This window comes from Lemur catta, chromosome 10 (assembly GCF_020740605.2).
Source record: "Lemur catta isolate mLemCat1 chromosome 10, mLemCat1.pri, whole genome shotgun sequence".
Lineage (NCBI taxonomy): Eukaryota > Metazoa > Chordata > Mammalia > Primates > Lemuridae > Lemur > Lemur catta.
Genome location: NC_059137.1, coordinates 22,324,842 through 22,466,179, shown reverse-complemented (window position 1 = coordinate 22,466,179; position 141,338 = coordinate 22,324,842). Strand labels below are relative to the sequence as shown.

Sequence of the window (141,338 nt, the reverse complement as noted above, 5' to 3'; positions counted from 1 at the left end):
CAGCTTTGCAGTAAAGGTTGTTTGTTTTTTGATTTCAAAAGATCTTCAATAAAAGAGTCAAAAGAAATCTGGCTATCTCTAAGAGTGTATATTAGTTTGCTAGGGCTGCCATAACAAAATACTGCAGACTAGGTGGCTTAAACAACAGAAATTTATTTTTTCATCATTTTGGAGGCTGGAAGTCCAAGATCAAGGTGTCAGCAGATTTCGTTTCTCCTGAGGCCTCTCTCTTTGGTTTGATGGTGACTGCTTTCTCACTGTGTCCCCATATGGCCCTTTCTCTGTGTGTGCACATTCCTGGTGTCTCTCTATTCTTATAAGGATACCAGTTATATTGGATCAGAGCTCCACTCAGCAGCCTCAGTTTAACTTAAAGCACTTCTTCGAAAGTTCTGCCTTCAAACACTGTCACTAATATGACCTCATTTAGCCTTAATTACCTTTTTAAAGGCCCTATCTCCAAATATGATTACATTAGGAGGTAATGGAATTGAGACTTTAACACATGAATTTTGGAAAGACACAATTCAGCCCACAGCAGAGTGTATGGGTAACATGCGGTGGATGCCCACTGCAGGGAACTGCACGGCAATCAGAAGCCCTGTGTTTCAGGTACATAAAGCAACTTGGATGGATTCTAAAACCACAGTGCTGCATAAAAATACTTTTCTTCACTGTTAATATTTGATTTTGGATCTCAAGAGCAGAGAGTTGAGTTCTTCATACTCATCAGAGTTTATGGCACATTATCCCCACTAGTCTGCCAAATTCTCTTTCTCTCTCTCATTAATTTATTTGTCTTTTAAAAAATCCCATTGTCTACTTTTCTCCTCCTACTACTATAGGCAGCTATTGTGGTGTGTTCAATGTGTGTGTAGTTTCTTTTCTTTTTTTTAACATGTTCCTACATAATGTGCACTGTGGGCATATGCTTTTGATTTATAGAAATGGTATTGAATTACATGCCTATTCTGTTTCTTTCAGATAGTGAAAGAGCTAATAAGATTGCAGGTTTAATAAAAAATCTTCACGAAGTAAGGATTATAGAAATAAAGTGCCAGGAATACGGAATGCCTCAAATGCTTACTCATTTGACATTAAATTAAAGGTATGGATAATATTTGGCCACACCAGGACAAACAAGATCTCTTTCCCAATCATTGTTACTCATTAAGTCTTAGTGACTGCCGTCAGCCAAGTCATGATGATTTGCTAAATCATAGCTGTTACATAATCACATGCAGAGAGATAGAACATGGAATAAAAGATCAAGGAAAAAGATTTTTCTTTACTCTGTTCCAAGACAAAACCTCATTAAATTCAGTCCTCTAATCTTAGGTTTCAATGAGCTCTGATCTAGCTATATGATAGAACAATTCACTAAAGCAATAAAATCACACAAGTAATAAAATAATGCTTCTTGTCAAATAATTCAGAAAATACAAATGCTACAATGTAAAAAGCGAAAGTCATTGTTATATGTTTCGTGGGAATTCCTTCTGGATGTTTTCCTGTGGCGATGGACTCAACAGATAGATATACTTGTTTCCACCTTTTTCCTCTACACCTTCCATTTTGCTGGTCTGGTGAGATAGTGCTTACAAAATAATTATAAAACTGAACATTAATGTTATCTCATAATGGCAAGAAACCCTTAATACATGTGGGACACTACATTTGGAGAGAGATTGACTATGCCTCTTCCCATATGATACGGCTGGTACTGCACCAGTTGAGTGCCCTGCACTGGAGTAGCCTTTGGCATCTAGTATTTCTAGCCTTTATGATGATTCAAGTAAGTGCACAGTGTTATTATCTTCCTCAGAGCCTCAGGAAACTGAACCTCTGATAAGTAAAATGACTTAGACAAGGTCACAGAGCTAGTCAGTAGCAGGGTAGAGATCTAAATCAGAGCTAGTCCACTTCAAAGCACTGTGCTTTTCCTGTTCCGTTTTACCTGCCAATACAGGTGAGTGGATTCCTCTTGTAAGTAAGAACAAACTCAGGGAAGGTCATACTTATGGGATTTCTATAAAATACTATTTGTGTCATTACTTTTGACATGCAAATATGCTGCATGTCTTGGAATGTCACTCTGTCATCCTGGCTTCCCTTTTGGTCTCTTTTCCTACCCTCCTGCATCCCCCCACTTGGCTGGTGTCTGAGGTGACTGTGTGGCAGGCTTTCCTTCTGCCTCTTGGTGGCTGGGACTGGAACTGAGCAGGCAAAGTACAAGAAGAACCTGAAACATCTTTTTGTACCAGTAAGAAAGAAAGTGCACAGAATATGATGGGGACAGATAAGGGTGGCGGGCAATGTCTAAAGGATCTTAAAGGAGCTTCCATTTGGCCAAATCTAAGGCAATTTGAACTTCAAAACAAATAATAAAATTAACATATTAGCACCTATATAATTAACAATAATAATTAATATGTTAATGATTAGCATGTTTTACTACCCATAAAATAACTTACTATGAGTTCATAAATGCAGAGATAAGAAAAAGATCTTTACAGTAGAATGCCAACTAGTAAATGTAGATAGAATCAGAATGTCATCATTTTGAAACTATTTAATAATAATTGATTCAGTCAAGAATCATGGAAGCTAAAATAAGTAAGTGAAAGTTTAATGAGGAAAAGGGTATTTATATAGTCTTGAAGTATCTCTTTGCAAAGTATTTACTAAGCAAATGTCATTTTAAGTAGGAAAACCTGGCAGACAAATGGTGAAAGTCAACATCACCAATAAAGAGGCAGATGTTATTTTGTGCCCTCTGATATACTTTGAGAAGGATCCAACATCAATTTTGTAGTCTCCTGCCAAAAATGTATAACCTGGATTTAATCATGAGGAAACAGCAGACTATTCAAATTGAGGGACCTTCTACAAAATAACTAGTTAATAATCTCCGAAAGTGTCAGGGTCATCGAGGTCAAAGAAAGATTGAGAAACTGTTAAAGAGACATGACAACTAGAGGCACTTGAATTAGATTGGGGTGGAGGAGGACAACTACAAAGGACATGACATTTGAAAATGGACTGTAGATTAGATCAGGAGTTGGCCAACTGGCCGAATCCAGCCTACTGCCTGTTTTTGTACAGCCTGCAAAATAAAAATGGGTTTTTGTTTGTTTGTTTGTTTGTTTTTTTGAGACAGAGTGTCACTTTGTTGCCCTGGCTAGAGTGAGTGCCGAGGCGTCAGCCTAGCTCACAGGCTGGTCTCGAACTCCTGGCCTCAAGCAATCCTCCCATCTCGGCCTCCCAAAGTGCTGGGATTACAGGTGTGAGCCACTGTACTCCACCTAGAACTGTTCTTAACACGGAGTAAGCAGTATGAGAGTATAGCTAATGTTATTGTTGGGAGACAACTCTCCAGGTTTCTGCCCATCTATTGAGCAGGAGCACTGCCCGTCTTTGCTATGGATTATCATTTCCAGGATGTTTGTAAAGCAAATAGCCTTAGAAGATATACAGTTTCTCTCCAGAGCAGGTTTGTTTACTACCTAGTGTGGCAATGTGTGCCATTGCGGCAAAGGTCAGGCAGGTTTGCTTGTAGGCAGGTTGCTTGTTTGACTGCCCTAATGACATTTTGGTATATATGAGAGACCATAATGAAAAAGATTCAGGTTCACTAAGCTCAGGGTTCCTCAGCTGTGAGGCAAATCCACTGCATGCACAGTATTCACCTAGGCCCCTCTGTGTTGCCTCTGTGGGCTTGGGGACACAAGGGGAAACCAACATGAACATGCATACCGTGCTGTTTCCTGTGCCATAAATAATAAAGTCCTTTGTCTCTGACTCAGGAGTCTCACTCTGCCAGCATCCATGAAACTGTCGCAGGCTAACTTCTTAGCTTGCAAGGGAAGGTAAAAATCTCAATCCCTTCATAGTTTTTGACAATTACAAAGTACAAAAGCATGCAGTCAAATTTTAAAAAGCACAATTTGGCAGTCAAAAGTAGTTTAAAAGTAGCTTCATTTTTACTCCCACTTCTAAATGAATATTTAAAAGGATTCAATTCAAAATTACCTTCTTGTACAATCATGCACCATGCAGCCTTTCCTCAGTGCAACCGTGGTCCCAGCTCATCTCTTGGTTGGAGGATACTCTTGGAATCTAAATCTACCCAATCATCACCTAAAACTACCAGTCAATGGCCAAGTGATAGAGCCATAGAGGGTTTGAAGAGACTTTGGATTTTTATACCTCCTCCAACATCTCAGTTGAGCCCGCTCCTCACCATCCCAGCATGCTGTGTACAATTCCCAGCATCTTCTTCCAGAATGCTCCATTTCATAGCAACTATAGTTTCATCCCTATGACTTCCTCAGTCCACTCAGTACCACCAAAAACACTATTATAAGAACTATGCTGGGCCTGGCGTGGTGGCTCGCGCCCGTAATCCCAGCACTTTGAGAGGCTGTGGCTGGAGGTGAAGTGCAATGCTGGTGTTTGCTAATTCTTTCACTGCACCTGCCAGGCTTTGTGAAAATCTTCCGGCCAGGAAAGGAACCAGGAATGAGGAGTTGGCTGAGTTGGCAGACCGTGAGGCTCAATTTAAACAATTTTGGGGTCTTTTATTTCTGTGCTCTTTTTTCCTTGGTTCTGATTCTCTGGCTTTTTATTACCATTATCAGAGTGGGTATGGATTTCAGTCCAATTTAGTCAGATAAGATTCCAAGGTGCTTCATTATAATTACTCCCCGGAAAATGCCTGGGGCTTCCTTGCTCTTCTCTTCCTCCATCAGTCACCCCTTGGCATAACCCTAACCCTGAATAAAACCAACTGCTTCCTTTCCCACACCTTCCCATGAGCAGCTGAACATTGTTGGAGAAAATCACTTAACTAGACTGACTGGTTTTGATCGCAAGCAAACCACCCATAGGCACGCAAACTCAATGCTGCCCAACAACCCCAGAAATTCTCCAGTAAATTTGCCTTCTAACACAAATTGATAACAATTTTATACTTTGTTTCTCAAACCACACCCCCAAACAAATAATCTTATCTTATGCTTTATTGAGAGAATAGAAGCCGTTGGACCAGAGGCTCTGTCTTCTCATGGTCAAAACTACAAACTTCTCTGGGTCTATACCCATCTTCTCTTGTCTTCCTGAGATAATGAAGGAAGTATCTCTCTTCCTGCCAAAGGTTAACGTGCTTGGGTTGCGTTTCTCTTAACCTTCTTAGGCTACTTGAGCTATTTTTCTCTCCTACAAAATCAACCTGTATCAATTAGAAAGCTTTCCACTGCAAGTAAAAAGACAAAAACCATCAGTAGACTGAACACTCTCAAATTTATATCTCCTTCCCAGGCTGTCTTCCAAGCTCCATATATTCATGTGGTCAAGAGTCTTGTGGACATTTTCCCTTGGCATCTCAAACTTAACACGTTCTTTTCTTTTCTTTTAGAGATAGGGTCTTGGTCTGTTGTCCAGGCTGGAGTGCCCTTCCTCTCCCAGCCCCTCCCTTACCTAGCATTTAGATTATATTCCAAAGTGTTTCTCATGGCCCCCAGCTGACTCCAAATCTTTTTGCCCCTCCTCCCCGCTCCACTCAACCACTACACTCATGCTGTGATGGCTTTTGTTCATGTCTGCAAACAAACAAGCTCTTTCTAACCTCAGTGCCTTTGAACATACTGTTTGCCCTGCCTAGAATATTCTTTCTCTTTCTCTTTGCCTGGCTGGCTCATTCTCATCTCCTGGTTTTAGACTAAATGTCAATCCTCAGAGTCCTTTCCAGACTTCCCTGGTTTTTCTTTATACTCTTTTCATAGTTTGTGATTATGTGATTATTTGCTTACTGTATATGTCCCCATAATCTATGAGAGTAGCAGCAGCGTTGGTCTTGTTCACCACTATACAGCCGGTGCCCAGCCCAGGGCCCGACACACAGAAAGCCCCTAATTCAAATTCACCGAGTGCATGAATCTGTCAGTATTACACGGGCTCTCCCAGTTCATGAGTAGATGTGCTAAAGTTTCATGGAATCATGGTTTTTCTTGACAAGGACTTAAGAGGAATTGGTTTTGATTATGCACGTAGCCAAGGGGTCGTACACAAGAATCTCTATTACTTACATAATAAGATGGAATATTTTTTTTTTTGCTATAAAAGGCTGGAACCGTAATTCCTCTAAGAGTCGTCTTTGTCAATAAAAAGCTTGCAAAGGCCTATTTACGAAGCCCCTTCAGGAAATAAGTATCAGCAGATACTAAAACTTCATAGAAGGAAATGAACTGCCCTGCCTAAGAGAAGAAAAAGAATTTGAAACTCCCCATTTCAGAAAGAAAAGTAAGAAAAGAGCGTAGAGAATAGCTTTGTGTTACATAATGGAATTCCTTCCTGGGATTCCTTAATCATTGGCAAACAAATAAAAAAATGTATGAATGTTGGATTGAATCAACTTTTTATGGAAATTGGTGAAGGGGCTAAATATCCTCTCATAGTTATCTTGGGACAAAATAGAACCCACATATAAAAATAGCCAGCAAGACCCAGGAGGAGGCAAGTCCATGCAGCTCATAGACAGTGTGGGAGGACTTTGGACTATTAGGGAACATGGAACTGGGATTGATTCAGGTTTAATCAGATCTCTGAAGGGCGGAAGAGCCACCCACAGCTGGCTTTGGATTATATTTGCCTGGTTGCGGGCATTGATTAGATACCAGCTACCACACAAGCTGAATTGTGAAACAGGAGCGATTCCTTAATTGGGGTCTCATCCCCTTTGTTTGTAAGTTATGTGGGAGGAGCAAGGATGAGCAGGACTTGCTGGTATGAATTACTTCCTTGGATTTCTTGGATTTCTATCTAGAAGGTTGAAGGGAGCTTAGGAGGAACTTTTTAGTAACTCTCAGTGGTGTCCTAATTATTTCATTCAAAATAATTTAAAATTATCTATATGAGAGGCAGAGAAATTTGCAGGAAAATAATGCTTTGTATGGAAGAGACTCAAGGCTCACAAAGAACAGTGAGTAGTTCACGGTCAAAGGGAAGACACAAGCACACAGTGTTGTTTACTTGTATTTGACCTCAGCCCAGACTCTCGGGCTCGTGCCCAGGTTCCAGCACAGTAAGCCACTAAAAAAGAAAAAATAAAAATATGAAAACTTGAACAAGTGGTTTCATTAAACTCCCTGTGACATACTTGCTGCTCAGCAGCTTTGACAGGGATGGGAGATGGCACCAGTGACTGTGACCATGTTGGAGACATTGGAATGAATCAGTCTAATTACTTGCTGTGCAGAGGGTGCGCAGGATTACCCCCCTGTTGGGAGAGTCACTGGAAGGACTCACAGTGTATAGTTGTATTCATGGCTAAGATTTATTACAGCAATGTAGTAAGGAGGGAAAAAGACTCAGGCAGAGTCCGGAGAAATCCCTGGGCAGACATCCTCATGCTCTCTCCCTCCCATGAGGGATCACACAGCACACTCTTCCTTTAGCAGTAGAAATGTGTCTCCCGGCAATGAGCATCCGATGTTTCTGCTCAGGGAAGCCCTTTAAAGTCTTGACACCCAACGTTCTTACTGGGGGCTAGTCACATAGGCACCCTCTACCTAGCACGTACCAAAATCTAGACCCCCAGAAGGAAAAAGCAGGTGTTCAGCATAAACCACACTGTTTGTATAAACAGTCCAGGTGTAATGACCCACCCTTATCAGTTGGTGAGAGGTGACGACACACTCCAAGTCCAAGCTCCCAGGCACCAGCCAAAGGCCAACCTTGCAGTCAGGCCTGTCTAAGGACAGCGGTCTCAGACCTGCAATGTAAACTCTTTTCTGTACACCAATAAAACCCACAGCAATAGTGAAGTCCTTAAGAGAAATTTCATACTGGAAATTTTCCAATAGAATTGCTAATGTTGTATGACGTACATGCAGAAGTTAGGATTGGATATGTTACAGTTTGGCAGCTCTTCTAATTATTCAAGAAATATATTCAAGGCAGGGCACCGGAAAAAGAATATAGCCAATTGCAAATGAGAAGGTAATTGGATCTGTGGCCATTTGTCTCTGCCAGCACAGCTGCAGATGAACCCTTCCCACTGTGTGGCTCATCTCAGAGGAACAGCTGAGACCCAGGCAGGCTACATGCTGGGTGGCTTTGATGCAGATAGACAGGGAGGTGGGCACTGAGGGTGGGCCATCAATCTGGCACAACATATCCAGGAATGTCCACTATGACATCTAAACTGCCAGCAGACTGGTGCTTGGGAATGGAATTTTCTGAGAAGAAAGAGGTTTGGGACTAGGAATTCCTTCTCGCAGTAGAGGGATGTGGTAGACTGTCATGGTCACAGAACTAGACCTGTGGGTCAACAGAAGGGTTGAGGATGGATATTCCAGGCAGAAAGCTAATAGTAACTATTTTGAATTTACCAAGGGAAATTGCTTGAAGAGAACATTACAACAAGAGAACACATGGAAGATAGTTCATACCCCTGCATTCTCCCACCCAGAATTTTAAAAGAAAAAAAGAGTTCCTAGAAAAAGAAAGAAGCTGAGGACCTACGACAAGTTGGAAAAACCAATATAGCCTGGGCTACAAATAACCAGGTACTAAAACCGGGCCTTTTGCAGAGCCATCTGCAAGGGGAGGAAGAACCTTAACCACAGGTGATGATTAGCTCAAAAATCCCCTTCACCCCCATCCTGATAGGAAGCCTGGCAGGGAAACGGGCATTAGAGCAGTTTTTAGCTTTCCCCTTATGTCTCCAGAACCAATCATATAGGTTTATTTTTTCTTTTTAGGTGCTTGGTTTTAAAAAGTGCTTTATTCATGGATTCTGGGAAAAGCTAGAGAAAACTGAAAGCGCTGTAAATTGTTATTTAGCCGTCAGACATCTGCAATATACGGTGCAGGAGTGGGTAGCACCCTCTGGTGGACAATTTTGAAACCGACACGGTCTCCGATGGGTGCGTTGGAACCAGTCAGGAGATACAGAGCCAGAAAAAGTCCTCTCCAAAATATTTGCTCGACGATATTTTTCTGTGGCTCTCTGGTGTCAACAAGTAAGCAGTGGCTTCTGTGTCCCTGATGACCCGGGGGATCCAGGGTATAAACCCATTATGAGTGGGTTGCGTGAGCTGTGTGATTTTTCTGCATGTCCCAAATTAAAATGCCAGAGGAGTTGGGAGGATTGTAAAATGAGTTTCTTCACAGACGTGACTGCGTGGGCTGAACAATGAAGGGCAGTGGATGTGAAAAAACTGGAGCTAATACGGGTAGAATCTGCCCCTCCACCCGTCTCTCTGCCATTCTTCAAGTGGATGGATTTCAGGAGAGATAAGGAAGAAACACAATGAGATATCACTGAACTCCAGTGAGAATGGCCTTTATCAAAAAGTCCCCCAAAAATACATGTTGGTGTGGATGCGGAGAGACAGGAACACTCATACACTGCTGGTGGGACTGCAAAGTAGTGCAACCCCTGTAGAAAGCAATATGGAGATACCTTAAACAGATACAAGTAGACCTACCATTTGATCCAGCAATCCCATTATTGGACACCTACCCAAAAGAACAAAAGACATTCTATAAAAAAGACATCTGCACTCGAATGTTTATGGCAGCACAATTCACAATCGCAAAGATGTGGAAACAACCCAAATGCCCATCAATACCTGAGTGGATTAGTAAAATGTGGTATGTATACCATGGAGTATTACTCAGCTATAAGAAATAACGGTGATATAGAATCTCTTATGTTCTTCTGGATAGAGCTGGAACCCATTCTACGAAGTGAAGTATCCCAAGAATGGAAAAATAAGCACCGCATGTACTCACCAGCAAATTGGTTTCCCTGATCATCACCTAAGTGCACATTTGGGAATAACAACAATGGGGTGTTGGGCAGATGTGGGGGGGAGGAGATGGGTTTATACCTACATAATGAGTGCGATGTGCACCATCTGGGGAATGGACACGCTTGAAGCTCTGACTCGGGGGTGGGGGGTAGGGGGACATGAGCAATATACATAACCTAAACTTTTGTACCCCCACAATATGCTGAAATTTAAAAAAAAAAGGAAGAAACAGATATTAACTCTCAAAAAAAGAAAAAAACAGTAGGCATATACTGAGAAGGCAGAAGAGAGATTATAATCCTACAAGCCTGACAAAATTAAAGATGAGATTGGCAATGAAATTGGTGGTGCTCCATTGCCATAAACTGCCTGACTCACACTGCAGACCATTGAACTAACAGTGAGATAGATTTGTAAATATGATCAAAAGGAAGTTCAAGTGCAGTGCTGGCTTTGAGTTAGCTTTTTGAACTGTAATGTTATTTTAAAAATATATGTGTATTGAAGCATTTCTCTCTCCACTTTGAAGGGAAGGATTTTATTAATAATTTTGAGACTTTCCTGCAATTTGAAAATGTGGTTATTAATAGAGACTTCTATTTTGGAGTAAGTATGTGTGTTTGGTCTGAGACAAGTTAACATCAAATGAAATAATGAATGTTAAGTTTATGGAGGTTTGAAGTCTATATTGATTCTAGAGAATGTTAACTGTATTCCATATGCATTTCTGACACTGTTTATCAAAACTTAGAAAGGCTGTACAGACCAAATCCCAATTACAGGGATCCTAAATAGAGTTGTAATCAAGTTGCTAATCACAAGCTGTTGTTAGCCTACAAGTTTACTGATTCATTGAAGTCGTTTGGCTAAAAATTATCTGTGAAGAAATTATTGTTTGCTTATTTATTCTCCTTTTGTATACCTTATGAAAAAATTCAAGGTGCAGATAGATAAGATACGGAATGTTGAGTTTACATCTCAAAATCCATCTGTGGTCATTTAATCTTGAACTTTGGACTAAGAAAAATACAGTCAAAGGCCAGAGTTCAGGTAATAAGGATGTTTTGGCTTAAGATGTTATTACTCTAATAATTTATATTGGTCAAAACAACCTACCCAGAGGATTGTTCTGATTTATTGAACACATCTACCTAAGCAGTTGGGCCAAAGGTAGTAAAGAACCCTCAAACCCCAGCCCTTGCCTGGATTCTAGTAGGAAATAAACCACTGAATGATAAGTCCCCTGTTTCCTCTATTACAGTGTTGGAAAAGAAAGCCAGAAAGAAGGTAGTTTTGTTTTGCGGGCAGGACATTATAAATGGTACGGCCCTGCAGCTGTAGTTAGTAGTATATCCAGACTGCACTCTAACACCTCAGGTTTTTCTTAGCACTGGAAAGATGGAGATTCATGGAGTAGCTAGTCCAGGAAAACCATAAACATCAAGTCTGTCATAAGCCACATTTGCTCAGACATTCAATAAATATTTATTAAGCACCTACTATATGCTGGACACTGTATGTACGGTAGTGGACAAAATAGATTGCATTTTATAGTTGGTTATTGCCACTAGAGATAAATGGTATTAATTTTTCTGCATTGAATTGTTAATCTTGCTAAACTCTAATTCTAATAGCTTGATTGTTGATTCTGTTAGTTTTTCTAGATGCTCATATCATTCATAAATATTAGCAGTTTTATCTCTTCTTTGACAATGCTTATACTTTTTGTTCTTCTCCTTATGATGCAGACAATAACCTCCAGTATCATATTAAGCAATAGCAAGGACATTACAGTGACTCTTTTGTCTTTTTCCTGATCTTGAAAGAAGTTTCTCTATTAAGTCTAACTTTGCTATAGATTTTTTATATAAAAACTTTACCAAGGTAAGAATGTATTCTAGTATTCCTATTTTGTAATTTTAAAAATCATAAGTAGGTGTTAAATTTTACATAATTTTTTTCTGTATCACTTGTGAGAATCATGTGATTTTTAAAAATCTATTAATTATTAATATATTGCTAAATTTTCTGATGGTAAACTACCTTTACATTCCTGTAAAGATTCTTACTGGGCTAGGTGTAGTGGCTCACACCTGTAATCCCAACACTCTGGGAGGCTGAATCAGGAAGATCGCATGAGGCCAGGAGTTCAAGACCAGCCTGAGCAACACAGTAAGACCCTCCCATCTCTAAAAATAATTCAAAAATTAGCTGGGTATGGTAGTGTGTGCCTGTAGTTTCAGCTACCCAGGAGGCTGAGGCAGGAGGATCGCTTGAACCTAGAAGTTTGAGGTTTCAGTGAGTTATGATCCTGCCACTGCACTCTAGCCAGGGCAACAGAGTGAGACCCTGTCTTAAAAAAAAAAAAAGATTCTTACTGGATTAAGATATAAGATTTTTTAAAAATACTGTTGGATTCAATTAGCTGTTATTATTTTTTTATATTCTCCTTATCTGGTTTTGGAATCAATATGATACTAACCTCATTAAAACTGATGGGTAGATTTTGAAAGTCTTCTGTTTTTTGTAGGAACTTGGTTTTTTCAGGAGAAACAATTCTGGATGACTTTTAAGTTTCCTTAATATTAATACAAGCACCAATTTTGATATTTTATATTTTTCTAGGAACTTTTGCATTTCATCCAAGTTTTCCAATTTCCTGTTCATATGATGATTTACCTAAGATTTTATTCCAGATTCTGGTTCATAGGATCTCCTATAGTGAGAGAAATAAAGTGAAACCTAGTGCAGGCAGCACTTTTCAAACACATTGTCCACCTTTCTGAGTAGGGTAACTCTGTCCAGGATGTGTTCTCCCGTGATTAGTCTTAACATTTGACCTTGGCCTGGACTGGACCTTTTGGGATCCTTCCTGGCTCCCCTGTAGTTTGCTTTATCTTTCTTCAGGTGAGGATTGCTCCTTTATGCTGTTGGCCATGGTGAGCTACTAAGAGGGGTAAAAGAGAACTTTAATGAGAATTAGGGCAAAAGAAGTAGTAAGTGCAGACTTAATACAGGATGTCCCAAAAGTCTCCATACAAAGGAAAAGTTTTGTAAAATTTTTTAATGACTATTTTGTAAATAAAGGTACATTTAGCTACAATTTCCCATTTGCCCTATGTATGGTGACTTTTGGGACACCCTGTAGATATAGGATGTCCTTTTGTGGTGAGGAAAAGTTCTGGAACCCGGTAGAGGTGATGGTTGCACAGCATCATGAATGTATGTAATGCTACGGAATTGTACACTTTAAAATGGTTAAAACAGTAAATTTTATGTTATGTTCATACACAATAAAAAAATTTACAAAAAGAAATAATGTGGAGAGCAGCTGCTACTCCTAGAACTGCAGGAAAAATAAGGAACTTAGAAACTCAGAGGAGGCTTTTGTCCCATCTGAAATTAATTTTTTTAATTGTGCTAAAATACGCATAACATAAAACTTACTATGTTAACTATTTAAAAATGTACAACTTAGTGGCATTCGGTACATGTGCAGTGTTGTGCAACCATCACCACTGTCTAGTTCCAGAAATTTCCTCACCCGGAAAGGAAATCCTGTAGCCATTAAGCCTGCATGTACTACATCTTTTGCTCTGTGGTCGCTCCAGGAGCTTGCTGCCTGCTTCTCTGGGGAAGAGACCGGCCTCTCTCTGCTAAGAGGTAACAGCTGCTGCCAATCTGGTTACAAAGACACCTACTCCAGCTGTGTTAGTGTCCTAGTGTCGTAATTACCACATACTGGGCGGCTTAAAACAGCAGAAATTTATTCTCTCACAATCTGGATGCTGGAAGTCTGAAATCAGGGTGTCAGTAGGGTGGGTTCCTTCTGGGGCCTCTGAGGGAGAATCTGTCCCATGCCTATCTCCTAGCTACTGGGGATTGCCAGCAATCCTTGGCATTTCCTGGTTTGTAACCAGGTAACATAACTCCAGTCTCTGCCTTTGTCTTAGATGGTTGCCTTCCCTGTATGTCTGTGCCTTTGTTTTCTTTTCTTATAAGGACACCAGTCATTGGGTCAGGATCCACCCTAATCCAGAAGAACCTAATTTTAACTAGTAATTACATCTGAAAAGACTCTGTTTCCAAATAAGGTCACATTCACAGGTACCAGGGTGAGGACTTGAACATGTTTTTTGGGGGGAACATAATTCAACCTGCAGCAGGAGCCATCACCAACCAATGTGGCAGCAAAGAACCTGGTGCTGAATTGGGAACCCTGTTTGCTTTGAGAAAAAAATGTCTCCTTTTCCTTTTCCAGCCTTGTGTACCCCTCAAGCACCCTCTACTGGCAGAGTTTAACACCCAGCCAGACAGCAATGGGAAAATGTCTGCAGAGGATATAATCCGCACTCCCCTCACCCCTTGTAAACAATGGTGGGTTGGTGGCAGCTTAGAGGACAACTGGCACAGCTGGGGAGCAGAGTCCTGTCTGCTTTGAAGTGAGCCTTCCCTAGCCTCATTTGATCTTTTTATTGTGGTAAGAACGTTTAACACAGGCTCTACCCTCTTAACAGATTTTTTTGAGACAGGGTCTCACTCTGTTGCCAAGCTAGACTGCTGTGGCGTCATCATAGCTCACTGCAACCTCAAACTCCTGGGCTCAAGTGATCCTCCTGCCTCAGCCTCCAGAGTAGCTGGGACTAAAGGTGTGCACCACCACACCTGGCCAATTAAAAAAAAATTTTTTTTTTTTTTTTTGGTAGAGACATAGTCTCACTCTGTTGTGCAGACTGGTCTTGAACACCTGGCCTCAAGTGGTCCTCCTGCCTTGGCCTCCCAATGTGCAACAATTACAGGTGTGAGCCACCATGCCAAGCTTCTTAACAGGTTATCTATAGGTTTGTATAAGAGAAGCTTGCATGGAGGAAGTGAACGGGGTAACCTGTATTGAGGCAAGGGTCAATGAAAATTATCAAATATTTCAAACAGGGAAACGACATGATCCAATGTGGGGTCAGTTGACGTCTAAACACAACGTTTCAAAGAATGCACCATCCTACACCGTAAGTCTACCGTGGGTGTAGTGGTACTAGAAGCATCTAGTGTGAAGAGGCCAGGGATGCTGCTAAACATCTTATAATGCACAGGACAGCCCCTCCAAGGCAACAAATTATCTGATCCAAGTGTCAGTCAATAGTCTGGAGGCTGAGAAACCCTGAACCAGATGGCCATGAGTTTTCAGGGTCCCTAGTAGCCAGCGCCTAGAATTTCTAAGTTCATCTTCCGTTTGGAAGGCAGCATGGGTAAGGCGTCAGGGACTGGACCCTTGGCTTTAAAACCCTAAGCATGTATCTTCTTGTTTTTTTTTTTTTTTGAGACAGAGTCTCGCTCTGTTACCCGGGCTAGAGTGAGTGCCGTGGCATCAGCCTAGCTCACAGCAACCTCAAACTCCTGGGCTCAAGTAATCCTTCTGCCTCAGCCTCCGGAGTAGCTGGGACTACAGGCATGTGCCACCATGCCCAGCTAATTTTTTTTTCTATATATATTTTCAGTTGTCCAGATAATTTCTATTTTTAGTAGAGACGGGGTCTCGCTCTTGCTCGGGCTGGTCTCGAACTCCTGACCCCTAGCGATCCTCCCCCGCCTCGGCCTCCCAGAGGGCTAGGATTACAGGCCTGAGCCACCGCGCCCGGCCTCTTCTTTTCTTTTTCTTTTTTTTTTTTTTTTGTTGTTGTTTTATCTGAAATTAAAATTTAACTGAGCATCCGTGTTTTTTGCAATGATGTCGAAAAGGTTGCGTGTGACGGCCACCGTGGACGCTAAAACGCTCGGAACACACTGGCTAAGTGAGCCCGGGACGCACGGACATCCTCCAGGACGGTCCGACGGAGAACAAATCTCCCGGCTGCTGGGCCTAGGGAGGCCTTTCCTGGCAGACCGGAAGCGGCCCGGGGCTGCGGCGTCCTTCTCCCCTGGCAACGCGTTGGAAAGGAAGCGGTTGCCGCGGCCGCCCCTGTGCGCGTGCGCGGAGGCGCCCGTTGCTGAGGTGGAGCGGGGTCTGGCGGCCGAGCCCGGCGCCCGGCGGAGCGCTGGAGAGCCGCTGGGGTGGCCGAGCCGCCTGCGACGCCGGGATGGCGGCGCCGCTTGTTCCACGCCGGGGAGCCGAGGCTGCCGGCCGGCGCTGGTCGGTGCTGCTGTCGCCCCTGCTGCTGCTGGTGCTGCTGCGGGCGCGGCCGGCGGGGGCCCTGGTGGAGGGGCTGTACTGCGGCACGCGGGACTGCTACGAGGTGCTGGGCGTGAGCCGCTCGGCCGGCAAGGCGGAGATCGCGCGGGCCTACCGCCAGCTGGCCCGGCGCTACCACCCCGACCGCTATCGGCCCGAGCCCGGCGACGAGGGCTCGGGGCGGACGCCGCAGAGCGCCGAGGAGGCTTTTCTGCTGGTGGCGACCGCCTACGAGACTCTCAAGGTGAGGCCTGTGGGCGCAGATAGTCTTCGAGGACCGGCCGCGGGAAATGCGCGGCGCCGCGCCCTCGGCCCCCGGAACGCGCAGCGAGTGGCCTCCGCGACCTTTAGGGTGCTCACGTTTGCCACGTGGCCCTGGGAAAGAGCCGAGTCAGCCCACAGACCGGCATGGGAACAGCCCTGGGCCCTGGAGGGTCAGCCAGCCCCTTCCTCGTTTTTGAGACAGTGTTATGCAAAGCTTTGGGCATCTTAAACTTGTGTGAAAATATTTTAATAACGTGCAGTTCGTACTTGCAAAGCAGGGTGGTTATTATTACTAGAATCTGGCATAGGACACGGGAAAGGTCTTCAGTATTGAGTGACACTGTGATCATGTCAATTTGACAGGAACTTGGTTTCTAGGGATAGTATTAATGATGACATTTATAATAGCTTGGGTTTAAGGAACTTGGAAAACACTAAGAACAATGAAAAACCAGTGAGAAGACTGGATGTTTGATTCTTGGCTCTGACACGTCTATATGACCATAGTAGGGACTTAATATGCCAGAATAGCTGTTTCTTCATATGCAAAATTAAGACCATGATACCCTCACAGGGTTATTATGGGGATTAAGTAATAAGTGTGCGAACCCCCCTATGTAGCACTCATAAATAGGTGATTAATGGCTTGAGGTGCAAGACTTTGAGAATTTCTAGTAGGAAATATTTTGTGACTATGTGTTCACATCTCATTTGACAGAGGTTTTATTGCATCCTGTGGGTATGAGGATGGGGAAATATAGCTGATGCTTTTTTATTCTACTACTGCAAAGATTAAACCATATGAGAAATAACAAACTATAAATAATAGTTGATGGCCTCAAGGCCCCTTCATACTATTGCATCAGCAATTGTAGTTGTAAAGTCTTTCTTTCTAGTCTTTTGATTTTGAGGCAAAGTTTTCCACGTTGCTGTATCGTCTGCTTTTAATGACTGTACTTGGAGTGGTTATACTATAATTTAACCATGGACTGTTTCTCCACATTAGCTTTCCAGAGCTGAAAATACTGAGTCAAGGAGTTAATGACTTCATTCATACTTTCCAGAGCAGTTTGGACAGTTTGGAATCACGAAATGAGTGTCTCTAGTTCATTAAATTCTCACTAGCATTAGTGAGATCGTAATTCTTATTGACAGTTAACTGATGTATGGGTGGGGAACTGGGAAAGTGTGTGCTGAGGCCAGAGGGCTTTGTTGCCCATTACTTAGGGTAAAGAATGAGGACAGACTTCAGAAAAATGGGAAATAACTGTCTCCATCCAGGGCACCCCAGCATATGAAGAAGCCCCAACCTGTGTTTTTTGCAGTCAGCCAGAAGCCCTGCTGGTGGTGCTTCAAACCCTGCTGGTGCATAAGGGGCCCAAGATAGAGAACTTCCAGAAGAGAAGGCAGCAGAGACACTGCCGGTTGTTGCTTTGTGGGGTTAGGGATGAGTAGGTTTGCCATGAGAATGGCGATCATGTTGGTAAGAACTTTGAAAACAAGTGCTAAGGTTAGAGGGTAGGAGTAGTACCGTAGAGAAATTCTTGCTGAGAGGGATCCCGGGTCACTAAACATTGTTGCTATTTTTTTTTTGAAGAGACAAATTTGGTGGACCTGTATGGTTGTCTCTAAAAGTTTCTACCCCTAAAGTTTAGCCCTGATTTGTCAGCTAATAAAAAACTAGATGAAATAATTTGTCCACTCAAGAACAAGGAACTTTTAGGCAATCAAAGACTACTATGTCTGGAGAAAGTGACACTTGTACCCTTGAGTCTGACAGGTTTGTGATAGTGCAAATACCTTGGAATAGGGAACTAGAAATGGGGTTGTACTGACGGAGGAGGGAGTGAGGGGAGTGTTCTGTAGCACCCCCAGACTCCCTCCCCCACACTGTATTACTATGGAAATTATCCGAGAGAGAAAAGGAATGTGTGGGGACAGTTTGGGCCCTTGAAAATCAGACCTAGCAGAACTCTATGAAAACTCCCATTTTAAATTTATAGAGATGGACCGGGATTCACCTTCCAAGTGGAGCACCTCCAGGAACTGTTTACTTCATTGCAGATGCCCTCTCCTGGGATAAGGAAAAGGATTTTGACTTGCTGTGTGTGGGAGAAGTTATTGAAAACCAACAGGGTGGTCTGATTTTATTTCTGTCATAATGGAGAATTGTGAGGAAGTTTATCATTTCTGTGTGAAGCAAAGATACAGTGAACTGGGGTCATCCAATTTGGAGGGCCTCAGCCTTCCAAATTATCCCATTGAGGCAGTGGGGATGTAACCAGTGTTTTGCTTGGATTGTATCTTTAGGCTGTAGAGAGGGCTTGTGAAGGGTAAGAGGTCCAGGTGGCTTTTGCTAAGAACAGGTCAGATGAAAGAGTGGAAGAAGTTGAGTTCCAGTGGCTCTGGGATAAGAAGGGGATGCAGAAACCTGTCTCTGAATGTTGATAATTAATGTATCACCAAAATGGAAACTGTATTTGTGTAAAACATTAGTGGATTTATGACTCTGAGGTTACTTTGGTTAAAGAAATGCCCTTTTGAGAGGTTTTTTAGATGGTTGTTAAAAAATAAGCACACTAACATGATTTAGATACAGTTGCTAAGACAGGAAGGTGTGACACTTGGGCATTACTATTTTAGCAACAGAAGAGTCTACTTGTGCATGGAGAGGTTGAGGAAAACCAGAAAAAGAAGGATGGGTGAAAATGGAAGGAAAAGGGCACTGGTCAGATGCTTAGTTCACATTCCCAAAGAACTTATGATTTCAGATCTCAGCGGGACTGCAGATTTCACACACTGTTTTATAAATTAAGACAATGCAGTAGTATTTAGTGTATTTGACTATTGGGGATTCAGGGAATTCATGGACTTTGGAAGTTAAGTAAGTGGACTTTCACTCTCTGTGTCAACATTGGATCTCATGAGGTAGAACAATCTAGTCCTGTTTATGTGTTTTTAATGTGGCTATAGCACTTATCACACTGCACTGTAAAGCCTGAGTAGCTCTGCCCCTCTCTACTAAACCAGGCGCCTTATTTTTTGTGTGTATATCTGTAGCACCTAGCACAGTGTCTGGCACATCAGATAACTAATGTTAACAAAAAACTCCTATCTGCAGACAGATTCAGATAGAATGGAAATTGAAAGTGGATCTTGCCATTTTGACATTGTTATGTGCAGCCTACTTTGCTATTTAACCCAAATTAATTGTAATTTTAGAGTGGTATAGATAAGTAAATTGGATGGTTATAAATGAAAAATTCCTTGATGAGAGAAAAATTGCACTTTTACTTTTAATGTTCTGAGGGCTTTTAAGTGAGAACAATAATTGTTTTTGAATGTAGATAAAAATTGGATGAAGTCGATGAAATGTGAGAAATGGCATAGAAATAAGCAGATGAGGGAACAACTGGAAAGGATGCACTTAGAAACACTATGATTGGTAGAAAATGAGAAAGTGTAGAATTTGACAGAATTTTGCAAGATCATAAGATAAGAACATAGAAAAGGTCTTAGGAATGTTGCTGGCATAAAGTTCATCTGATAAATGAAAGGAACCTGTAGAAAGCCTTTTACTCCAGACTTCTCTTGGAAGGGAGGCATTACAAGGAACACTTTAGTTTCTTTTTATCAGTCTGATTGATGTGGCAGGGCTTTAGCACTTAGGAAGATTTTGGCAAAAACGTGGGATGGTTTCAATTCTGAACCACCTGTCCTGTTATGTTACTGTTTAGTGTTCATTCTTTAGTATATTCTCTTATTCAGTCCTTCCTTTAACTGATACTGACATAGGTGCTGGAAGGAGACCATAACAGTGGAAAAGGAACAGTTCCTGACTTTAATATAACAAGGGAGACAGATACTTATTGTTTGGTTATTATTTATTTAAGTTATATAATAAAAGTATGTGCAGATTATATTGCAGCACTGAGAGGAAGCAATTATGTCTTCTTGGATTGGAGAAGAATGTACTCTTTGAGCTGATCTAGAGCAAAGTCACCAAGGTTGACAGTGAAGGGACATTTCTGGTAGAAGGAAAACTTGATCAGCAGAAACACGGAGTCATGAGTGTGCAAGGCTTGTCCCAGGAATGAGATGTAGTTTGATGTGGTATTATAGTACTGAAAATTTTCTCCACCATTGATCACACTTTTATCATATTTCTCCCAGGGACTCTTGTTTTGGGGGAAAAAATTAACTGCACTTATTAATATTACTATTCTTTTTCAGCATCATCCAGATTTCAATTAGTAATTCATAATAATTGAGTATTCATAAAACTATTGTAAAATTATATACATTTCTATTACAGTTGTGATGCTGATAAACAACCAAATTAAGTGAATTTATATACCGTGGATGACAGATAGCTTCTATTTCATATGCCAGCTCTGATTGGTCATGACTACCTAGAACCCTTGTAAGTGTTTTGAGACCTTTTCTGAATTTAGTAGGAAAGAGTGACATGTTTGATAGTGATTTCTCCTGTGGGCCCAGAAGAAGGGTATGGTAGCATATGTGTCACACTTCCTATTTCTGCCGTGAACCCATTAGTGTTTATTTTTTACTGATTCCTTAATTTCAGCTGTTATTCCCTACTTTAGGGCCGAGGTTGATTACATCCCAGATGTATTTGATTCTGGTGCTATGACTACCTGACAAATGTCATCAACAACAAATCAGAGCTCTTGATCAACCCCAAAACCACTAAGTTGATATAATTCCAGTCAGAGACTGAACAATTGACATTTTAATGTAGCTTGTGCAGATTTATTATGGGTAAATGGAACATTTTAAGACATTCAGAAGAGCACAAAGACTCTTACTGCATTTTTTATAGACTTTAGGGTATTTTCTTCTAGGTTGGAAGCCTGTGAGGTACATGGGAGCGAGACCAAGGAGATTGGAACATAATTTGGAATCAGATGATGAACAAGCCTTTAAGCTGTGTTCAGGAATTTGAATAGTTACCAGAAGTATAAAGTGGAAAAATGACACAATCTTGTGTTTGTTTCAGAAAGAAAATTCTGGGGGAAGCAATATTGAGATAGGGTTGGGGAGGGCAAGTAGATATTCTTGACTGAACTCATTTTATTTCCACTGTCATTTTCTGGAATCTCATCATTCCTCTTTTGTAACCTGAGAATCTGTTTGTTCATTTCCCATTCTTTTCACTTGATTTTGCTTCTTTAAAAGCTACACTCACATTTTTCTTCTTTCTTCACTGTTCACTGTCTTTACTTTCTCATCTCCCTTTCATTCAAGCTGTTTATAGACTGACATGTGTACCAGCACATGTATTGCAACTGTTTTTTTTTTCTTTTTTTGAGATAGAGTCTCACTCTATTGCCCGGGCTAGAGTACAGTGGCAGCATCATAGCTCACTGTAACCTCAAACTCCTGGGCTTAAGCAATCCTCCTGCCTCGCCCTCCCAAGTAGCTGAGACTACAGGTGTGCATCACCATGCCCAGCTAATTTTTCAATTTTTGTAGAGACAGGGTCTTGCTATGTTGCACAGGCTGGTCTTGAACTCCTGGTCTCAAGTGATCCTCCTGCCTCTGCCTCCCGAAGTGCTAGGATTCCAGGCATGAGCCACTGCGACCAGCCTGGAACTGTTTCTTTAAGGTGAGCAATGACACTCTAATCACCAGATCTGATAGCTGCTCTTCATTTCTCCTTTCTATGGGAACTCTTGTGGCATGTGATATTGTCGACCATTTAGTTCTTTAAGGCTGCAGACCCCAACACCTGGGCCGTGGACCATACTGGTCTGTGGCCTGTTAGGAATGGGGCCCACAGCAGGAGATGAGCAGCAGGCAAGGAACAAAGTTTCATCTGTATTTACAGCTGCTCCCCATCACATGCCATGCCCGCCCGCTCCCCCCACCCCCGCTCTCAGGCCCATGGAAAAATTGTCTTCCATGATTCCATGAAACCGGTCCCTGGTGCCGAAAAGGTTGGGGACCGTTGCTAAGGTGTTCCTCCCAGACTTCGCTGATGGCAGTCCTCTCCTGTTTCTCTTATCCTTTTCAGTCTTTATAGTCTCCATTTCCTCTGCCAACACCTTAAACATTGCTTTTCCAGGGAGTTCTGTCCTTTGTGTACTCTTCTTTTTTATTTTCTAAGTTCTTCCTGACAAACCTCAACTATTAATATATCCTTGACTTCAGCCACTGCTTTTAAGCTGACAACTCGAAAACCTGCATGTTCTCCAGGCTCATATTTTCAACTGCCTCCTGTCTGTAGCACAGGTACCCACAATTAGACATGTCTGAAATCAATCTTGTTATCTTTGTTAAAATGTAAACTCTAAAGGAGGATATAATCATGATTCTCATGCAAATACAAAATGAACATGTGTCAGAGATTTTATTTAACTCATTCATTAATGAGGGAACTTATTAAAACTAGTTCAAAAGAGAAAAAATGCCACACATTTGTAGTCAGATAGGGAATACTGAAATGCTTGTAAAACTGGCCAGTATCTGCAAGGCAATAATCAGTTGCATTCCACCAAACACAATTTGTCTTTCTGTGAGCAGGAATTATTTGCACTATTTCTAATTTTCTACATGTTACTTCTGTCTCTACAGAGTTAAAAAGCAGGTTAGTGAAAGACAAACAAACATGGTCTCCTATAGGAATAGATGATCCTTAGAGGCTCCAGGAATTGAAAGGATATTTTTTTCCTTTCCTTTTTCAAAGTCTTCCACAATTTTTTTATTGCATCTTCTCTAAACTTGCTATCCTCTTCCTGTATTCTTTATCGTGGTGAGTAACATGGTCCACACAGTAACTCTAATTAGAAACTTTGGTATCATGCCCAGTATCTCCTTTGATTAAGTTCAATTTATTTGATTTCTTAGCTGCTAAAATCTATTTCTCCCTCATCCCATTTTTTACAATACTACTAGAGCTGTCTTTCAAAAATACACACTTCTACACAATGCTGTTGTTCTCATACTTGAAAACATTTTGTTTTTGAATAGCACAGATGATAACATCCTAACTTTGGTGTAGCATCCAGGATCCTCTACAGTTCTTATCCAGATTTACCTTCCTAGCTACATTTACTACCCCTTTCTTCTAAATCTCCCCAGTGCTTAAACTTCACCTTATCCATCATATTCTTTGCTGCTTCTGTACCTTAACACCTGCTGTTTTCTTTGCCTGCAACAAGTCTCACCATACCTTACTTGCCTTTTAAGATCCAGCTCTCATTTCATCTCTTCTGTGAATCCCATTGCCAGGTCCCAGGCAGTGTTAGTTCCCTGTTCCTCAGCACATTTAATTGTGCTTTTCTTGCTTCTCTTCTTCTAGATGGGAGGGTTCTTGAGGCCAAGACCTTGTCTTATATGTCCTTTTATCCTCCTTTGTGTTCAACACAAGGCTTAATGCTCTATATCATTATTTGCTGGACTGAAAATGACTAAGGTTTTTAAAAGCTCAGGTGATGAAGTAGATGATTATAGTACTAACTGAAACACAGAAGAGCAGGTTTGGTTTTTGAACGTGTTGAATTTGAAATACTTATGTTAACATTTAGAAAATGTTGAGGACATAGTTGAAAATAGCAGGAACCAGGGAAAACAGAGGTAATATACCAAATCAAGGAAATTGTTGAGACTACATGCAGAATGAGAAGAGAAGACATATGACAAGATAGTTGCACTAGTGACTGGTGGGCAGGGAACGAGAAAAGAAATGAAACTGATAGCAGTTAATTTTCTTCCTCTTTAGTAGGATATAATGGCCCAGAAAAAAATTTAGGGAAGCAGGGGTTATTTTTTTTGAAGGATCATTTGTGTATGCGTGTGTGTGTGTGTGTGTGTGTTTCTTTTAAACATAGGATTAATATATGTTTTTAAGAATAAATACAACATTATTACATTTTCATATATTCTTGATTCCTGGCCTTTACCATTTGAAAATGGTTTCTATACTCGGTATAATAGAAAATTTTTAATGTAAAGCTGGCTGCAATATCAAATTATTGCAATTTATGATTTCCTTCAAAGGCAAGAGCATAATATATTTTGCCTCTGGGGAGGAGGGATGATCATTTTCATAAGAGAAGGAAGGATTCAGTGCTCTCTTTGCTTGTGGGTTTCCTCTTGTTCACTTTTGATCTAGATATTGGTGGCTATGTTCCAGTCCTCCTGCATAAGCCCAAGAGGATTGGGAATGGAGTGGACACCAGCAGAAGCACCATTTATTCCTGTAGAGATTAGAAACAAGGAGTTTATTGCCCTGCTTGTCAAGGCTCAGGACAGAGAGGAGGAAGAAACAAGTATAAAGGTTTTGGTTTTGGAAAGAAGTTGGAATCTCCAGACTCTGGGACCTTAAGATCCACAAAATTGCTGAAAGAAAAAGTACTACCTTATTGAAAGGTAAGATAATTAAACTGTTTTAAGGTTTAAGCTATTTTAGCCAAAGTAGCATATTTTCATAAGCTATGAGTTCAAGCAGTCATTTCTGCTAAGCTGAAGTTTTTGTGACATAATCACCCATCTAGCCTTGCTGGTGAGATGGACGCCTGTGTGGCTGGAGAGATGTATATAGTGAAGGAAAACCTTTATAAAATTCTACTCATTTTTGAAATGACAGTTACTGGATGCCAGGCACTGTGCTAGGCCTTGAATATACAGAGATTAATGAGTCACCCTACCTATCTTCTAGAAATTTTCATTCAAGGAAAAGAAAAAAACTGATGATTACAATGTGATAAGTGCTATAAAAAATAGGTACTAAGTGTAATAAGAGTGGTCTAACTCTGAGGCAGTAACATTTATGTCCTAAAGGATTAATAGAAGCTCATGAGTTTGGAAGAAAGGGATCGACTTCAAGTTAGAGAGAATTATATGTTCAAAGATGTAGGTAGGAAAAAGCATGTTGTATTGGAAGAACACACCAAATTCTAGAACTTGCTATCTGAGTGTTTGCTATGGGTAAAAGAGGGGAGCGTGCTAAGAGATGTTACTAGGTAGGTGAGTTTGGGCCTGTTGTGGAGGCCTTGCTGCATGCAAAGGAAGTTTTAACTTTGGCCGTGGGGAAGCATTCGAGATTAAAAAAACCAAAACTTGTGGGGCTACTCTAGTTCCACAATAAGTAGGAGAAAAAAATAAATATATTGTCTTAAAATAAGAATGTACCTTTGCTCTCTAATTGAGTTCCAGAAAGAAAAATGGTCCTCCTTATTCTGTCTTTTCTTTGCTAATATTTCTGGTATCCTCTTGTTACTAGGTTGATTCTAATCTTTGTAGGTTACTCAAGAGTAGGATTTTGACTTAAGCTGTTAAGAACTCCTAACTTTTACCAATTTGTGCTGACTTTGAATACTTTCTGAAGTGTATGCATGCCTCACCCTAAAGATCATTTTATTCATTCTGGAGAGAAAGCTATAAGCCCTAGAGTGAAGATTAAATAAGTTGAATAAATGCTACAAGGAAGTGGCCAACTTTCTAGTCTCTAATTGTGACCAAAACAGGGTCATAAACTTATGGTGACCTCAAGGAAAAGAAAACCATCAAAAGAGAAGTCAGACATGGCTCTGAGACCTTTCGCAGGAATTAGGTGGTATGAGGACTCACTAGGTGGCCCTGAATAGACCCCACAGGCTCTGCTTTGCGTAGAGAGACCAGACACACAGTATATATTTTGGAGTAGCTTGTGTTGGAACATGAATTGACCATACTGTTAAAAGAGTTCAGGACTTGGTGAAGTCACAAATCTAGAAACCAGTGAGAAGATACTGATCCTGGTGTAAGACCTGGGTGAAATGTTTTGAGGAGGGATGATATCTGCATTCTATGTAATGTGACCCTCACTGAGATAAGAGAACAAAAAAGAGAAGGCAGCCATTGGAAACATGATGTCCACACACAAGATTTCAGTGACACTCAGAGACCTTGCTGTGCGTGTCAATGAGAGGGAGCACAGACTGCCAGGGCATAAGGGCTCAGCATAGACAGCGATGCTGGAGGATTGCAGGAATCTGCTGTCAGTGTGGCATTTAGTTTCCAAACTATTTAATATATGTAATCTGGTTGGAGCAAGAACAATCGTATTGGAAGAAATACATTGCAAAAGGCATCTGTCGAGATGGGGGGCTGAGTTAAAACTCAGGAATTTCAGGCTCAAAACAGGACATTTCTATAAAATTAGCCCAAAGGCAAAAAGTAGAGGGAGAATGGAAAAGTTCTCGAAGGGGTATCTGGAAGCACTCAAAATGAGACACCTCGAGAGACATGGGCTGTAGTCTTCAGGACTGTGTGTATCATCTCTACAAAGTTCTATGCTTTCTAGTTTAGAAGCTCTGGAATATGATGATTGACAGTTGAGACATATGGCAGTTGCCACAAGAAAATCCTTTCTCATGGAAGAGAACATACAAGGAGTGAATTTGAGAATAATATCACCTGAGCTCACTCCTCCATATATAATTGGCACTTCTCATTTTGACGCTCCATGTAGTGCCATGAAATAATCTTTAAATATATTCATATCTAATTAAACCAGATACTATCAATAGTTTATATAGTTTCATATATCAGTAAGCAGTAAAACATATTTTGAGTGTAATGAATGCAGGAGAACTGAGAATGGTCTCACTCAGATTCAGATCCTTTTTTTTTTTTTTCTGAGATAGGGTCTTGCTTTGTTGCCCATGATGGAGTGCAGTGGCACAATCATAGCTCACTGCAACCTTAAACTCCTGGGCTCAAGTGATCCTCCTGCCTCAGTGTCCCAATTAGCTAGGACTACAGGTACATGCCACCATGCCTGGCTAATTTAAATAAAATTTTTTCGGGAGAGATGAGGTCTCACTATGTTGCCCAGGCTGGTCTTGAACTCCTGGCCTCAAGTGAGCCACCTCACTCAGCCAGATTCAAAATTCTTAATAGAAAATACATAATGATTTTATTAGATACAAGGAAGATTTTGTCATTAGCAAACAACTTGTTTTAAATCTGAGAAAGTACATATTGGGGGACTCAGAAAGATGCCCTAAACAAACCATAGAGCATCTGTCTGCAGTAGCAAGGAAGTAATTTTAGATTTGAAATGCATTTAGCTAAGAATCTGCAACTTTATCAATGTTTCATCCTAGAAAGAAACCCTCTGAGTTAAAAAAGATTTTTATTTTTGTAATGGTTTTTGTTGCACACACATATAGCAAGTAAAGAATTTTTTTGGTCTTTTTATCTTTAGCATTTTTTTTTTGAAATCGGATAAGTTGAAAAATAAGTTTTTTGTGTGTGGGATAAAGAGCAAATTGTAAGCTAGTTTAACAGCTCTCAACCTATGTAGCTCAGTAAAACATTGGCATTTATTCCTGTCAGAAATTGATTAGAATTAGAGAAGATTTTTTAAAAAAATGTTTTATGTGTGAACATTCAGAGCAGCATTTCAGAATGCGATAATTCTTTCAGTGAGTTTGTATGAGTAAAAAAGATCTATATGTTACCTCATTTATGTACTAGGCTGTGACAATGTGTTATAATAGTAAAGCACTATATATTTGTAGCATGTTTTTATATAATGTTTGCCATTTGATATTCAGAAAAAACGTGAAAACAGTGGGGCAGATATTGTTATCTCTTTTTGTAAATGAAGAAAAGTCAGACTCAGAGAGGCTAAAATTTAGCTATTAAAGTTAATTTAGCAAATTAAAATTTGCCCAATGGCACAAAGCTAGACTTTGACCATTGTACTGCATTGATGTCTCATCGTTTCTGAGGTGAGCATAGTTCGGTTTTGTAGGCACAGATTGGCTTCACCTACTTTCTGCTGTCTTAATCATTGCTTTCAGCAGAAAACTTTCTATACAAGGCTGGAGCATGATTTTGAATATATACAAGAGATAAACATTTTTTTAATCAACAGTTGAGAACAATTGTCAGCATGCTCTTAAGTTATAGGAACATGGTGACATCATTATTAGCACCACAGCATGAGCTAAAAAATGCTTAATTGTTATTAAAGTGTTTTTATTTTTCCTAGAAGACTAACAATACTCAAGAAGTTCGAGAAATACTTTTATTATGCTTTTATACCTAGTATTAAAGCTCTGGAAACATTTATATGTCTTTAAAGAATAATGGGAAATTTTTGATTTTGACAGTTTCAATTCTTTTGCTCACATTAATCTTACATAATTATAAAATTCTAGATTTGACTTAACAGAGTATAAACTAAGGCCATTTAATGAAATGTCCTATGAAATTGGGTATCTTGTCATTTTACAGGATGAAGAAACACGAAAAGATTATGACTACATGCTGGATCATCCAGAAGAGTACTACAGCCATTACTACCACTACTATAGCAGGCGCCTAGCCCCTAAAGTAGATGTTAGAGTAGTGATTTTGGTCAGCGTGTGTGCTATTTCGGTGTTTCAGGTGTGTATTGACGGATATGTGTATCTGTGTGTACATGCATGAGTGCACATTGCCTAGTGCTAGTCCTTAAAACTGAACTGCAAGTATCTTTTTGTAAAATTTTACTTCTGGTTGAGATTAATTTTTTACATTAGAAAAATATTCATTTATTCAACCAATTGGCAGTATTGGAATCTTTGTCAGTGGGAAATCTAAGAAATTGATGATGAATGTTGTTACAGAATACAAAAGAGGCTGGGCATGGTGGCTCACACCTGTAATCCCAACACTCTGGGAGGCCAAGCTGGGAGAATTGCTTGAGGTCAGGAGTTCAAGACCAGCCTGAATAAGAGCAAGACCCTGTCCCTACTAAAAATAGAAAAAATTAGCCAGGTGTGGTGGCGTAGGCCTGTAGTCCCACCTACTTGGGAGGCTGAAGTTAGGAGTATCACTTGAGCCCAGGAGTTTGAGGTTGCAGTAAGCTATGATGATGCCACTGCATTCTAGCCCCGGGGAACAGCAAGACTCTGTCTCAAAAAAAAAAAAAAGGAAAGGACTGCAAAACAACTCTTAAAAAATCCAGGTCCTTTCTCATTGCTCCCTCTAGTGTATTTTCCATGTAACAGCCAGAGTAGATCATGTCAAGTAGATCATATCATTTACCTTTGTAGAACTTTTCAATGATTTCTCATTAAACTCGGGAAAATCTGAACTCCTTAATCTGACCTAACAAGTCCTGGCTTCCATCACCATATGTCATTAGTGCTTGCCATCATAGTAACAACCAAAATGTCCCACACATTCCTATGTACCCCCAATGGCATTTTTGCTTAGGTTGAAAACCACTGAAGTAGGCTGGGCACAGTGGCTCAGCCTATAATCCCAACACTTTGGGAGGCTGAGAGGTGGAAGGATGGCCTCAGGTCAGGAGTTTGAGACCAGCCTGGGCAACATAGTGAGACCCCCATCCCTACAAAAATTGTTTTAAATTACCCAGGCGTGGTGGCGTATACTTGTAGTCCTAGCTACTTTGAAGGCAGAGACGGGAGAATCACTTGAGCCCAGGAGTTCAGGGCTGTAGTGAGCAATGATCACGCTACAGCACTTTAGCGTGGGCAACAGCGCAAGCTGCTGTCTTTAAAACAATAAAAAAAAGAAAACCTCTGAATTAGATTAAAAGAGGTGTAGTAACTTTTTATGTTGTTTTAAAATATCACAAAAATCTAACTTCAGCCTGAAATAAATTTTCCCTTTTATTAAAATAACCATGCCTAATATGTGTTCATTTAGTGGAAAAGAACAAGTCAAATGACTAGAAAGAAGCAATTTGCTAGTTTGAAAATTACTTCTTCAGTTTAATTGGTAAAAGAATTCCTATTGAAGACGGAAGTGGTATATTTTAAATGTATTAGCTTTTGTAGAATTATTAGTCTTTCAAAGGGGAGAGCAGGAATAATTTTACTTTTTTACTTTAAATAACATAATTGCTGTTATCGTATTTCAGGATGTTATTGGTATAACTGCTATATTCATTCAGTAAACAGGAACTGAAATGTATGGAGGTATTGCAATATGAGGAGCAGGTTTTTTTCTTACAAAAAAAGCTTTTGTGGTTGAATACATTTATGAAGTATGTTAACGTTTTCTTGTTCAAATAGGTAGAGTTCAAACATATTTGAATCTTTCATCAGAATAGGAGTGCTATTATGATATATGTGGATGGTTTAGGAAAATATGAATGAATATAATTGCCTGATATACCCTGTGAATTTTTTAAACGAATTCCTTACTAGCTAGTTTTTGCCATTTAATTCTTTCTCTAGTAAGTAGGTTGCAGTTTAACAACAACAACAAAAATAAACCAGAAAAAAAAAATAGGTTTCTTAACAGTGATCTATGATCTAGGGAAGAGCTAAATGGCAAAGATATGAAACTGCAGGTGTGTTGTGATCCCATCAGTCAGTCCTCTGATTTTGGTTATCTTCTGTGTGGATCAATGGTTTTTTGGCTTAGCTCAGAGCTTACCTTATTTATCCAGCCTTGAAATCCTATGTACATGTGGGCATTGTTCAATTGCATCTTTTACTTACAAAGTAGGATCTCTGAGACCCCTGTTTTTAGTCATAATGGGTTTCTTGGGTGGTAGTATTCACCAACACACTCTATCATCTATTAATTTTGGTAATAAAAATGACTCATTTTTCTTTGTCAAATATTCTAGTTTTTCAGTTGGTGGAATAGCTACAATAAGGCAATCAGCTACCTAGCCACAGTGCCCAAGTACCGGATTCAAGCTACAGAGATCGCCAGGCAGCAGGGACTGCTCAAAAAAGCCAAAGAAAAAGGCAGAAACAAAAAGTCCAAAGAGGAAATTCGTGACGAGGAGGAGAATATCATAAAGAACATTATAAAAAGTAAAATAGATATAAAGGGAGGCTATCAGAAGCCCCAAATATGTGATCTTCTTCTGTTTCAAATTATCTTAGCTCCTTTTCACCTGTGCTCATACATAGTCTGGTATTGCCGGTGGATCTATAATTTTAACATCAAAGGCAAAGAATATGGAGAAGAAGAGAGACTATATATCATACGTAAATCTATGAAGATGTCAAAGTCTCAATTTGATAGTCTAGAAGATCATCAGAAAGAAACTTTTCTTAAACGGGAGCTCTGGATAAAGGAGAACTATGAGGTGAGTAGTCACTCTGCTGTGATTTTAATGTCATTCTCCTGACCAAGTTAAAATTAGGTATATGATAGGGGATCTCAGAATTGTATTTAAATTTCTGAAATCCAGGAGTTAAATAATGAATAAAGATCTTTTATTGAGATTATGACTGTATTTGGGAGTGGGGCAGTGGGTTTTTAATCTGTAATTTCTCTTTTTAAAAGATGAACTTCAAATACTTTAATTGACTAATTCTGAAAAAGCTTTAAGAGTTGTATAATTTGTTGTGTTAAACTGCAATGGAGTGATATGTATGTTTGCAAGGATGTTACAACTTTGTTAATTGCACTAACTAAAATGTGGTCTTCCCCAAGTTTTCTTCCAGTCTTGTAAACCTAACCACAGAGATTTAAAACAAAACAAAACAAAACAGAGAATAAGAAATGGAAATTTTGTTGAAATAACTTCATTTCAAAATAATTGAGCACAGGATCTTCTACACAATAACTAATACATATATGGAAAGTTACTTTTATTTTACTTTTAAATTAAATTGACTTGCTATAACATCTCTAAACTTTTGGACATTTTAACAAATGCTTTATTCTCTAACTGTCAGCTACAAAAATTACTTTGAGGTGATTAGCTACCTAGCCACAGTGCTAAAGGGACTAGCTGTCTCATCATAATGATATTGTTTTACGTTCTGGGTAAAATGGATTGGTTAATATAGTAACTATAAGAAATGATCACGGTGAAATTCTTAAGACATCTGAAATAAATTAGTTTTTTTTAGTTTCATAGTCATTCATATTATAGGTAATGTTCTAAATAGATTTTACTGAAAGCAAAGTTTTGGTCTGAATTAATATTTAAGTAATTTAACTTACAAATTGCCAGATGTTTTGCCAAGTAGATACTTGTGTGTTCAGCCTGTTTATAAATAACATAAAAATGGAAGGTAACACACTAGTTAGCTCCTAAACTATTTCAAAAGTTTTCTCTTTTAACTATGTTAAGCAGCCCAATCTGAAATCTGTGTCTTTCTTAGAGTGCTATTCTGGAGTGAATCATAACATGTTACTGTGAGGTTATCTTAGTCATTACTTCCTAATATTTAGAAGTAAAATCATTTCTTTCTACAATTTAATGTGGCTATGAAACTGGCTCTGACAACTTGTCCATTTTGCTTCAGTTGACATCCACTAAAAGTTACAGAAATGCAGATGTTTTTTGTTCTCTGTGTTTTCATAGGTTTTAACTCTATGGTTTGTTTAGACTTCTTTAGAAACTTTAATAAAAAATATTTTGAAAAACCAATAATTATCTTTGAAGATAAAAATAGATATCAGTTTAGTTTGGAGACAAACATATATGTAAGGTCATTTTGTTCCTTGGTTCAGATCAACAAATCTGAAAGTCATCAGTTAAATTTTACATATAAAGTGTTGATTCTTTAATTTTGGACATGAGTTGTAGAGAGGAAATCTTAAGCCCATTAAACTCAACTTATATATGATTTCAATGAGGAAAGGAATGTATTCCTAGGTTCCAGAAATCAGTGACAAAAAATTACTAGTTCTTCCTGTAAAGGTGGTTCTTATTTAACACCGAATGTTAAAATGATTAATTGCTTAGTATTTTTAGTGAATGGTTTTCAGAAGACAAACCAGTACATTCATTGGAAACTTTTACCTAAGTTATTTGAAAAATGTAAATTATGCCATAATGCTCATGGCAACTGTTTCTTTTTGGATTGTAAAGTCATTTAGTGTTATTTATACTTACAGGTCTACAAACAAGAGCAAGAGGAAGAATTAAAGAAGAAATTGGCAAATGACCCTAGATGGAAGAGGTACAGGAGATGGATGAAGAATGAAGGGCCCGGACGGTTAACATTTGTGGACGACTAAAGATGGGTGGAACGCTACTGTGCCAAACCTGAATCATGATATTATTTTCATAACTGAATTATTTCAGAAATGTATCAAGTGACTGCTCCTCAGCAGTAACTAAAATTCTTCCAATGTTTGATTAAAGAGAATAATGTAGAAAGTTAAATTTTCCCTTAAAACTTTATACATAAGACATTTTTGATTATTCAATTTTTATAATCTGTGGATTTTGTTAAAAGATTTCACATGAAGATTTATTAGTTGCCATTTAAAAATTTTATATGTTAAAAGATTTGACATGAAAATTTATTAGACACCATTTAAAATTTTTGTGTGTTCAATGTTTATTCTTCAAGAGTGTTTCCTTATTCTTTGTTCTAGTGCTACATTTTTCTGCTTTCCCGGCCTCTATATTTTCACAAAACTTAAAAAAATTTAATAGCATTTAATGACAGTATCGTGAGTGTCTTTCTGGATGCAAACTTCTTCAACAGAGTGAATCAGTTATCACGTCGTCTTCATTACAGTCATTATGGGATTGAAATATGTTCAGAATAACCTCTCTAGGAGAGTCTTCTGCTAAAATGTCTTTATTATATACCTCTGCCTCCGTCAAAATATTCTTAATAAGATCAGAAACTCTCCAGGAGAGTGAGTCTACCCCCATGTCCTCGTAGGATGATCTTGCTTACAGTCTCGTTGTAGGACTATAACTGTATTCTCAGACAAACATTTCTCCAGGAAGGACCTTGTGAAAAGGTCTTTTGTACCACAGTATTGCTCTTTTTTTTTTTTTTTCCTCTTCAATTTAAAAAAAAAAGTGACAGGGCAGAGATAGTGTACTGAAAAGCTGTTCATGTATTATGAAGTCTTTGAGTGGTGAAAAATCCATTGTACATGAGAGCATTTACATGCACTTAAACCAGAAAGAAGAGGTACATGGCTGTGTGCTGTTCTGTCAGCTAATGAAACATAAATGTTTTTATATGTGTGGAAGTGAAAGTAAATGACACATACTTTGGCAGAATCAAACATGATACTACACCAAAGTATCAGTAGACATTCATGGTAGTGAATCGATACTCCTGTTAAAGGATTTATCCCATGGTTTGATATTAATAAAGTGGTTGCAATATATCATAAGTTTGTTGGTATGACATTTTAAATTAAAAATTAACATACTGCTTTTGTATAATATACTTTTAAAAGATTAGTATATCCTAGTAGAATCTGTTTGTAGCTAAAATAAGCTAGTCTTTTTAAGAGCTCAGCCGAAATATGAGATGTATACAAAGGCAGGAGGGCAGAGTTCTGTCTTTGCTAATATAGCCAAAGACTTGAAGCTAGTTGGTTAACCTGTGAATGAAGGCTTCAGTTATCCCAATTATAAAATTGGGGAGGAATTTGACCAGATTATCATATAGGGCCCTTTTGCAACTGTAAAATTCTGAAATGATATTTTATATTTTTGTAAACATTAGATGAAGTGTTTTATGCATCCATTCTTTTTTAGGAGTGTGGAGAAGGTGCAGAGTTCAGTGATAGGTAGCTACATTTTAAACCTCAAATCCCCAACTCTTAACCATAAATAAATGCCTTTCAAAGGTGCTGTGGTTGTTTATAGAGCCACAACCCCTGTCTTAGTGAATGCTTTATTTTACAGTTAACATACAATAGTACTTATCTGAGAACATAAGTATGTGGCATATATTAATGAGAACCAAAAAGAAGTGTAGGTACTTACCCCTCTTTTAAAATTTTCAGAGAAATTTCTGATTGCCTATATTTTTTACTTAGTGTTAAGGAAAGTAAGAAAACAGGGTATTTTTGCATTCGTAAATGTTGCCTGATAAAAACAGTACATTTCTGGATATCCTTTTACTAGATTAATCTGCTAGATTACTGTATTTCTTCCTATCTTTCTAGAAATCTCATTTCTGTAATTGTCCCAGCAGCCTGCTCACTTGGTAATATTTGGTTGGTCTTTTGGAATCTTTGTCATTGCATGAGTCAACGTGAATGGTCCCTCCTTAACAGAGGGACTATGATTCCTCTCTCCTCTTCCCTCAACAGACTGACTCTATGCTTCAAACTCCTAGGGTGAATGTAGAGCCATTAGTTGTGTTGAATGTCATTCAAGTACTATGGATAATTTTACTATCTGTCTTCTGCCCATCCCCCAGCAGGAAAACCAAAAGCCTCTCCATTTTAGAAACATCTGGAGAGCAAACCTGGATAGAGGACCCCACAACTCTACTAGTTAGAAAATTTTTTCTTATGCTTCATTTTAGGGCTATCACCATTTCCTTTTTGGTTGGTATTCAGGAGTTATAGAGCACAGCTGTTCATTGCTATCTATTCATCATCATTTAATTTAAGTCTGCTAAAATTACCCTTTGGGTTATATTCACATCAAGTAGTCTCATGACAGAGTCCGCTAATAACTCTTTCCTCATTGGTCTTATTTCTTAATGAATTCTCCTAAGTTCTACAAACTGTATGTTACAGTTTCATAATACATCTATTAGGTGGATACCATGCCTAGAATCTAAAGTGCCACCATTGGTATATATGATTTTTAAGATGTTACATGAAAAAATATTTAAGTTTAGAGACTTAACAACTATTTTAGTACTATTAAATTTATGTTTAGAAAATCATAATTCACTTCTTTTGAGGCTGGTTTTTTTTTTTTTTTTTTTTTAGCCTGAAGGGGCAGTGAACTTTTAACACCCAAACTCTGGAGATGTTTTGCTTGAGTGGAAGCTAGTTGCTCAGCTAACACTCAGCTAGTGTTGTGAACCTGACTTCCACAGACTAATTTCTGTGGAAATTAGAAATGCCTTTTATTAGACATTAGCATTAATATAAATAGGATGTAGCTACTTTAAGACATTAAATCAAACATGGTCTCTGTTGAGTTAGAATTAGGCATTTGAGGCAAATAGATAAATATCGGTATTGATACAAACCAGTTGTGTATAGATGAATTATAATTAATCTTATTTGTTAATATGATACATTTCTCATTTAAATATGGGCGAAGGCCAAATCTAGAACCTAATAACAATTAAATTTGCCAGATAAATTACTAACCTTTCTAGTTTCCTCATCCGTGAAATGAAGGGTTCTTTTTAGATAATCAAGATTTAAAATTAAAATTCTATAATCTAAACCTGCCTAATTCACATAGGTTTAGGGTCTAAAGTAGATTAGATTGTCTTCAATTGAGAAATGTTATGGGTACTTAAATATTATAAAAAGCCTACATAATTAGTTGTAAACTTTAATCAGCTTCTTAATTCTTTTCTTATGGACATAATGGTTGTACATATTTCACCTTCTTAATTCTTTTTATTTTTCTTTTTTTTTGAGACAGAGTCTTGCACCGGGTAGAGTGCAGTGGTGTCATCGTAGCTCACTGCAACCTCAAACTCCTGGGCTCAAGTGCTCCTCTTGCCTCAGCCTCCTGCCTGGCCACCTACAGGTGCACACCACCATGCCTGGCTAAGTTTTCAGTTTATGTTTTGTAGAGACAGGGTCTCGCTATGTTGCTCAGGCTGGTCTTGAACTCCCGTCCTCAAGCAGTCCTCCTGCCTCAGCCTCCCAAAATGCTGGGATTACAGGCATGAGCCACCATGCCCAGATGGAATTGTGTATTTTAAAAGTAGCTGCTTACCCATGTGCAACAAGGGTGCAAGGTGAAGCAGCTGAGATGACAACTCAGGAAAGAAAAACTTTCAGAGATGACAGAATGGTCAGAAACTTGCTAGTCTAAAGCCTACATTTACTGAAGGGACACTTTTGTTGAGAAGAGTAGCAAACAGACATGCTTAGAACAATTGCTCAAAAAGACATCTAGTAGCCCTAAGTTCTCCTGACTCCCAAAGCCTCAAAAATGCCTGTGAAATTTTCTCCAGAGAAGCCATTCTGAATCTACAGACTTCCTGGTAATTCTTTTAGCTCTTGATTCATTATTGTAAGTTCTAAAAATGATGCAATAGGTAAAGGAAGTAAAATAAATTTTTTATGGTGCATTATACTGTCACCTTAAATGTAGTAGTTAATATCTTTTCCTGTTTCTTACTAATCACTTCAGAAAACTACAGAAGGTATATATTATCGTCATTTTGAGGTAACATTGGCAGAAAGAAATACCTTCCCATTATATCATCTTTTATGGAGAAGAGTGATTCACAACCCCTTTCCTGGAAAAATAACCTAACTGTTAGAAAGGTGACGAAATACAAGTCAGGAGTGAAGAATTGTAGATCATAACAGGGAAAAATTTAAACATTGGTCTTTACAAGAACATTGACATTTCTAAAAAGTACTGAAGTTCTTGGAAAATGGAGATTTTTATGTTTTTAGCTTAGCCAAGGAAAAAATGTGTAACGAAATTTAAAAAATAATATACTGGTGACATTTTAGCTGTGGTAAGGAGGAAAGAATACTCTTTGTCTCCACACCTGGACTCCTTTCAGAGCCCTGGAAATAACTGCACATGTGGGAAGGGCCTCTAGTCCTCCAGGTGAGCAGGGACTTCTGTTGAAAGCTAACAGAAAAGTCCTTTTCCCCGCTGCCACTTTCTGTGATACTAGGCAAGTCACTTCACTTTCCTTAGTGGGTCTGTTTCCCTATCTCTAAAATTGTAGGTGGGCCATACTGTCTGATGGTTCCTTTTAACTGTGAAGTTCCATGATGCAAAAATAATGGATGAGAAGACATTTTGGTAAAGTCTAAAGCATCACGCAGGTGATCAGCCCTTATCAAGTACAAGTGGCACCCAGTATGGAACCCTCTAGGGGGCTGTGTGCTAAAACCCAGCTGTTTCTTTCAAAGCCAGACCATTCCTCTTGAAGAATAGCACAAAAAAGACTGGGATGGCAGGGGCAGCGAGTGTGTACTGGCATGAAGGAGGGAGACAGGCACACCGTAGACTTTTTCTTTTACCTCATGGCTGACACACAGGTATTATGTATCTCTCCATTACTGTGGGCAATTCCAGAGCCTTTTTCTTTGGAGACAGGGTCTTACTCTTTTGTCCAGGCTGGAGTGCAGTGGTGTCATCATAGCTCACAGCAACCTCAAACTCCTGGGCTTAAGCCATCCTCCTGCCTCAGCCTCCAGAGTAGCTGGGACACCGCCACACCCTAGCTAATTTTTCTATTTTTTGTAGAAATGGGATCTTGCTATGTTTCTCACAGAGACTTCATTTTTGATTTTTTTTCAAGATAATCTCATTACTTCAGCTGTCATTGCTATGCAGATGTCTCTCACATCAAATATTTTCAACCGCCTAGAGGACACTCATGTAGCAGTACCATGGAAGGCACTTAGTTTCTCCTAAACCAAAGTCAACATTGTTGTTTATGCCTCATTTCAAGCTTAGTCTTGTTTCCTAATTTCTGTTTTGGCAGCAGTTCTGGTCTACTCTGTGCTTCATAACCCTTTGTCCTCTTTCCTTTTCCTTTCATAACCACCATGAAGTACTACTACTGATTTAGTCTTTTGAATTCATTCCCCTCCTTCCTACCCTCACAGTCCCACCCAGGGCCTCATTCCAGCCACTCCCCCGACCAGAAAGACAACCCATCATCTTATCTTCCCAACTTCATTTTGCACATTCGTCCTGGATTAATACTCCTAAAATGCCTTACCACGTTGGTATCCCACTGTTTGCCACAAACTTTTTTGAGGGGGGACGTTTTCCATGACTTCTGGCCTTAGCAGTGTTGTATCTTCTATTATTTACTCCACATGTGTGCCTTGCCTGTTTGCTCTCCTCGGTATTGGAATGTTCTTCCTCTTCCTCTGGGCCATCTGCAAGACACATATTTTCAAGGGCCAGTTCTTACCATCTATGAGGAGCCTTTCCTCATCCTTCCAGTATGTAACTTGGCACTGAATTCTTTGCCTTATCCTTTTAACACACCATTCTTTCTGTCCTATTGCTCAATCTAGTAATGTTTCCGACATGTACTTTCATATCTTTACTAGAATGTATTAATATTTTAAGTTCTTTGTGGTGAGGAAACTTGCCACTAGAGAGGGCTTTCAAATGTGCAGGTCTGCCCTTGTCATTAAATAGGAAAATCTTTTTAATGCCCCAGAAACCGTGGACACATAGCTCACAAAATTGATAGAGGAAATGTTCAACCTCAACAGTGAAGACATTTAAAAGACTTGAGGTACCATTTTTCATCTATTAGATTGGTTAAATTAATATGGAGTTGTGAGGGGACACAGAAATAGGCAATCTTATAGCCTTCCAGTGGGCAAATCAATTGATAATGCCTTCTGGAGGGTAAAGTAGGAAGAAGTTCTAAAAACTTAATAATATTCTGTGATCCATGACTTCCACTTTCAGGAATGCATCCTAAGGAAACATATGCACAAAACTATGTTTAAGGTGTTCATCATGGTGTTAAAAAATATAGTAGTAGGTAAATAAATCATGACCCAGCTGTACTATGGAATACCATGCAGTCATTAAAAATAATAGTTCGGGGCATGGCCCTAGCCCCCTTCTGCTATCAGTATCCTGATTCTTTGGGGGGAACTGTTGTTTCCTGCTCAGTCCATGTTTGAATGGTTGTCTTAGTTTGGGTTCCCCAGAGAAACAGACCTTGGGATGGATATTGTCATGCAGAAAGTTTATTGGGGAGTATCCTTAAAATCAACACTTGTAGGGAAGTCCAGGGGGTGGGGACTGGGCAGAGGGAAGAGTTGAGCTGTGATGCGGTTGCCATAAATACCTCAGATGATTCTAGCAGGAGCTTTGGAGCAGGAAGCATCCTTCAAAGTCATCTCAACTTGAGGCAAGGGGGTTGGGGTTCAGCCTGTGTGTGTGTGTGTGTGTGTGTGTGTGTATACACACACACAAATATACACACACATCAATCATTGGATGATGGCTGACACTGGGAGGGGTGTGACCTTGGTGGCTAACTGCCACCACAGAGATGACTCAGCTGAGAGTGCCTTAGTCCTGAATGGGGAATTGGGGTGGTGCACCTCAGCGCCCACTAGAGGTGGGGCTGAACTGACCTCTCATCCTGCTCTTGGCCCAGGCACCGCTGATCTGAGCATCCCAAGGCTACGCATTCTTGCCTTCAAATAGTGACTGGTCCAGGTGTGGGTCCTTGACTCAAAACAAGTCAATGAATCTGATGTGGGGATTTTTGCTGGAACAGTTAGAAAAGAGGTACTCTTGCTCCTGGGTTTGCTAGGCTGGGCCTGTGAAAGCATGGAGCTTTCCTTCACAGCCCTATCTATCTACCATTGAAGAAAAATGAGGCCAACGCTCAGAAAAAGACCCACCGAATGGAGAATGAGAGCCCTGAAGCTACTATTTGAGTAATTCACTAGTTTAAAGTCCCTGGACTTTTCCAGTTACACAAGCCAATATATTACCCTTTTGCTTTACTCAATTTAAGTGGGCTCTGACAAACAAAATGGTGTGCAACAATGATGACATATTCATGGTACGTTAAGTGAAAAAAACTCACAATATTTTACATATAGTAATGATCCTAGTTTTGTAAAATGAATGTGCACATTAAAAAAGAAAATGTAGCAGAACAGAAACAATGGTGAGATGGGGGTGAGAGTCTGAATTTGATTTCATTCTATATGTTTTCCAAAGATGGCAGGGTCTAGGATTTTTGCCCAATGTACCCTACTTACCCCACTGTACGCACTGGTAGGATCTCCGTGAAACAGTAATGGGCTCGCTTGTAAACCTGTTACTGTTTCATGGAAGTCCTACATTCCGACTGTCCGTCATTTCCCTCGGGATACTGTCTTCGCACGGCCGCCTCTTTCTCCAACTCATTTCGCACCTTGGCTCCAGCCACCGGAATCCTAGTTTTCCGCAGTATCAGGAATGCGTCTCGGCGGCCTGCCTTCTCCGTGCCCGCCCCGGCACCCCACCCTCCGCGTCACACGCCTGCTCATCCTGGGGGCCCGGCGCTCCGGGCGGAGATGGGCGCTGCAACGTGGGTCCCCGCCTCGGCTTCCAGGTACAGATGCGGCCGTCATCGAGGTCGAGACTGCAGAAAGAGTTGACAGCGCTGCCCTTCGGCGCGGGGCGCCACGCGGTCGCCGGGGGCTGCCGCTGCCGGCCCGGGCGGGGCCTTGCGGGGGGCGGGCGCAGCCGCTTCCCCGCCCCGGGGCGGCGCCCGCACTGGAGTCGCCCGGCCGCCCTCGGAGCCCAGCGCCGCCGCCATGTCCTCCGGCGCCAGCGCCAGCGCCCTGCAGCGCCTGGTGGAGCAGCTCAAGCTGGAGGCCGGCGTGGAGCGCATCAAGGTGAGCGCCCGCCGGGAGCGCGCTCTGCTCGGCGCCCCGCCCGAGGGCCGTGCGGGGAGGAGGCCGCGGCCCCGCCCAGGGGCCGCCGCGGGGCCGCCGTGAGGCCTCGGCGCGCGGGGAGCGCGCGTAGGGCCGGGCCGGGACCCGGCGCCCGAGAGAGGCGGCCGGGCCTGGTGGGCCCCGCCTGGCGGGCCTATCCCCGCAGGCGGGTTCGGGACCCGGTGCCCGGGGACGTGCCCGCTCCGCAAGCTCCCCCTAGTTGTTATGGCGTGGGCAGTGACTCGGAGGGGCCCGCGGTGCCGGCGACGCGCTGGCGGCCTGGTCGCGGCCGGTGCTGGAGGATGGAGTCTGGAGATGGGGAGGCCACGCACTGACACGACTCGGTGATGGATTGATAGGCGGAGAGCGACAGGGAGGAGAAAGGGGATGCTCAGGTTTCTGGAGTGGTGACAGGATAGGTGGCGCTGCCACTCTCTAAGGTAGAGGGGAGGGAGAGCGCGCTTGGGGGGAGATGATAAGTTCGGTTTGGATACGCGCACTTGAAGGAGCCATCCAGGGGGTGTTGGGCTGTGTGGACTGAAGCTCAGAACGCCAGGCTGAACGAGGTCATTCAAAGGCGTGGGAGTCAGACGAGCGCATTACATGAAGAGCAGAGCTCAGAGCCTGGGACCCAGCGACCAGCCAGAACAGATGGGAGCAAGAGAAAGTGGGGGAACTGAAGCAAGGAAGGAGACAGTATCAAAAATAGGGGGCTGAGTCAACATGTCCAATGTGCAGTCGGCTAAGAAGCATCTGTTGCATAACTGTGTTTAGCAACTCCCGCAGCATCATTTGTGAAATGTTTGCACGTACGTGTGAATGGACTCTACTGTGACAGCAGCGCCTTTGTGCCTGGCACCATTTAGCGAATAGGGTGATTCTAGTGGGGATGATTAACAATCAATAAACTAACCCACAAATAAAATAATTTCAGAGAACAACTGGAATGAAGATTATGAGAAAGCGAAAGAGAGAGAGGGCTAGGGAATGCAGAGAGGTTGCAGTGACATGTAGGAGTAGAAGCAGAATCTGGGTTGTAAGAGGGTAGGCAGACTTTTTTGGAAAGAAATCTAGTTTTTAAAGAGGAAATAATTTTTTTTTTTAATTTAGGAAAGGAAAGCCATATTTCAGGGTTGAGAGGAAGGAACAAACTATTTTTGGGTTACAGAGAAGACACTAATGGAGAAGGGGAATTAAAGGTAGAGGAGACAGGGTCTTGGGGGACATGGGATTGATGGCACAGCTTCTGAGACACAAAGACAGGAGGTGAGGATGGTGTAAAGAGAGATGTTTCTAGATATGAGCTAAAGGACTGATATGATGACAATTTTCTTTGTGAAATAAGAGGCCAAGTTTTCTTCTAGGGCAGGGAGAAGGAGACTAACAGAGTTGTGGGGGTGGGAAGCCGGGGAGAGTGCTGTTGGGAATGCGAGTGGACCCTGAGCAGTCCCATGGGGGATAAACTCTGCCTCTGAGGACCCAGCTGCTGTGAGGTTGGAGACTGCTTATCCTACTTGTGATTTTTTTTTCCTCCAGCAGCATCTGACCAGTCAGGGATCTCAGTGCCGAGGGTGAGTGGTAGGTGGCTGAGTAGTGGGTTAGCAGGAGAGGTATGTCAGAAAGGTGGCGGTGGGGCCAGAGGGCAAGGAGTTTGAAGGTCTGGCCAGAAAGAGGCTGAACCTAAGCTGGCTAGGGAAGGAACAGAGCCAGCCTCCTGGTGATGGGCAGGACAGAGGGGAGGAGAATAAAGGAAGCAGCACCCTGGATGGGCAGGAGAGATTGTGATGAGAGAGTAGGATACTGGAGTGTAAAATTTCAGAAGTGGAGCAGTCACAGGTGTTGTAACTGTATCTGTTAGTATTGAGGAGAGGGTTGTTGGAAGGGAGGAAGTCAGGGAACTGAACTAGCATTGTTGAAAATGTTCAAGAAGATGGGACCCCAGGCGGGAAGGAAAACTGTGAGTCTAATGCCTGCCTACCCTGCAAAGTATTGGGCAGGCTGGGCCTAGTGGTGTGCCTGTACTCCCAGCTACTTGGGAGGCTGAACAAGGGGATTGCTTGAGCCCAGGAGTTGAGGCCAGCCTGGGCAACATAGTGAAACCCCATCTCTTAAAAAAAAAATAGGGGCAATATGAAGCTGAGAGTCAGGGAATTCAAGTGAATTGCTCAAGGTCACAGTTTGTTTAATAATAAGGTAATAAGCTTATTAAAGGGGTGTATTCATAGAAGTCTGATCTGGGGTGCTTGGCAGGGTTTCTCTTCTCTCTGGCAGCACCTTAAGGAGTGACAACATTCCAGGATCTGGCCTGTCTCATTTCAGGGCTCAGTGTTGGATGTTCTTAGCACACCCAGAGATGTCATGTCTTTGACAGACTTGCTATTTGGTAAATAAACCAGGACACTAATACTCTGGCATATAATAGAGGACATCCTTTGCCAGTGACTGGAATGCTTGGCATCCTTCTCAGGACTCCTCTCAGAAGTTGCTGGGTTAACATGGGCTCAAACCAAGCAAAGTCAGGTAAACTGGGTGGGGATTATCCCACTTCCAATGGCAGGGGACAGCTTATGAGCATTTGGGCTTTTATTCTCCCAGTGGAGTCTCCCTCCTTTGATAGTGTTAGAGAGATGCTGACCACTTTTACTCTTCTCCTGTGTGCTCCCCATATCTCCTTACCTTAATATTTTGACTGTGTTCTTTAGGCTGGAGTCCATTCAGTGCCACTTCTTCAGGGGTCCTGGGAGACAGTGTCCTTCCACCTACCATGTGTGCAGTTCACCTGCTCCTCTGATGCAAAGATAGAAAGCATGAACGTAATTGGTTCTAAATTTCTTTTGAGTCAATAACTGTTACATATAAACCATTAATTCCAGTTATAATTAATGTGAAAATGTCAGAGCTTCTATTGAGAGAAAAGTAAACTTAAACATTAGTCTGGTAATATTATATGGTTCTATTTATATAATATAAACTATTAGTATAATACAGTAATACAACCAAAATTCCTAAAGCATTCCAGAAACATGGTAGCAATCATAACATAAACAGTTAATTTTCCAGTTATTTGGGGGCTTAGAAAATTAACACAGCCTAGCAGTAATACTTGAATAGCAATCAGAACCATTTTTGTACAATATGGGTGAGTTTTACACAGAACATTTTTTCAATGCAAAAAAAACAGTACAGTGAGGAAAGGAAAGGAAAGCCTCCAAGAAGAAATATGCATCAAAAGCAGGATAAGAGGAAAAGGCATAATGATATTGTATCAGTTTTTGTTGCCTAACAAACCACCACAAAACGTATGGTTTAAAACATTTATTCACTCACAGTTTGTTCCCAGGCTGACAATTTGAGCTAGGTTCGACTGTACTGGGCTCTCCCTTGCATCTGCAGTCAGATGGAGGGTTGGCTGGTATCTGGATGACTTAGGATAGCCTCACTCACGTGTCTGGAGGCTGATAGGCAGGTGGCTGGGGCTGGCTTACTGGTTCTCCATAAGACCTCCAGTTGGCTAGCCTGGGCTTATTCAGATGGTAGTCTTAGGGTTCCAACTGCAGCAAAAGACGTAGCTACAAAGACTCTTCAGGACTAGCGTGGAACTTGCCCGTCATTTCTGCCACATTCTATTGGTCAAAACAAGTCACAAGACCAGCCCAGATTCCCGGGGTGGGTAAATAGACTACCTCTTAGTGGAAGGAGCTGCAAAGTATTGTGACCATGTTTACAATGTGCCACAATGTATTGCTGTACGCCAGCACTATTCTAAGCGCTTAACATTTGTTAACTCACTTAATAGTTGTATCAACCCAGTGAGGTGGGTGCTGTTTCTAAATATTTCACAGATGAGAAAACAGGTACTGAGAAGTTAAGTAACTTACCCAAGGTCATATAGGCAAGTGACAGCTGAATTTGAGTAAGACAGTCTTGTTTCAGGGCCTGCACTCTTAACCAATAAGCTATACTTCCTCAAAAGCATGGGGAAAGAACTTTATCACATGTTTGGAGCAGACTGAATAAGGCTCCAGCCTTGTAAACATTAAAACAATTTGCTTACTTGGCAAACTTGGCTATATCAATGCAAGTCTTGCAGAAATGAAAATTTGAATAGGGAACACTAGAATGAGCTATTTCTTTACTAATTCAGTCTCAAAACTAGGATTCTTTGTTGAATAAGAATCTAACGTAAAAATATCCTAAATCAAAGTTCATAGAAATTGTAACCTTTGCTCTTTGAAGTTCCATTATGAAAACTTTCAGCAAAAAAGAGACTTTTAGAGGTCACAAAAAGTTGATGTTTATGGTTGTATGATCATTTTCAGAATATCAGGGCTACCGAATGGCTCTGGCTGCTAGCGGGGTGCCATGTTGCCATCCCTTCATTTCAGGTTTCTCAGGCGGCTGCAGAGCTTCAGCAGTACTGCATGCAGAACGCCTGCAAGGATGCCCTGCTGGTTGGCGTTCCTGCTGGAAGCAACCCCTTCCGGGAGCCCAGATCCTGTGCTTTACTCTGAAGACTCGTGAGTAATGGCACACTGTCATGTCCTGGGGCCATGGCATTATCACAGGGCTTCCCAAAGGATCTAGGCAATTGAGTTTTCAATATCTGCTATTGGGGGGGTTAAAATAAAAAACCAGAAAAATGCACAACTTTCCCTGAAGGGCGATTCTAGTGTATAGTTACCCTGCCTGTAGAATTCATCTAATTAGGAGAGTATTAATTCTGTTTGACTCTAACTCATGAGATGCAAATACCTATATGTACTTGAGCTCTTGAATTGGGTTGGCTGGTAATAATTTTTGACCTTAATCCCACCCTCTGTCCTTACACCATCCCACGGTTGTGATTTGCTACTAGATGCTATCAACTAAATTGCTATTCTCAGGACTAAGGACTCCTGAGAGGAGACTTGTGCCTACCACCAGCTGTGATTTCTTTTCTAAAGGCTTTCAGAATATATCTTTGTGTTCTAATGTTTTAATGGAGGAAGAAATGTAGCTACTCAGCACAAGTGAGTAGGGTTAAAGGGGCTTTAAAAATTGACAACTGAAATGAAAATACCTCTCTGGTAGCATATTAGAAATTTCATGTGTTTGAATACTTTTTATTGGGGTCTTTTTCACATTTTCATTATTTCATTTTTTAAGAGGACAAGGGCGTAGATTATTAGAGTCTGTTGCATCAACGTTTTTCAAATTGTGTGTTCTAAGTGGTGTTTATACAGTGATTATCTTAAGTCCTTTTTCACGCAATTGCAAAAGGAAATTGCTCACATTTAAAAGAAGGAAGTAAAATGATGAACTGATACCTTTTGTAACAACCTGGATGGAACTGGAGACCATTCTGCTAAGTGAAGTATTGCAAGAATGGAAAAACAAACACCACACGTATTCACTACTAAATTGAAACTAATGGATCAACACTTCCGTGCACATATGGAAGTAAAACTTAATGGAAATGAGGTGTAAGGGGGAGGAAGGGATGGGTAAATTCACACCTAATGGGTACAATGCACACTATCTGGGTGATGGACACACTCATAACTTCGACTCAAACTGTACAAAAGCAAATTATGTAACCAAATCATTTGTATCCCTGTAATATTCTGATATTTAAAAAATAAATAAATAAAAGGAGGAAGTAATCTATCAGGTACTATTGTACTTTTAATGGAAAATATTCACATTTATTGTATTAAAATAATAGTCTTACGTTGGCATAGCATTTTTCTTTTTACAAAGCACTTTCATGGGTGCTACTCATTTGGTGGTGTGGTTTGGATGTTTTTGGTATTAACCTGTTACTTTCAACTTTGCAAATACTAAAGTGCCCTATGAAATGGTGACTAGTTAATTTTTTGAATAAATCTTACTAAAGTGAGAACCAACCAAACTCTCTTTCCAGTAGGGAAGAAGTTCTCTGAGGAATGCCTTCAAGTACAAAGTGATGAATGACTGCCTCCAAGTCTCAAGAAAACACTTTTCCCAGCCAAATGACTTTTAGATATTTTAGTCCTTTCCTATAGCCAAAATTCTACAGGAATTGATGAGTTTCTACTAAAATAAGGAAACTGAATGAAGGAGTAGAGTTTTAAATAATAATGGCCTGGTTTTTTTGGTGAAGTGCTTTATACTTAAGACAAAAACCTTATCACCAAATACCAAAATGCATGTCTTTCATAAGTGAATTACTGGTGTTTCTATACCTGGAATATCATGTATATTTTATTTACTGGATGTTTACATTTTAGGAAGGAAAACATTTTTGTTTGTTAAAAAAATTGAATATTTGTAATTATTGTTCCTGACAAAGATTTTTATACCATAACAAAATTTGTTCTTTTCTCATGAATTTACAATTTCTAACTGAAGACAAGAAAGTAAAAATTGGGAGAGAAAAATAGGCTTTACTAATCAAATGATGTCTTGATTTTTGTAAATGAGGAAGATTGTTTTATTTTTAACACTAAACATGAGGGCTATTTCTTAGCAAACCTATCTGGAAAGATTAACGTTATGTTGTGTTTTAGGTTGCCCCATCATCTATATGAAGCAGAATCAGTCTTTGTATTCTTAACGTTCCTCTACTTTGTACTTGTATGTAAAAAAAAAAAAAAAAAATACATTATTTCATGTCTTTAAAAACATTTAAAATGCGACCTACAGAACCTTGTAAATGGTTAAAAACAACATAATGTGAAAATATTACAACCTAAAAGAATTCATAATGTCACAAGTGTTTTACTTTGATGATGTGCCTTTGATTTAATTGGAATACTTTTAGAAGGATACATTATTTGTGCTAGTCATAATCTTTGAAGAGCCTGGAAATAAAATTTCTACTTAATTCATCACTTTCTATGACAACAGAATTTTGTGTCTGATTTTGTATTAAGGCTTCATGGATTTCTGTTTGTTTGTGAGATTAAGTGCTGGAAGAGGCAGGTGAAATTTTTTAAAGTCCTTGTAGAATTTTGTAAATGTCCTGAAAAATATACATACATATAATATGAAGAAATGTCTCAATTACTGGCAACATTTTCTCTTTGAAATAGCTATGTATAAACTCATAAATAAGTAAACAAAAATATCTGTGAGCATAAATAGTGTTACAGTAGAGAAAACAGAAGTCATTAGGTGGGCATGCCCTTAAATAATTCTAGCCACTAAACTTCTAGATCTATGTGATCTGAATTCATTCCATTTGGTCATAGTTCAAATATCTCTTTTCTTTTTTTCTTTCTTTCTTGCTTTTTTTCTTTTTTTTTGAGAAAGGGTCTTGCTCTGTCTCCCAGGCTAGAGTGCAGTAGAGTACAGTGGCGTCATCATAGCTCACTGCAACCTCAAACTCCTGGATGCAAGCGATCCTCCTGACTCTGCCTCCTAAGTAGTTGGGACTATAGGTATGCACCACCATGCCCGGCTGTATCCATACATTTTTCATGCCAAAACTGGAGTTAACCTAAATGTTCATCAGTGAGAGTATAATTAAATATATTATGACACATCATATTAAGAAGCAGCTAAGGAGGATATACATACAGTCAGTCCTGCAGTAACATTACATATGCATTCCTAAAAATCACCAAGCTATGTCGAATCACACAATAATAACCACCAGGCTTACAGGAAAATGGCGTTAGGGACTTAACACTCAAATTTTATCAGTGACAAATAAAAAAGGTAAAAATCTAATAAAAATGATAGCACACTTTTAGGCATGTTAAATGGTTAAGGTATACATAAATACTATTAATATAATACATACAGCTTTTTACCTTGAACAACATGTGAAGATTCCTTGTGGAGCTTTAGACCCCACTCTCCCACTGGCTATCCACACCTCACTCCCATGCCTACCACCCTTTCTGCTTGAGGGAAGAAACAAAAGAGAGGCAGAAAAAGAGTGAGAGAACAGAGATAAAGAGAAAAACTGAGAGAACTGATAGGAAAGTGGGGGAAAATTAAAGAAAGGTGAGTGTACAGGACTTCTCAGACAAGTTGCAACTTGTGTCACTGTGAGGTGGTGGAAGGAGGGTTATCTAGTCAGAAAGTTGAAACACCAGATGTGTCACTGAGCCACATTGAGTGTGGTTCAGTGATCTCGCAGGATGTGTGGTATATGTGTTTTGTGTATTCCTATCCAGCTCATTTCAGTTGGGTGCAATTTTTGAGTTCACCTCAAGTGTTTCCTGTGAACAAAATCACATATCAGAATGTAAAATTCATGTTATACCCACATTGCTCCATAATGTATTGATCATTTTGGAAAAAATTTGAATTTTCAAAGGTCTATTTTTTAAAAACAAAAATGAAGTTGTGCAATATATGGTGTTTTATATATTGTTTTTCCTTTTTTTTTTTCTCTCTTTATATTACGGACATCTTCCTTGTTAGAGCACACAGATTTACTTTCTTCTTAATGATTTCATGCTATTCCATAGCCTAAATTGTTTACCTATTCCTTTACTGATAGTATTTTTGTTGTCTATAATTTTTACCTATTACAAATTATACTATAATATATTTCATTATGTTATTGAATATTTCTTTAAGACAGATTCCTGAAAATGTAATTGTTGAGTCAAAAGATACATGCATTTTTCATCTTAGTAGATGTTATACAAACTGTGCTCTAAAGAAGTTGTACCAACAATATAGGAAAATGTTCCTTTCTTCATGTGCTGACATTAGATATTATGAATTTTCAAAAACTCTGCCAATCTGATAGGTGATAAAACAATAACATTTTAATTTGCATTTGTCTAATAAGTAATGAAGCTGTATACTGTTTTGAGTGTTTATTGACTATTTTTGTTTTTTTCTGAGGAAATATCTATTCATATATTTTGCCCATTCTTCCATTAAGTTGTCTTTTTCCTACCAATTTATAAAACTTCTTTATATATTAGGAATGTAAACTTTTTTCCTGTTAACTGGGTTGCAAATATTCCTTCTTAGTCATTTGTTTCTAAATTTTGTTATGGAAGACAACACTTGAAAGTTCTCTAACTTCAATTTTGTCCTAGGTTTTAACTTTCTTGGTGTTGGAGGGTTGACTGTGGTGATCTTCACTACCTGACTCAAGGGGTCAGACCGTGATGGAGACTCACTTGAAGAGCTTGTGTTTAGGTGAATCTGGAAGACATTTTGGATCTTATGACAATTATTATGCTAACTGATAAATTAGAATATTTAACTTACAAAGATGCAAAACATAGGGCAGAATATATATTATGAAAATTTAATATAGAAACACTGAGAACATGTATGAATAATTGCATTTTCTTTAATGTATGAGCAAATCTAAATACTTTTGCTAGTGGATTATCATCAAAAGCAGTGGAATATGGCATGTAGCATTGTTCTTTACCACCTTCAAAAAAACTTTAGCCGAGTCTGTCCATCAGCCCTACCAGGGACTTTTTCATACACTAGACGTCGTTTTTTGAATTGTGGTGGTGGTGAGTACATGAAACCTGTTAAAAGAAGAAAAAGAAAAACCATTTTATTGCTTATAATAGTAAAGTGTAGCTATTTTTTTCCAGTTATTCAAGTGGATGCTGTCTCCTTGTCATCTATCAACAAAGTGTCAAAATTTCCAAACTGTGATAAAATAATAACTTAAAAATTATGTTTTAAACATAAATGGACCTGTATCTAATGGCCCAGTATTAACAATTAGTGTTAAATACACATATTTCTATGCTCATGCCTTGTACAAATAGTTAAATCTCCTGGATTTCAACTTTCTTTTCAGTGAAATGAGTACGTGATCTTTAAGGTCTCTTCTATTATAGTTCTAATATTTTTAAGTAAACAATCCAGATGGTTTGGGAGGCAGCTCAGGCAGGGCTTCCTAATTCGTGAAGGTTTCCAATAAGTCCTCATTGACTAGGATACAAATTAGAAGCTCACCTTAATTGACTTTGAACCTAAAACAAAGACATACTGTTTGATCTCTGTGTACCTTCTGTGTATCTATCTTTATGGTCAGAGTGTATACAATTCTGTCGGGTTTTCTTTTTCTTCTTCTTTTTTAAGTTTGCCCTTCCTATTCCTGACTGCAGCTTTTTTTCCTTCACTTTGGCTATTCTTCTCATGAACATACGGACATATTTCTTTTTAGGGAGGGGCTGTATGTTTAAGAATCTATCTTTAAATTCATGTCTTTAAAATCATATCTGGAAAATAAATCTTTAACTCCAATTAAGGAGTTAAAGAATCCTTAAATAAATAATTTGATGAAACACAGGGAATGTAAACAATGATAGGACCCTGGTTGCTCACTGTGAAGCTGTGGGAGAGCCTGGACTGGCTTATACAATTTGGGAGGCCCTCTTTTAGTAAAACAAAGAATACAAGATTTTCTGGGCCCCTCTGAGTCTTCACAAAAGGGCCTATGCAAAAGAGAAGCTTTGAAGCTTAAGCTTCTCCCCTGTCCCCCACCCCTTTTTTTCCCTTCCTGGTAAGTCTACATTTGTATAGTCATTAGAATTTAATATTTTGCTTTAGATGCTTGGGCCAATACAATAAGAAAAGACACCAAAAGAAAGGTAGAATTACTAGAAATTAGAAAACAAAATTGTTCTTTTATTTTTATTTGTGTATTTATTTATTTGAGACAGAGTCTCTCTCTTTGCCTGGGCTAGAGTGCAGTGGTGCAATCATACTTCACTGTAACCTCAAACTCCTGGCCTCAAGCAATCCTCCCACCTTGGGCTCACAAAATGCTAGGATTACAGGCTCGAGCCACTGTGCCCAGCCAAAACTGTTCTTTTAAAAATTTGATATTATATGTTGAAACAACTCAAAAACATACATCAAAATGGAGTTAACAGTAGTACCTATTTAAGAGAATTGTTAGAATTAAACAATCCACATAAAGGGCTTAGAATGGTGATTGGCACCATTGCTCTTAATGAATGTTATCCAATTAAATATACCTGTCCCACAAGAGGTTAATTTTCTGATTCATGGATTCCTCTGTTTAATCTTTGTTGATTTTAGTCTTCTCTTTCACTAAGATTTGTTGTGTTTTTATTTTTAGCTTCTTAAGTTGAGTGCTTAGTTCATTTAAAGCTACAAGAATTTGACATACTATATTTTCTTTGCATTTATTTTAGGGTTTTGATTTCCTCCTTAACCCAAAAGTTATTGAAGGATTTTTAAGTATAGTAATTAAAACAAAAAAATTTTTAAAATTTGGAGATGGTTCTTATCTTTTTAAATTAAATTTGAGAATAGTTTTATCAACTATTGAATAGTGTTACCTGTTAATGGTTCCTTGTCTCTTGGATCAGATGAAGATTCAGGGTGCCTTTTCCGTCCTAAACACTTTCCAGTTCTTTCGTAGAGATAGTGTCTGTTGAATTCTCTTTGATTTACATTAGTCTCAGAAGGACAAAATAAATCCAAACTGGGGACAGATGGTAATCCTCTCCAGAAAGTCCTTTTAGTTTCAACATTTGAACTTTCACATGTAAAGTCTTCTAATTCATCCAACAGACATTGTTGTTGATTAGTGAATAAATTATCTTTCTGAGAGTACCACTTGTCACGTGTAGTCTGCTCTGTACCAAACTGAAAGTTGAATGAGTGATCCTCTTGTTCCCATACATTTTTTTTAAAGTTCCAATGAAGAGGAGATTGAGAGCCTTCTAGTGAAAAGATAGGGGCAGATATGTCTTTATTTATGAATCCTTTTGCTTCATGTGTTCCTTTTTTCTGATAATTTATAAAATTAGGGACAACTGTCTTTGGAGTGTCAGTTGGTGATATTATAGTTTCACAGTTCATTTGTCTTAGGCCCAAAGAAAAGATATCTGACTCTGAATCATTCTGGTTTACAAAGGAGTTACAAGCTGCTTTCCTTGATTCTGTATTAACTAGAAAAGGATTATTATTCTCCACTATATTAGGGTTACAACTGGAGTCTTTCCAGTAGCTAGTCGGATTGTATGAAGTCACAGATGGTAAAATGCATGGCACTTTTTTTAGTTCCATAAGGGAAGAGTTATAATTTGAAGTGTTGTTTATGTCTTCCTGTACTGTCTCTCCTAATTCTGAATATTGGTAAAATTCATTATGTTCTTGAATGATAGAGTCGGAAGAGCCAGAAGCTGAACTCTGAGAAGTAAAGGTATCAGTCTGATTCCTATTTTCCCAAGGTGATGAAATTTCAGGTGATTTTGTTGTGGAATAAGAACTAATCTTGAATAAGGAAGTGATGCTATAAAAATGCTAAAAAATTAGAAAATTAATCAATATAATACAATACAAACATCAGTTTAGTAAATAGAAATAATGATGCTTATCTATATAGAAGGAAGGAAAATATAAATAAGTAGGCTATTCATAAATATTACAGTGATTCAGGTCGTAAGAACATAAAATAATTAGGTTCTATTAAAAGAAAAACATAATTTGCATCTATTTTCTAATCACTTAGAATTTTTAAATAGCCTATTTTTCAGAACAGTTTTAGGTTCACAGCAAATATTGTTATGTGAAATTTGTTATGTGAAGTCCAAAACAATTAAACTTGGACACCTTCATTTTAAAAACCCTAAGGTAAAAATACATGCTCAAATTGAAAGAAAGTAAATTCATATAAGAATATAGATCTCAAACAACTAACCTTTAACACTTTCTCTGGAACTTCAGGTAGGAGTTCCTGAAGTTGACACAGAGTTGCTAATAATATCCAATGCAGTGAAGGTCCTTTATTTAACATGAGTTGAGCCACCAATGGGTTAATACATGGAAAATCAAGTAAGTACATTTCTTCCTAGAAAAGAGTTTAAGGAATAATCAGCCAATGGTTCTTGAAAGTGATCTATTTTATTCTACTCACTGCAGCAGATTAAAATTTTTGTCATGGCACCTACCTCAATTTGGGACACCTGGGAAAAAAATGTTACCAGAAAGGAAATTCAAGTACATGTGTTTATATTTGCCTTGAAAATATCTAATTTATACATTTAGAAAATAAACCTTAGATGGTGAAACTTCAAGCCAGGATTTATCCAAACATTCACGAGGATCTCTCTTCGAGGTCATTAAATTGTGGTCAGCAATTTGTCGAATTATCAGTGCTGTCTCTTCTACTCCTGGGGAAATTATAAGCTAAAAAATATATTTTTATATGTTAGATTATAGGAAATATTAGGAAGCAAAATGTAGAACTCAAAAATAGTTTGTAATTAGAAGAGAAAATTAAAAAACAAATTCTAATTTTAACACTTTTAGATACAATATATTGATTTATCTATGTGAAATCCAGAACATTTTATTTGTGAGTATAACTAATTTTTTTCCTTCTTTAAATATGATATCTTTATATTTTTCAATTTTTAGAACTATATTTTTTATAGTTTCCATTTTCATTTGGCATTTATAATAAAGTCCTGAAAAATATATATAGTGTTATATTTCATCTTCTCTATTAGAAGAAACAGCAATAGGAATATCACTAATACTGTTTTCTATTTTCAATGGAAAAATGACCTACTTTTGAGATTATTATGTAAAACTTGAAAAGCTTTTGGAATAGTTTGACCCAGGTGGAAGCAGACGTTTGTTTGGAATGGATTGTTCCTGGGCAGTACTGTTTCACCCTTGAATGCCTTCCTAGGAGCATGCTCTGAGCCACGTCATTGTACCTGAATACAGTATCACTCACTGGTATCATATGCCCCATGTACAGAGAAAAAAAATAATTTCTAAAGCATATTTTGCATATAGCTATTTACTACGAGCTGGGAAGAGACGAGGCTAAATAAGTGGTGAAACCTCACTTGAATGGATAAATGAGACAGATTTACATTTGCCATTCATTTATTAGATAACTTTTCTAAGAATTTTATTTCCAGGTTTAGTGTGCATCATAGGAACAAAAGTATCAAACAGATTATTTGTTGATTTTCTTAAGAGGTGTGCTTTGAGTGAATTCTACTTAGTAGGTATTAATAAATGTGTGTTGAATGTTTTTGCTTTATACAAAGCACTGTGCTAGCTACTACAGGTTTAACAAGTAAACTAGACCTAGTTCTTACCCTTCAGGGTGGAGGATATACTGCATACTATAATAAAGGCACAAAGTATTATTGGGAGAATGGGAGAAGAAGAGATTTATCCTGAGAGGCTATGATTGGAGCAAATTTCTTAAAAGAGTGTTTGAGCTAGGCAACTAAAGATAAGCAGAACTCTGATAGCTTGTGGTAAGGGGATGGAGGTAATAGCATTCCTGGGGGAAGGCAGGCCAGAAGGATGTGATTGTGCAGTGGCTCAGAGGTGACAGTGTGGGAGGCATGTGAATAAAATGTTAAAGGAAAAATTACTAACGGCCAAATTGTGGAGGAGTTTGAATCCAGCTGAGTTTGAACTCTGTGTTGAATGAAGTAGGAAGCTATAGAAGGTCTTTGAGCAAGAAATTCAAATATTTATCAAGAGCCCACTATGTACCTGGCATTGTGCTAGGTGCCAGGAATACAAGAATGAATAAACATGTTTCATTACCTTTAGAAACTTACAATCTAGGAAGTGAAATATTTACAACTGTATTTCAGAAGTATAATTGGTGTCCATATATGATGAATCGGAGTGGGGAAAGAGTAGAAAAAGGGAGATTAGTTAGGAAGTTATTAATACTTTAAAATCCAAGTGAGAGTCAATGAAGGCCTGAATTTAGGGAAATAGCAGAGGGAGTAGAAGGAGAGACATATTCTAGAGACACTGCAGAGTTAAAAAGATTTAGCTACTAATTATATTAGAACAGTGATGTCATAAACTAAGCCTGAGAAAGGATAAGAAGTTGTGTTTTGGACAGGTAGAGTTTAAGGTACTTGTGGGATATTCATGTCCTAAAGGTGCAGACCTTGAGAAATGTCAGGAAAAATTTAAGAATTATACTCAGAAATGAAAGCTGTGGAAGTGTCTGAGTTCATAAAGGCAAGAATGTAAAGCAATAATGGCAGAGCGCTGAGCCCTGAACTTGGACAAATGTCTACATTTCAGAGGAGGACATTTTGAAAAAGGGCAAAGCAGAGACTGATTAGAGATCACCAATATATTACTCTACTCATATGTCATAAAATTTCCGTTTTACACCAGATAAGAACTTAGCACATCTTTCACAAGGAACATTTTTCATCAAGGGATATTTATTTTTATTCATATCCTGCCATGTTTAAAAAACATCTAAGTAGGCCAGGCGTGGTGGCTCACATCTGTAATCCTAACACTCTGGGAGGCTGAGGTGGGAGATTTGCTTGAGCTCAGGAGTTTGAGACCAGCCTGAGCAAGAGTGAGACCATCTCTACTAAAAATAGAAAAATTAGCTGGGCATTGTGGCATGTGCCTATAGTCCCAGCTACTCGGGAGGCTGAAATAAAAGGATCACTTGAGCCCAGGAGTTTGAGATTACAGTGAGCTATGATGATGCCACTGCACTCTACTCAGGGTGACAGAGTGAGACTCTGTCTTCAAACATAAAATAAAATAATAAAATAAAATAAATAAAATCCATCTAAGTAGTACTAAAGAGATAAAATATGATTTTAAATTTATTAAAATAAAGACTTTTATTTATTTATTTTGAGACAGAGTCTTGCTCTGTTGCCTAGGCTAGAGTGCCGTGGTGTCAGCCTAGCTCACAGCAACCTCAAGCACCTGGGCTCAAGCAATCCTCCTGCCTCAGCCTCGCAAGTAGCTGGGACTACAGGTGCATGCCACCATGTCCAGCTAATTTTTTCTCTTTTTAGTAGAGATGGGGTATCCTTAAGGCTGATCTGGAACTCCTGGCCTCAAGCAATCCTCCCCACTCAGCCTCCCAGAGTGCCACAATTACAGATGTGAGCCACGATGCTGGGCCAAACTAAAGGCTTTTAGAACAGAAGTTTAAATGGTAAGATATTTATTAATTTGAAAATGTTATTGAAAATGTATTTAGCTTTCAAGCAGTTTTTAATTCACTCAATGTTTTTTCTCACTGGGCACTTGAGTTTGAGTATAATGTTCGTTTATGTAAAATATTTATAAATAAATATATAGGAAAAGAATACCTTTACATCCAGTTCTTCAGAGTTTAGCCCAGATGAAACCAAAGCTGCATAAATCAGTGCTAGGTGATGAAGTCTCTTTTCTGTAAGTTGGTACCTACAAAGAATTATATTATTATACTTCTACCCATTTGACATCTGATTGTATTTATTAAAACCTCATATTTTGTTTTCCACATTTCATAATGTTATTAGAATAACCTGGCTAAGACAATACTAGTGCAGCAAACTCATGTTTTTTCTGTCTACACTCTTTTGAAAAGACATTTCCACATACATTCTTTAATAATACTGTTAAATCTAGGGGATGCTGAGAGTATGTGTGGGGGGAGGTGTGGGTTGTGGGGAGAAGCTTAACCTATCCCCTTACTGGGTACATGGATGGCTATATGACCAAGGCTTAGCCAACTAGAATACTCCATACCCCTGGTCAAAATAACAGGTTCAGATATGAACATACGACCAGAGTCAGGATACCTGGAATCCTGCCTTAGGTGTTTTTCCTGAACTGTTAGAAAAAGCATCCTTTTTTTTCTTCTTCTATGGTTACTAAGCAGGTCAGATGTGACTGTTGAACTGTGGGTAGATATTTCTACTACTTTTACTCACTTTATGTACCCTAAGAAACAAAGGAAATTACTAAGAAGTCTAGAGGAAGACATTGTTAGATCTAGGGACTCAAACAATATCATGGAGATAAGGCACTCTATTTCTTGGCTCTTCTTTCCTTTTTGTTGGCTTCTTTTTCAGGCAAGTTCTTTCCATAGGAGTGGCTGTCACTGTTCCTGAACTGTACAAACACTGTGGTTTCTGCTGAACACCTACTTTCCTTCTTAGAGTCTAGAACTTTGATAAGTGCTAGGTAGAAGGAACCTATGTGATCAGCCCTTAATAAAAATCCTGGGTGCTATGTCTGTGATGAGCTTCCCTGGGAGACAAAATTTTACAAGTGGTGTCACAATTTGTTACTGGGGAAATTAAGCATGTCCTGTGTGACTCTACTAGGAGAGGACTTTTAGAAGCTTCCTCCTGGTTTCCTCTGGACTTTGCCCCATGAGCTTTTTCCTCTTGCTGACTTTGCATTATAAGGCTTTGTAACCTGCACTGTAATAAATCATAGCCATGAATACAATTATGCTGAGTTCTGTGAGTCTTCCTAACAAACAGCCAAACCTGGGGTTGGGCTCATGGACTTCTGACACTCTTACTCAAACAGGAACTAATGGCATGAACTGCTAAGGTAATTAAAACAATTTCTTTTGTATTTTCAGTTTATCTCATTTTGTCAGCTGCTTAAGATACTTCCTAAATGTTCTAATCATATAAAAATATAGAATTGAGATACCCAGAAGTCTAAAAATAATTACATTTTTATAATATATTATTGTGAATAAATGATAACTCTTAATGTCCTGAACTTACATAAAACTATCTCAGAATATTACATAATTAATTTTTTCATGAAAATATGGGTAAAAATAAGTTTTAATCTTTTCACATTCTCCCCTTGTACTTCAGTTGTACTACTACAACTATAGGTAGACAGTAATCTAGCAAAACTTTAAAAAATTCCCAAATCATTTATTTATCCAGAAGACTTTATATGAAAGTTCAAAGCTTAAAATACTTTACAGCTTTTGTTAGTCTTCAAAATGAAGGTTTTAGATCTGAATTATTATTTTTCTGTTCTGGTAGAAAAAAGAAACTAGGTTAAATAATTTACTTGAGATTATTTGTTAATAGAAGAAGGAGTAAAAATCAAGGTGTTTAGACTCATATTCTAACTTATACATATCCTGACATGATAATAATTGTACACAAAGAGTACAATCAGTTAAACAAAAATGGAGTCAAATAAGAAAGTCAATAAAGAAAAAATCACACAGGCAATGTCAAGATAAGATGTCTGTACCTTCTCTAATAATTAAAGAATATTTTTAAAACTTCTCTCATGAGTGATGTGGTATGTGTTACGTAATACTGAATGGATTAAAACAAAGAGTAAGACTAGTTTGTAATTTTGTAGGAAAGATTTATTCATTCAATCAAGGAATATTTAACAAGCATCTACGATATGAAAGCAATGTGCTCAGCACTCTTAGAAAAATACTCCAAAAAGATAATATAGAACATACCAAAGATGAGGAAAAAATAAAGAGCAAAGGAGTTCAAAGGATGGAAAGGTCACATCTGTGTGCATAAATAGGGTATTGAGGAAAGATCAAATAGAAAAAGTGGTATTTGGGAATAGGTTATTAAAAATAGGCACAATTTCATAACATGAAATAGTTGGAGGAAGTAAAGAATGTTACAGGAAGAGAGAAATTATGAGCACAAGTAGAAGTGGAGAAACGAGAGCATGTTTGCAAGCTGTTTGAGCAGTCCTTTTGGTTGAAATGAAAAACAGTGAAAATTAAGCCTGAAAATACAGATTGGGATTATATTCTGAAGACCCTGAATTATGAGGTGAGTAGTTTGTATGTATTCAGAAGATAATAAGGAAGTCAGGGAAGGTGTCTTATCAGAGTGAAATAATCAGACCCTGGTTTTAGGAACATCAATTGAGTGTATGACAGAGTATAGAGAAGAACACTGAGAGGCATCTGGAGGTGGGAAAACAGTTGGTAGTTTGTTATAATGGTCCACATAAAACAATGAGAATCTGAACTAAGATGCTGGTAACATAAATGGAGGGAGGGGATAGATGGAAGAGAAAGTCCAGTGGTTGAATCTATGAGATTTGTTTTTCAGTCTTGGTGACTAAAAGAAAGTCAATGTTATAAACAGCTACACGGTAGATTAAAAAAAGGTGCAGGTTTGGAAGGGATAGAGAATATAATACATTCACATTTTAACACATTAAGTTTGAGAGTGCAAAATTTCTGGATGGAAATATTTAATAAAAATCAGAGATGCATATCAGGAATTCCAAAGAGAGACTGCAGCTGCAGAAATAAATGTAATAATTATATGCAGAGAGATGATGACTGAAGCTATGGGAGTGGATAAGATTTCTAATGGATAGAATAGGAGAAAGAAGAGAATTCATAACAAATATATTTGGAGACTAGGACAATGAAGAAGAGGTAAAGACAGAAGGAGTAGAGAGGTATAAGACAAAAAAACACTGAAGTGTTATGGAACTGATGAGTTTCAAGAAAAGCACTGACAACAATGTTAAATACTTCAGAGCAGTGAAAGATAAAAATATTTTTAGAGATGATCATAAGAAAGTCATGAGTGAGCTTTGAGAGACAGAGATTAGTAAAGAGGCAGGGAGAAAAACCAGATGGTGGTTTTCAAAAGGAGAAAATGGAAGCAATGGGTTCATAATGTTTAGAGATAAGGGAAAGGAGAGATACAGGATGATAACTTGATGAGCTAATGTTTTGGTATGCAATTTTTGTAATTTTTGAGGTAAGCACATCAATGAAAGAAAGTATAGCAAGATACTATTTAGTTGGTATATTTAATAAGATTTTAGAAGAAGTGATTTAAGAATGACTAATCTTTTATCAGACGAGTCCAGAATTACAAAATAATAAAATACTTAAAGCAATTCTTGGTGAGATGGGTGTAAGGGAGGATGCTTTGCACAGAATGTCTAGGGGAACATGTATCGTATCCAAAAATTCCAATTTGTTTTCCTATAATAATGCCTCCATCTTGAAAATCCTTGACTTAAACTAAATAAGCAAGCAGAAAATTTGCACAGATGTTTCTATTCAAAGAGGAGGACTAAATATATTAAGAAATATGGACTTGACTTTAGATGAATAAATGTTTACCTACTCTGAATTTAATGTTTGTTTGGTATATAAAATTATCCAACAATAGCTGTATTGGAATGATAATGCCATTAGTCTCATAATAATATTGTCTGATGCCTTCTCACGATTCAATTCTTCTAGGTCCTATCAGAAAATAAAGAAAATAAAAAATTCATTAGATTGAACAATTTTCATGAAACTATTATCATATTTCAAGAATCTATGACATATAAATAACTTGAGAAGAGGCATGGGTATGGGCTCCCATTTCATAGAAAAATTAAAATCATACTGGAAGTAGTAGGGAAAAAGCTGCCATAGACATAAAACAACTGATAACTTCACCAAAGAAGGCTCATGAATCTCCCAAGATCCTAGATATGAAGAAAGTAATCTACTAGTGCCCCTATTTTGGTAATGCCCTTTGTGAATCTAGCTATTTCAAAGGCAATACAAAATGTGTTTGAAAACCTATGGGATAATCTGCACTGCATGCTTATTCAAGGGAGATGAGAAAGCAGCAGTTATTAGACTTCCTAGGAATCTCTACTGAATGATATGGAATCCCCTTTTCATTTAACACAAGTAATTTTCAATAGAGTGAATAATTCAGAAAATGTCCTTCCTCTAACAGCAAATTATATAACTGTGGATTAAAACAGTTTTGCCAAGCAGAAAAATAATTAAGAACTTTAAATATGCAAGACACAATCTCTCTTAAAAACCTTAAGAGGCCGAGGTGGCAGGATGACTTGAGGCCAGGAGACCAACTTGGGCAATATAGTGAGACTCCTTCTCTACAAAAACTAAAAAATTAGCCAGGCATAGTGGTGCGTGCCTGGAGTCCTAGCTACTCGGAAGGCTGAGGCAGGAGGATCTCTGGGGTCCCAGAGTTCAAGATTGCAGTGAGTTGTGATTGTGCCACTGCACTTTAGCCTGGGCAACAGAGTGAGACGCTGTCTACAAAAGAAAATAAAAACAAAAACACAAACCCTCCCCCCAAAAAAACCCTTTCTAACAAATTGGTGTTTTTCCATCATATAATGCTTATATTGTAACATTTGCTCAACAAATCAGACTTATATTTTACCATATTTGTCATTAATTTATACTCCATAAATCAAACCTGGTTTCTATTCCCTACTCCCATCCCATTAAGTTAATTTCTTTGCAATTGGTAGTCCAATCAAGTAAACATATCAGAAAGATTCAGCCAATAATGTATACATCTTAAATTCCAAACTATATGGATTTTTGAAGAGAATCTCTCTCTGTCTCTCAAAATGAGCTTACTTAGAGGCAATCCCTATTTATATTAAAGGAAATTCTATATTACTAATCCTCAATTAATATATTGCACTATCCCCTTGTAAGAAACATAATGGCTGGGATTTACTTTCGTAAAGCTTTCAAGACTATAATTATTTCATAAATATATTTAAAAACAGGTCAATGAACTATTAAAAATTCTTTATTTGCTTTTCCTTCTTAAAGCATGTTAAAAATTACAAGACATCAGAAAAGGTTGGTACTAGTCATTTTCCACAGTGATGACTGTAGCACTTGCAGCCCATTTGCAAAATTTAGAAGAAATCACTAATAGATTATAGTTAAGCTCCCTATACAAAAGATAATAACAAATTATGTGGCTATATATATATTTTAATGTATTTGAGTTTATATGTTTACTACATATTTTTACCTGCAAAATTATGGCAGTTTGTTCATCAATTGTCACCACTACATAATACTCTGTACTTCCAAAGAGTTTCAATGACTCACTGCAGCATCTCTCCACTACTGTGATATTATAGCTGTAAAATACAATATTCTTGGGTGAAAAAATGAAATGGCTAAGAAAAATTCTTCAAGAAAAGTTGTATTGTCCTCCTGCATACTAAGTTATTTGAACCACTGTGCTTTTTCTTTCATATGTCAATTTATTCTGCTTCATAAATTTGAGGAATGAAATTATGATTTATTCAGTATATAAAACAAATTAGTTGAGATGTGTATTGACTTAGGTATTGTGTTAAATATTGTTGCACATAATGCTATTACAAATGTCCTGACCAATTTATTCCAGCTCTTTAAATAATAATTCATGAGATCAAAGCATTGTGTTATGAGACTAAAATATTCTGCATTTATCAGAACTTTCTTTTCTTTTCCCTTAAAAGTGGCCTACATTTTAACTACCTTTTATAAGCTCATAGTTTTCTATTAATGCCCCACAACTTTAAGATATAAAAACAAAAGTTTGGAACATAGATCTGCATTTTTAACTAAGGTAATAGTACAATTATCCTTCCTTGATATGCAGCCCAAGATCCAATATTCCTGTGACAACTTGTGTGCTATGATAAAGTGTTTTATGATTTTTAAATGTTCAATGTTGGTATGACCTTAGAAGTAAGATCTAAAACCTTGAAAATTCATTTAGAACTTCATAGTCTTGTTTCCCAGGTAGTATTTAAAGCCCCCTAAATAAGAATACTCATTCTCAATATTACCAACAAGCCAAAGATATGAACATATAATTCACAGAAAAAAAAAGCACACTAAGTGTTCATATTTGCTGGTAACAAAAGAAAGACAAGTAAAATATAAATTTAAATAATAATTAAATATCATTTTAATCCAGAAAATAGATAAATATTACCAAAAAATAATCAATAATAATGAGGGTGTGATATAGGGAAAGAAGTATAAATTAATATAAACTTTCTGGAAAACTATTCTTATATGATATAATTCCAGGCTTGGATCAGAGGGACATGGTGCCATATATAGAGCATAATATTTAGCTTGTCAGAACATATATATACACCTCTGCTAAAGTTATAAAGTCAATAACTTACTTAGATTCTAACAGCTGAAGTATTTCTGGAGTATGAAGAAGTCCTTCAGATGCAAAAAACACATATGGAATATGAATTTCCAAAAGAAAACCACCAAATCTATCCAGCAAGTTGCTTCCTAAATAAGAGAAAATTTATAAATATTTCTCTTTTATTCTCATCTCATCTTCCAGCTCTTTCTATTTTTACTAAACATGAGAATAATACGTATATGTTCAAGTAGTATAAAAATAATATTCAGCGTAAAAAATTAGATACAATAGAGAAAAATCTGAAGAAGAAAATAAAAGCTATGTTATTCTACCTAGAATAAAAGTTAATAGAGTGTACTAGAACTACTATACACCAAAAACAGAGTCTTGTATATATTTCCAGACTTCTATATATTTGCTTGCCTATACTCACACATGTACAATCACTTAAAAAAAAAAAAAAAAGAAAAGAAAAAACAGAGTCATTCTCTACCTGAAATGTTGAAACCTTCTTTATTCACTTAAGTATATATGGGACATTTGCTAAATATATACTACTTTACATCAAAATTTAAAATTATATACTCTAACCCACAGGAAAAACATTTTGCAGATCAACAGAAAAAAGAATACCTCAATAGATAAATGGGCAGAGGACATAACAGGTAATTTATAAAAAATGTCTGTACAAATATAAGATCAGTTCCAAAGAAACAATTTGGTGATTGTATTTTTGGAATTGAGTTGGGATGCTCAGAATTTATTTAGGCTTCCCACTCATATTTGAGGTAGATACAAAATAATTTATAGCAACTACTGAGAGATGCACTAAGATTAAAAATGTACAGGATTTATGGATCCAAGAATTCACAGCCTTAGTCATGTGAAGTGGTACTCACAGATACAAAGGAATCAAGTGATATATGAAGTGGTTTTAGACTTTTTCTATTTGTAGATAATTTTTTTTTGCATACTAACTTTTTTGCATATTAAAGTTTTCTGAATTGGTCAATATACTACTGCACATTTTTTCCTAAAAATTAATAAAAATAGTATTGCAAAAAAGCAGCAGATTAAGATTGAATATAATTATAATAAAATTGTTCTATACTAAGTAATATTTAGAAGTTAGATAAAGGAATGAAGACATATAATTAGTAAAGTTTACTCTACAAATGAGGAATATGAGGTAAGACACAGTTAAAAGACTGTCCAAGGGCACATATATAGTAGCAGGGTTAGAGCTTGAGGTCAAGTCTTCTAATAAATGCCAGAGCTTATTTTCTTTCCATAGATTGTAAATAGAAAATAGGAAATTTTCATACTAATGAAACAAACAAAAATATTTTGGTTTATATCCTTACTTTTTAAAACTGTGTCTGGAAGAATTACTTTAAAGGCGATGTAAGGAATATTCAACTTTTCACAATGTTTAGTCCAACAAGAATTTTCCACATAATTGTATTCTACCACAAATGAGAAGTTACTCCAGGGGAAATCTGCTCCAATGTATCGATTATGTACAACTACACAGGAACTTGTACTGAAGACAAAAGAAAGCCAAGAAATTGGAATTATACTTGTGTCATTATTTATTTGTAATGCTAAAAGGTGACTATTTCTGGCTGTTCTATTCTTCTCTAATCTATGCCTACTCATCTTGGAAAGGCACTGGTGTCTTTTCTGCTGATCTTACTCAACTGTTAATCTCTGTATATCTTTCTTTTTGATGATTATACTTTTTTACACTAGGATATAAAAAAACGTAGATTACTTCACATCCTAAAATGTGAGAGACCCCGATTTTATTACCTGAGCACTATCAATAACAGAAATCAGCATGAGAAATCAATCTCATTTCCTTACAAATGTAATGTCTTAGTCTTTAAGAATCTACATAATAGAATATTATCTGACAACTTTGAAATGGGGTTATATAGGTGATTTAATAACAACAAAAAGGATGGACATAAATATTAAGTTTGGCATTACCATCTTCAAATTTCATATAACATATCACCTACTACAATTAAAACTCTCTACTGCTGCTTTCTATCTAGAGCAATCTAGAAGTTAAAAAGTATTTATGTCCAGTTTTTAAGGGCTTCTATTTGATTTATATCTTTTTTATTATTTGGATCCTAATATTAGAAATAAATAATTTCTATGTAAAGTAAGACAAAATAAAGACATTTTAAGACAAGTCAATACTAGATTTATTATTAGCAGGCCCTCATTGAAAGAATTTCTAAAGGATGTACTTCAGGAAGAAGGAGAGCCCAGAAGAAAGGAGATGTAAAAAACAATGCTGAGCAAAGAAACTGGTAAAGACGAGGGTAAGTCTAAATAGGTACTTCTGTATTAACAATAACAATAAGAATAATAATTTGGGGATATTAAAATGAGATTGAACTAAATTTCTAGACATTAATAATATATAATACACAAAGCAATGATGTGAGTTAAGGGATTCTATGTAAAGCATTTTTCAGGAAGAAGATAGAGACATTAATTTCAGATTTTGTTCAACTTTTAAAGTTAAATTCTAAGAGAATTTTGCTTTTTCTGTGGAACTAGTATGTTTGCTCCCCATAGATGAAGAAATAATTTTTACCCTTTTAAAACACTTTCAGATTCCAGAAAATCTTTTCTTTCATTTGAATGAAGGACTGTCAATGTTAAGCCTGTTGAAAGAAAGAGTAATACAAAAAATAGTTTTTCAGTGGTTTGTTCAGACACATTTTTTTTGGTGTGTCATATATTTCATTACTATAAAAATAAATTAGAAATCTGTGAATAAGGAAACTGCTTAAAGTACAATTTGTTGAATTATTTTTCTAAGTCTAGCATATCAGAAAGTTTGAACCATGGGCAATATTTCTTATGTGTGTGTATACAGAGAGAGCATGGAAATTATAAATTTATTATGTAAAATAATAAAATGGATCAAAAACTTAATTTTAAAGGAACCAAATTAAACACTCACCAATCCTGTGCAGTTAATTTTATTTTATTAAAATCATGGTAGATTTTATACTTTTTGTCTAGCCAAAAATTTAAGTACATAACTAAATAGCAAGTGACTGTATTTCAATGTGATAGGAATGTTTTTTTTTTCCTCCTTCTACTGGCTGTATAAGAAGCAGAAGATTTATTGGGCATCATTTGTTTCTTAGATTTACTCCTGCTTCTTAATTATAATTTAAACTTCTTATTTTACTAATGTTTAAACAAAATATAATAAATTTCAAAAAATTCTATAGCCACACACAGTTTATTTTTGGTAGACATGATTAGTTCAAGAATAGTGAATTCTAGTTTAAATAAATTCTACACTCTATTAGTGTACTTTTGTCAACTGTAAAGTTCACAAAGGTATGATGTAATAATGACATAGTAATGGTTAATTATTTCATGTAACTTTACTTGACATGACAGTAGTTCTGGTAGCAATAAGGAATTAGTACTATTTCTCTTTTATAATTCATAAGTTGATTCATATTATTTAAAACCTAATATTCTTAAATAATTTGTATGAGCTATGACCCCAAAGCAGATTAATTACTTAGTAAGTGCATTACTAGATTTTAAAACACATAGAAAATGGAACAACATTTTTACTTTTTAACACTAGACAGGAAATAGGTCTAGCTCATAGAAAATGAGGATAGTTGCCAGTCTGAAAAAGAACAAAAACATTTTCTGGTTTATAGATTCAATATTTTTATGTCAGTAGACCTTGTTGAAATGAAGAAATAAGAATAGTGATGATATATCCCAAATGCCAAAAGAAACAGGAGTGTTCAACATGAAGCCTAAGTAAGAAGAGATATAGGAAGAGATGTAGATCAATAATCTGTCAATGTATCTTAAGTGACATCAAAGGAGAATGTGCCCTATTAAGTAAGTTTAAGTATTCTCAGTGGACAGGAACCTTTTCTCAACTTCTTTGCAAAAACATTGCTTTGGTTACCCAAATCCCTTTGTTTTATAATGCTAACATTGCTCAGCACTTCCTGATTTTTTTTAATTGTTTCCAATTACCCTCATTCCAGACAACTGTGGCAGTCTCAGCTCCACAATTGTTAACTATTGAACTAACACTTTGGTATTAGTAAGGATCTTATGAATTTGGTGAATATGAATTCATCTTTCCAGGACTGAAAAATTGAATAAACTAATCAATAAGATCCAGGCTTGCAAATCTGAACTCTGGACACATGATAACTTCATTAAGAAATAGCACCTTATAAGGCCTTGCTTGAAGGAGCTTTTCATTCACACATTACTATAATTTAAAATTAGTTAACGTCACTACTTGTACTGACAAGCAGATGTTTGTTGCTATATTTTTATATATTTCAGTTCAATTTTTTTCATGAGTCTCAGTATGTACTAGGTATATAGGGAGATATTTCTTGGCTCCTTCATTTATTCAATAAGCTTTTGTTGAGTGCCTTCTATGTTGTAGGCATTTTCCTGGGTGGTGGGAATACAAATTAGGGTATGATCTTTCTCCTCCAGAAGCTGACATTTTAGTAAGGAAAACTGACAAGAGAATCAGTTATTATAGCCTAGGGTGGTAAGTGGTGCCTCAGAAGTATGCACATAATGCCGAGAGCACAGAGAAAAAGCATTTAAATCAAGACTTCCTGAACAAATGTTTTAACTAATTTTTAAAGTATGTGTAGGAGTTAGCTTCCTAAAGAAGGGGGAAGAGCATTCTCATAGCAGGAGGTATAAAGGTATGGAGATAGGAAAGAGAACGATAAATAATTTAGTAAGGTAAAAGTAAAGAAATATTCTAGGAGATGGAGATGGCAAAAGATGAATGTTATAGAAGTAAAAGAAATAGTGACCAAAGGGTGACATAGATTGAGGGTGGTATTTTATTTTCTTTTTAAGACTAGAGGGCTTAAACATTAAGGAAAAGAGTCATTAGAAAGAAAGAATGGGCTAGGAAATAACTGATGGAACAAAGTGCTTGAGACTGCAGGGAGAGACGGCATCCAAAGCACAAGTGAAAGATTGGTCATCAAAGGGTGGATCTTCACTTCTATAGAAAGAAATGAAGGTAATGTAGATGGTAGGGAAGGAAACTGAGGATGATTCTTACCTGACTAATCGAAATTAGGAAGAATAATTCCCTTCCAAAAATGAGGGGATGTGTGGCATGGTAGGGGTCTGTGATACAGCCATTACAAAAATAGGAATGGAACTAAGAATATGTAGAAAGATTGTTAAGAGGTATTAAGAGCCCAGGTAAGTTCAGAGGACAAGAGTTTGTAGTGGAACCAATCTACATGGTTGTGTAATTTTCTCCAATTGTGCTCAGCATCTTAGGTGTAGGACTAGAGCGGTTAATTTTATTGACTGATCCAGGGTTGAGGTTTACATGGAAAGTACAATAGAAGGACAAGACCGATGAAAGTGATGGGTCAAATTACCAAGACTGGAAAGAAAAGAAAATGAAACAAAAAAGGAGTTGGCAGATTATAGATCTCTAAGATGTTGAAGATTATGAAAGAGCTAGAGTTAGCTATAGACAAAGACCAATGTTCCAGAGTTTAAGGTTCCGAGGTAGGAAAGCTCTGCATTATCACAAGGTCTATGGCATAACCAAGGAGTGAACTGAAGATGAATATAACTTTTGTTGTGGAGGTCAATGAAACTATCAGGCCAGAGTGTTGAATGAATCATTCACATTAGAGATATTAAAGACACCTAGGATAATGACAGGATTAGGAGTGTAGAGAATACCATGAGTCAGGTGCACAACTGTCCATGGATGATAGGAAGTGACCAGGTGGTCAGTAGATGATGGCAATATGGAGTGGTAGAGAATGGTATGGCAATATGGCACAGACTCAAAGGATGGAGGAATAATGATTTAGAAATGATAGTAGAAACCAAGAAATGGCTTTTTTCTCCCTACAAGGTATAGATATAGAGAAAATGATCAGCTTCTAGGGATATACGGGAAGCAGTATCATGTGGGGAAAGTTGGGTTTCAGTTAAGACAAGAGAAATGAAGAGTTTACATATAAGCAATGGGTTCCACAGCACAAAGTAGACAGGGTTGGCAGAAGGGGGCAGTAGTGGGTAGAAAACAGCAGTAGGTGAGGAAAATAACCGAGAGAATTGAAGAATTGAGAGTTTAAGAATGACACTGAAACAAGAGAGACTTAGGTTCAAATCTTGACTTCTTCAATAACTATCTGTGAGATTGGGCATGCTATGTCACCTTTATGAACTTTAATTTGTAAAACTGAGTTAATAAAACTTACTCATAGAGTTGTAAATAACCACTATTATTTAACAACTAGTAGGCAATCAATAACAGGAGTCAATTATTAATAAGAAATACATACAAATACATTGTAGAATATTTATATTACACACTTATGGTCCAGATTAATTTTAACACTGGTTAGATCCCAGTGTACAAAGTTAGTTGTATACTTTTCAGGGTGAATTTTATGGTATGTTAATTACATCTTCATTTTAAAAACTGGTTAGATCAATACATTTTAATACGTTCAAGAATTTGTTATCAAATGAAACATAATTTACAACTCCCTACCTTCCATTTTACTAAGAATTTTAATGAGTAAATGTTTTTCATCATCTGAGTCCATTCTTATTATAACCAGCACCTAGTCAAAAATAAGAATTTCATATTTGTAACATGTATCTTCATGGTTATTATTTTTTATAGTTTTGATACAGTGACAAAATAACAAACACATGAAACTAATGACAGTAAGATTACAAAGTATTTGTGTTGTAAAAGATGTCAATGCATAATACAAAGGAATACATTTATTTATTTTTTTTATTATTATTTGTTTTTGAGACAGAGTCTCACTTTGTTGCCCAGGCTAGAGTGAGTGCCGTGGCATCAGCCCAGCTCACAGCAACCTCAAACTCCTGGGCTTAAGCGATCCTCCTGCCTCAGCCTCCCGAGTAGCTGGGACTAGAGGCATGCGCCACCATGCCTGGCTAATTTTTTCTATATATATTTTTAGTTGTCCAGATAATTTTTTTTTTTATTTCCAATTTTAGTAGAGATGGGGTTTCGCTCAGGCTGGTCTTGAACTCCTGACCTCGAGCGATCCACCCGCCTTGGCCTCCCAGAGGGCTAGGATTACAGGCGTGAGCCACCGCGCCCGGCCAAAGGAATACATTTTGATAAGATCAAACATCAATGAAGAAAATATTTTGGGGTAGGGCATTCTTAGCTAAATAGTATTGACTATTTCATAATTTCAAAGTTAAATTTTATCTTATATCCAATTCTTATTTAAACTGATTACTTTTATCTGATATATTTCAATACTTAACCTTAATTTGCTGTTGACTTTGCATCCAACTTAGTATCTGACATTGCAATTCCTGTATCTTGTAGTTGGTTTCAGGCTTGTTTTCCCTAACAAACTGAACAATCTCCAGCTGCCTCCAAATATCATCCAAATAGGAGCCTAAAATGCTTCTGTAGATGTTTTTTGCATGTGACAAATATCCTATTATAGCAAAATTAGAAAAAAAAATTGCATAGGTCTTTTTGTTCTTTGAGAAATCCATGGTAAGGCTGAAAGAAAATTAGAATTGTAACAGAGATAGTTAAAATTTCCTTTAATTCTTTTCTGATATCAGTCAGTTATTAACTAATGAAAACTTTAAAACTTAATGAAGCTTAAAAATATGTACACCACAAGTCTCTTTTTAAGCTGCACAACATCAATATACCTTGATGTACTCTATATATTTCTGACTATATATCCTATCCTTTCCTCCTCCTGGCTTGTTGGATGTTACTGCACTCTTCTTAAATCCCAGAATCTATATTTATATGCAAGTCCTGTTGAAATGCTACTTAACTAGAATTTTCTTGGTATTTATCTACCTGATTTTTGTAGTTGATTTCTGGTTATTTATGTATATGACTTAATAACCTCATTAGCCTAAAGCTCTTTCAGGGCAGAATACATGGTATTTATATGTATTAATAATTAAATTGTATAACTGCTAAAACAGCAGTGCTTAAATTCAGACTCACTAAGGGCAATTTTTAAACATAGATTCCTGAGACTCATCCTTAAAGGTTCACATTCAGTAAATCTAGATTGTGTCCCAATGATTTCTATGTCTAAAAGCTCTCCATATGATTCTGCTGCACAGTGAGTTTTGTGAATTACTGTAATAGAGCACCTGGCACAGTAACTTATGTAGATCAGGTGTTCAACGAATATTTGGGGAACAAATAATAAACTAAAAAAATTAATGTTTATGTTCATGTGTTATATGTATGTGCACATTTATTTTAATTTCATACTAGAATTGTTAGGCTGATGGACAACTTTGAGATTGATTTATGTTCTTTCTACCTCCTAATCTTCAGACCTCCCGCTGATTCTCCATACTGCCATCAGACTTAACCTTTTGAAAAATAAATCTAATCCAGAAGCATCCCTGTTTCAAGGGTGCCCTATCATCTACAGAATAAGGTCTAAATTCTTCCGTGTAGCTTAAAAGGCTTTTCATGATTCAGCTCTTTCTTACTTCTCCAGGCTTAGTTCCTGTTGCTTTCTACCTTGTCATCTTCGATCTAGCTACATAGAACTGTTGGCAACACACCCACCCCCTGGGCCATTACTCTGGGGTCTTAATTCTGCCTAGAATACTCTTTTATACTTTATTGACTTGGTAAACTTCTACTTATTTTTTTAAAACATGTTCATCTTAAGGATAATAGTCTCCATCATTTGTGCCACTACTATGTATCTCTATTATAATACAAATTACATTCAGTAATAAATACTGAATTTATTTCTGGGTTAAAGCCCAGAAGGGAAACTCTATACCTTGAACCTTAAAGCTCATTACCTTGCTAGGTTGGGAGAGATAGCAAACTGGAAGCTGGAATAAAATACAGAATTCTAGGAGTGAACAGGTCAGGTAGTCAGAGCTCCATGGATTTTTTTTCCTCTGCCATTATACAGAGAGAAAGAAAGGAGGACAACCTACCTTGGTCTTTGCTTTCAAGAGGTTTAGAGGAGTGAGAAAGTCCTTTACTAAAAACATCCAAGGCAGCTAGGTTATTCATTATTGCTTGGTACCTAGAGCTTAAGAAGTTAGTTTTCCAACAAGAATCTTTATTTTATAGTATTCCTCAAGGTAGCCAGATAGTTATGCCAAAGTATGATTTAGTAAATGCATTTCTTAGAGAAGCAAAAATAATTCAGTCCAAGTATATAGCCCTCAAAGGTCTCACTTAACTAGGGTAAGTTATAAGTACTTAAAGGTAAATATTGTTCAAGCAATCCTCTATAAATATTATTACTCCAATCCAAGATTTTGATAAATATTGAGCACATTGTACTTGGCTAGATTACATACTTGGCCAAGTATTATAACTAAGCTACAGCTACCTTTAGAAAGCCCAACATAGTGTTTTTTCTTTCTTCTCCACTGAAACCATTTGAGTGTTGATACTGGACCAGGTTGTCTTATCTCCACCCATAGACAAGTAAGGATTGGGGACTACAACTCTAGTTTCCAGTCCCTGGAACAACTGTAAGGGTACAGTGTCACATGCCCTTGCATTATGCTTCTCAGCTTCCATAAAAGATTGTCTGTTCTACGGTGAGCCTATTATTCATAATATCGAAGCAGCATATCAGAATCTAGAATATCAGAGCTCCTAGTGCTTTAGAGGGAGTAGAATTGTGATTCACTGTTGCTCAATACTCATCAAAACCTTGGATTAGAGAAATAATACTTACATCTGAGTCACAGACAAGAGAAAATGTCTGAGTCTTAGATCAGAGAAAAATTATTTCAGTTTATATTTGAAATAGGTTCCAGAAACTCTAAATTATGAAACATAATCCTATAAACATACAATTAGTGAGTCTAAATATCCTGCAATAAGAGGCCTAAAGCATTAATGTAGTAAGACAGATATTTTAGATATTTTAATTATTTTGATAGGTTAGAAAAAAATTTCCAAAGTTTTCAAAATTTCTAATGTGTTCAAAATAGTTTTTTTTTTCCCCTAAGACAGGCTCTCACTATGTCACCCAGGCTAAAGTACAGTGGCATGATCAGAGCTCACTGTAACCTTGAACTCCTGGGCCCCAGCAATCTTCCCTGGCTCAGCTGTCCAAATAGCTGGGACTTGGCTTTAATTTTTAAATTTTTTTGTAGAGATAGGGTCGCGTTATGTTGCCCAGGCTGGTCTCAAACTCTTGGTCTCAAGCAATCCTCCCACCTCAGCTTCCCAAAATGCTGGGATTACAGGCATGAACCCTCATGCCTGGCCCAAGATAGTTTTTTTATTCAAGTAATTCATATCCTAATTTACACATAACTAAAAAAGAAACTGCAAAAGATCTTACTCTTTATAATTTAGTTATATTTTATGTAGTAGCAAAGATTCAAGGCCACAAACATGCAATAAGAACCAAAAATGTATATGGCAAAATGTCAAATCTCATGTTAAAAAGTAGTACATGATAATGATTAGACAATCAAATCTGCTAAGGCCTTCAGGACTATGTAATCAGACCTAGTTTAGAGAATCCTAAACCTATTTTTCTAGGTGATGATAATTGTTAAAGACAATTTCTTTTCATCAACATAAGCAGAATAAAAATATATATTCTACTATAATTATGTCAAAATGTATATAATGCTTAGTGTAACAGAAGTAAAAGAAAGCTATATAATTTCTTATAAGGTATATCTTTTTTTAGAAAAGTAAGTTATTTAAGATGGAATAGTTCAGTAGGAAGAAAGAACAAATAAAATTTTTCCCCACTAACCCAATGCTGTGTCCAAGCTGCATGTTAAAAGGACATCTCTAATTGTTACCAGAAGGTGTAGGAGGGCAGCATGCTTGAATGTCACTTCTCTTCCATCATTTGTACCTAAGTAAGGAAAAACATATTTTAAGACAGACTATATATATCCATTGCTTTTTTTCTCTTTCTGTCCTCTTGTCATTTGGCCCCAAATGCCATCATGGGAAGTACATGACAGAGTAAGGAAATTAAAGCCTTCACTTTCTGGCAAAAGGACAGTGAAGGGGAGCTCTACAGAGTCAGAATGTATTGGGGACAGAGTGGAGAAAAGAGATCTCAAGAGGGTGATCCCATAGACTGGTATAAGAACTGAGAAAACTGCAAAGCTACACAGGCATGAATTTCACCCTAAAGAATGTAGCAATAAAAAAAAAAAGAATATAGCAAAAGTTTTAAGAACTGACCTATGAGCCTGATCATTTGCCCAGGTCCTAGAGTGGCCACTGGGTGACACACATTTAGGACAGGTCCAAATAGCACTGCAAAGGCTCTGCAAACTGAAAGCATATTAGAACTACAACCCTTAAAGGCAAGTAGCCTGAACTTAACCAGGTTGACTGCCTGCTAAAACAACAACAACAAAAGTCAACTTTAGTAGAACTAAAAATTGAAGCAAGAACCAGAATCTCATAACATAATATTCAAATGCCTTGGACATAATCCAAAACTACTGAGCACATGAAGAACCCAGATCATGCCAACCTGCAAGGGAAAAGACAATTAATGCAAACTCTGAGATGACAGATGTTGAAATTATCAGCCAAAGACTTTTAAAGCAGCTACTATAACCAAGTTTGAATTCCTAGGATAAACCTCACTTGGTCATTATGTGTTATGCTTTTAATATATTGTTAAATTAAATTTGCTTAAATTTTGTTTAGAAATTTTTTATCTATGTTCATGAAAGATGTTGGTTCATAGTTTTCTGACTTTATGTGGTTTTGGTAACAGGGTAATATTGGACCCATAGAATGGGCTGGGAAGTATTGCCTTCTCTTCTATTTTCTGGAAGAGTTTGTGTAGATTGGTTTTATTTCTACCTTAAATATATGATAGAATTAGCCAGGGTAGCCATCTGGGCCTAGAGTTTTCTTTGTGGAAAGGTTTTAAACTACAAATTCAATTACTTATATAAATATAGGTCTCATAGGTGATCTATTTCTTCTTGAATAAGCTTTGGTAACTTGTGTCTTTCAAGTAATCTGTCCATTTTATCTACATTGTCAAATTTATTAGCATAAAGTTGTTCATAATATTCCCTTATTATACTTTTAATATCTGTAGAATCTGGAATAATGTCACTTCTATTATTTCTGATATTGACTATTTGTGTTTTCTTCTTCCTGATCAGTCTGGCTAGTGGTCTACCAATTTTATTGATATTCTCAAAGATCTAGCTTTTCTTTTTAATGATTTTCGATATTGCTTTTCTATTTTCTATTTTACTGATTTCCACTTTGGTCTTTTTTATTTCCTTTCTTCTTTTTACTTTGAGTTTCATTTGCTTTTCTCTTTCTGCTTTCTTAAGGTGAAAGCTGAGGTCACTGATTTGAAACCTTTTTTCATGGTCTCATAATAATTGTTTAGTACTATAAATTAATTTCCCTTTGAGCTGCTTTAGTGACATCCCATAAACTCTGAATATGTTGTGTTTTCATTTTCATTCACTTCAAGATACTTTCTAATTTCTCTTTTGATTTCTTCTTTGATCCATGGATTATTTAATAGTGTTTTATTTAGTTTACAAATATTTGGGGATTTTCCAACAATCTTTCCATTATTATATCTATTTTAATTCCATTCTGGTCAGAAAATAGAATCTGCATGACTTGAATTCTTTTGAATTGATTAAGAATTGTTTTATGGCTCAGAATGTGGTCTATCTTGTAAATGTGCTGTATACATTTGAGAGGAATATGTATTCTTCTGTAGTTAGGTGGCATGTTCTTCAAATGTCAATTAGATCAAGTTGGTTAATAGTGTTCTTCCAGTCTACTAGATCCCTGCTGACTTTCTGCCTACTTAGCCTATCAATTATTGAAAGAGGGGTACTGAAATCTCTTACTATAATTGTAAATTTGTCTTTCTCCTTGCAGTTCTATCAGATTTTGCTTCATGCATTTGCAAGCTCTGTTATTAAGTGCAAAAACATTTAGGATTCTTATGTCTTCTTGATGAACTGACCACTTTATTATGAAATGACCAGGGATAAAAAAAAATCCCTTATTATATTCTTTGCTCTGAAATTGACTCTGTATGATGCCAATATAGCCACTCTACCTTTCTTTTGACTTGTGTTAGCATGGTGTATCTTCTTCTATCCTTTTACTTTTTAACCTTTACATGTCTTTATATGTTGCAAGTAGCATATAGTTGAGCCTTGCATTTTATCCAATCTGACAATCTCTGCCTTTTTATTGTATTTAGACCCTTAATTTAGACATTTATTTAATGTGATTAGGATTTATAATATACATCCTTAACATTTTCGTAGTCTACCTTCAAATGATATTATACCACTTCACTTATTATATAAGAACCTTACAATGTATACTTCCATTTCTCCCTTCCAGGCCTTTATGCTATTGTCATGAATTTTGTTTTTATATATGTTATAAACACCCCAATATATTTTTTTAGTATTATTTTTCTTTAAACAGTTACCTTTTATAGAGATTTAAATAACACACACAAAAAAACTTACTTACTCATGTAGTTACCATTTCTGGTGATCTTCATTTCTTTGAGTAGATCCATTTAGTATCATTTTTCTTCTGCCTATAGGAGGTACTTTAATATTTCTTGTAGTGCATATCTGTAACTAATAATTTCTTGCAGCTTTTTTATGTCTGAAAATGTATTTTGCCTTCATTTTTGAACATTTTTGTCCAGTATAGGAAACTAGGTTGATGGTTTTTTTCTTTCAGTACTTTTTCTTCAGTGTTACTCACTGTCTTTTCATTTGCATTATTTATGTCAACAGATCTCATGTTATCCTTATCCTTGTTTCCTGTATGTAACATAACATTTTTTTCTCCCCTGGCTACTCCTACAATTTTCTTCTTATTATTGGGTTTGAGCAATTCAATTATTGTACCTTGTTGTAGCTTTCTTCATGATTCTTGTACTTAGGGTTCATTGAGTTTCTTGTATCTGTGGGTTTGTAGTTTTCATTAAATTTGGAAGGTTTTCAGTCATTATTTCTTCTAATATTTTTTCCATTTACCCTCTTTTAACTTCTTTTTTGAGAACTCTAATTACCATTGTGTTAGGCTATTCGTCTGGTTTTTTTTTGAGATGGAGTCTCGCTCTCTCACCTGGGCTAGAGTGCCATGGCGTCAGCCAAGGTCATAGCAACCTCAAACTCCTGGGCTCCAGTGATTCTCCTGCCTCAGCCTCCTGAGTAGCTGGGACTACAGGCCCATGCCATGATGCCCGGCTAATTTTTTCTATTTTTAGTAGAGACGGGGTCTCACTTTTACTCAGCCTGGTCTCAAACTCCTCTCCTCAAGTGATCCTCCTGCCTTGGCCTTCCTGAGTGCTAGGATTACAGGCGTGAACCACTGTGCCTGGCCTGGGTATTTGAAGTTGTTCTACAGCTCCCTGATGCTCTTTTCATTTCTTTCTTTCTTTTTTCATTCTTTTACCAAATAATGCTTTACAGTTTTGTATAGCTACAGTTTTTATTGCTATGCTTTGAAATTAACTAATCTTTTCTTCTGCAATATTTAATCTGTCATTAATCCCATCCAGTATACTTTTCACCTCATACATTGTAGTTTAGTCTCTAGAAGTTTGATTTGGATCTTTTTTATGTCTCTAACTTTTTGAAAATACAGACAACAGTTAATACATTTCAATATCCTTCTGTGGTAATTCTAGTATCTTTGTCAGTTCCAGGTTTGTTTTGATTGATTATTCTCATTATGGCTTGTGTTTTCCTGCCTTTTTGTATGCCTGATAATCTGATTGGATGGCAGACATTGTGAATGTTACTTTGCTGAGTGCTAGGTATTCTTGTACTCATATAAATTCTCTTGAGCTTTGTTATGGGACGTAGCTAAATTTCCTGGAAGTAGTTTGATCCTTTGGGTTTTGCTTTGAGATTTGTTAGGCAGGTCCAGAACAGTGCTAAGCTTAGGGATAATTATTCTCCACTACAGAGGCAACATTTTTTCTGAGTACTCTACTTAATCCCCTATGAATTATGAGTTTTTCTAGTCTAGCTGGTGGCAGCAGACATTATTCCCTGCCCTGTGTCAATGCAGCAAACTGGTCCCTCTAATTATTTCATATGTTTTTTCCTACCACCTCAGGTAGTTTTCTCACATATATTGTTTTTTCAATACTCTGCTTAATACTTGAGGGAGATCCTCTGCACAACTCTAGGACTTTGTGTGTGAAGCTCTCTGCTTTCTAATGTTCTATTCTTGAACTCTATCTGTCTTGGTTTCCCTGTACTCTCCGCTCTGTTTCCTCAACTCAGATCATCCACTGGGCTCTGCCTCCGGTACCTCACCCTATGCTATGGCCAGGCAACTCTTTCAAGGCAGTAAGCTAGGGTAATGGTGAGGCTCACTTCACTTGTTTTGCATCTCTCAGAAACCACTGTCCTTCATTGCCTGATGTCCAGGGTCTTAAAAACTCATTTCATGTATTTCATCTTTGTCTTTTTTGTTGTTATTTCTGGCAGGAGCATAAACCTAGTCCCTGGTACTCCATCTTGGCCAAAAGAAAAAGTCTAGAATTGACTTTAATTAATCTAGTTTTTGATCTTTTTTGAGAGGAGACCAAATGCTTCAGATGCTAATAATAATAAAGTTAATTTAGCTTCTGCAATAGTAATCTGTCAAGTAATATATATCAATTAGGAGCTTCACTGAGAAGCAATGCCAGATAGTATTTCTTATCTTTTTCTGCTTGCTTAGCTGATCTTTCAGTATGATTTGGGTGGGTAACATAAGCTGAATTATAGTTATACCTTCATCCATGATTCATTTCTGAATCTTCTATACTCAGTTTTTACTAATTTTATACAATAATCTCTAAACTTATATCTTTTAAAATAATATGACTTTTATTTGCACTCACCTTGGGGAATAGCATCACTTACTACTTTTTCTTGTTCTTTTAAGAGAAACCTTGTTTGGTCAAAAATAACAATGGCAAATTTCCAATTAGCAGCAGGAAGAGTACAGAGACATATAAGTTTTTGTAAGATAGGAGTAGCTGCTGCTTCTAGGAGAGAGTATGCTTGGCACTGGCTATCTGCAAAAATAAAAGCATTAAAGGCAATGTTTTCATAGGGATAGTATGCTGTTTTTGATACACCAATTAAACATGTTACTTTATGGAAACCTGAATTTCTATCTACATTCTTTTCTGAGTTAAAAATTATGAGATTGTATAGAGATTTACTTTACGATATTTACTCTGAGTAATAAAAACAAATGAACCCAGAGAATTATATAATTTTATGGCCATATTATTTATTAGAAAGGATTTATTCAGTAATGAATTTGACATGGCAAGTATGATAACCCATATAAAAAGAATCACATATTTTTTCTTTTCCCTCTTCTACTGTTAGCTTACAACCTTAAGCCAAACAAATTTGTAACGATGCAAAATTGTTTCTAGTTTCCACTAAAATATCATTATTTAAAGATTTGCATAATCACTTAGAGATCATAAATAAAACTGAACCAAAAGAATGAAAAGATACTTAAGAACCAGTGTCATGTTTCCTTATTGATTTTAATAATGAACATGATGTTCTTAAGCAGGCTGTTCCTTAAGAGTCAAAGAACATTCTACACAGCAAAACAACAACAAAAAATCAATACAGGAATCAATAGCAACTTATTTACATCACCCTGATAGTTGGTAAAAGAACAGAGAGAGCAGCTATTAGCAGTTCACTTTCCAGACTGGACAGAAGGCTCTGAAGAGTTGCAGTTATTCTCTGATTAATGTAGGGAAAGAGCAGAGGTTTAAATGAAGGAAGAAAGAACACTTAGTGGACTGAGGTAGGGCAATGGGGAGGGGTAGAGACAGTGAATAGGGCATTCCAGGTCTGGAAATAACTTGAAAAGTAGGAGTGTAATGAATAAATATCTGAAACAAGTGAAGAAAATTTCACAGAAAATGAGGTTTTTCATAGATATCCAGGAAAGAGCTTTCAAACTAAGTAAATTTAAATGCATTTTAAAAGCATGTAGCATACCTGATGCTTGAATTTCAATGACATTATTTGTTCTCCTTTCCTGATTTGTTTTCTCCAGGGTTTTATTAGTACAGACAATAGGACTTTTTTCTTGAAGAGTCAAAGAACATTCTTCTTTATCTTGAAATTTTAATAAAAATATTAATTTGTTCAGGAAAAACTTAATGTAGCTTTACTTTTATGCTTTATTCTAAAATAGGATCATCATTGTTAAATTTCTTCAGTGAGACACATTAGTATTAAATTGAACAAATATTCAGATCAATGGACCTAACATTGTGTTAGGTAGTGAGATGAATGATAAAAATGGAAAGAACTTTGGCATCAGATCAGTGTTTCAATCTTGGTTCTGACATTAGCCTCAGTTTCATCATACGTAAAATAAGAATAGTTATAAGGATTAAAACACCAAGTACAGTTTCTGACATATAAAAGATACATTCTGTTCTACTTAATTTCTCTGACTTTCCACATACTCTTCCTTCTGCTACTAATCCTCTCCTTTTCCCCAAGCCTTCCCTGTCTCCATCCTTTCTTAACTAGGTCGATTCTTCCTACTCACCTTGCAGCTCTCAGGCACCTCCTATAAAAGTCTTTTGTAACTGCCCACTCTATGTCCAGGCCAGCAAAGTGCCCCTTCTTTTTGTTTTCTCAGCACTCTGTGCATACCTCTCTCCTGGCACTTACCACATTGTATTGAAATGATCTATCTGTGTGTCTGGCCTACTTTATTATACTATGAGCTTCTCAAAGTCAGCGACAGCATCATATTTATCTCTAATATATAATTTAGTGCCTGGCATAGAGTGTTCAATAAATGCTAGTTTCCTTTCTTCTTTCCTAGGTATTGTAGAGGATACAAACACACACACACTCACACACACACACACACACACACACACACTTCTAGTTATTTTAACCAGATACAAGTTTCATCCATCAGTACTATGATTATTAGATAATTTTAGAACTACATTACTATCTTTAAACACATGGTTAAAAATATAATAATGGAGTATATCCTAAACTGGATTAATGATGTTATTTCAAGTAATACTTTAATTATACATAATTCAAATAGATATGATCAAATAATATTAATAATTGGAATTTTAGAGGAGGCCTAATAAGTTGTAACATTTCTTGCCCCTGAATCAACTGTAAAATAAGACAAAAAGCAAAATATGTATTAAGATGTTACCTCTATTACTACTAAAGGCTAGGATGGAGAATAGAGCTTAGTTTGAGAGTCAAAAGAATTTGCTAAGTAAATACCAGAATTAGGCAGCGTTACTAACCCAATACTAGGGTATGCTGGACTGGAATAGGCTAGAGATTGGGTAGGAGCTAGGGAGTACTGCCTAGGAAAGAATCATGATATAGAGAAGCCAAAGAGAATGCCTCTTCCTCCTGGGCAGCTTGTTCCACAAGCTTATGCCCAATTTATTATTTCCATTTATTTTTAATTATAATTCAGATAATACTTTCCACCTCCTCTGAGGAGAATGTATAAAGGGGCAAAGAGGCCAGGGATGTAACACTAATTGAGGAAATATCAGAATTACAGAAGCATTCCCACCTAACATTAGTATTTCTTTAATTGTTCAGTAAATTAGTGGCTAATTATTTTTTATAAGAACACATTCTTTTTATCTTTTCCTCCTTTCTTGCTGCTTTCCCTCATTTTCTGTTGCTAATATGCCCTATTACAAGCCATCATCACAAGTATGGCAACCAGAAAAGGAAGACAGTGTTAATTTTGGGATGGATTTCTTTTTTACACCAAATATGAATAGAATCTGAAAATATTAAGAAATCTGAAAATATCAAATTCTTTAAAATTTCTCTTTTTGGGCCGGGCGCGGTGGCTCACGCCTGTAATCCTAGCACTCTGGGAGGCCGAGGTGGGTGGATTGCTCGAGGTCAGGAGTTCGAGACCAGCCTGAGCAACAGCGAGACCCCATCTCTACTAAAAATAGAAAGAAATCATATGGCCAACTAAAAATCTATATAGAAAAAATTAGCTGGGCATAGTGGTGTATGCCTGTAGTCCCAGCTACTCGGGAGGCTGAGGCAGTAGGATCGCTTAAGCTGAGGAGTCTGAGATTGCTGTGAGCTAGGCTGACGCCACGGCACTCATTCTAGCCTGGGCAAACAAAGCGAGATTCTGTCTCAAAAAAAAAAAAAAATTCTCTTTTTGTAATACATTTATAAAATAATTTTTTATATTTTGCTTATTTTTATGCAGAAGTCATGCTCCAATTATGGTGCAAATATTGGTTAGAAAGATCTCAGTTACATATAGAATCGTCACTTAGCATGGTAAGTTATAAGGTAGTCAAATTATTACATGTAATAAAAAGAAAGTTTAAGGTGAATATATATAAACATAAATGACCACAAAATTCTAAATTATTACATACTATTCTGCATTTTCACCAATTTTTTTCATTGTGAAAAATTTACTGACTGACACAGTAATATAACTTTAAATAGATCTATAAAAGGTTGTCACATCTTTTAGAAAAGTATATACAACCATCATACCATTTAGAACTGAAGATCTTGTGTCCACTAATAGTACTCAGGACAGTAAGATTTAACTATGCTCTAAGTCACATAAATGTTTTTGTATTTATTTCATCAGCATAATTTATGTCAAACTTATTCTAGAATGCCTATTTTTTTTTTTACCAGATGTGAAATGAATGACATATTACACTACCGTTGATGTGGTTATAAGCAATGAATGTAAGAATTATAACTCAAATAGAAATGCTTTGGTAATGTTAGAAAGAGTTATAAGCAATCAAAGAAAGTTTTAAAGCATACATTAAAGTATAAGTTTAAATACTGAGGTAGGACTGTCAACGAAAAGAGAAAAAAGAATGGCAGAATGATCAACAAAAGTTAGAAATACTGTGCATTTGTGTGGCCAAGCTGTAGGAAGCAAGTTTTACAAATAGTGGCTTTTGTTAAAAATTCAAATGCATTTTTAAATTTTTAGAAAAATATATATCTATATCTAAATCTATACCTATATCCATATCTATCTCCATATACAAGAAGTATGAATTAATGACACTTTCTAAGACTATGAAAAATAATATAATTTTACCTAGAACAGCATTCTTTGCCTTTTAGAATAAATTATACACTTAGTCCTTTAGCCTATCATATCTATGTCAAAATATTACTAAATTACCCACCATCTTTTTTAGCGCTCTCTGTGATTTCAGTCTCTGAGGTGCAAGTCTTATATTTATTTCTCAGCATCATGAAGTCACTCAAAAGATCCAAATCATTCTCCCGTTTTTTACCATGTTCAAAAGATGCTTTTTTAATTCTTGAAGAGGAAGATGATGTAGTAGATCGCACTGTGCAGTCAAGTTCAACATTATCTTTATTTTCTTTCTTTTGGACTATTCCATTAACTAGCTCTTGATTATTCTTTGGTTTTTCTTCTTTTGTTGGTCTTTGAACAGAGATATATTCATCAGAAAAACACAAATCTGGTTCTTCTTCCGTCAGCGATGGGCTTTTTTGTGGAAGTGATAAGCAATCATTTGTAGATTTCTCATTAGTAAGTATAATAGGTGAGGAACAACTTTTATGTTCTGTACATGCTGAAAACAGAAAACAAAAAATAATCAAATGATCTCCATGCCTAAATTAGTGTTCTATTAGGGTATTGGGATAACTTTCAGTTGTAGTTTCTCAGTAATATAATGTAATCATTAGGGTTACTTTGTTTATTGCTTTGTAAATCAATTTTTGACCTGAATAAAACAAATCATTAAAAATAAAAAAATTTAAGACCTCTTTTTCCTACTATAGGAGCTGTACCAGATAGAGAATAAATTCCAGAAAGCCCTATTGCTGATAGGCATATAATGAGTTATAGCTTTGGAGGTAACAGTTACCTTATGGGTCAAAGACTTATTTACCAGGCAAGCCACAGACTGGAAGAAAATATTTGCAGTACATATAACTGACAAACAGTTGTATCCAAAATATATAAAGAACTCTTATAACTCAATATTTAAAAAACAACCCAATTTAAAAATTGGAAAAAGATTTGAACAATACTTCATAGAAGATATGCATATTCTACAACATGGATGAATCTTGAAAAGATGCTAAGTGAAAGAAGCCAGTCACAAAAGGCCACATTGTATGATTCCATTTGTATAAAATGTCCATAAGAGGAAAATCTATAGAGGGAGAGAATAAATTGGTGGTTTCACAGCTGGGTAAAATAGGGATTGACTATTAATGGGTATAGTGTCTCTTTATGGGGTGGTAAAAGTGTTCTAAAGAGGTTTGTGGGCCAGGCGTGGTTGCTCACACCTGTAATCCTAGAACTCTAGGAGGCCAAGGCGGGAGGATTGCTTGAGCTCCAGAGTTCAAAACCAACCTGAGGAAGAGTGTGACCCTGTCTCTACTAAAAATAGAAAAAAATAGCCAGGCGTGGTGGTGCATGTCTGTAGTCCCAGCTACTCAGGAGGCTGAGGCAGGAGGATCGCTTGAGCCCAGGACTTTGAGGTTGCTGTGAGCTAGGCCGATGCCATGGCACTCTAGCCTGGGTGACAGAGTGAGACTCTGTCTCAATAAATAAATAAATAAAATTGTTTATGATGATGATTACATAACTCTGTGATTATACTAAACACCATTGAATGGTATACTTTAAATGGGTCCATTGTGTGGCATGTGAATTATATCTCAATAAAACTGTTATAGGCATACCCCAGAGATATTGCCAGTTTGGTTCCACTTTATTGCAAGAAAATATTGCAATAAAGTGAGTCACATAAATTTTTTGCTTTCCCAATGCTTATAAAAGATATGTTTACACTATAGTGTAGTCTATTAATGTGCAATAGCATTATGTCTACAATAACAAAGTACATACCTTAGTTAAAAATACTTTATTGCTAAAAAATGCTAACAATCATCTGAGCCTTTAGCGAGTTGTAATCTTTTTGCTGGTGGAGAGTGTTGCCTCAATGTTGATGGCTGCTGACTGATCAGGGTGCTGGTTGTTGAAGGTTGGAGCAGTGTGGCAATTTCTTAAAATACAACAATGAAGTCTGCTACATCGATGGACTCTTCCTTTCACGAAAGATTTTTCTGTAGCATGTGATGCTGTTTGATAGCATTTTACCCACAGCAGAACTTCTTTCAAAATTAAAGTCAATCCTCTCAAACCCTGCCACTGCTTTATCAACTAAGTTTATGAAGTAGTCTCAATCTTTTGTTGTCCTTACAACAACGTTCACAACATCTTCACCAGGAGTAGATTCCATCTCAAAAAACTTTCTTCGCTCATCCATAAGAAGCAAATCCTCAACCTTTCAAGTTTGATGATAAAGTCACAGCAATTCAGTCACATTTTCAGGCTCCACGTCAAATTCTGGTTTGCTTGCTATTTCCATCACATCTGCAGTTACTTCATCAACTAAAGTCTTAAACGCCTCAAAGTCATCCATAAGGGTTGGAGTTCTTCCAAACTCCTGTTAATGTTTGATATTTTGACCTCCTCCAATGAATCAGGAAGGTTCTTAATGGCACCTACAATGGTGAATCCTTTCCAGAAGGTTTTTAATTTACTTTGCCCAGATCTAAGACAGGAATCACTATCTATGGCAGCTCTAGCCTTATGTAGTATATTTCTTAAATAATAAGATGTGAAAGTTGAAATTCTTCCTTGATCCATGAGCTGCAGAATAGATGTTGTGTTAACAGGCATGAAAACAACATTCATCACCTTGTCCATCTCCATCAGAGCTCTTGGGTGACGAGGTACATTGACAATGAGCAGTAATATTTTGAAAGGAATTTTTTTTTCTGACCAATAGATTTCAACAATGGGCTTAAAATATTCAGTAAACCATGATGTAAACAGATGTGCTGTCATCTAGGCTTTGTTGTTCTATTTATAGAACACAGGCAGAGCATATTTAGCATAATTCCTCAGAGCCCTAGAATTTTCAGAATGGTAAATGAGCACTGGCTTCAACTTAAAGTCAGCTAATGCAGCTTGTTAGGACCCAGCTGCATTAGATCCTAATAAAAGAGTCAGCCAGTCCTTTGAAGCTTTAAAGCCAGGTATTGACTTCTCCTCTCTAGCTATAAAAATCTTAGATGGCATCTTCTTCCAATATAAGGCTATTTCTTCTACATGAAAAATCTGTTGTTTAGTGTAGCTACCTTCATCAATTATCTTAGCTAGATCATCTGAATAACTTGCTGTAGCTTCTACATTAGTACTTGCTGCTTTACCTTGTACTTTTTTATGTTACAGAGATGGCTTCTTTCCTTAAACCTCATGAACCAATCTCTGCTAGCTGCCAGGTTTTCTTCTGCACCTTCCTTACTTCTCTCAGCCTTCACAGAATTGAAGAGAGTTAGGGGCTTACTCTAAATTAGGTTTTAGTTTAAGGGAATGTTGTGGCTGCTTTGATCTTCTAACCATACCACTAAAACTTTCTCTATGTCAGCAATAAGGCTGTTTTACTTTCTGATTGGTTGTGTGTTCACTGGAGTAAAACTTTTAATTTCCTTCAAAAACTTTTTCTTTGCATTCACAACTTGGCTAACTATTGGCACAAGAGACCTAGCTTTCGTCTTATCTTGGCTTTTGACATGCCATTCTCACTAAGCTTAATCATCTTTAGCTTTTGATTTAAAGTGAGAGATGTGGGACTCTTCACTTGAACACTTAGAGGCCATTGTAGGGTTATTAACTGGCCTAATTTCAATATTGTTGTGTCTCCAGAGAATAGGGAGCCCCAAAGAGAGGGACAGTGACAGAAGAACCAGCCAGGTTAGTGGAGCAGTCAGTACACACACATTTATTGATTAAGTTCACTGTCTTATATGGGTATAATTTCTGGTGCCTCAAAACAATTACAATAGTAAGATCAAAGACCACTGATCACAGATCACCATACCAGATATGAAAATAATGAAAAAGTCTGAAATATTACAAATTAACAAAATGTGACACAGAGATACAAAGTGAGCCTATGCTGTTTAGATAGACTTGTTCTACGCAGGGTTGCCATAAACCTTCAATTTGTAAAAAATGCAATATCTGTAAAGCAAATTGCAGTAAAAGAGATATGCCTGTATATATTTTTTTTAAAAAGAAGAAGATATAAAAATGGCCGATGAGTATGTAATAAGATGCTTATCATCATTAGTCATCAGGGAAATAAAAATTAAAACCACAGTGAAATACTACAATACATGCATCAGAATGGCTAAATTTTAAAGACTGCTGATACTGTGTTGACAATGATAAAGAATACCTAGAACTCTCACACATTGCTGGTGGAAATGTACAATGGTGCAATTACTTTGGAAAACAACTTAGTAGTTTCTTATAAAATTAAACATATAACTTACCACAAGACTCAGCAATTCCACTCCTAGATATCCACTCAAGAGAAATGATGACATATGTCCATAAAAAGACTGTTCAAGAATATTCATAGAAGTTTTATTCACAATAATAAAAAACCGGGAAAAAATCCAGGGGAGTTCATAAACAAACTGTGCTACATCCATACAATGAAAATTTCCTCAGCAATAAAGGAGAAATGAACTAGTGATACATACAACATCATGAATAAATCTCAAAAATGTTATGCTGAGTGGAAGAATCCAGACACAGGAGTTCATACTATATGATTGCATTAAATGAAATTCTAGAACAGGGAAACTAATAAATAGTGATAGAAAGTAGACGAGTGGTTGCTGGAGCTGAAGGTAAAGGCCAGTGGGGGAGAGAAGTGGCATAGAGGGAGAATGACTGCAAAGGGGAACAAGGGAACTTTTTGGTGATGGAAATATTCTATATCTTAATTGTAGTGGTAGTCGCACAGGTATATACATTTGTCAAAATGCATCAAACTGTACAATAAAATGGGTGTAGTTTATTACATGTAAATTATACCTCATAAAGTTGATTTGAAAAAAAATGCCTATAGGCCAACTAAATAATATAAATGAATGAAGTATATGGCTAGTGCTTAAATCATAATCTTTAGATAGGTGAACTTTGCATTCTTTTCTTCCAAAATGTGGTCTATAATTTTGTTTTAATTTTTGCTTTTATTATAGATATTGGTGTAAAAAAACATTTTACTTTCCTCTTAAGTATACTTATACTACTATCCTCTTATACTAAATGTAAGACAAAAGTGCAAGAATAATGCTAAATGCCAACTAACATCTGGCCTCAATTTGTGAGTCCTGGAAACTGTGGTAAGCTGGAGAATGCATGGTCTGTCTAAAGTGGTGAACTGTTAATGGCCTCAGCCAATTGTTGCTATACAAGAATCTGAGTCCAGTTTTTGGAATTTTACAGACAAAATATGGATCATACATGTGAAATCTCCCAGATTTTAAATGTTGGTAACTAATTAAAACACCATATGAGTCAATAATGTGTGGGCTGAATAGGGCCTGCGTACTACCAACTTGGAACCTCTGAGATATCCTAGAGATAATCTGGTATGTTTGGCAGGTAAATAAGAACTATTTGTTATTTCACTTTTCTGATTATTTTCCTTTCCTATGCTCTCTTTAACCACCCCAACCCTGACAACTTGGCCATGGGCTCTAGATATAGTTACTGCTTCTTAAACTTCAGAGTTATACTATCATCATGATTCTACTGGATATCCAGATAAATGGTATGTTTTATTTTAACCTCAAATTAGTTACATATCACAATAAAGACTTTACATAGTTTTATAGATTTAATCTTTTATCTGGATATTTGAAAACCCCATAAGATCTTCTCTCTTTTCTTTGTCTAGCAACCTGACCTAATCTGGTTTAAAAGTCTTAGTCTACCATGGGTACCATCTAGGCCTGGGATGGACTGGTATGCATTTGTTTGATATAGTCTGTTTATCTATTTCCTTCCTACCATATCCAAAGCCCTCTATGTCTTCTGAAACACTCCTTGCTGATAACAATTCTCATCCCAATTCCTTGTCTCCTTAGACCAGTCTCCCAACACAGATAATAATTTCCAAAAATTCACTTTTAAATCTATTTGTCACTTTATAATAAACTAAATGAAACTTTCCCAATCTTTTAAGATTAAAACTTATTAATTATTACACAAACGGATTTTAAAACAATACATACATACTTTAAAAAGGTATATATAATTCATGCTAAGTATGTTCCATTTACTGTGATGGCATATATAGCAACCAAAATAGCTCAAAGATAGACATTCAAAAGACATTTTTGCCTTCTTAAGTATAAGTAAAAAATGCTAAATTAGTAAACTTTTAGGTAACCAAGGAAAATTTTCTATTGTTGAAGAGATGTTACTAGAACCTTGAATGCCAAGGTACAGCTGTCACGTCAAAAAGCAGTTACTACAAATGCATGTTTGTGTTTAGGCTGATGTAAACAAAAACTGTGCCAGCAATTTAATCATTTATAAATGGAAACAAAGTCTTTAATTAAAAATTACTAGAAATTTAAAAACTGAGACCATAGAATTTTAGAACAGGATAGGATTGTAGAGATTAGCTAGTCAAACTTCATCATTTTTCCAAAGAAGAAAACGGGACCTAGAGAAGCCCAAAGTCATAAATTCTGGCAGAGCCAGAACCAATATTGAATGATAGAACTAAGTGATTTTCCCAATCATCTAGAGGAAACCAATTATCTAACCTTTTCTCACTCTGAAAATGTTCACATCATATTTACTATTATGTACTTACATTGTAATGGAAGCATTTCTGTAGGCAAAAATCTCTCCATTTCAGTGTCATTAGAAGACAGATGATCATGATGCAAGTATGTATTCAGATGTTTCAAAGTTTGTCTCATCATTAGATTTAGTCCTGCCTGTTTCCACCAGTCTGCCTTTATGGGATTAATCCCAAGGCTTCCTTCTTCAATAGAAAATATCTTCTTCAAATCTGTAACTGAATATTGACTGTTGGACTCTTGAATTCTTCGCACTTAAAAAAAATAAAAAAACAAATAGAAACAGTTTACAGGGTAAAAGAAACAAAAATCACAATAAACAGAACCACATTGGAATTTCTTTTGTTTTTTTTTTTTTAACACCCCCCGACTCGCTGCCACTCTTGGGAGGGAGGGGAGGGGCAGTCTGGAATTTCTTCATGAAACATATTTTCACAAGTTAAAAATAAAAGTAAAACTTAAAGTTATATCTGGTATTTTGTTTTCAAGATGTTAATATTTGTAAAAGTTCAAGCTAGTATAGCAATAGAAGTTATATAAAGGATTTATTTCAACCTTTGGAAATATCAAGAAGTTAAAATTATTTCAATACTTAGTAGGAAAAGGAACCCTTATTTTTAATTATTAAATTAATACATTTGATAACATTTTGAAGAAGTAATATAAGATTTAATAAATCAGAAATTCTAATTCACTATAATAAGCCTAAACAAGTGGTTCATTATAATGAATTAGAATTTCTGATTTAATATATTTGTTCAGATTTCATGATGAATATATCATCTTAGTTTTCATGATGACTATATCATCTTAGTTTTCATGGTACAGAGTTTACTGCTTCATTACTTTTTAGCTTAAATATAAAGGAAAAATCATAACACAGGGAGGAACTGAAATAGCACAATTATTATACTTAATATTATCTGCATTATAAACATCAACCCTAAATTAGAATTTAGAATTTTTTTTTTTTTTTTTGAGACACAGTCTTGCTCTGTTGCTTGGTAGAGTGCGGTGGCATCAGCTTAGCTCACAGCAACCTCAAACTCCTGGGCTCAAGTGATCCTTCTGCCTCAGCCTTCCCAGTGGCTGGAACTACAGGCATGTGCCACCATGCCGGGCTAATTTTTTATATTTTTAGTTGCCCTGCCAAATTTCTTTCTATTTTTTAGTAGAGATAGGGTCTAGCTCTTGCTCAGGCTGGTCTCAAACTCCTGAGCTCAAGCAATCCTCCTGCCTTGGCCTCCCAGAGTGCTAGGATTACAGGTGTAAGCCACGATGCCCAGACTAGAATTTTGAATTTTGAAACCCTAATTTTGGAATGGTGCCTTTTACAATGACAGTAATAATGATGATAAAAATAAGAAACCGACAATACAAGTACTAATATTAATAATAGTAATTATTAGTTACTAAAAAACATCTGCTAAGTGCTTTCTTTATATGCACTATTCTTAATTAATCCTAAAATAATCCTATGAGATAAATACAATTTTTAATAGCTTTATTGAAGTATAATTGACAGGTAATAAGTTGCATATATTTAGAATGAAAAAATTGATGAGTTTTGATATGTACATATTCATGAATCCATTACCATAATCAATATAATGAACATATCTATTAGCCTCCAAAGTTTCCTCCTGCCTTTTTTATACCTCCTTCTAATCCTCCCTATTCCCCTACCCCGTCCCACTGTTTTGCTTCCTGGCACCATAGATTCAACTGCATTTTTCTAGAATTTTATATAAATGAAATCATACCATATGAACTCTTTTGTATCTGGCTTCTTTCATTCATCATAATTATTTTGAGATCATCCATGTTGTAGGTATCAACAGTTCGTTCTTTTTTTAAGATGGAAATAATTATAGATTCACATGCAGTTATATGAAATATTAAAGAATAGAGAGCTCTCCTGTACACTTGCCTAGTTACCTCTGATGGTAACATTCTGGATGACTGTAGTATAACATCACCTTAGTATACTGACATTGAAACAATTCACCAATATTATTCAGATTTTCTGTTCTACTTGTACTTGCGTGTATGTATGTATTAAATTCTATGCAATTTTTTATCGCCAATGTAAATATGTGTATCCCTCATTGCACTCAATATACTGAACAGTTCCCAAACCACAAAGATCCTACATGTTGCCCTTATATAACCATACCTACCTCCCTCCTGCACCTACCCTCCAGTCACTAGCTCCTGGTAACCACTAATCTGTTCTCTATTTCAAAATTTTGTCATTTCAAAAATGTATAACTAAAAATCTTCTGCAGAGCAAAAGAAACAATCAACAGAACAGAGAGATAACCTACAGAATGCAAGAAAATATTTGCAAACTATACATCTGATAAGAGGTTAATATCCAAAATATATAAGGAACTCAAATAACTCAGCAACCAAAAAACAAATACAAATGGCCAACAGGTACATGAGGAAGTACTCAACATCACCAATCATCAGGGAAATGCAAATCAAAACTAAAAGGAGATTATTTCCTCATCCTAGTTAGAATGGGTACTATCAAAAAATCAAAAGCGTTGGCAAGATAATTCACAATTGCAAAGATGTGGAAACAACCCAAGCGTCCATCAATACATGAGTGGATTGATCAAATATGGTTTATGTATACCATGGAGTACTACTCAGCTATAAGAAACAATGGTGACATAGCACCTCTTGTATTTTCCTGGATAGAGCTGGAACCCATTCTACTAAGCGAAGTATTCCAAGAATGGAAAAATAAGCACCACATGTACTCACCATCAAATTGGTTTCACTGAGTATCACCTAAGAGCACATTTAGGAATAACATTAATTGGGTGTCAGGCAGATGTGGGTTGGGGAGGGGATGGGTGTATACATACATAATGACTGCGATGCTCACCATCTAGGGGATGGACACCCTTGAAGCTCTGATTCGGAGGCGGAAAGAGGGGCAAGGGCAATATACACAACCTAAACTTTTGTATCCCCATAATATGCTGAAATAAAAAATAAATAAATAAATAAAGTGTTGGCAAAGAAGTGAAGAAAAGGGTACACTTACACCCTTCTAGTGGGAATGTAAATTAGTATAGCCAATATGGAAAACAGATTGAAGGTTCCTCAAAAAATTAAAAATAGAACTATCATATGATCCAGCAATCCCACTACTGGGTATGTATGCAAAGGAAATGAAATCAGTTACGTTGAAGAGACATTTCCACTCCTGTTTATTGCAACACTAGTAATAATAGCCAAAATATGGAATCCATCTATATGTCCATCAACGGATGAATGGATAAAGAAAATGTGGTATATATACCCAATGAAATACTATTCAGTTTGTCATTTGAGGCAACATGGATGAACCTGGAGGACATTGTGTTAAGTGAAGTAAGCCAGGCACAGAAAGACAAATACCACATAATCCCACTCATGTGTGGAATCAAAAAAGTCATTCTCATAGAAATAGAGTTTAGAATAATTACCAGAGGAGTGAGAAGGGACGGAGTGGGGATGGGAAGAGATTGGTACAAAGTTACAGTTATATAGGAAGAATAAGTTTTGGTGTTCTATTGCATAGTAGGATGACTAGAGTTAAGAAGAATATACTGTATATTACAAAATAGTTTTGGCTCCTACAAATAAAGCTGCTATAAATATTCATGTATCAGTCTTTGTATGGACATAGGCTTTTATGAAATAGAAGTTATTATTATTATTTCCATTGAAGAAATAGCCTCAGAGTGATTAAATTACTTGGTAATTATATAGCTAGTAGGCAGTGGAATTGGTATTCAAGCTCTTGTCTTTTTTTGGTTTTGTTTTCATTTCTGTATTGTGAAATATGCAATTATACAAAGGACTATATGTAATATAAACATTAAAGAAAAATAATAAAATGAACAAGTATACACCCACTACCAAGAAAAGAAATAAAATATTACCCTTCTCCCAAACACTGGGAATTTTATGAGGCTACAACTCTCATATTTCCTTTTCCAACCCAGCATTTTTTCTCCTTATACAAATCTAAGCAAATATTATGATTGATGTTAGTGTCAATACACATATGCACATATATTCAAATATCTTTCCTCATCATTCCTTCTTATGACTCAGACCTTCCATTAGGGATTGCTTTCCTTCTGCCTGAAGTGCATTCTTTAGAGTTTCTTTTGGTTTAGGTTTGTGACATTTTATTTTCCAGAAATATCTTTATTTTACTCTCATTACTGAACGATAGTTTTGGTGGGCATATGACTCAAGGTTGACAAGTATTTATTCTCAGCACATTGAAGATATTATTCCACTGTTTTCTGGCTTTCACTGGTGTCATTGAGAAGCAATTTGTCATTTTTCTCTTTGGTGCTCACAAGATCACTTTGTTTTCTTTGGCAATGTACAGTCATTATGATTTCTTTAGGAGTGGAATTCTTTTTATCCATCCTGCATGGAAATCATTGAGCTTGATAAATCTAAGGATTGATGTTATTCAACAATTCTGGAAAATTTTCAGCCATCACTTCAAAAATTACCTTTCTTATCTTCTCTATTATCTCTGTCTGGACCTCTGATTAGATACATGTGCAATCTCACTCAATCCTTCACTTTTTAACCACTCATATATTTCATCTCTTTGTTTCTCTGTACTAGATTCTAGACAATTTCTTCAAATCTTTCAGTTCATTAATCCTTTTTCAGCTGTGCCTATTGAACTCATCCACTAAGCTTTTAATTGTTTCTTTTTTATTTCTAGAGGATTTATATGGTTCTTTTGCAAAGTTGTTTGGTTATTTATTTTGTTCCTTGTTCATATTTCTTTTCTCCCTCCCTTTTTTTTTGCTTGAAACACATACTATATGTCTGATATTTCTAATACATGATTTGATTTTGATGTCTGTTGTTTCTGCTGGATCTCACTGGTGATGCCTGTTTATTTTGTGATTTTTGTCTGTTAGCACATGTTTCTTTGAACTTTGTCGAAGTTCTCTGAAGCATGGGCTGAAGCGCATTCCTCCAGAAAGGATTTATTTTCCTCTAGAAAGGATTTGCCTTTGTTTCTCTACATATTCTGGGGGGTACTGTCAACCTGGGACCACTTTAAAATTAAATCACCACCTGTTTTTAAATTATGTAGGTGGTTTGAATTCACACTGTAACCTAGCATGATGGCTGCCTTCTGGTTAAAAGTACTTAAGCGGAGATTATTTTTTTCTTTTCCTCTCCTCCAGGTCTAAGGTAGAAATAGACAAATTTATTCAGTGTCCCTTTCTATGTAATGGCTTATTTTTGTTTGCTCTTATTTTGATAACATACTTCGTTGAATTCCCAGTTTTATACAGGGGTCCCTTATTAGACTCTTCATGTAGGATATTTCTTGATGCTGTGCTCCGTGCAGATATCAAAAAAAGAAGCTCAAGGTCTCTCCAGTTTAGCAGAAACACTTGGAGTGAGAGCCAGCTTTGGTGCTTACTTGCTTTACAGGGTTACTGTTTTCACTTTCTTTGGCCTCCATATGCAACTCAGTGATCCATTTAAAAATTTTTAAAAAGAATACTTTATCCAGAGTTTCATTTCCATAATGGAATAGGTCAGACACAGAAAAGAGATTAACTTAGATAAATTTTGAATATAAGTGTGAAATTTATATTCAACTCCAGATTATTTTGTTAAACTATAAATACATTTTGTTAAAATGTTTTTAAATATCCTTTTTGGGAAGCTTGGAAAACCAAAAAATTTTTTTTTTTTTGAGACAGAGTCTCGCTCTGTTGCCCGGGCTAGAGTGAGTGCCATGGCGTCAGCCTAGCTCACAGCAACCTCAAACTCCTGGGCTTAAGCAATCCTACTGCCTCAGCCTCCCGAGTAGCTGGGACTACAGGCATGCGCCACCATGCCCGGCTAATTTTTTTTTTCTATGTATATTTTTAGTTGTCCAGATAATTTATTTCTATTTTTTTAGTAGAGACGGGGTCTCGCTAAGGCTGGTCTTGAACTCCTGACCTCGAGCGATCCACCCGCCTTGGCCTCCCAGAGGGCTAGGATTACAGGCGTGAGCCACTGCGCCCAGCCAAAAATTTTAACATTAATTTTAACACTAGCTATACAGAAATTTTGTTTTTTTAACAACCAACTCACAAACTCAGAAACACAAACTGTATGTATGGGATGGTTTTATGTACTACCTGTATTTTTTTTTCTTTTATTTCCCATATATACGAATTACTAAGAAAATCAGAAAGATCAAGATCTTGTTATATACTACTGCATTTAGCATAATGAGCCTTCTGGCAGATAATCTAGATATTTTAGCTTTGTGCTAAGTTATATATTCTGTGTTAAGAAGTGGTCAAAGAAAAATAATATCCCACATTTCTACTGATTGTACCTTTTTACCCATACTCTCTATTTAGTAATTAATATTTACCTGTAAGCAAAAATGAGTTCAAAGAGCTTCTGCAGCTTTCTAATTGCCACACCATACAATATTTCTTTGCTGATTCTTCAGCAATAAGCAAACTACTGAAAAAAGAAGAGTTCAAGTTTAATACATTAATAATATTGAGTCTTTTTGTATAATAAAATTTTAAGTAAAATATCTTTATTAGAATTTTTTACACTCAAAAGCAAGTGAAAAATTAACTTGATTTTTATAAATGTGTAAAATGAAGTAGGTTTTCACAGACCAGATAACAAATACAGTATTTATTTCCTCCTTCCCTGGGAAGGTTTGGTAATTTGTAAACTCCTTAATTGCTCCTGCTTGTCTATAAATTACTCCCACTTTTACCTCCCTCAATGGAACCTGGAGTGGTGGGGGCTGACTTGGGAGGGTTTTAGCACTTCCCTCCATAAACTGTGCCAGCTCAAACCCTATAAGCCACCAAAAATAAAATACAATCTAAGTAAAATTACTGTGCTTATCATGAAACTAGCAGCTTCAACAAAATTTCTTACAAAATTGCTGTCACTAAGTCCATTCTATTAATATACAAATTCTGGAACCTCCACTGGCTAAGGATCAGAACTATGAAATCAAAGTCCTGTCTGTTCTACTTTCTCTGGAAGTGGCCTGGTCCTAAAGTTTAATTCGGGTCCTTCAATTTTGGTGTGTGTGTGAGTGAGTGATGTGTGTCTGTGTGTGTTTTTTTGTGTGCTTAGGGGTGCCGGGTGGAGAAGGGAGGAAATATGCACATGACATTCAGTGTAAATCACAACTCATCAGTAGCTATGAAGTTTCTAGACTTGGCTGGGGAAAGACCATTAATTTATAACACCCTTAATCTATGCCTCAAACCTTCCACTACCCCTGAGTGAGAACTGATTATATTGTTTCTCTGTCCATATGGAACACATATGAGCATGCTAATTTTAAGTACTGCTAGTTAAACTTATAGGCTAGGGCAGTAGAAAGCTAGGTTTTATGTCTAAGCCATACAATTTACCTGCATAATCCAAAAATTAACTCATGTGTTAGAAAATTTAGGAATCTAGATAATTCTTGAATCTTACCAAGGTCTCTTTGACAACTAGACACCTCAGCTTGTAGGCAATTATTTTAAAGTGAAAGAAAGAAAAAATATTCAGGCAAGCCATGTCCAGCATAGAGAAATATTTTTACTCTTAGTGAAGCTTTCTAAAGACATGTCTGAATTTGATATATTCTTTGGCCTTAAAAATATGTTCACAAGTCAGTAGTCAGTTAGTATGGAAATAAAATCTTATGCCATAGAGACTTTTCTTTTTAGTCCTGTAAAAGCATACAGTCTTACATGTGGTAGGCACTAAAAACATTTGTTAACTGGGTATTATTTCCAGCCAAAATGTTGTATTCTGAAATAAAACTAATTGGGGCCATAAAAATAAGTTAAGGGTATGATAACATTACTTCTTATTTTCCCTTATGTTGTTTTAAATTTTAACACTTTTTCTTTTTGTTTTTAGTTTCACAGTTGAGGTATACAGTAGTCCCCCCCCCGCCCCCCGCCTTATCTGCAGTTTTAGTTACCCGTGGTTAACTGCAGTTCAAAAATATTAAATGAAATATTCCAGAAATCAATAATTCATAAGTTTTAAGTTGCACACTGATATGAATAGTATGATGAAATCTTGCACTGTCCTGTTCTGTTCTGCATGGGATGTGAATCATCCCTTTGTCCAGAATCTTCACACTGTCTATGTTATCTGGCCTTTAGTCACTCAGTAGCCCTCTTGGTTATCAGATCAACTGTGGCAGTATCACAGTGCTTGTGTTCAAGGAACCCTTATTTTATCTAATGTTCCCAAAGCACAAAAGTAGTGATGCTAGCATATTGTTATAGTTGTTCTATTTAATTATTAGGTATTGTTGCTTACTCTGCCTAATTCATAAATTAAACTTTATCATGGGTATGTATGTATAAGTAAAAACAGCATATATATGGTTTGATAACATCCACTGTTTCAGGCATCCACTTGGGGTCTTGCAATTTATTCCTCACAGATAAGGGGTGACTACTGTAAATCCATTTTTAAAATAAGGATTTTTAATTTTTTATAGTCAGAACCAAATGGCTGGTGAATATAGTAGTGATGAGACATACTCTCCTGCAACACTAGCTTCCATGGAAAGGGACTCCTCTGGCCCCCAGCATGAGCTTCCAACAGTGACCAAGGGAACAAACTACCACTCTGCATGGAGATCATCCAGTACTGGCTTGGACTGTGACAATCATAGGGGAATGGGACAACACAAAACAGCTGCATTACAGGCTTTTAGTGCATCTGCCCCTCTCTTGCCAGGTCAGTATTCCACAGTAGGTCAAAAAAGTGCTATCTAGGGACTTTTCTCTCTAAGCAGGAGAGTTCCTAGCAAAGGAGAACAGGCGTGCCACAAATCTGTTTGCCCTGAGCTGAATGAGAGAAGAGGTTTCAGATGAGAAGAAACCAGCAAAAGAACTCTGGCAACATGAAAAAACAAGCTAGTTTAACACCCCCAAAGTACGTATCTCAGGAATGAAAAAACAAACACCACATGTACTCTCTAATAAATTGGAACTAATCGATGGGCAAAAATGGGGACAGAGAGAAGTAAAAGCCATTATAAATGAAGAAGTGGGGAGAGGTAGGGGTAGGGGTAAAAACCTACCTAACAGGTACAATGAACACTATTCAGGTGATGGCACACTAATAGCCTTGACTTAAGCAATAATAAAAGCTATCCATGTAACAAAACCATTTGTACTCCCTTAATATTTTGAATTTAAAAAAAAAGACCATATTGTGAAAAAAATTTCCTACTCATATTACCAGGTTACTCAATTCCCTTCTGAACATAACCAATATTACTTGTTTTTTGTATATCCTTCTAAAGATACACTACACATATAAAACCAAATAATGTGCATACATATTCATATAGACCCTCAAGTTGCTTACTATAAATACCATACTATCTCTTACATTTTTTGATAAGGACATCTTGGAAATTGCCTTTATACGGAGATATTTAATTAAAGATTACTTGTTCTGAATTGCAATTTGGGTTCTAGATATAATCTTTACCTACATTTTACCAACAGGAAAAGATGGAAATGTCTGAAGTCCTGTACATAATGAATTCACTGAAGAATGTTGGCTTGTTAGGGGTAGATGAGTTAGTGGCATTTCTAACTCTCCTGGAATATATGAAAATTAAAGTTACATAAACATTGAATAAAATTAAGTATAATTTAGAACTTTTTGTAAGCAAATGTTATGTTTGATCAGTCTGTTATAATAAAAGTATTTCAATAAAAAGAAATTTGAGTTACCTGAGATACAAAGAACATTCTTAAATTTTCACCTATATAAGGAATTACATATATATCACATGGTGTCTCAACTACAATAGTGGTGATGTTTAAAAAATACATTGACAACTAAATTTTATTGAGTTTACTGTATGTAAGATAAATTCTAAGAGCTTTATGTGTATTAATGCTTTTAATTCTCACGGCTTATGTTGTCAGTACTTAGGAGATAGTACTATTTTTATTTCCATACTAGATATTGATGATGTTAAGCAAATAGTATTATGGAGAGTAATTCTTCACCTTAATGAGTCTAGACTCTAGATGGCCTAACACAGAATTATATGTTTACAGGGTGGACTTAAAAACTTAATTCTCACTTATTGATAAGTAGTCAGCGTGGTTTTATGACTTTCATAAATAAAACAGTAAACTTCCAAATAGACAATTAACATGATCCAATTATAAATGTAACTAAATGACCATATCATCAATATAGTTAAGAAGCAACACAATTTGGCATTGCATTGGAATAAAAGATGATTCTGAGATTTCAAATTTGGTAGCAATACCAAATTTGAACAATAATAATGGAGCAGAGAATGATAAGATTGCTTTGGGAGATTAAAAATTTAAATTTTTAAAAAGCATAACAAAGGTCAACAAGATTGCTAATGCTGATATAAAATATAAAGTTTTATTTACTGATTTATAATATTTTAAGATTTCTATTTTTAATATTAATGCTATTTCCTCCATTCTTCTTCTCTAATCTTTGTAACTCTCCTCTGTATATTATTTAGTTTTGATGCTGGTAGGATTCTGAGTTAATGATAGTAACAAATATAAAAGGGCAGATAAGAGAAAAAAAGACAACTAGGATCATAATAATCAAATTTTAAACATGAAACTGACTCATAGTAGATGGTATATGTGAATGTATTGTACTTTTACATCATAAATAGGTAACCCCTGATAAGCTCAACGATCTATTCAAAATTTCTACCTGGTTCACTGTACTCCGGTTCACTCTGGCTTTGGATGGTCAAACTCTCTGTGGAGCTGCATTTCATATCCTCAGTGTCAACTGCATGCTTGGTAGTAAGATCTGAAAAAAAAGGGAAGAAACTCTACTACCAGAAAAAGTACCATTAAATTAGATTTTTGTAACCTTTTTCATTGGCTTTTTCCTTTTAAAGTATCTTCATTGCATTACTGTAGGCCAATTTTCCTTTTAGAGAGAAGTAGAGATTTAAACTTCTGAAGAAAATGCTGACTCAGGTGAGTAACTATCACCCCATGCACACCCTGTTACCCCTCAACCATCAATCAAAATTACCAAAGGAAAATAAAAATGGGAAAATCTACATAATCATTGGAAGCTAAGATAGGGTGGGAAATCCATAAGTCACAAACTTCAAAGAATGAGATCACTCTGAAGGATTTAATCTCCATCAATATATAATTACTTTCTATGCCCCATTTAGCAGGAATTCTACTTGTTTATATTAATACTGACATTTTGCTGCTGTCCCTCTCTCTTTCAGCTGCTTGACACATTTTGCCTATCTGTTTATTTTTTAACTTTTGGCTTTCCTTTTTCTTAAAGCACAACTCTTATAAACAACATACATGGTAATTCTTTGATTATAGGATATGGTTTTTCATATTTTGTTGTTTGTGAAATTGTGATGTATCTTATAATTAGTATGTAAATTTAGAATGTTTTTTTCTTTCCCTAAAAATTCTTAAGTTGATAATGTGTCTTACAATTAATTGGTGGTATCTTAGAATCACAGAAATATGGTAATTAGATTTAATTTTTTATTTAATGTAAAAATCAATCCTTTAATAGAGAAGTTTAACCCATTTACGTTTACTTAGACAAAGGTAGTACTTTTATAATCTTATTTTATGCTTCCAACTCCTTTGGTTCCTTTGCTCTCTTTTATTTTCCATAGAAATAATTCTATTGCTAAGAGATTTTTTCCTCTATTGGTTTGGAAGTTATATATCATATTTTAAATCCATGCATTATCATTAATTTTAAAATATATACATTTTAATTTTTATTTTTTCTATCAATTAAAAAAGATAGCATCACAGTTCCCCTATAAACATGAGAAACTTAGCATATTTTTCCATCAAAACTTACTCCCTTTTTCCAAAATCTCAGCTTTTACTTTTATTAGATTAATCTGTTTGAAATGATGATTATAATTAATTTCTTTCAAATTATATTCTGGCTTCTGGTTCAAGATAGCAGAAAACACATATATTAGCTCTGCCTTCCAAATCCTATTAAAATGACAATAAACATACATAAAATGTTTCAAGTGAGGAGATGGGGAAGGGAAATTCATCTCTGGACTAGAGTTATTAATAGAATACTAGAAGATAAAAATATTAATTTATAAAACAGAATGGAGTTTTGCTTCTGGCAATAGCTCCTATTGGCCCAGTCCTCCTGTAGATAACATTTATGACTCTGAACAAAATATACAAAATGACTATCTGAAGGTACTATAGTCCAAAGCAGGCAGAAACTGGAAGGGAATTGACATTGAGTGAAGCTCACATTTTTCCCTGCTTTTCATCTGAAGGGAGGACCTAGTTGGTACTATCTGGGGCAACTAGAACTTGGATAAAAACCTGCAGTCTTATTATTTTGAAGAATTAGAGGACAATTCTATCTGAACTAGAGTTCAGAGTAACCGCAGCAGCTAGAAAGTAAAGGGGGAAATTCAGGAAAGGAGAAAGCAGCAGAGGAGGAGCCTACACTCTACATATAAATTCTGCCTAAATCTCTAGCTGGTTCCTGAACTACACATGTAGTTCAGATAAGGCTAAAAGTACTGAATAGAGATTTCAGCTCTCTCCCATCATAGAGGAGACAAAGTTTGTAGTTTTAGTTCAGCCAAATTTACAACCTACTAAGACAATAACAAAAAAATCAACTCTCTTCAGATGAACACAGCAGAATACGGTTTCTGTAATGTATCAAGTGCAACATCAGGATACAATCCAAATATGTTTAGTAAAATGAAAATCAGGCAAATGTGACTTCTACTCAACAAAAATACTAATATGTCAATGGACACTAACCATGAGATGACTCGGATTTTGAAATTAGTATATAAAGATTTTAAGGCAGTAATAATATAGTAATCACTATGCTAAAGGATGTAAAGAAAAATATGGTTGTAATGAATAAACAAATAGGAATTCTCAGCAGAGAAAGAGAAAGTATAAAAAAGAACAAATGGAAATTCTAAAACTGAATATCTGAAATAGAAAATTCACTGATGAGCTTAACAAAAAATTAGAGATGACATAAGAGTCAGTGAAATTGAAGACAGAGCAATACAAATTACCCAATCTGAAATATAATAAGAAAAATATTTAATAAAAATGAACAAAGCTGCAGTGATCTGTGGGACAATTTATCTATCTAGCTTTTCAACTATAAATCTTTGTATTTTTTGTCATAAAATAGAATTCTGTGGTAATCAAGAACTACCCAGAAAGCAATACCCTTGCTCTGTTGCCTTCAATAATAAATTTGACCAAATATTTAAGGAAAAATTAACATCAATTATTTAGTCACCAGTAAAAATAGAAGAAGAACAAATGATCCATAAGTCATCCTATGAGGCCAGTGTTATTCTGATACCAAAACAAGACAAGCACATTAGGAGAAAGGAAAATTACAGGTTAACATCTCTTATGAATATAGACACAAAATCAATAATCTAGTAACAAAAAGCGGGATTTATTCCCGTTAACACATGGTTGATTTAACATTCCAAACTCAATTTATGTAATACATCATTTTAACAGGATAAAATTTTTTTAACACTATAATTATTAAAATAAAACCCAGAATTCTAAAAAAAAATTCAAAAATCCCCAACAAAATACTAGCAAACCTAATTTGAAAGAACATTAAAAGGATTACATCCCATGATCAAGTGAGGTTTTTCCCTGAGATTCAAGGATGGTTCAATATACTCAAATCAATAAATGTGATACATTACAGTAACAGAATGAAGAACAATAACTATATGATCATCTCACTAGATGGAGAAGAGACATTTGACAAAATTCAACACTGCTTCATGACAAAAACTCATAAATTATGTATAGACAAGTACTGTGTGATTTCACTTATATGTAGAATCTAAAAAAGCTGAACTTACAGAAATAGAGTGGAGAGATAGTTACCAGGGGCTGGGGGTTGGGGAAAATGCAGAGATGATGTGTAAAGGGTACAAGCTTTCAGGTATAAGATGAATCAGTTTTGGAGAACTAATGTATAGCATGTTGACTATAATTAATAATAATGTATTGTACACTTGACATCTGCTAAAGAGTAGATGTTAAGTATTCTCACCACACACAAAAAGGTAACTATGTGAAGCGATGGATATGTTAATTAGCTTTATTGTGGTAAACATTTAACAAATGTGTGTGTATACAAATATCATGTTGTATACCTTAAATATATATAATTTTGTCCAAAAAAACTCCTTAAAAATTTAAGTAATCCAAAAGAGGACAGAAAAGGAAGAACAAAAATAAATAAGACAAGCTTAAAACTCAACAATAAAAAGAAAAATAACTCAATTAAAAAATGGGTAAAGGATTTGAATAGACATTTCTCCAAAGAAGATATACCAATGACCACTAAGTACATCAACAGATACGCAACATCATTAGCCATCTGGGAAATGCAAATCAAAACTACAATGAGATACAACTTTACAATCACTAGGATAGCTATTTAAAAAGTCAGGTAATAACAAGTTTGGAGACGATTTGGGTAATTGGAACCTTCATTAATTGCAGGTAGAAATGGAAAATAATGCAGCCATTTTGGAAAACAGTCTAGCAATTCCTCAAAAAGTTAAACACAGAATTACTATATAATCCAGCAATTCTACTCCTAGGTACATACTCAATAGAAATGAAAGCATATGTGTGTATAAAAACTTGTACATGAATGTTCATAATAGGATTATTTATAATAGCTTAAAGGTAGAAACAAACCAAATGTCCATCAGCAGATGTACAGATAAACAAAATGTGACATATCTATATAACGAAATACTGTTTGGCCAAAAAGGAATGAAGTACTGATATACTCTATAATATCAATCAACTTAAAAACATGCTAAGTGAAAGAAGCCAGTGACAGGAAGACCACATACTATATGATTACATTTTTATTAGATGTTCAAAATAGGCAGATTTATAGACAGTTTTACTTACCATTTGACAATGGGAAACAGGGAGAGAGCTATTACTTGAGATATCCTTGTAGCAGGTAACTTTCTTGCTGTCCTAAGCAGCTTTATTGTTATTGTCATCACAACTCAAAGGTACCTGGGACATTGCCCATCCCCTGCCATTTCAATGCGTAACTTTCCTTGTTAGAAGTCCTCTGTGGTAATGACTTCTGTTTTACTTGGTATAGCATCTGAGCCAAGTGAAGGCTAGAGGTATAACAGTATAATCTGTCAGTAAAGTAATTTGCTGCTCTTTGCATTAGCATTTATAGAGTTGAGATTTGTGTCCTTCTAGCAAGTCTGTGGTCTACCCTGCTCTGATATATTTTGAGTTCTGGTATGGGTTTGATCCACTTTCTCAGGTTGGTTTTTCATTCCTTTGCTTTGACTTGTAGGCTGACTAGTACTTAACTTGATTTAGTCTTAATCTGTACGAATTACTTCAAGTATGTGGTCTATTGATAGCAAGCATCCCTGTTCTCAATGGATATCAGAGATCCCCCTTACATTCCTCCCTGATATTTTATATCTTGGATCATTTCAAATGGAATGTATAGGAGGCCAGTTAAATATCTGGGCTGAAATTTTCATTAAAAATTACTCAATAATATTTATTAAGACTAACTGGGATGACCCATGTAAATTTTACGTTATGACTCTCCCAGTCATCTGATTCCATGAATCCTGACTCTGAGTTCCTTACTGTGAGCCTCTCCATAGTTAACTAAAGTCAGTATAGAAATTGATAGTGTCTCCATTGGATATAAGTAAACAAATCTTTAAAAAATTAGTATAGTCATAGGTGTTTTAGTCTTATTTGTATAATTACCTTGAAATGGCAGGTTCATTTCAGAGGAGTTTTAAGCCTGAAAAAGTCATATAAACAGACTGACAATGAGAAAAAAATCTCATTAATAATAATTCAGAGATTTTAACATATAACCTCAGAACATTTTTACAAAATCTGGGGGTTCAGAGAGTATTTTAATGAACCAGAACCTGTGTAACAAACATTATCAAGTGGTTTTTACAAGTAATACATTTTAAAATTAATTCTCACCTTTTTTTAAAAGCTGTTCATTTTCATCTACATAATTTATTATTTCTGGCATTAAGTTTAATGACTCCTTCAGTTCTGAGGATGATGGAATAGCAATTTCTTGTTCGACGCTTGTAGGTATTAAGCATTCATACTTAAGAGGAAAACTTGATGGCTGGAATAATATATAGTTTTAAAAGGTTTTAGGGAGATTTTCCAAATAATATTTTGAATTCATAAATGGATAATATTTGGTTAAATGATGTACCAAATTTTAAACTAAATTTATACTGAGGACTTTTAATGCTATACATACTTTTAAAGAACAGAAATGTAGCAGCCAGGAACATATTCTATTACAAGCAACGTCCTGTCTAAATAATGTCTTTTATATGCTCACTCATTACATTAGTGATGCACAACATCTCTAGATGCAGAAATATCTTCTTTTTGGCTAATAGCAAATTTAAAACATTTTATTTTATTTTATTTTATTTTATTTTTGAGACAGAGTCTCACTTTGTTGCCCGGGCTAGAGTGAGTGCCATGGCGTCAGCCTAGCTCACAGCAACCTCAAACTCCTGGGCTTAAGCAATCCTACTGCCTCAGCCTCCCGAGTAGCTGGGACTACAGGCATGCGCCACCATGCCCGGCTAATTTTTTCTATATATATTTTTAGTTGTCCAGATAATTTTTATTTCTATTTTTAGTAGAGATAGGGTCTCGATCAGGCTGGTCTCGAACTCCTGACCTCAAGCGATCCACCCGCCTTGGCCTCCCAGAGGGCTAGGATTACAAGCGTGAGCCACCGCGCCCGGCCAAATTTAAAACATTTTAAATTAAAAACAATCACTGCAGCAGATGAGATGTGGTAAATGGGGAAAAATGAAGAGATGATAGACTGGAATGGATCTTTACTGTACTCCATGGAGTATGTTTCTCTTTCATGCCAACAAGACTAGATTCCTTGACAAGTGAGACTGACTATGTGCACAACTCTCAGAGTTAACAGGGGAGGTTAAGGGGGACTGGAGGAAAGGGACCAATAGGTGAATTAGCATTTTTACCATCATGATAAAATTTTAATTGTAAGGAAACCCTTTAAATGCCTTAAGTCCATTATATATAATATATATTCCTATGAATGTATTAAGAAAAGTCCCAAATATAAAAAATTTTCAGTCATTCTCAAAAAAATTTTTTTTCAAGTAACTTTGTGCATGCATCTAATCCATATGGGTCTAGATTTTTGAGCTCATTAAACTGCAAATAGCTACTATACTCTCAACTGCTAGAATTCTTTTTAAAAAATTTTTTTAATTATTTATTTATTTATTTTGAGACAGAGTCTTGCTCTGTTGCCCCGCATAGAGCACAGTGGTGTCATCATAGCTCACTACAACCTCAAACTCCTGGGCTCAAGGGATCCTCCTGCCTAGGCCTTCCAAATAGCTGGGACTACAGAAACGCACCACCATGCCTGGCTAATTTTTCTACTTTGTAGAGACGGGGTCTTGCTCTTGCTTAGGCTGGTCTCACATTACTGAGCTCAATCAATCCTCCCGTGTCGGCCTCCCAGAGTGCTAGGATTACAGGTGCAAGCCACCGCGCCCAGCTAGAATTCTGTACATACTAATATCATAATAACAATTTTGTGTGCTATTGCAACTGTATGCTCAAAAAGAGGGGCTATATTTGAGAAGTTTGACCCTTAATATGCAAAAGATGGTATCTTCCTTATTAAACACTGGCAGCACCTAATATTCCATCTTGGACCATCTATATTCTTACTCCCTCCAAGAGATCACTTCTCTTATACCTCAAGCACTACCTGTCTTATGTATAACTCACAAATCAACATTTCTAGCTCCAGCCTCCAATTTGTAAATTAGACATTACTACTTAATTTCCTATACCAGATATATTGATTAGAATTATCGAGAGAGGTTTTAAAACTCCCTATACCACACTGATTAAATCAGAATACATCTGGGTAGGACTCAGGCTTCAACTTTTTTTTTAACTCCCCAGATAATTCCAGTGTGGAGCCAAGGCTGAGAATCACTACCTAGGAGTAAATTTGACTCCTTAAGTCACATTTATCCACATTCATTCCATTATCAAATCTTTTTAACCTGACAATTGTAGACAGCCAATGTACATTACTAAAATTCACAAAAGCGTGCTTTACTACTTTTATAAAAATATTATTGAAAGAAAAATATTACAACCTTTAAATATTTAAAAAATATTTAAACCTACTGTATCTTCTAGTTTCTCCTGACAAAAGTTCTCTTTATCCATACAAAAGTCTTCTTTCACAGAAACTTTCAAATTTTCTTGGAAGGAGAAACATTCCCTTAAAAAGACATTTATTAGTGTTTACTAAAAGCAAGTTACATACTAAATGTAGCTAATCAAAACATAATGATTAAAATTAAAGTCAGGTAAAGCAATGAAAATGTTATTATTGATAACATCTAAACTTGTGATCATACTAAGACTATTTTCTCCTTTTAAAAATATTTACATCATTGAGCAGTTAAGTACCTGGAAAAATTAGCTTCTGTGAAGATCTGTCCCTTGGAATCTAAAAGGGGATCCTTTACCAAAAATAGTTTTAGTCTATCCCAGAGAGTATGTGAAGTTGGTAGCTGATTTTTATAAGTCATCAAACTATTTATGAAAATTATTTCTTCATCATCAATAGATAAATCTAAAAGGAAATAAGAAATGTAAAAGGATATGAAAAAAATCTAAAAGTTACACAAAGGGATCTAGAGAGTTACTATAATCAGCCATTAGTTGAGTTTTTCAAACACATTTTAAATTCTTCAGTTCTACATTGTACTCTGCATTTAAAGGAAGTAGCATAGAACTGGAATATAGGTAAAAGTGCAAGACATTTTAATATTATTTAGTACACTGAAGAGTAGCCAAATATTCCAAGAGTTGTAATGGCTTATACTTGATTGATAAAGATTAATCAAGCGAGAAAAATATCTTGTGCTTCAAAATAGCCAGGAGTAACCTAGGCAAAATTTTAAGAAGTAAAAGCATTTGACGTTTGCTGACCCTTAAGTGTCTCCAATCCATCCCCCAGAATCTCTGACATGCAGGGAATGGAGATGGCCTATGGAACCTACAAATAAGACTAACTCTGATTCTATCATTTGAAAGTTATTCATACATGATTACTATAAAATTAATTACAGTGAAAGTTACATAGCAAAGTATCTACTTGAGAAGTGTAATATATAATATGTTACATATTAAGAAACACTGCTGCTAACAGTTAATTGCTCAAATAAATTTCTCCTCTACATCTCCACTCTGCCATACCTGGCATAATTTAGAATCTTGGCTAACTGTGTGTGAACTTTAACAGTTTCTGAGCCATAGAAGGGAACATAAAACCTACCCCCATTCTTCAATAAGTTCCTGAGTGGATAGAGAAAAAGGGAAATGTAAGTTTAGATGAGGAACTACTCAGAAAGCCAAGCTCCCAAATGTGAAAGCCACCTTGAGGAGGGAGCAAAGGTCTTTTATTCTGGGCAGTGGCTTTTCAGTTAAGTCATGTATTAATAGAATGGCATGAGAGAAGAATAGTATGGAGTTTTCAGGTAGAGGTGTCTTCCATGGTCAACTACATAATTGGTATACATGTTCCTAATAATCATGTCATGTAAGGCTGGCAGCCAGGGAATATCCTTTGATATGCCAAAAGTTGTGAACTTGTGACATGAACTAGCTTCCTGAAAGATTGTTTATCTGAACCTGGTAAGTTTTTGACGATCTCACGGCCAAAAGCTACCCATGACACACCAAAAAAGCTAGTCAATCAATTCCATGTCTAAGGGGGCTTATCTGAGAAAATTAAAGATGGTTTATTTATAATCTACTCTGTAAGTATTAATGAATTATTAATATTCATTAATAACACATTAATATATTACTAATATATTAATAGCAAAGTCATATGTTAATAGCAAAGTCATATATTAATGGTAAAAACCCAAACAGTTTATATCTCCTATCCACCTTCCACTTCCAAACACAGACCCTCCAGTCATCTTCCCTATCTGGTGCTTCATTCTCATATTTCTGGGAGTCTATGGGGGACATCCCACATCACTTACGAGGTCTTATTTTCCAACCACCCTTTTTTTAATTGAACCACTTGAGGGCAGCATCACACCATAACCAATGTTCTTTATCATTCTACCACAGTTGTCTTACCAAGGGTGCTAGCTACCTCCTCACATTCTTACAGTTATACAGCATTCCCTGGAGTTCTTTCTTTATTACAACTACTATGTGTCTACACAGATATAAGGAGACTATTCCTCTGCTGTAGAGGAGTGTTAAATTGTCACCGGGAAACAAATTTTTGGCTAGTTAACTATGAAAAGAAGCTGAAAAAACGAGGTCTACTGATAGGAAAGAAGACAGGTTTATTCTTTGCAGAGGATACTTTTGTCTACCTAGAAAACTCAAGGTAACTAAATGAAAACAAATAAAGGAGTTCACTCAGTTGTATGACACAATGGGAAAGTTAATGGCTTTCTAACATATAAAAACCTAGTCATAAAAATTAATTTTAAAAAATCCATTCATAATGCTCACCAATATATGAAGTCTTCAAAAAGTTCATGGAAAATGCATATTATGAAAAAAACCATGCATGGATTGCAAAAATTTTTTGCACCAAAGAAACTCATGCTAACTTGTACCACATGTGAAAATGATCTAGTTTGAGACACTAAGGAGGATAAGACATCAGTTTGAAAACAGCCCATATCAGAGCTACATAAATTCTGCTAAAATTGGAGCAGGAACAAATATCAAATTTATGATGAAGCTTGGGTAGAAGAATAATGAAATCATTGACGCTTTATGAAAAGTTTATGGGGCCAATGCCCCAAGGAAATCAGCAGTTTACAAATGAATAACTCAAGAAGGGACAAGATGATGTTAAAGAGGCAGATTGCAGCAGCAGACAATCCACATCAATTTGCAAGGAAAAAAATTTGTCATATTCATGCCCTAATTGGAGAGGACCTATGATTAGCAGCAGAAACAATAACCAACACCATAGACATCTCAATTGCTTCAGCTTACACAATTCTGATTGAAAAATTAAAGTTGAGCAAACTTTCCACTTGATGGGTGTCAAACCATTGTACTCAGATCAGCTGCAGACAAGAGCACAGCTTTCGAGGGAAATTTTAAACAAGTGGGATCAAGATCCTGATGCATTTCTTTGAAGAACTGTAACAGGAGATGAAACATGGCTTTACCTGCATGATCTTGAAGACAAAGCACAATCAAAGCAATGACCACCAAGGGGTGGAAGTGGCCTAGTTAAGATGGGTACAATGCACACTATCTGGGTGATGGACACACTTATAACTTTGACTCAAAGTGTACAAAGTAATTAATATGACCAAAATGTTTGTACCCCCATAATATTCTGAAATAAAAAACGAAAACAAAAACCAACACATAATTTTTTTTTTAAAAAAAGAACAAAAGTCATGGCAACAGTTTTTTTTGATGCTCAAGCTATTTTGCTTATTAACTTTCTGGAGGGCCAAAGAACTATAACATCTACTTATTATGAGACTGTTTTGAGAAAGTTAGCTAAAGCATTGGCAGAAAAATGCTTTGGAAATCCTCACCAAAGAGTCTTTTTCCACCATGACAATTGTGCTCAATCCTGTCATCAAACAAGAACAATTTTTCAAGAGTTTCAATGGGAAATCATGAGTATCTACCTTACAGTCCTGATATGGCTCCTTCTGATTTCTTTTTGTTTCCTAATCTTAAAAAATCTTTAAAGGACACCCATTTTTCTTCAATTAATAATGTAAAAAAGAGTGCATTGACATGGCTAAATTCCCAGGACCCTCAGTTCTTTAGGGATGGGCTAAGTGGTTGGTATTGTTGCTTACAAAAGTACCTTGACCTTGATGGAGCTTATGTTGAGAAACAAAGTTTATATTTTGAACTTTTATCTCTTAATTCCATTTCTACATGAACTTTTGACGTCCACTCATATGAAATATCAAGGATTAAGCATAACAAAAATGTTTAGAAAGTATATGGAGAAAATAATAAAACTTTACTGGAGGCCATTAAAAAAGAACTTGAACAATAGACAAGATCAACTATTTTCCTGGCTAGAAAGATTAACTATGGTAAAATTTTAAAGGATTCTATTACCATTTCAATAACCCAAGAAGTCTGTTCTGAACTTGAAAACATGATTACAAAGTAAATCTGGAAGAATACAGGTATGAGAGTAGGGCAAAGAAACAAAAAAAGAGGGGACTATTAATACATGTTACTATTATATATTTAATACTTAAAACCATATGATACTGACACAACAACAGGCAAAATAATAGAACATAATAAAAAATTCCAGAAACAAACTCTGATGTGGATAAAGATTTAGTATATGATGCAAGTGGCATTTCTAATCAGTGAGAAAGGAAGAAGTATTGCATAAATTATATTGGAACAATGGCCAAAACACTTGGAAAAAAATATTTTTTAATCATATTTTGAAACATATGCTAAAATCTGAAATAAAATAATACACTTTAAAGAAAATAGAAATAAACATTTATCTAATTAAGAAAAAATTTTCTTAAGTATAAAAGGAATGAAAGAAATCATAAAGTAAAATGTTGGCAGAACTGGTTAGGTTCAAATTAAACATATTTGGAATTATTAATACTTTTATATATAAAGATAATATACACGAATAGAAAAATAGACAAAAGAAAGAATAATTTCACAAAAGAAAAAGATGTCAATAGCCAATAAACATTAGTAATTTTTTAAATGCAAGCAAAATATAATTTTTTGCCCATGATTTTGGTTTAAAAGTATTACTACAACATCATCAGTAATATACTCAATGACAACAAGGCTGGCATGAACAGGGCATTCTCATACCATGCTCATAAACATATAGCTAAAAAATATACCAAATAATTCCATTACCAGGAATTTATTCTAAGGAAATAATTGGAAATAAGAACATACATTTTTGAAATTGAAATTAAAAACATTAGTTCTCTCAAATTGGGAAATGTGTGTTATACATAAGAGATTTAAAACTGCAGTCATTGAAAGACATGCATTTGAAGAAAACTTAAGCATATAATGAATTGTTCCCAAGATAATGTTAATATGTAAAAATAATATAATGAATATACAGTATAATCACAATAGTAAAACAATTTATCTTTGGATTACAGGATTAAAAGTTTTTAGTAAACAGGCATTCTATATATTGAAGATGTAGATATTTTAGCATATGCAGAAGCATGAATAAAATCCAATCATCATTCATCATTAAAAGCTGTTATCAAACTAGGAACAGAAGGAAGCTTCCTCAACCCAATAAAGGAAATGCTTCTAATATTTCTAATATTTCACCACTGAAAATGATGTAAATATGAATGTTAGAAGCATTTCCTTCTCTGTCAGGAACAACATAAGGATAGTGACTTATCACCGCTTCTATTGAACAATGCACTAGAAGCCCTAGTCAGCATAGTAAGACAAAAAAAGATTTAAATATTGTAAAGAAAGAACAGATGGCCATTAACCACAGACAATATGATTATGTATACTACAATTAATTATTGGAATTAATATGAAAGTTTAAGAGGTGAATGAATATAAGAATGCTGTAAAAATCAATTGCCTTTTGTTATACACAAGCAGTAAACAGAAACCTTGATTTAGAAATATAATTAATATGGCAGCTAAAATAAAGTACCTAGCAATAATCTGATAAAAGATATGTAACACCTTTATGAAGAAAAATTTTAAACTTTATTGAAAGACATTAAAGAAGACTTCAATAAATGAACAATAGGAGATTCAGGAAGAGTGAATAAGAGAAAACTGAAGGAAGAGATTCATCAAAGAAATAATTCAAGAAAATTTCTCAAAACTGAAGTGTATGAGTATCCAGATTGAAAGGATAAATACATCATGTGCCCAGCCTAATATATGAAAATAGACCCACAAGGCACACACACCATTGTGAAACTTCAGAACTGGAAGAAAAAACATCATTGAAGTTTTCAGGATAAAAAGGAGATCATGTTAAAAATATTTAGGAATCAGAGTGGCACTGGACTTCTCAATAGCAATACTGGAAGCTAGAATAAACTGGAACAATGCCCTGGAAATTATGAGAAAAATTTTCTTTCCAATCTAAAATTCTATAATTAGCCAAACTATCAATTAAATATGAGGATAGAATTTAGACTTTTTGGATATGGAAGTTTTCAAAAAATTTACCTCCAAAAAACATTTTAAAAAATTTTACCTCCCACGTACCTATTCTCAGGAAGGACACTGCAAGTAGAAGTCCTCTACTGAGAGAAGGAAGTAAACTGAATAAACAGACAGCCACAAAATTGAAGAAACAGGGGGCCCAATATAAGAAAGACATGAACAGAATCCCCAAGGATGATGGTGATAATGACTGGTCCTAGAATTAAAATTCCAAAGATGAAACTATTAGTACACCTTATGTGTGAATGTAGTAAGAGGAGATTTAGACAAATAGAGGAGAATTTCAGGATCATGTTCTATGTAGTAAATATATTGACAGTTAACAAAAACAGAAAACAAGTAATAACTTCATGGAATATAGTAGTCCCCCTCCTTATCTGCTGTTTCACTTTCTGCAGTTTCAGTTACTCATTGTCAACAGCAGTCCAAAACTACTGTATTAAATGGAAAATTCCAGAAATAAACAATTCACATGTCTTAAGTTACGTGCCTTTCTGAGTAGCGTGATGAAATCTCGTGTGGTTCCACTCTGCCCCACTCGAGATGTGAATCATCCTTCTGTCCAGCATATCCATACTATATATACTACCCAACTGTTTATCACTAAGTAGCCATCTTGGTTATCATATTGACTGTCCCAGATTGCAGTTCTTCTATTCATGCAACCTTTATTTTACATAATTGCTCTATTCTATTATTAGTTATTGTTGTGAATCTCTTCCTGTGCTTAATTTACAAATTAAATGGTATCATTCATATGTATGTATAGGAAAAAACATAGTGTACACTTGTACAGGGTTTGGTACTATCTGCGCTTTCAAGCATCCACTGGGGATCTTGGATAAGGAGGGACTATTATATAAGAAAGAAATCATTAAACACCACAATACTATTTTCAGCTATAAATTCTATAATATATACAATTCTATTATATATACAATTCTATAAATACAGAATATTGTTCTAATCAAACTTATAACTACATTGGGAGAGTGGACAACAAAAAGTGTGGGTGTACATGGTGGTAAAGGTATAGAAGAGTGAAGATAGCTCCATCTTTATTTTCATGATGAGAGGTCAATGGATAAAGCCTAAAACTAAAAAAAAATTAAGAAATAGCAGTATAAGCACGACATACAGATACATGAAAAAATGGCAAAAGAAATAGAGTTTCTTTTGAAACTCTGTTTCAAAGAGTTGAAAGTGGTTGCCTCTGGGGAATGAAAAAAACAGGGGTAGTTGATGAAGACAGGGGATTGCTGCTTTTTATTATAAACTTTAACAAGCTATTTGACTCTAGAAACTATATGAACATACAAACTTTATTTTAAAAATAAAAATAAAATCTACATATGTATTTGCTTATATGTTCCCAAGATGTCTTGAAGGATACTTAAGAAAATGGTTGCATGTATTGACAAATAATATGTGAACATTATAGAAAAATTAGCAAATATCAACAAACCAGCAAACAATAAATGAAAAACAGCCATTGTTTTTATGTCTTAAATGTATGTTTTGAAATTATATTATAATTTAATAATTATATATAATTCTTATAGGACACAGCAAATTTATAGTATTAATTGAATTTCAAGGTATAATATAGTCCTTTTGATTTACACAGTAAGACCAAGGTATCTATAAATATAGCAGCAATAAATATAACTGCAAAGAAAATAAATGAAATTGAAAATCTAAATTTATAAAGGATGTCTAATGACACAGGACCCCTTAGGAAATATAGAATATGGACAATTCATATGTATTGGGAAATATAAGCATATTTTCTTTCAGTGAATACTTGATTCTAGCCAATAGTAGCTTCTGGTTTGCCACAATATTAATAACTATGTTTGTATAAAGCCTTTTATTGTTTATACACCATCTCTTTACATATGCATATATATTATTTTATCCTCATAAAAATTTTTATAAAAATTAGAAGAATAAATTAAGAGAATGAAATTATAGAGGAAAATTAAAAACTATAAAAATTTTCCCCAAATCCCAAAATGACAACTTTCCCAAAATTGTACCACTTTTTAAGAGTAGATTTGGACTGAAACTTCAAATCTTCTAATTCCAAGTACATGTTCTTTCTATTATATCATACTTTCAAGTTTAGTCTTAAATACAATCAATCTTTCTCTCTTCTCAAACTACAAGAGGAATTTATCTCTCTTTATATATCATCACACATCCATTTGCCAAAATGAAAAAGTTTATACATGATTTCTGTATCTAAATAAAAATAACAGTAAAAGAACCAAATTGTTTTTCATGCTCAAGCTATAGCATTTACTAAATAATAGTTATTATATAACAGAGTTTTAAGTTTTATAATTTAAAAAGAGAATAGGCTGTTGTACAAACAAGAAAGGCAATTCTGAGCAAGTTTTTACATGGTTAGAAGAAGTTAGCGCCCTCTAGTAAAATGAGAGATTTGGAATATAGTTTGGATAAAATACACTTTTAATTATTATTGACAGTAAGCTTATAAACTGAGTATATTTCCTGACTCTAATACTGTAACTATTCCATCTCTACTTTGAACTCTGATTTCACATAAATTAGATGAGGTTGAAAACCTCTAACATGTTTTGAAAAATAAAATATAACCATCAACTCACAATTTAGTAATTTAATGTTACACTGGATTGCTATGTCATGAGATCTGTACATATAGATGCCAGTATCACTATAGCAATATGTTGTCAGCACACTATGATCAAATCTCTGTAGGTTATTTTAAGGCTCAGCAAACTGAAACTCCAAAAATAACCCAATTTACAAAAAGGGGATTAATATGAAGGAGGAAATATTTCCCTAATGTGGCAAAGTTTAGGATTATAACTATGCAGGTAGATACCTTTAATAGAATAAAAAAACTAAAAACTCACTAAAATGAAAATCTGTATATTAGTAAGAAATGTTTTATAACAATTGAATTAACAAATGTTTTACCTTGGTTTTGTGCTTGAAGTGCTGGACATTTTTCTGAACAGCTGACAGGTGTAAAGACTTCACTGTAGTCCTTGTGGGTGTATAAACTGGCTTCCTCTACTTCAGTTTGGGAGTTTGGATTTGAACTTGGAACAACTTCCTCAAATTCACAATTAATTTGGGTCACCATTCCTGTAATCGATCTTCTGTGACATTATAAAAGTACTAATTTTATGTATGCCCTATTTTAAAATATTTTTATCAATAAATATTAATAGTATATGTTCATTGTGGAAAAAATTATCAAATTCCAACAGATACAGGAAAAATCATCCATAGTCCCATCACTCCAGATGAATGCAAAAATTATGTAAATTTCTAAATTATTTTTGAATATTTAAAAACATAAGAACGTATTATTCTGTAACCTGTTCTTTTCTGCTAAACAATGAAGCATGAGCACATTTACATGTCAATCAATGTACATTCACTTCATTTTTGAATGGATAAACAAGATCTTATTGTATCAGTAAATCATAATTTATTCAACCAGTTCCCTATTGTTGGAAATTTAAGTTTTATTTTAATTGTTTGCTATTAGAACCAACAAGGCAAGGACCATAGAAAACCTAAATTTTCTGTATGCCATTATTTTTAGTGTGTAACATAAGGCTTTTCAGGAACACAGAACAGAAAATACCTATATATGTGAAAACACAGTATGCTAACAAATAAGCAAAAGTAAAAGAATTGAGACCTTAGAATCAATATTAAGAAGTAACAAAAATAGGAACAAGAAACAAAGAACATTGAAAACGAGGAAAAGAAAGATTTAGGAAATCTATGTAATACTAATGATTAGAATGTTTATTCTAAAGTTCCATTACAAAACTGTAGTAGCTCATAAACTAAAATTAAATTTCACTGCATGAGACAAAATAGACATTAATAACGACTAAAACACACACAAAAAATGTGGAGGTTAACAGTTCATGGCTGGTAAGGTAGTTCCACAATATGTCAGGGACTAAGGCTTCTTTTGCTCCACTCTGCCATTCCTAGATTTAGTTTTTGTCAGCATAGTCCAAGATGGTTGCTGGAGCTAGTCATTAAGTCCATATTCCATCATCAAGAAGGAAAAAAGTGAAGGAGAAAAACATGCCCCTTCCCTTTGATGTTCCTTAGAAATTGCATAAGCCTCTTTTGATTATATTCCACTGGGAAGAAGAAAGTCACATGGCTATGCCTTAGCTACAAGAGAGCTGAGAAATATAAATTTGATTCTGGGTGGTGCTACAGATTTCATCTCATTTATCATGGACTCTATCTTGGTATTGCAAAATGAATGGAAGGTCAGATATAATGGGGTGGCCATTCCTTCAGGGCCTCCCATTTCTCTTATATATGAATCTTCTGTGTAAGCCAAACTAGCCTAGTTGTTGCCTTCGCTGAATACTTATTGCATATTCCTACCTCTATTCCTGCAGATATGTTGTTTCCTCTGCCCTAAAGGCTTTCTCTCAAGTTAATTCCTCCTTCAATGTCCAGCTCAAGCTCAATTCCTACTCCTTTGTGAAGCTGACCTCTCCTTACAAATGCACAGCCCTACCAATCTAACTTATAGGGTGAAAAAAGATCTTAGAGATCATCTTGTATAGTGTTACTCAAAGTAGGGCCCTGAATGAGCAGCATCAGCAACATCTAGAAACAGATTAGAAATGCAGAATCTCAGGCCCCAACACAGACTGACTGAATCAGAATTTGCATTTTAATAAGATCCTCAGGTAATTCATACGTTCAGTAAAGTTTGAGAGGCACTGATCCATTATCATCATACTCATAAAGAAAGTTAGGGTCAGTGGTAAAGTGACTAGTAAGTAGTTAGCACTTGATTCCAGTCAAGACTTGAAATTCACATCTTTTAATCCATAACACAGAGCTCTTTTCATTGTATCTTGCTGCTTCCTCACCACTTAGGAGTTTACTCATGGGATAGATACTTCTTATTGGCCTTATGCCTTGTAGTAGACCTTATGTTGGTCATTATATCATTTAATTCTTGCATTGTTATTTTTTCTTTGTTTATATATTATCTTCCTAATCTGACTTTTAAATTCCTAGATGACAGAAATAGTATATTGGGCTTCACTGTATCTAGGGTCTACACACATTTAAATGGCTTTTTGTTTCTTTTAAGCACAACTAGGGAAAACTTAAATTATTAAAACTTGAAAATTTGAATAATGAAATCCTTCCTGAATCTGATCAGCACTGAAATTGTGAATTTATGTCTACATCAACAATGTAGAAGGGGTTAGATGTTCTTCCTAATATTATGATCTGTGTGCCTAACCCTGTCATTATACTTCACATATTGTATTGTAATTATTTATTTATAAAGTTCTATTCCCTGTTTTCTTGTGTTCTTTGAAGGTAGAGACTATGTCTTACTCATTTTTGTATCCTGTATCCAATACACAGGATGGTACTCAATAAATATTTGATGAATGACTAAACTAATAATAAATAACGTTCTGACCGAATACATTAGAAAATAGCCTTAAATCTGCATTTTATATTACAGGAAAAAAGACTGATTTTAATATAAAGGACTGTCTATAGAAAGCTTACTTATTGATTAAAATCATAATAATTACCTTATTTCTTTGTTTCCTTTGTGACACAAATGCATAGAGAACAGTAAATATATGGTAAATGAGGGAAAGATAAAAACAAGATATTAATCACTTCTATTAATCTCTTTTTTTATGGCTCAAATTTGGGCTTTCTCTTTGGGTAAAAGAAGAAAATCTTTGAGGAAATAAAGGAAGGGATTTTTCTCCCTCTAGGTGCCTGGAGAACTTACTGTTTATCTTGTGCTATATATAAAAGGGAAATTTGAGGTTAAATATACATACTTCTCAAGGAAATCCTCCACAATGAGACTTGCTTTCCATTGATCCAAGACTGAGGTGTCTGTCATTCCCCGAATCGAAACAGCTGAGACTAGAAAGGAGCATGGTAAACATTAGCTTTTAGAATTTTCTTTTACACTTAATACAACAAAGACAAACATTCACCTTTTACATTACAGTGTTATCTTTATTTGCTCATAAATGTAATTTTTTTGAAGTGATACCTGGTTCCAAATATTTAAATAATCATCCTTATTATTATCAACCTTCCCCACCTCCAAAATCAACTACAGTCAGAACAATATCACCTGAACAAACCACCCTCATTTTACAGGTTCTCTTTTGCTTATACAGCACTGCCATCCCAGATAGTCCTGTTCAACAGCTCATGCTATGCCTCATAAAGTTTTTATTAACCAATCCAGCTCATCTCACTCTGATATATTCCCTTTGAAAGGTCATATTATTGTCAGTAGCATTCTGGTACCTAACCATGTACAATCTGCTATTTAAAATTTTATGTATCTATAGGTTGTCTTTCAAATTAGACCCTTGGTTCCTTAAGGAGAGAGACCACGTCAATACTAGCTTCAAAACAAGCAACTGAGTAGTCTATCACCAGTAGAATCACAGTCAGACTATTCTATAATACCATCAGTGTTACTTCTTACTAGTTTTTTCTTTTTCTTACCTTGAACAAATCACTAATACCTGAGTCTGTGCCTCACTGAAAAATTATGAAAGTTTAGTGGTTAAGAAAGAGTACAGGTTCTAGAATTATTCTGCTTAGATTTTAATTCTTAAACTGTTGCTTATTAACTGTATGGTCATGGATAAATCTCTTAAACTTTTCATACTTCTGTTTTCTCATGTATAAATTAGGAATAATAGCTTTTTTTTCATAGTGATGTTGTAAAGATTAAGTGTGATGAGACATGTAAATTTCTTAGGACAGTTTAGATTCCATGGCCAGTCCCATAACCACTGCTTCACAAAGACTCTTGATTTCTTTGCCTCTCTTTGCCTTGTACTAACTGAGGAAAACCCCAGCTCTCCACTTGGTGTACACTAGAACAGATGAAAATTATTGGGAAAAAAAATCACCCAGGTATGCTGAATGAATTCATTTCAAATTATGACCATAAATTTCAAATGTCTGTCCAACATTAACGGATGATAATAGTATACCCCCTAATAGAACTGGCTTTCTTGCTCTTTAATACAGCTATTTCACACATTCACCCCTCATATCTTCCATGCTCATCCTCCTATCCACTTTCAGTCTATGATCTTGCCTCCACATAGAAAATTGATATAAACAGAGAAGAGGTACCACCAATTCTACCAACCTACTGGTTTAAGTACTTACAAATCCTATCTTTCTTTCTATACAAGGGAAGAACTACTCTGGCTCCTATTGAATACCAGCTTCTCTAATTGTGCTCTTGATCCTATCCTCCTTTGCTTCTAAGTTATCTTTTTTCTTTCCTACATCATTATATTCTCTTTTGACCAAAATCATTTCTATCAGCAAACAAACATTTTACAGTCTCTCTCCTTGTCACACATTTTTAAGAAATCACACATCTAAAGCAAAAACAGAAACAAAAAATAACTCTCTTCACCCCACTTCTCCCTTTAGCTAGTGCCTCATTAAAAAATTTTCCTTCATAGCAAATTCCTCAAAAGTTGTCCAAATTCACTCTCTCACTTCCTTTCTTCCCATTTTCTTCTCAACATACTCCAATCATACTCCTACACACTCCAACCATATTCCAATCATATTCAGAATCAATATTCCAGGGAGACTCTTACTAAGGTTATCAATGACCTACATTCAGTCAAGCTAATGGTCAACTCACTATCTTCATCTTACTTGACTTTTAATAGGAGCCAGTGCATTTGACTACTTCTTCCTTCTAGAATTCTACACCACCACACTCATCTGGTTTTCCTACCTCTCTTCTTAGCTTATTCCTCCTTTTATGTCAGAATTTTGACTGTTAGAGTGTTTCAGGGCTTTGTCCTAGGCTCTCTGCTCTACCTGTAGTTATGTTCTCAGTGACTTTATTCAGTCTCATCAGTATATATGAAATCTACATACTGAAAACTCCAATTTGAAACTCCAGCTCATGAAGCAGGTTCACTGTGAACTGGTTACCAACTTGTCAGAGTACAGTGAGACCAAACACCCATAAAACAAGTCACATGAAGCAGATGTATTACATACAGATAGGCGGCAAGAGACAAGAGAAGCCTAGTATTCACTGCAAGCCAGTCCCCTAAGGCTCAGGAAAGCTAACCAGGGTGGATGGAGTCTTGTCTTCATGTGCCCCACTTGCACAGCAGCTGAGGGATCCCAGAAAGCAGCCCACCCTGAGTTTTATATTCCAGAGTTACAGGACATGCTGGGCTTAAAACACTGAAGGACATCCTGTTTCAAGGAGGGGAAAGAAACAGAGCCTGGGCTGTTCTGGCCAGTTCCTCCTTTACCACATTATGTCACATTCCCAGCATATTTTATACTTATTCTTAACTACAAGTGAGAAAAGGGGGAGAATAGGTTGCCCAGGCCACCCAGAGAACTATCCTGCACAGCTGTGCTCAAGATTAATATAACAGGGCTGGGCACGGTGGCTCACACCTGTAATCCTAGCACTCTTGGAGGCCGAGGAAGGAGGATCGCTTGAGGTCTGGAGTTCGAGGCTAGCCTGAGCAAGAGCGAGACCCCGTCTCTACTAAAAATAGAAAGAAATGATTTGGACAGCTAAAAATATATATAGAAAAAAATTAGCCGGGCATGGTTGCGCATGCCTGTAGTCCCAGCTACTCAGGAGGCTGAGACAGAAGGATTGCTTAAGCCCAGGAGCTTGAGGTTGCTGTGAGCTAGGCTGATGCCACAGCACTCTAGCCAGGGCAACAGAGCGAGACTCTGTCTCAAAAAAAAAAAAAAAGATTAATATAACCAATTGCATTCTTAATGTCTCCATTTAGATGCCTAATAATCTGGCCAAAGCAGAGCTATTGACTCTGGCCACAAATTTGCTTCTCCATGAGCCTTTCCTTATCTTAGGAAATGGCACCATCATCCACCCAGTTGCTCCAGTCAAAAACCTAGAAGAAATTCTTCATTCTTTCATTTTTAACTGCCTCACTGTTGGCTAGACTTCTAAAATAATCTCAGTTTTAACCACTTCTCACATCTCCATTACTATAAGCCCAGTCTGAGTCATCATCATCTTTTATCTAAAGTCTAGATTCACCTAGTCTATATATATTCTGGGCTGCTAGAATAGCTTCCTGATTGATTTCTCAGTCTCTACTCTTGACTCCCCAATGCCCATCCTTTCCACCCTCCAGACAATTAGAATTATCTTTCTAAAGGATAAATCAGGTTATCCTTAAAATTGTCCAATGGCTCCCCACATCAGCAATTGCCTTAGTCAGTTTGGCTGCTACAACAAAAATATCATAGATTGGGTGCCTCAAGCAACATTTATTTCTCACAGCTCTCGGTGATAAGGCTGGGAAGTCCATGATCAAGGTGCTGGCAGATTCAGTGTCTGGTGAAGGCCCACTTCTTGGTTCATAGATAGCCATCTTCTAACTGTCCTCACATGGCAGAAAGGTCAATGAGCTCTTTGGACTCTCTTTTACAAGGGTACTAAGCCCATTCACATTCATGAAGGCTCCATCCTCATGTCCTAGTCACCTCCCAAAGTCCCCACCTCCAAATACTATCAAATAGGGATTGGGTTTCAAATGAATTCTGGGGGTACACAAACAGTCTATTGCAGCCATAATATAAATAAATAAATAAATAACTCCACGTTATGGCCTAAAAGTCTTATATCATACAAAAACTGCCTATTTGTCAGATCTCTCCTTTTCCATTACCCAGTCACAATAGCCTAACGGTCCTTACACAAATCAAGTTCCTGAGTCAGGAACTTTGAGTTTGTTTTCCCCCATACCTTTTCATGATTGTTTTCTCATCATTCAGATCTCAGTCCAAATGTCTACCTCTTCACAGAGAGGTTTCCCTAACCATCTTAGGAAATAGCACTCCCTACTCCTAAAATTCATATCATATTACATTATTATGTCTTCACTATACATTTATCAATATCAGATATTTAATGGCTTTATTGCTGTGTCCTCCTTACCAGTCTGAAAACCCATGAGTGCAGGGACTATTTCTGTGTCTTACTGATAACTATGTCCTTAGTACCCGTAACAGTGTTAGGTACATAACTCATACCAAATAAATGTTATTAACTGACGACTCTTCCAAGGAAGCTACCTCTTTCTCAGTCTATGACTTGACAGAAGCATACATATATGTTTAAAAATAATTTTTCCCAGGCATGGTGGCTCATGCCTGTAATCCTAGCACTCTGGGAGGCTGAGGTGGGAGGATAGCTTGAGGCCAGGAGTTCAAGACCAGACTGAGCAAGAACAATATCCCATCTCTACAAAAAATGGAAACATTAGCCGGGTGTGGTGGTGCGTGCCTGTGGTCCTAGCTACTCGGGAAGCTGAGGCAGAAGGATCCCTTAAGCCCAGGAGTATGAGGTCGCAGCAAGCTATGATGATTCCACCGCACTCTAGCCAGGGTGACAAAGGGGGACTCTGTCTCAAATGATAATAATAATAATAATAATAATAATAATAGTGAAGAAGAAGAAGAAGAAGAATTAGAATTTTATATTCATCTTATCATTACAACTTAAAGTTGCCCTCAGATAGTAAAGAAAAATCCTATTATAATACAACGAATGTTTACAATATTCAACTATTATAAGCTCACAGCAACCTCATACTCCTGGGCTCAAGCGATCCTCCTGCCTCAGCCTCCTGACTAGCTGGGACTACAAGTGTGTGCCACCACACCCGGCTAATTTTTGTATTTTTTATAGAGACGGGGTCTTGCTCAGTTTGTTCTTGAACTACTGGCCTCAAGCGATCCTCCCACCTCCCCAAGTGCTAGGATTACGAGTGTGAACCACTGCACCTGGCCCATTTTCTTAAAAATTTACTGTGCTAAACTCTGAAATAAACTTTAAAACAGATTTTTGAGAAATAAAAACAAACATACCTCTTGTCCATGGCCTCCTAAATTTATAGTCAGTAACTCCTGCATGACAGTTTTCATCTTGATATAAACATGAAGGGATTTGAAGTGATAAAGCATTTCTGCAAAACTTCTTTCTAACTACATTCTAAGTAAGGAAGATAATAAAATCTTTTAACATATACTATTTATCTATCAATAATCAGAATATGAAAATTCTCTATTTTTTAAACTTATACTATATTACTTACAAATTGAAGGTTTGTGGCAATCCTGCAGGGGAAAAAATCTATTAGTAGCATTTTTTCAATAGCATGTACTTACTTCATGTCTCTGTGTCGTATTTTGGTAGCTATCTCAACTCTGCAAAGTTTTTCAATATTATTACATCTGTTATGGTGATTGGTGATCAGTGATTTTTGATGTTACTATTGTAATTGTTTTGGGGCACATATAAGATGGTGAACTTAATTGATGAATGTGTGTGGTTTGACAAAACAGCCTTCTATTGGAAGAAGATGCCATCTAGGACTTTCATAGCTAGAGAGAAGTCGATGCCCAGCTTCAAAGCTTCAAAGGACAGGCTGACTATTTTGTTAGGGAGTAATGAAGCTGGTGACTTTAAGTTGAAGCCAATGCTCATATGCCATTCCAAAAATCCTAGGGCCCTGAGGAATTATGCTAAATATACTCTGCCTGTGCAGAAAAAAAGTGGAAAAAAAAAGACTGGATGACAATATATCTGTTTACATCATGATTTATTGAACATTTTAAGCCCATTATTGAGACATACTGCTTAGAAAAAAAGATTCCTTTCAAAATATCACTGCTCATTTACAATGCACCTGGTCACCCAAGAGAACTGATACAATATGTACAAGGACATGAATGTTGTTTTCATACCTGCTAACACAACATTCATTCTGTAGTCCATGGAGCAAAGAGTCATTTCAACTTTGAAGTCTTATTATTTAAGAAATATATTTCATAAGGCTACAGCTATCATAGATAGTGATTCCTCTGATGGATCTAGGCAAAGTAAATTGAAAACCTGGAGAGGATTCACCATTCTAGATGCCATTAAGAACATTCATGATTCATGGGAGGAGGTAAAAATATCAACATTAACAGGAGTTTTGCAGAAGTTGATTCTACCCCTTATGGATGATTTTGAAGGGTTCAAGACTTCAGTGAAGGAAGTAACTGCAGAGGTGATGGAAATGGCAAGCAAACTAGAATTAGAAGTGGAGCCTAAAGATGTGACTCAATTTCTGTAACTTCATGATTTGAATGAATGAGGAGTTGCTTATGGATGAGCAAAGAAAGTGGTTTCTTGAGATAGAATCTACTCCTGGTGAAGACATTGTGAACAGTATTGTAAAGACAACAAAGGATTTATAGACTATTACATAAACTTAGTTGACAAAGCAGTGGCAGGGTTTGAGAGGATTGACTCCAGTTTTAAAAGAAGTCCTGTGGAGAAAATGCTATCAAAAAACATCACATGCTACAGAGAAATCTTTTGTGAAAGGAAGCGTCAATTGATGTGGCAAACCTCTTTACTGTCTTTTTTAAGAAATTGCCACAGCCACCTCAATCCTCAGCAATCACCACTCTCTGATCAGTCAGCAGCTGTTAACACTGAGGCAAGACGCTCCACCAGTAAGAAGATTATAATGGCCTGAAGGTGCATAGGTTCCTCAGAGTTTTTTAGCAATAAAGTATTTTTAATTAAGATATGTACATTGTTATTTTAGACATAATGCTAGTGCACACTTAATAGACCACATATAGTGTAAACATAACTTTTATATGCACTGGGAAACCAAGAAAATTCATGTAAGTTGCTTATTGCAGTATTTGCTTTATTCTGGTGGTCTGGAACTGAACCCATAATTATCTCGAAGCTATGCCTGTATCCGATAACACAGAACCACGTAACTGAGAAAGTCAAGGTCTCTAGTAATATCAGTAATAGGTTAATGTATTCTCCTACAGATTTTTTTTAACTGGGTTAGGCTAAAATGTGTGTGTGTGTATGTTCTTGACAAAAAATAAGATCATATCATTTATATATTTTAGCAATGTGCTTTTTTTCACTAAACCATATAATATGGCTGTCTTAACTTTTGCTTTCTATGACTGCGTTATTTCAGTTGTTACAAACAGTAAATATATTTCTAATTAAAAAATATATCTAATAAATGAAACTGTTTCTTTCAAAGAATGTTAAATCTGTTAAGTATGTTTGTAAATCAGTCAAAGTTCTCTCTAATTTGGCTCTGCCTCTACTTTCCAACTTTATATCCCATTACTGTAACTAGTCTCTTCACTGCCCCCCTCAACATTTGGCAGTCATTTTCACCATGGTCTACAGCGTACCTCTGAAAATGCCCTGCTATTTTTCTGTATCAAAATCCTACTCATGTTTCAAGGACCATCTTAAGCAATAGCTCTTCTAAGACACCTTGCCCCAGTGACTGTACCTTCCCACAGTGTTCACTATTCTATGTATTTGGACAAATGATAGTTTCTTGCATTATTTCCAAAGACTTTTATGTTTGCTGAAGGTGTTGTATTACTTAAGAGTTCTCATTCTCCAAGAATAAACAGTAAAGAGAAAAAAATCACTTAACATAATTTATATCAAATGAGGACCAAAGATTCATAGTAAATAGGAAAAAAAAAGCATGGTTCATACTTTATCTAAAAAATGAATTAGAGTTATAAAAAGTAAGTTTTCTATACAACAAAATTTCATTTATAATTAGCTTATAATTATAGTTACTTTTTTGGTCATAATTTTATCATAATCTTCCCACAAAATGTTTTATATGATGATATATATGATAGTAGGTCACTACTTTACCTTTGATCGTGAAAAAGATATTTTAGAAAATTTTTGACGATTTTCCCAAGCCTTCTCTGACTCTCTTTTTTTTTTTTTGACTTTTTCGATATTCAAACTGTTCTCTTCCGCTTGTCTGTTAACTGATCTAATTTTGTAAGATCTTCATTTGATAATAGCTTTACTTGTTATTTGAATGGTTCTTCAATACTGTTTTCATAAACTTTACAAAGTCCTACATCTTCTGCAAGACTTGCCATTAATTAGTATCATATTTGTATTATATCATGGGGTGTGATACACCAGCAAGAAACTAAGATACATGGGCAAAAGTTAAGTTTGAGGATGTCTGAGTACAGACTAATTTTGCAAGTGGATCTTATATTCACAAATATGTTTGTGTTACAATGACTTTTGATTGTCTACCATGTTTATCTCATAACTGCACATTTGCTTCCTTCCCTCCATCGTGAGGGAGTAATAAAACCTGAAGATGCCTGTATGTCTTACTTATTTCTTGTGAAATGTAACACAGTTTTAGTTATATTAGAGTAATTTTTTCACCTGGCAGATGGGGTCAATGTTACAAAGAAAACAAAAATTTAATTTGTCAACTAAGATCATTAAGAACAATGAACTGTTGTATGACAATTATTTTACTTAGTTTTTTAACAGTGTGCCTGGACTTGAATCTTAGCTCTGACATTTATTTTTATTTATTTTTATATTGCTTTTGTTTATTTCTGAAGGACTTATGTGATTTTTTATGTCATTTTATTATTACATTTTTTAAAATTTCAGCATATTATGGGGATACATATGTATAAAATCTATTAAACTCTGGACACTAGTCTCCTAACCTGTAAAATTGTAAAGCCTGTATAATTATAGTATTTACCTTGTGGAGTACTTATGATGATCAAATGATATAATCCATCTCCATCATATACATAAAGTATAATATCTGGCCCACAGTAAGTATTCAATACATGCCATTAATGTTATCTTATCATAAAGATAACTGGAATTGCTTTTCCTCTATTCCTTTCAAGAAAGATCAAGACTTTTAATCAAATCACCCCAAACTTGCCAAAAGTTTCAAGTTTTTTCTCCTGATAGCTTTAGATTCATTTTAATTGTTTGATTTTAATGTTTAATTATTTTAACTTAATGATTTCCTCACCAAAGTGGCATTTTTAAGGTATATTAAATGTGGAAAGTAATTTTAAATGAATCTGAAAGTAATTAGACTAAGGATCAATCTCAAGATTACTGCAAAATTATCATATACAGGTTGAGCACCCCTAATTCAAAAATTTGAAATCCAAAATGCTACAAAATCTTAAGCTTTTTGAGCACCAACATGATGCCACATGGCTTAAGATAGTGTGACCTTTGCTTTGTGATGGTTCAGTGTTCACGCTTTGTTTCATGCACAAAATTATTAAAAATATTATATAAAATTACTTTCAGTCTATGTGTATAAGGTACACATGAAACATCAATGAATTACATGTTTAGACTTGGGTCCCATCTCTAAGATATATCATTATTCACATGCAAATATTCCAAAATTTAAAAAAATACAAAACCTGAAATACTTCTGGTCCCAAGCATTTTGGATAAGAGATACTCAACCTGTTTTGAATGCAGATAACACTCTTTATATCATAATTCTTAGTAAATAGGTAGTAAGCCAGTAATACTTTACCTCATATAAATAGTCTATTGCACAATATTTCAATGCTGAAAACATATCTTCTTTGAAAGAAGTACAAATTTCAACATCTGGAAATATAAAAAGTAAAATTAAATGTTTGGCAAAATAGCAAAGCCAAGAGCAGAATATCTCTCTTAATCACAAAACTTTGGTTAGCTCATTTTTAAAAAGGCTCTGAATGATAAAAATTGATAAAAATAACATATTACTATGATTTTAAATCTAAAATGAAAGCAATGTATATTGGTATAAAGTACTATGTTTTCTCACATTGTTTAAACCACACAATTGTTCACTGGTGGGTTGAAGTACATGTAATGTGATCATTTTTTTGCAGAAGAGGATGGAGTTCATAAGACTGGCAGAGTGGTAGTTTTAGAATAACCATCTTTCTCAAGTGGTCTTGAAATTGCATATCCAGAGGCAGAATCCTGTGCTGAAGCAGTAGAGGATTTAAGAAATTGGGAAACTATTTCCATTCTCTTACTTAGAAAATATAATAAGTCTAAAGTTCAAAGTTCCTGGTGGCTAGTTCATTTGGAATTAAGAAAGTATGGCATATTATTACTCCTAGGTCAATGAGTTATGAGAAATCAACAAATCCATCTAATGAAGCAATAAGTAAAATTTAGAATGCTGAATTAGTCCAGGTTGGTTCTCACTTATGTGAGAACTAAGGAATTACAGTTTAGAAGTTAATCTAAATTAACTCTTATTTAAACATTGCCTACATAACATTTTCTTACTGGTGATTCCTTCCCTCAGAATATTTCCAATCATTGCACTTCTATGCCTTTTCTACACAGTGTATCACTGATCTTTGAAGCAAATATTGATTCTAGAATTTCCATTTCTTGATATTACACTTATGGGAAAAATTATCTGATTGTATCTCATTCTAGAAGTCATTTCAAAAAGTTAAAAACAAACTCATAAAAAGCTTCTGTACAGCCCAGGGAAAAATCAATAGAGCAAACAGACAACCTATAGAGAATGGGAGAAAATATTTGCATGCTATATATCTGATAAAGGGCTAAAAACCAGAATCAACAAAGAACTCAAGCGAATCAGAAAAAAATATATAAAAAAACTCCATTAAAAAGTGGGCAAAAGACATGAACAGAAGCTCTTCAAAAGAAGACAGCCAATAAGCATATAGAAAGTGCTCAATGTCTCTAATCATCACGGAAATGCAAATCAAAACCACAATGAGATATCACCTAACTCCAGTGAGAATGGCTTTTATCAAAAAGTCTCAAAACAACAGATGCTGGCACAGATGTGGAAAGAAAAGAACACTTAGACACTGTTAGTGGGACTGCAAACTAGTTCAACCTCTATGGAAAGTAATATGGAGATACCTCAAAGAACTAAAAAGTTGACATAACATTTGATCCAGCAATCCCACTACTGGGTATTTTCCCAAAAGAAAAAGAGGCATTTTATAAAAAACACATTTGCACTCAAATGTTAACATCAGCACAATTCACAATCACAAAGATGTAGAAACAACCCAAGGGCCCATAAATACATGAGTGGATCAATAAAATGTGGTATACATACACCATGGAGTATTACTCAGCCATAAAAAATGGAGAACTAATACCTTTTATAACAACCTGGATGGAACTGGAACCGTCCTTTTGAGTGAAGTATCACAAGAATGAAAGAACAAAAACCATATGTATGCACTACTAAATTGGAACTTCTAGAGCAACACCTATGTGCACATATGGTAGTAAAATTTAACAGAAATCAAGTAGGTGGAAGCAGGGAGGAGAGGATGGGTAAATTCACACCTAACGGGTACAATGCACACTAAACGGGTGATGGACACACTTATAAACTTGACTCAAACTCAAACTGTACAAAAGCAATTTATGTAACCAAAACATTGGTACCCCTGTAATATTCTGGAAAAACAAAAACCACAATTCTACCTAGTTTACTCATTCAACTTGTCAGCATTTATTTTAAATTTTCCTTTCTTGTGAAGCCTAATATTTCCTTCAGCTTCAGATTCATCACTCTCATCAATTACCTTAAAAAATAATTACCTTTCCATTGAAGACAATCATTGAAATTCATGCTAAATATGTAGTACTTAAATAAGATACTATATGTTATAAACATTCTTAGAATTTCGTTTGTCAAATTTATTTCATTACAGTACAGATATTTGAATCCATCTTATAGTGGTGGATGGATGGAAAAAAGATAAATGGCCTTATTTCTAAAATCAAAGACATGGGGAAAAGAAACAAAATCAAGGGTATTTTAAAATCATCAACTTTTGAAATGCAGCAATTCCCGAATTTTTTTCCTTACCTATTTCTAAAGATTTTATTTCTCTTGTGCTACCTCCTGACTGGCATCTATTCCCCCAAATGGAAATGCATACAATAATTGGGGCAGGCTCTTATGCACAAGGCCGAGGAAATAAGCTTCCACAAGGAAACTTATTCACACATAGGTGAGTGTGAATCTTGCGGCTGGCTTCCCATCTCTTCCCACCTGCCTAAGGCATCAGGTGCTCTCTCCCCTTCCTCACTCCCTCCCATAAAAACCACACTTTTAATAGTAAAATCGCAGAGTAAGCAAGGTTCATATATTTTCTCAGATTGTTTATCCATACAGCTTCTAGATCGTGGGTTGAAATCCCACTGGCCTCTCCAGGGCCCTTCACGTCCTCTATTCTCACCTAATTAGGTTAGGTGGACGCCGGTTCTGGGTCTTGCCCACACAGTGCTGCATCGGCCGGGCCTAACAGATGTGTTTTCCAGAAATTTCTGAGCTGCCATACTTTGGCCCCATACCAATCTTTTTTTCCACCCTCAGCTCAAGAACACCTTCTTTCCCTCCCTCCTTTTACCTGCCTTTCAGGGCTTTTACCTGAGGTAAAATCGCCTCCTACCCGTCTCACCTGGAGAAAATTCCCCGTCTGCTGCTCACGTGACTGCTGAGCCAGAACTCAGAGCGTCTATTGGCCAGCCCAGGCCCCGCCCCCCGCCCGGCCCGCCTCTTGGGCTCTGAGCGGTGCCGTCTGCAGTTGGCTACGGCCTAGGCTGCGCCATGGGTACCTGAGGGCACGGTCCGGTCAGCGCCCAAGGTCCTCCAGGGTGAGCAAAGCTTCGTAGCACGGGGCCCAGGGTGAAGGGGGAAAAGGCGGCAGGAAGCCAGAGGATCCCAGACCCTGCAAAGGAGTCTGGACTTCTTTGAGAGTGGCAACTGCCAGGTTCTTTATTAGTCCTGGTAAAAAGCAACAGGGCCAGAGGGAGGGCAAGGGCAGAGGCGTCCCAAACGTAAAACTGAGAGGATTTAGCAACCAAACAGATTCAGGGAAAGAGGAAAGCAAAAGGGAGGAGACAAGCATGCATCAGGTGTCTGGCAAGCGCTTAGTCATGCCTTGATAGCGGAAGAACGTTTGAGGAGGGGCGAGAAGATAATGAGCTTGAATTGGGATGTACGGATTTTATACCTTGACTGACAGCCGCCACCTTACACACACACACACACGTTTAAGAATCACTAGACTCAGCTGATGAGGAAGAACTGTCCTTTTATCTGTATTTCTTAACGTCTTTCTTCTTTCCCATGACATGGCTTGGCATTAAACTCCTTCCCAGAAGATTGCAAGAAGTAACGTCCATATACTGATCTTACTAACACATGGGTGTCTTTCGAGTTGTTTGTTGAAATACTAATTGTGAATCAGTGGCTAAGTCACATTGTTTTCTTAAGTTCCCTCCTTTATTCTATTTTGTACAGGTTTGTGCAGTTTGCCTCAGTTACATGGATTTAATATTTGGCAATAATAAATTTTAAAGATGTTCACCTGGCACTGAGGTACATTAACTATTCTGTATTCTTAGATGTATATATATATATACCTTTTGATTAAAACCAATTCTAAATTAAATAACCTTATATAAAAGTTACAAAAATAACATACTTACACTCACTGTAACCAGTAAAACCATCCAAAGATGTATACAGAAAAAATAATCTCCATTCCCACCCCAACTCTCAGGTAAAGAATATCAACAATCTACGTTGTATCTTTTCACACCTTCTTGCATTTTCATACAAAAATGTATACACACAAAGTTGGTTGGCTAATTATATAAAAATGGGTAACTTACTTTCCTCACTAAATGATATATCATGAACAACTTTCCTGGTCAGAATATATAGATCTAACCCATTTTTTTTAGCAGCTGCATAATATTTCATAGTAAATATGTGCAATAATTTATCTAAACATTCCACTACTAACAGATTAACAGATTGTTTCCAGTTTTTCACCTTGACAAATAATGCCACAATAAGAATCTTCAGACATATACTCTTGAATAATTTCTAAGACATAAATTTATTTTAATTTGCTGGCTCAAATTATAAGAGCATTTCAAATTTAATAGATATTGCCAATCTACCTTCTAAAAATTTATAGCAATTTACATTAAAAATGTCTGAGAGGGATCATTTTCCTGAATACTCAACAGTTCTGTATATATTGCCCTTAAGAAGTGTTTGCCAGTCTGATGCATGAAAAATAGTATCTTGTTTTAATTTGCACTTCTCTGATTACTGCTGAGATTAAAGATGTTTTAGGTGTTTGTAAACATTTTAGATTTCTTCTTTTATGAATTTTCTAATTATGTGCTTGTGTATATGTGTATATATATATATATGCAGGTATGTATATTTGTGTGTGTGTAAAATCAGGCAATTTTTCTATTGGGTAGATTGTCTTTTTGAAAATCTTGTATATAGGGGTATTAGTTAAAATCAAGTTTGGCTGTATAAATAACAGAAAATTCCAGTACCAAAATAATATAAAATGTATTTCTCTTTTACATAAATGAAGGCCAAAGGTACGAGGTTCAGGACTGATATGGCAGTTCTGCCCCATAAAGTCCTTAGGGACTTACCTTCTTCTAGCTCATTACTCTGATATTTCTATGTTGTGATCCTTGTTCTCATGGTCTCAGGTAGAAGTATCTATGTTTCAGGCAGCACGATGGAGGAAGGAATAAAAAAGAGGAGAAGCCAAAGGCACAATGTCTCTTTATATATCTTTAATTTAAATTGTGAAATATAATGTTCATATGGAACAGTGTTATGCCACAATGTATAGTTTTAAAAATTATAAAGAAACATCCATGGAACCTCCACTCAAGAAACAGAGCATTTCAAAAATTTCAGAAGCCTTCTGTTCCTTTTCTAATCACAACTCTTCCTACAGGAAATCTCCCTCTCTAGACCTAGAGATTACTATAATCCTGACTTTATGGTAATCACTGCCTTGCTTTTCTTTAAAGTGTTTGACCCAAGTATGCATTTCTAGATGACATAGTTTGCCTATTTTTGAATCTTGGTGTTTTTGTTATTTTGGTTCTTGCTTTTTCTATTCAATGGATGTTGTGTGTATATATGTTAATTCAATTTCATTGCTGAATAGTATTCTCTTGTATAAATATACCTCAATTTATCCTTTCTACTGTTGATGGACCTTTGTATTATTGTAATTTTTGGCTACCACAAATAATGCTGCTGTTAATATCCTGTACATGTATCTTAGTACACATGCATGTTTCTCTAGAATATAAATTAGGAAAAATTTCTGGATTGTTTAGTATGCATATCTTCAGATTTATTCAATAATGCCAAACTGTTTTCCAAAGTGATTGTAGCAACTTATACTCTCATTAGCAATGTTTAAGAGTACTTGTTACTCTATATCCTCACCAACCCTTAGCAATTTCATACTTTTAAATTTTGAGATCTGGTAGGTTTCCAGTTGTCTGTTAAGAAAGTTTGCCATAAACTGCCACATGACTCTTCTGCTTACATCTCATTTGCCAGGCCCTAGTCACATGGTCACAGCTGCAACAAATCCTAGAAGATGCAGTGTTTATTCTGGATGGTTATATGCATAGTTACAAATTGGAGATTCTATTATTAATATAAGAAGGAAAGAACAAATATTGGGAAATATATAGCAATTTCTGCTACATTAAGGATAATACTTTCTAAAAAGCTAAATTTTATTTAGTATTTACTACGTGCCAAGCACTATTCTAAACACTTTGCAACAACTTATAAACTAGATAAGTTAACAAATATTATAAATTACAGTTTATAGAGGAGAAAACTGGGACATTGAGAACATAAGTCTATTGCCCAAGATTAGTTAGGAAGTATGAGACACAATTGCAAAGCCAGGCAGTCTAGCTTCAGAACCTAAGCTCTTAACCAAGCCATGCGCTCTCTAAAAGGAATACTTGCACTTGGTCTGCCATTTGTTTTGCAAATATTTTTTTCCTGTTTATCTTTGTGAATTTCTAAAGGTACTTTTATTTATATATTACAGAGAATTTTAGCTTATCTAAGTTGTCTGTTTTTTCCCCAGTAGATACAGTTTCTGCCTCGTTATTTCTAAAATTTCATATATGAATAGAATCTTAGAACAATAGCTTTTTCCTATAAATTTTAATTCATTTTTTGCACCATTATTATTTTGAATCTAAATGGAAATAAAACAAGTTTAGATATGCACTTAAAAATAAACTAAGCTGAAGAGCCATAATGGAAAAGAAAAAAACCCTCCACTATCCAGACCAATTCCACACATTTGTGGAAATCTCTTATAATGATATTAAACTTCATTGTGTATTCACATGCTATGCTGTTAAGGCCATTACTACTATGTTTAATGTTTATTGAGAACATACTTTGTACCAGGCACAATACTGGGCACTGACAATGAAAAAAATAAGGAAAACAAATCTTTGCCTTTAAGAAACTCACAAATTCTTGTCTGAAGTTGCTCTTACTTTTCATCTCTTCAGGTAGTTCTAAACACTGCTCCCAGGATGATATTTCTAAAACAGGTAACTGAGAATATTATTCGCTGGCTTGAATTCTTTCAGCCTTTTGTCACCTACAAGATAAAATCTGAAATCCTTAGCATGGAACAACTGTCCACTCAGGCCCTTTTGCTGTAGAACCCTGAACCATTGACCATTCTCTGAACGTCTCTGAGATTTTTGCACTTCTAAGTCTTTGTTCTTGCTATTTAATTTGGTACTCTGATCTCACGTTGAAACCCTATTTATTCTATAAGTTTCAATTCAAATGTTTCCTCCTCCCACTGAGAATTAGTTGTTACCTTTTGCCATTTCTACAATTTTTGTCAATATCCCACTTTGGGCAGGGTTCATGCTTTAAGTTATAATTGTTTTGTTTATGTTTGCCTCCCTCACCAGACTGCAATCTTCTTGAGATCATGGGCCATCGACTATGTCTTAATTATCCTTATAAACTTTAGTAACTAGCACAATGCCTTATCCAGAGTAAGCACTAAGAGAACATTTAATTTAATTCACTTCTTAAAATCTAGAACTAGGTTATTTTCAAATAATGACTATGATTTTTTCGCATTTCCTATTAAATGTAGATTTTCAGTATTTTTGGAAGAGCACTAATGAGCATGAATTATACACGCACATACACACACACACACATGCACACCAAAGTAAACATGGTATGAATATAGCAGATAATCAGCTTGAGATAATTGCAGATCAACTCAAACCAGATCATGCAGAAAATCTGGATATATGGAATGAAAAGAATATTGCATAAATGTGTTACATAAGTAACTTATTGTCTTCTGGCTGCTAATTTATAGGTGTAGCCTCACATACTATCTTTTTATCATTATTAAGGGACTGTTTTGCATCAATGGATTGAGAGCAAACATTCTGGTACACATATTCACTCTAATTAAACTAGACAATTACTGCTGCAAAGGAGCTGTGGTCGCATCAGCATGTAAAGGAATTGTTGCAAATATAGAAGAGAAACCCAACATTTCAATTTCATGTAGTTTACCTTTTTTCAAATGCAAGAAGACAAATGTTACTATAGCCTACTTTTGCAACATTTACCTCTGTAAACAATATTACTTTGCACCACATGTTCAGCCCCTCAACATTTTTCTGATTATGGGCCATTTCACATCTCACATGCCTATTGGTCCTTTGCGCACATTAAAAAGTAGGCTAAGATTCTGGCCAGGACAAAAACTTTATCTGTGCTTAGACTTGACTCTCTAAAGCAGAAGAAACAGTGATAATTAGGTCACCATTTATTTGGGGAAAATGGAAGGGCTAACTCTACACTTTAACATTTCCTTGGATAATATTTACACTAAAACTTCTCACATTTTATGGTCCATTAAATTAAAGCAATTTGCCCCAAATTACCAAAGCAGATCTGGAACTCAGGTCTTCTGACTTCTACCCTATGAAGTGTAGTTGTTCATTCATTGATTTATCCATCAATTATCATCATCATTATTTTTTTTTTTTTTAGGGATGGGGTCTTTCCATGTTGCCCAGGCTGAAGCACAGCTGAAGCAGTGCTATTCAGTGCTGCTGTCATAGCACATTGAAGCCTCAAACTCCTGGCCTCAAGTGATCCCTCCACCTCAGCCTCTCAAGTATCTGGAACTATAGGTATGTGTGCCACATTGCCTAGCCTGTCAATTATTTTTAAGCACATATTATGTGCAAGGAACTATGCTAGTTGAGGAGAGCGAATGGATTCTACTCTTTCAATGTGGTATGGAAAATAAGACATTTACACAGATAACTATTATTCTCTGAGGAAATTAATGTCATGAGAATATGGGAGTATAAAAATGGAAATAATTCTTTATTATTTCAACAAATAAGTTTTAGAGATGACAAAAAAACAATTGATTAGATAACTCATTTAGATATTTCACCAGATTAACCACACCTATGGTAAATATAGCTGTTTGAACCACAAAAGCCATAACATAGCACCACTATGTACTTAAAGGAAAATGAACCAACTTGCAAAATAAATAACATCCAAAGGTCTAAACTTGCAAATTTGAGCTAGAATAAGTTATCCAGGGTAGCCAACATCATCCTTATAAAATGTAGAAAAATTATTAGTTCTCTTTTTCTCTCCAAAAGAATTCTTAATGTTGTTTCAGGTATCCTCAATTGCTTTTATGTCTCATATTTAAAAATGGAGAAGATGGGGTATTATACTAAATTTAGGAAGAAGGATATTACTTTATTCCATATGTAAGAAAAATAATTTTATGACAAGCTGAGGGTAGGCCTTTCCGGTAAATCAAAAGATTTTGTAAAACAGCAATTATTATTACTTCATATTTTAAATTTAGACTCAATCTTGTATCTCAGAATATAAATTTACCAAATAATTTTGGAACCTCCTATGTGCTCAGTATGTACAAACTTAATAGGAGGTTAGACGTATTGTGTCTGACAGGAAAAAAATGAAAGAAAAATAGCAATATTAGATGTCAATAACATCTAATATTATTGACCACCTTCTTTAGATAGGTTTCTCCTTGGGTTTCTAGTTTCCTGGTTTCTTTCTCCTGTTCTATACCTGCACTCTAACTCATTTTGGGGGAAAACAAAACCACAAAATCAGGCTCACTGGTTCTACTACTAATATATGCTAGGCACCTTTAGTTAGGCCTTCAATGCCCATTGTCAATCATTATTTCTATTCATTCAGTATATAGAGAATGTCAGCGTATGCTAGTAATGTTCTAGGTGTGAGAAATAGTGTCAAACAAGGCACTGTTTATATTTTTATTTCTTAATGGCCCCCTATCATATTCCAACAACATCTAGACAAGTGGTTGTCAATTAGAGGTGATTTTGTCCCTCAGGGGGACATTTGAGCATATCTGGGGACATTTTTTGCTTGTTCTAACTGGGGGAGGGAGAACTACTTGCATCTCATGGTTAGAGGCCAGGAATGCTGCCAAATATCCTACAAGGAACAGGATCGCCTCCTACCATCCCCACCATGCTCCCATGCTCCCAAAATAGAATGATCTGTTCCAAAACATCGATAGCACCAAGGTTAAGAAATCCTTATCTAGATTAAACTATTCCCACACTCTCCACACTCTTGTAGTCTTATGTATGAAACCTCCGCCATTCCCTATGGGAAACGTCACATTCTACTTGAATGGGAAGTTATGTTTCTTCGAAGATTTTTCTCTTTTCATCTCAAAATGTCTATGTTGCATCATTTAGTATTTTCTTACTCTGTTCTTTCTGTGGATAAGTATTCCTCTTTTTTTTCCAAGATATTCTCTTTCAATCGTTATGCCCTACCTTATCCCCCAAGGTAATTTATGCTACCTACAAAAATGCATTCTGTATTACAGGATAAAAACAGATAAGGCAATCAGGAAGAGTACTATTCCCCTTTCTTTATCTTATCCCAACTCACCTCTTCCAGACTTCATAGGTTTTTTCCTCTCATGTACATTTTTATTCTCT

The 141,338-nt window shown here is 36.1% G+C and overlaps 3 protein-coding genes across 6 annotated transcripts; 2 read left to right on the top strand and 1 right to left on the bottom strand.

Annotated features, from left to right (window-relative positions):
- Window positions 1–15,824: 15,824 nt before the first annotated feature.
- LOC123646540 (dnaJ homolog subfamily C member 25) lies at window positions 15,825–33,526 on the top strand. Of its 2 annotated transcripts, XM_045563629.1 has the most exons (4): window positions 15,825–16,228; window positions 28,501–28,653; window positions 30,854–31,324; window positions 33,091–33,526. In XM_045563629.1, the coding sequence occupies exons 1-4, from the start codon at window positions 15,893–15,895 to the stop codon at window positions 33,211–33,213; spliced, it is 1,083 nt and encodes a 360-aa protein (XP_045419585.1). In that variant the 5' UTR covers window positions 15,825–15,892; the 3' UTR covers window positions 33,214–33,526. The 2 variants fall into 2 exon arrangements, with proteins under 2 accessions (XP_045419585.1, XP_045419586.1); XM_045563630.1 differs by lacking the exon at window positions 28,501–28,653 and having other exon boundaries at window positions 15,868–16,228.
- Window positions 33,527–41,397: 7,871 nt separating this feature from the next.
- GNG10 (G protein subunit gamma 10) lies at window positions 41,398–48,395 on the top strand. Of its 3 annotated transcripts, none has more exons than XM_045563632.1 (4): window positions 41,398–41,505; window positions 44,247–44,357; window positions 45,930–46,061; window positions 47,450–48,395. In XM_045563632.1, the coding sequence occupies exons 1-3, from the start codon at window positions 41,425–41,427 to the stop codon at window positions 46,053–46,055; spliced, it is 318 nt and encodes a 105-aa protein (XP_045419588.1). In that variant the 5' UTR covers window positions 41,398–41,424; the 3' UTR covers window positions 46,056–46,061; window positions 47,450–48,395. The 3 variants fall into 3 exon arrangements, with proteins under 3 accessions (XP_045419588.1, XP_045419587.1, XP_045419589.1); XM_045563631.1 differs by having other exon boundaries at window positions 47,447–48,395; XM_045563633.1 differs by lacking the exon at window positions 44,247–44,357 and having other exon boundaries at window positions 47,447–48,395.
- A 2,377-nt stretch (window positions 48,396–50,772) lies between these two features.
- On the bottom strand, window positions 50,773–131,004 carry SHOC1 (shortage in chiasmata 1). Its single transcript, XM_045563628.1, has 27 exons — window positions 130,960–131,004; window positions 126,425–126,548; window positions 121,330–121,417; window positions 118,433–118,617; window positions 109,691–109,856; window positions 109,392–109,499; window positions 107,162–107,319; window positions 101,820–101,921; window positions 100,591–100,699; window positions 97,471–97,565; window positions 91,055–91,297; window positions 84,506–84,922; window positions 81,297–81,416; window positions 80,162–80,338; window positions 75,032–75,136; window positions 71,550–71,728; window positions 70,789–70,861; window positions 66,820–66,889; window positions 65,570–65,748; window positions 64,234–64,351; window positions 63,075–63,186; window positions 61,395–61,516; window positions 57,606–57,699; window positions 54,538–54,669; window positions 54,182–54,331; window positions 52,815–53,784; window positions 50,773–51,020 (listed from the first exon to the last, which is right to left on the bottom strand). The coding sequence occupies exons 1-27, from the start codon at window positions 131,002–131,004 to the stop codon at window positions 50,920–50,922; spliced, it is 4,542 nt and encodes a 1,513-aa protein (XP_045419584.1). The 3' UTR covers window positions 50,773–50,919.
- Window positions 131,005–141,338: the final 10,334 nt, after the last annotated feature.

Excerpts from the sequence above, each read along its gene's own strand:
- LOC123646540 (XM_045563629.1), top strand. The coding sequence starts at position 15,893 with ATGGCGGCGCCGCTTGTTCCACGCCGGGGAGCCGAGGCTGCCGGCCGG. Across the intron at positions 16,229-28,500 it reads CCGCCTACGAGACTCTCAAG|GATGAAGAAACACGAAAAGA; the intron begins GTGAGGCCTGTG and ends GTCATTTTACAG. Across the intron at positions 28,654-30,853 it reads GTGCTATTTCGGTGTTTCAG|TTTTTCAGTTGGTGGAATAG; the intron begins GTGTGTATTGAC and ends CAAATATTCTAG.
- GNG10 (XM_045563632.1), top strand. The coding sequence starts at position 41,425 with ATGTCCTCCGGCGCCAGCGCCAGCGCCCTGCAGCGCCTGGTGGAGCAG. Across the intron at positions 41,506-44,246 it reads CCGGCGTGGAGCGCATCAAG|GCTGGAGTCCATTCAGTGCC; the intron begins GTGAGCGCCCGC and ends TGTGTTCTTTAG. Across the intron at positions 44,358-45,929 it reads CAAAGATAGAAAGCATGAAC|GTTTCTCAGGCGGCTGCAGA; the intron begins GTAATTGGTTCT and ends CCTTCATTTCAG.
- SHOC1 (XM_045563628.1), bottom strand. The coding sequence starts at position 131,004 with ATGTTTTCAGCATTGAAATATTGTGCAATAGACTATTTATATGAG. Across the intron at positions 109,857-118,432 it reads ACTTCAAGCACAAAACCAAG|ATTTATCTATTGATGATGAA; the intron begins GTAAAACATTTG and ends ATTTCCTTTTAG. Across the intron at positions 109,500-109,690 it reads ACAGAAGCTAATTTTTCCAG|GGAATGTTTCTCCTTCCAAG; the intron begins GTACTTAACTGC and ends TGTCTTTTTAAG.